The following is a 144,179-nucleotide window of genomic DNA, read 5'->3' as shown; positions in this document are numbered from 1 at the left end:
TAATCTCCAGTATTTTTAAAGACGAGGGCCTTATTCTTCAATACCTCCTCATCGATTAGAAGTGATAATAATTTGGATCAAATCAAATTTGATTCAATTTTTCAAATATTATATAATATTAAAAATTTTTAAAATTTAATCTAAATTCGAACCGATTTTTTGTACAATTTAATTTGAATCGAATCGAATTTTATTAATTTAATTCAGTTCAATTTATCAATTTTTAAAATTTAATTATTTATATATATTATTTTAATATAAAATTTTATATATTTAAATAAATTTTCATATACAATTATTATTTTTATTTTATAAAAATTAAAAAATATATAAACTAATAAAAATATATAATTTTGTTCAATTCGATTTTTTTTGTTTTTATTTTTTGATTTAAAATTGGATCCTAACCTAATATATATATATATATATATAAATATATATAATATTCAAGCTGAATTAAAAAAATCAATATAAACCAAATCAAAACTATTATTTTAAATTGATTTTTAATTTTTTCAATATTTTCACCTTAATACCCAACCCAATGTAGTAGAAAAGGTCTTCAAATCCATAAAAAAAAAAAAAAAGGAAAAAATTGATCATAGCTATCATTTTCTCCCCTTTCTCTGACCACATTTTGATTACACAATTAATAAAATTGACAATGATATATAATTAATATGGTCTCTAATATGTTATTGTTCAAAAATGTGATTGTTCATATATTTTTTATGTTTTTATCCATTACTAGAATTTGACCCCCCACTACTTTAGGATAAGTTATTTTTCATTGTTTTTAATATATTTATAATTATTTTTAATACAAAAAAAAATACTCACATGTTGAATCTTATAAATATATCAAAATTAAAAATAATTAATATACTATGATTACGTTTTTGTTGTTGGTTTGTTTTTTTCTATGAAGTGAACTTTCATTTTTTATTTTTAAATTTATAAACTATTTGATCAAATCTATGACCTTTTTTCAATTTATTTTAAATTATGAACATTTGAATCTTATAAATATATCAAAACTAAAAATAATTAATATATTATGAATACGTTTTTGTTGTTGGCTTTTTTTGTGCGATGATGTGAACTTTTATTTTTTATTTTTAAATTTATAAATGATTTGATCAAATCTATCCCGTTTTTTCAATTTATTTTAAATTATAAACATTTTAAAAACTTTTAGAAAAAGAGAAAGAAAACTACGAAAAAAATTTTTTCCCTTGTAAAACGACACTCTCTAATTTCTATATAATTGCAATAAAAGCTTTCAATTCCTTTGGATTAATAAAAATTTTAGTTTTTGGAATTTTAATTTTGAACAACAAATCAAATCATAAATATGACTAGAATAAGAAATATTTCAAATAAGAGGATTTATAAAAAAAAGCACCCAACTCATATTGAATAAAACTCCAACACATATTTATGAGTCAAATACATTAGCACACATAATTTTATTTCATTTTAATAAATTATAACATGAAATATCACTTCCAAATCAGAATACATGGATTAAGTAAAGAGCATGCAAATCAAATTATTACATTACCAAACACACCGAAGTTAGCTACCATTACAAATAATTACATACCAATAGTAGCCCAAAACACGTACAGCTTGTCACCAATTTGCTCCAATTTTTTATAATAAGCAAACCTCCAAGACCTGATTAAAAATAGGGGAGCCACGACTCCCCAAAACCCCATCACAAATCCAAGCACTATGCTCACATAAAGCCAATTCACCTCAGATATTTTCTTTCCTCCACTACTACCCCCATTTGTAACATCGGGCGTTCCGCCATTTTTGTTGCAATTTTTAGTGACTGGAGGTCCGCAAAGATGATTGCCAACGTAAGAAGAATTGTCGAAGCTTTGGAGTTGGGTGCTTGATGGGATTTGTCCTGTCAAGTTGTTGTAGGACAAGTTGAAGTGATTCAAGAAATTCAAATTGGAAAAACTTGAAGGGATTTCACCATGGAGTCGGTTCATCGACAAGTCAAGAGATTCCAACATCTCCATATTACCAATGGTCCCTGGTATCTTTCCAGTTAGGAGATTCCCTGACAAATTTAATGACAGCAGTCCCATGAGATAACCAAGTTCTTTGGGGATCTCTCCTGTGAGATTGTTAACTGAAAGGTCTATGCCGGTAACAAGTCCGAGTGTGGTACTGTATTCATCCACTCTTCCTTTCATCACCAATAATGCACCAAAATAAAACGAGTTGTCAGGGTATAATCTCGAGAACCAATTAGCCACGTGTGGGTTGAGGTTTGTGGCCATGGCACTTAGGTTACTAAAACATTTTGGAATAGCTCCTGAAATGTTGTTATAACCAAGATCCAAGACATGAAGAGAATTAAGAGCACAAATCTGATCAGGAATATAGTCCTGAAAGTTATTTGAACGGAGGTTTAGAATCACAAGGTTTGAGAGCTTGTCTCCAATCCATGCTGGAATACTTCCCATCAATTGATTTTCACTAAGATCAAGAACAAGCATATTAACTAAATGCTGCAATATGGATGGTACTTCTCCAAACAGGTTATTGTTACGAAGGCTTAATGACTTAATAAGACGCACAGATCCCAAGGATCTAGGAATTTTCCCAGTTAGATTGTTGTTTCCTAAATTTAGGACTTCCAACATTGGCATATTTTCCCAACAGTCTGGAATTTCACCTGACAAAAGATTTGATTCAACGTGAAGAATTTTCAAAGCTTCCAGTTTATTTGAGGAATTACAAAGAAAATTAGAAAGTGATCCTGAAAAAAAGTTCTTGGACAAAAATAAATCCCCCAAATCTGAGAATATTGCCTGTGGCAATGGACCTGTGAATAGGTTGGAACTCAAGTCAGCAATCCAACTTATCGGTAAATATGAAAACTCCCCGACTAATTGGTTATGGGAAAGGTTTAGATATTCAAATGAAGTCGAAAGGTTCCAAAACCAAGTGGGAATGACACCTGAAATTCCAGCATGGGAGATATCTAAAATATACATGTTCCTTTGGAATTGTAGCCACTGAGGAAATTGCCGACCAAGACGCCAGTTACCTAGTCCAATACCTTCACAGTGAAAAGGAGGAATCCAACTTGGGTTTGGTATAAACGTTAACATGTTGTTAGATGCCCAAAAATATCTCAATATCGTGAGATTAGAAAAGTGTGTTTCTGAGATATTTCCTTCCAACATATTATTGCTAACGTCTAAATGTTCCAAATTCCCAAGTTGTACTAAAATTTGAGGAAGAGTTCCATTCAATCTGTTGTATGAAACATCAAGAAATTTCAATGATGACAACTTACCTATCGAGAATGGAATGGGACCAGAAATGGAGTTTCGGTAAAGGGAAAGGTATGCCAAATTTTTAAATTGGCCAAGTTGATCAGGGAAATTGCCAGAAAGTTTGTTAGATGCAATATTTAATGACTCTAATCGATCCAAACTACATCTAGACAAACTCTCTATGATTTCTGAGACCTCATGATTAATTGTATTATTTGACAAATCCATCTCCCTCATATTGCAAAGACTTTCCAAATATTTGGGTTCAATCTCAAGCTGGTTATTTGAAAAATCAAGATGAGTAAGAGAGCTTAAGTTTCCAATGGCACTTGAAAAATTACCTTGCAGGCCGACACTGTTAAGACTAAGGAATTGAAGTTGGTTTAAATCAGACAACCAGTTGAGTGTCGATGATGAAGAGAATGAATTCCAACTAAGATCAAGAAATTTGAGAGAAGACATGTTTTGAAAGCCACTGGGAATCATACCTTCAACTCCACTAGAGCTAAGATCAATGGACACAAGACTACGAAGATTGAATATCCATGTCACCGAAGACAACATGTTTTGAGAAAGATCAAGAACAGCAAGAGATGTGTAATTAACACTGATTGGAGATGGACCATTATTTAGAGAGCATCCTGACAAGTGTAACTCCACCAAAGAAGGAAGATTGTGTGTTGCCTGCAGCCAATCAGTTGCTTTACTAAGATTTGCAAGGCTCAAACCAAGATACTGCAGAGATGAAAGACCAGAAACCCATTGAAGAGTTTTAGCTTCAAATAAGGAATTGATTCCAAGATCAAGATAATGCAGTTTTGAGAGATTTCCAAGATTATGGGGAATTGCTCCTACGAAATTTGCCCAAGAGAGGTTAAGATACGTCAAACTCTTCATCGAACCAATGAATTCGGGAATTGCCAGGCCTCCAAATTCATTATTACTTAAGTCTAGGAAACTGAGATGTTTCAAATCGACCAAAGATGGATTTATTTTGCCTCCTAACTTTGATCGAAAGTAAGCATCCCGTTCAGCAGCCGGTGCATAAGCATCAGGACTAGTTGAAAGAAGCCCCAAATGCAGCTCTTTAACATGGCCAGTCAGGATATTGCAGAAAACACCATGCCATTCACAGCAATCCTCACCTTCAACCCAAGAAGATAGCCTGTTTGATCGATCAATGAGGTCTTGCTTGAACGTCAAAAGGGCTTGCCCCTCACTTCCAATGCAAAGCACTTTGGAATTCCCATCACAAAAGCTAATAATAGCGGCTGCGATGACAAGAAGAAACCCAAACAAGGAAATTGTAACTGCTTTCATGGTTGCGTACTGATCATTGCTACCAACACCTAATATATAAAGTTAAAGAAAAATGTTTTCTACCACATCAAGCATTAGGAAATTTCTTCGAAGACTCCAATTTAAATTTCCAACTTGAATTTTCCACAGAAAGCATTCATATGTATGAATGAAATTCGGCGTGTAGAAAGAACATCAAAAGAACTTGACAAGGAGGTCAACTCAAGTCAAGTCAACCAAGTATATGGAGTTAAAAATTTCCAGAAAATCCAATTTCCAACTTGAATTTTCCACGGAAAGCATTTATGGTCCATTTAAATTCTACAATTCTAGAAAGAAGAACAAAAAAGACTTGACTAGTAAGTCAAGTCCACCAAATCTATGAAGTAAGTTCCACGGCCAAACAATTAACTCTTTAAGTCTTAGAAAAGAGAAAAAATATAAATAAAAATGAAAATATAGAAAAAAAAAACTACAAAAAATCTAGAGAAGCTAAGACTCTTTTTTCTTTTCTTTTTTTTTTTTTTTGCTATAGTTACTTACTTTTTTTAATATATGTATGGATCCTAAAATTAAGAAATTTGTCGAAACAAGAATATTAATTCAAATTTAAAAAGTGGTTTTATATAAAAATCTATGAGAGTAAAATGCTTAATTTTGCAAATTAAAATTTCAGTTTATCTTTCATAGTTAACATAATTATTTTTTATCCGTTAACTTTCAATACAACTTTAATCACCAAATATTAGTATAATTTTCACAATTCATAATTATAGATATTAAGATTTGAATTTTAAATTTACCAAATATCATATTTTAAAAATATTTATATGAATCAATTAAATTAAAATTTAAATTTTTAAAACAAGATTTCAATGCTCGATTTGATTGTACTTAGTATGATTCATATAGTATCACCAAACTTTTCTTTTTTTATATCCAACAAGCAATGGAACTAACCCCTCGTATAAGCCATGAAAAAAAATTCTTTTAAAATTATAAGGAGAGAATTTATAAATTTTAATGACATGTTGTATTTTGATTGATTAATCTACAACTGATGTAATAAAAAATGTAATAATTTTTTTGCATAATTGAACGATATTAATTTAAGTAATTATAATTTTATTATTTCGTATTAAATTGTATATAAACTCTAGTTGTATAATTTAAACGATATATATTTAAATATAAAAGTGTTGGGCTAGTTTTGTTTTGCCTTCTACCTCCAAGCAAATTGGGTATTAGAATCTTGACAGGCTCAAACTGTTAGGAAAATGGGGTCCAACCTCATGTAAGTGGTTTTGGACTAAGTAAAGGCCATGGGCCTTGATCTTTCATTTTACACAGAGCCCTAACTACTTAATAAAAAAGAGGTGGGGTTGTTTTAAGGGTGTGTCGAAAACCAAGCAGAGAAAGAAGAAAAGCCAAAAAAAGTAGAGAGAAAAAGGAGAAGGGAGAGTTGGTTGAACGAAAGTCGATCCGTGGTCCGATTAAGTTGAAACCTTGTCAGGAGGTTATGATTCAGAGTTTTACATTTTGAACGGTGAAGATCGGGTTTGAAGCTCTCTAGGAATAAATCCAGGGTGTATTTGTTGAGTTACTTATTTAGTGAGATTTCTCTAATTGCTTCTCTAATTGTTGATTAGCTCTAGTTTTAGCTAGAGAAGAACTTTGTATACCTATTATTTGATAGTGAAGATTTTTTTGGTGGTCCGTGATATTTTATCTCTACACTGGAGGATTTTTCACGTAAATCTTGGTATGCTTTATCTTTCCTGTGTTTTTTATTATTGATTGTTGTCTATTGCTTTTGTATTGTTATGATTATTGCTTCAGGTGCAACAAGTTATATTAGAGCGAGGGTTATTTTGAGACATCGATACAGAAGCAACCCAGGATAAAAGTAAATTTTGTTTGAGATCATGGAGGGTGATACAGGTTCTATGATAAAATTGACAGCATCGAATTATTCAATTTAGAAGCCTATGATGGAGGATCATCTATACTGTAAAGATTTGTATGAGTTAGTATTGAGTGATTTGGCTAAACCAGCAGATATGAAAGATGAAAGCTGAAAGAAGCTAGGTAGAAAGACGCTAGCTACAATCAAAAAATGGATTGATATCAACGTGTTTCATCATGTAGCGTAGAAGTCAAATGCTCACATTGTTTGGAAAAAATTGGTAGCATTGTATGAGAGAAAAATATGTATGAATAAAGTTATGCTTGTTAAAAAACTTACAACTTTACAGTACAGGGATGGACGATCTGTTACAGAGCACTTAAGTGATTTTCAAGATATATGTAATCGGATGACTACTATAGAGCTTAAGATGGATGATGAAATGAAGGCGTTATTTCTTTTGGGTTTATTGCCAGACAGCTGGAATACTCTAGTTGTAACTGTTCTTAATTCTGCTCCTGATTATAAGGTAACATTAGAGATGGTAAAGGACAGTATGCTTAATGAAGAAGCAAAATGAAAAGATGTAGATCTTGGGAATCAAGCTCTGGTCACAGAAAATAGGGATAGAAACATCGACAGAGGTCAAGACTCAAAATACCATGGTAAGTCTAAACATAGATCCAAGTCTAAAGGTAAAGTGAAGTGTTTCTATTGTGGTAAGATGGGTCATATAAAATGAAACTGTAAAATCTTGAAACAAGAGCAAAAAGATGAGAAAGTCAAGAGTTCAGATGATGATAATGTTACAGTAATAAATTCAGATAGTGATTCAGTTACTTTGATTTGTACACATGATGATTGTAATCATATTAGTGATCCCGACATTGAGTGGATAGTTGACACAGGAGCGACATATCATTGTGTTCTTAAGAGAGAGTTGTTTACAACTTACAAAGCAGAAGACTTTGGTTGTACCAAGATAAGAAATAAGAGTGTGTCACAGATTATTGAGATTGGTGATATTATTGTACAAACTAGTACATATTACATATTGACTTTGAGGGATGTTAGACACATTCCAGATATGAGAATAAACTTGCTTTCTATTAATGTTCTTGATAAGGAGGGATATGAAAGTCGATAAAAGAATGGACAGTGAAAGCTTCTCAAAGGATCTATGGTAGTTGTAAGAGGAAAACTATGCTACACAATGTATAAGACATGGATGTAATTAAACGGTAACCAGGTAAATGCCGTTGAAAATGATGCTTCAGCAAACTTGTGACACAAGAGGCTGGCACACATGAGTGAAAAGGGGTTACAAGTTTTAACAAGGCAGTCTCTTATTCCCTTTGACCAAAGGTATGTCTCTTGATTTATGTGATTATTATTTGTTTGGTAAGCATCATAGGGCTTCTTTTCGTAAAAGTTCTTAGAGAAAAAAAATAGATTAGAATTAATTTATTTTGACGTATGTGGTCCCATTAAGGTTAAGTCATTAGGTGGTAGCAGATATTTTATTACTTTTATTGATAATACTTTACGTAAGACTTGGGTGTATATGTTGAAATACAAAAGTTAGGTACTGTAGTATTTTTAAAAATTTTATGCCATGGTTGAAAGGATGACAGAATTACCCTTGAAGTGTATTTGAACTGATAATGGTAGGGAATACACATCTAAAGGCTTTGAAGAGTATTGTTCAAAGCATAGGATCAGGCATAAGATGACAGAACCTAGAACATCGTAGCATAATGGTATAGCTGAAAGAATGAATCGTACCATTGTAAAAAAAGTCAAATGTATGTTAAGGATGGTAAAATTACCAAAACCATTTTGGGGTGAAACAGTCAACATAGCTTGTTATTTACTTAACAGGTCACCATCAGTTCCTTTAGGCTTTGACATTTCAGAAAGAGTATGGACAGAAAAAGATATTTCATACTCTCACTTGAAAGTTTTTGGGTGTAAAGCATTCATGCATGTGTCAAAAGAGCAGAGATCAAAACTTGACAGTAAAGCCACACAGTGTGTGTTTATAGGATATGGTGATGAAGAATTTGGTTACAAGATATGGGATCCAGTAAAGAAAAAGATAATCAAAAGCAGAGATGTGGTCTTTCAAAAAAAAAAACCATAACAAACCTTGAGAAAAATGAGAAGACTACACGAGTTACTGTTGAGTGTGATGTTTCAACACCGACAGGATTCCACAAGAAAGAGTCACAGATGGTGAAAATGAGTAAGAAATAGAACTTGGGGATATGAATGAGCCAGCCATAGTTGGTGATGAGCTAGATGCAATTAGTTTTGAGCAGGGGGAGCAATCCTCTCTACCTGAGAGTGTTGAGCAGGCGAAGCTACCTTCGGCATCAAGTGATGTAGAGTCTCAGCCTAAGAGATCTACTAGAGAGCGCAGGCCATCTACCATGTATCCAAGTTTAGATTTTATTTTAGTTACCAGTGAATGAGAGCCAGAAAGCTTTTAAGATGTGTAGGCAACTCTGGATATAGAGCACTGGTTAAAAGCAATGAAAGAAGAGATGGAGTAATTATGAAAGAATGGTACTTATGATCTTGTTAAACTTTCAACAGGGAAGAGGCCATTAAAAAATAAATGGGTATTCAAGTTAAAAAAGAATGGTGACAAACTAGTGAGGTACAAAGCTCGATTGATAGTAAAAGATTTTTTTTAAAAACCATGCATCGATTTTGATGAAATTTTTGCTTCAGTTGTAAAGATGAGTTCTATTCGAGTGGTACTGGGATTAGCAGCTAGTTTGAATCTTGAGCTTGAGCAACTTGATGTTAAACTGCATTTTTGCATTGTGATTAGAATGAAGACATTTATATGAATCAGCTTGAGGGTTTTGAAGTGAAAGGGAAAGAGCACTTAGTTTGTAAATTGAAGAAAAGCTTGTATGACTTGAAACAAGCTCCGTAACAGTGGTACAAGAAGTTTGATTCTTTTATGGTGAGTCTTAGCTATAAAAGAACAACAGTGAATTCTTGTGTGTATGTTAAACAATTCTCTAATGGTAACTTCATTATCTTATTATTATATGTTGATGATATATTGATTGTAGGATAAGATGCTAGTATGGTTTGCAGGTTGAAAGAACAATTGTCTAAGTCCTTTGATGTGAAGAATTTAGGTCCAGCAAAGTAGATTATTGGTATGAACATTATCTGAGATAGGAGAGCTGGAAAGCTATGGTTGTTACAGAAAAAGTATGTTGAACGAGTGCTTGGTAGATTCAACATGCAACATATTAAATCAGTTAGCAGTTCACTTGCCAACCATTTTCATCTAAGTAAAAAATCTTGTGTAGTGTCTAAGGAAGAGCAACTAGCTATGTCTAGTATTTCTTATTCTTCTGCAGTTGGTTCTTTAATATATCTTATGGTTTGTACAAGGCCTGACATTGCTCATGCAGTTGTGTAGTGAGCAATTTTTTTTTAATCAGGGAAAGGTTTACTGGGAAGCAGTGAAATAGATTTTTAGATATTTGAGGGGTACCTCAAAAATGTGCTTGACTTATAGAGTTTCACAATTAGTTCTAGAAGGGTTTACTAATGCTGATATGGCAGGCGATCTTGATGGTAGAAAATCTATTTTAGGATATTTGTTCACTTTTATAGGAGGAGCTGTATCTTGGTAATCTAAGTTACAGAAGTGTGTTGCTTTGTTAACTACAGAGGCTGGGTATATTACAGCAACCAAAGCATGTAAAGAAATGCTTTGGATGAAACATTTTTTTCTTGAATTGGGGTTGAATCAGAAAGAGTATGTGATATTTTGTGATAGCCAAAGTGCTTTAGATTTGAGTAAGAATGCCATGTACCATGCTAGAACAAAGCACATTGATGTTAGATATCATTGGTTACGTTCAATGATTGAAGAAAGTCTATACTGATAAGAATGTAGCAGATATGTTGACTAAGATATTTCCTAGGGAAAAGCTTGAGCTTTGTAGTAACTTGGCTGAAATAAGTTCCCTGGCCAAGGTAAGTTTCAAATGAAACTGCTATGGTGATGAATCTCTTCCTAATGGGGCTAGAGGGGGAGATTGTTAGGAAAATGGGATCCAGCCTCATGTAAGTGGTTTTGGACCAAGTAAAGGCCATGGGCCTTGATATATCATTTTACACAGAGCCCTAGCTACTTAATAAAAAAGAGGTGGGGTTGTTTTAAGGGTGTATCGAAAACCAAGTAGAGAAAGAAGAAAAGCCAGAAAAAGTAGAGAAAAAAAAGAGAAGGGAGAGTTGGTTGAACGGAAGTCGATCCGTGGTCCGATTAAGTTGAAACCTTGTCAGAAAGTTTATGATTCAGAGTTTTACATTCTGAACGATGAAGATCGGGTTTGAAGCTCTCTAGGAATAAATCCAGGGTGTATTTGTTGAGTCACTTATTTGGTGAGATTTCTTCAATTGTTTCTCTAGTTGTTGATTAGCTCTAGTTTTAGCTAGAGAAGAACTTTGTATACCTATTATTTGATATTGAAGATTTTTTTGGTGATCCGTGATTTTTTCCCTCTACACTGGAGGGTTTTTCACGTAAATCTTAGTGTGTTTTATTTTTTCTACATTTTTTATTATTGATTGTTGTCTATTACTTCTGTATTGTTGTGATTATTGCTTTAGGCACAACACAAACAACCCTGCTGCTGCTAATATACAAAATAAAGCCTTCCCCTGCTCCCTCCTCCCTCCTCCCTACAAATATCTTCTATCTCTATTTTCCTCACCATTCTCTCATCAACCTCTCTCAAACCCATCACCAATTGCCAAAATCCTTTCTTTTCTTCGTGTTTGAACCAAAACCTATCTCTTTTTTCCTTTCAGCCCCCTTTCCTGCCTTCTAAAACCCTCCTAAAACCCATATAAGCTATTCCAATCCCCAGCAACCCTAACCTCTACAGCAACAACTTTACTAACCTTTTAGGCCACCTCTATCTCCATTTGCCTGCCCAATTCCATTCTTTTGACCCATGAATAAGAGTCCTATGTTTTGTTAATTGTGGTCATGAATAATAAAAGTATCATGTGTTGGAAATAAAATTGTGATCCAAGTATAATAAGGTAATCAAATATATCATAAAAGAAAAGTAAAGGGGTGAAAAAAAAACCCCCATAAACTAAAATTCAACATTTTTTTTATCAATTAAGCCCTTGTTAGAGAAAAACCAGTTAATTATTTTCGTCCAATAAAGAGCTTAATTGAATGAAAACAGATGTATAAAAGTTTAATTGAGTGAAAAAATATATGTAAAGGTTTAATTGATTTGAAATAGAAGATTTAGAGCTTGATTAATTGCAATTAAATATTAGGAACTTAAATGATTGTTAAATTTTTGTCTAAGATTTTTTTTAAACCTTATCCCTAAAAAATTCATAAAAAAAATTACATAAAATTTAGAGAAGTTAAGACTCTTTTTTCTTATTATTCTTTGCTATAGTTTTAAATCAAATTTTGCTATATATGTTTGGCTAAAATTAAGCAAATTGTTGAAAAAGAATATTCATTCAAATACTACACTAGTTTTTATATAAAAATGAAATTATAATACTCTATGTATGTGATTTGAAACGTTTAATTTTGCAAAAATTTAATATATCTTTCGTAGTTAACATAATAATTATTTTTTCACTAACTTTTAATAAATTTTAATCACCATTCATTAGCATCATTTTCTCAATTCGTGACTAAGTCTTAAGCACGTAAATAATAATGATAAATATATTGAAAAGTAACAAACACGGCGCATAAACAAGCCAATTGATCTACCCCGTAAGGAAGAAAGCTTGTGACCTATGCTTTCCAACTTTTCATAGTATGCTAACCACCATGATTTGATGAAATACAAAGCAAGCTTGTGACCTCCAATTTCCAACCTGAATTTTCCACAAATAGCATTTTATGATTCATTGAAATTCGATAATTGTAGAAAGAAGAACAAAAGACTTGACAAAGGAGTCAAATCCACCAAGTCTGTGGAGTAAGTCCCACGGCCCGGTAATTAACACTTTAGGTCTTAGAAATGAAAAAAAATTACGAAAAAATTACAAAAAATTTAGAGAAACTAAGACTCTTTTTCCTTATTATTATTTTTTTTGGTATAGTTATTTTATTTAATTTTTTTTTTTGTATATTGTTGGAGCCTAAAATTAAGAAAATTGATGAAAAAAGAAAATTAATTCAAATATAAAACATGATTTTATATAAAAATGAAGTTATATAAAAATCTATGAAAGAAAAACATTTAATTTTGCAAATTAAAATTTCATATATCTTTTGTAGTTTAGGTGGGTTTGAAATTAGAAGAGCAGTTTTTGATTGGAAACATTTGAAGCTTGAAGTAGATGAGACTCAGTATGAATTTGTTACTTGTTATAAGGTCGAATATGAGATTTATACATTTTAGAGAAGTTAAAAGATTCCTTTTTGCGTATTTTTTTTTGTTATAGTTATTTTCTTTTTTTTTTGTTAAATCAAATTTTACTATATTTGTTTGATTAAAATTAAGTAAATTATTGAAAAAGAATATTAATTCAAATAGAGCACTGGTTTTATATAAAAATGATGCTATAATACTTTATATATATTAATGTGATTTTAAACATTTAATTTTGCAAATTTTTAATATATCATTCACAGTTAACGCAATTAATACTTTTTTTCATTAATTTTCAATATAATTTTAGTCTCCATTCATTTGTATTATTTTCTCAATTCATGACCAAGTCTTAAATACGTAAATGATAATGATAAGTGCATTGAAAAGTAACAAACACGAAGCCTACTTTGCAAGAAAGAAAGCTTGTAACCAATGCTTTCCACCTTTCTTAAGCTAACCACAATGATTTGTTGAAATACAAAGAAAAATTGTGACCTCCAATTTTCAGCTTGAATTTTCCAAACAAGCATTTTATGGTCCATTGAAATTCGACAATTGTAGAAAGAAGAACAAAAAAGACTTGACAAGCAAGTCAAGTCAACCAAGTCTATGGAGTTAAAATTTTCCAGAAAAACCAATTTCCAACTTGAATTTTTTTATGGTCCATTTCTAGAACAAAAAAGACTTGACAAGTAGTTCAAGTCCGCATTGTCTATGAAGTAAGTCCCACGGTCAAATAATTTACTCTTTTAAATATAAATATTGAGATTTAAATTTTAAATTTATTAAATATCATATTTAAAAAATATTTGTATGAATCAATTAAGTGAAATTTTAAAATTTTAGAACAAGATTTCAATGCGTGGTTTGATTGTACTTAGTATGATTCCTATAGTATCACAAAGCTTTTTTTTTTTCAAAATCCAACAAGCAATGGAACTAACCCCTCATATAAGTCATGGAAAAAAATTCTTTTGAAATTATAAGGAGAAAATTTACAAATTTTAATGACGTGTTGTATTTTGATTGATTGAATTTACAATTGATGTAATAAAAAATGTAATAATTTTTTAAAATAATTGAACGATATTAATTTAAGTAATTAGAATTTTATTATTTCGTATTAAATGATATATAAACTCAAGTTGTATAATTTAAATGATATACACTTAAATATAAAAGTGTTGGGCTAGTTTCTTTTGCCTTATGGCACTAAGCAAATGGGGTATTAGAATCTTGACATGCCTAAACAACCCTGCTGCTGCTAATGAACAAAATAAAGCCTTCCCCTTCTCCCTCCTCCCTACAAATATCTTCTAACTCTATTTTTCCTCACCATGCTCTCATCAACCTCTCTCAAACCCATCACCAATTGCCAAAATCCTTTCTTTTCTTCATTTTTGAACCAAAACCTATCTCTTTTTTCCTTTCACCCCCTTTTCCCACCTTCTAAAATCCTCCTAAAACCCATCTAAGCTATTCCAATCCCCAGCAACCCCAACCTCTACAGCAACAACTTTACTAAACTTTTAGGCCACCCCCATCTCATTGCCTGCCCAATTCCATTCCTTTGACCCATGAATAAGAGTCCTATGTTTTGCTAATTGTGGTCATGAATAACAAAAGTATCATGTGTTGAAATTAAAATTGTGATGCAAGTATAATAAGGTAATCAAATATATCATAAAAGAAAGGTAAATGGGTGAAAAAAAAAAAATCCCATGAACTAAAATTCAACATCTTTTTTTATCAATTAAGCCCTTGTTAGAGAAAAGCTAGTTAATTGTTTTCATCCAATAAAGAGTTTAATTGAATGAAAATAGATATGTAAAAGTTTAATTGATTGAAAAAATATTTAAAGGTTCAATTGATTTGAAATAGAAGATTTAGAGCTTGATTAATTGCAATTAAATATTAGGAACTTAAATGATTGTTAAATTTTTGTCTAAGATTTTTTTAAAACCTTATCCCTAAAAAATTCATAAAAAAAATTACATAAAATTTAGAGAAGTTAAGACTCTTTTTTCTTATTATTCTTTGCTATAGTTTTAAATCAAATTTTGCTATATATGTTTGGCTAAAATTAAGCAAATTGTTGAAAAAGAATATTAATTTAAATACAACACTAGTTTTATATAAAAATGAAGTTATAATACTTTATGTACGTGATTTCAAACGTTTAATTTTGCAAAATTTTAATATATCTTTCGTAGTTAACATAATTATTTTTTTTTCACTAACTTTTAATAAATTTTAATCACCGTTCACTAGCATCATTTTCTCAATTCGTGACTAAGTCTTAAGCACGTAAATAATAATGATAAATATATTGAAAAGTAACAAACACGGCGCATAAACATGCCAATTGATCTACCCCGTAAGGAAGAAAGCTTGTGACCTATGCTTTCCAACTTGTCATAGTATGCTAACCACCATGATTTGATGAAATACAAAGCAAGCTTGTGACCTCCAATTTCCAACCTGAATTTTCCACAAATAGCATTTTATGATTCATTGAAATTCGATAATTGTAGAAAGAAGAACAAAAGACTTGACAAAGGAGTCAAATCCACCAAGTCTGTGGAGTAAGTCCCACGGCCCGTAATTAACACTTTAGGTCTTAGAAATGAAAAAAAATTACAAAAAATTTAGAGAAACTAAGACTCTTTTTCCTTATTATTATTATTTTTTTTGGTATAGTTATTTTATTTAATTTTTTTTGTATATTGTTGGAGCCTAAAATTAAGAAAATTGATGAAAAAAGAATATTAATTCAAATATAAAACGTGATTTTATATAAAAATGAAGTTGTATAAAAATCTATGAAAGAAAAACGTTTAATTTGCAAATTAAAATTTCATATATCTTTCGTAGTTTTGGTGGGTTTGAAAATATAAGGGAAGTTTTTGATTGGAAACATTTGAAGCTTGAAGTAGATGAGACTCAGTATGAATTTGTTACCTGTTATAAGGTCGAATGTGAGATTTATACATTTTAGAGAAGTTAAAAGATTCCTTTTTGGTTATTATTTTTTGTTATAGTGATTTTCTTTTTTTTTTTTTGTTAAATCAAATTTTACTATATTTGTTTGATTAAAATTAAGTAAATTATTGAAAAAGAATATTAATTCAAATAGAGCAATGGTTTTATATAAAAATGATGCTATAATACTTTATATATATTAATTTTGCAAATTTTTAATATATCATTCACAGTTAACGCAATTAATACTTTTTTTCATTAATTTTCAATACAATTTTAGTCACCGTTCATTTGTATTATTTTCTCAATTCATGACTAAGTCTTAGAAATGAAAACAAATTACAAAAAAAATTAGAGAAGCTAAGATTCGTTTTTCTTATTATTTTTTGCTATAGTTATTTTCTTTTTTCTTTTTTGTCATATCAAATATTGCTATATATGTTTAAACGCCTAAAATTAAAAAATTGTTGAAAAAAGATTATTAATTCAAATATAAAATGAGATTTTATATTAAAATGAAGTTATATAAAAATCTATGAATGTAATACGTTTAATTTTGCAAATTGAAATTTTAGTTTATTTTTCATAGTTACCACAATTATTTTTTTATCCATTAATTTTTAATACAATTTTAATCACAAAATATTAGTATGATTTTCATAAGTCTTAATTATAGGTATTAGGATTTGAATCTTAAATTGAATGTCACATCTTATAGGTAACTATATGAATTAATTAAATTAAATATGTAGATTTGATTGTACTTAGTATAATTTATATAGTATCACCAAAATTTTTCTTTATATGTCCAACAAGCAATGGAACTAGCCCCTCACATAAGCCATGGGAAAAATTTTCTCTTCAAACTATAAGAAATGAATCTACTTAATGACGTATTATATTTTGATTAATTGAATTTACAATAGACGTGATAAAAAATATAATAATTTTTTATTATTTTGATGAGTTTTTTTTTTTTTAATTTTATAAACAAATTTACATAATTGGACCATATTAATTTAAGTAATTATGTTTTTATTATTTCGTATTAAATGTTATATAAATTCAGTTTGTATAATTTAAAAACTCCAGGTGATATATATATATTAAATATAAAAATGTTGGGCTAGTTGAGTTTTGCCTTAATACCACCAAGCAAATGGGTTATTATTAGAATCTTGACAGGCCTAAACAAAAGAGTCTTCCTCTTCTCCCTCCTCCGCGCAAATATCTTCTACCTCTATTCTTCCTCACCATGGTTTCATCATACTCTCTTAAACCCATCACCAATTGCCAAAATCCTTTCTTTTCTTCATTTTTGAACCAAAACCCATCTGTTTTTTTCCCTTCACCTCCCTTTCCCACCTTCTAAAACCCATCTCAGCTATTCTAATCCACAGCACCCCCCCAAACCTCTACAGCAACAACTTTACTAACCTTTTAGGCCACCCCCATCTCCATTGCCTGCCCAATTCAGTTCGCTTAACCCATGAATAAGAGTCCTTGTCTATGTTCTGTTAATTGTGATCTAGTATAATTCAAGTATCATGTGTTGGAAATAAAATTGTGATCCAAGTATAATATAAATGAAATTGATCAGTTCCTCTCCTAACCAAAAATGTATAATCTGATAAAACATGACACTGAAACAAATTTTCCTTTAGGAATGCCTCGAATTTCTATTGGAACGTACATTATCAGTGACTAACAAAGTGGATAGAGTCCAAATTGCCATGTAGAAACATAAAAAAAATACAGTACTTCATCATTCCCAGCTTCTCCAATTATCTTTTGGCTGACCACAGTCTTCGATCACAACTGGTTGCAAAGTTCTCCCACTGTCTGAGCCAGCTTTTTCCATCTCCTTGACAACGCTTATCCATCCACTTCTTTACCAAACACAACATGCTTTCCATCAAGCCATGGAGTCTTCTCAGTGCATATAAAGAATTGGGAACCATTCGTGTTTGGTCCAGCATTGGCCATTGACAAGCAACGAGGTCCGATATGTTTGAGCTTGAAATTCTCATCTGCAAATTTCATGCCATAGATTGATTCTCCACCAGTGCCATTCCCCCTTGTGAAATCTCCACCTTGACACATGAAGCTCGGGATGATTCAGTGAAATGCTGATCCTTTATGGTGCAATGGCTTCCCAGACATTCCGAAACCCTTGTCCCCAGTGCAGAGTATTTGCAATTATATTGTGGGCTAACACAGTCAAGTAATCCAGATTTAGGTCAATTAATGTCAAATTACAAATAATTATAGTGGTATCATATTCGAACATGTAGTATGATATTAATTAAGTATGATCCTAGTTTAATTCTGTATTTAAAACCATAATATGATTGGTCAATTTTGATTAATTTATATATCGAAAAGCTCATGATGGTAACAACACATCCATGGGCTTGGATTTAGGGGGATTGATTTCTTTTCCACATTAAAAACAGTTTTAGTTATAAATTATGATAGTGATTCGGTTAGCCTTCAGCCAAATTGGTTATAGTTCAATTAGAGCTTCATCTAATTCAAAATTGTGTCCAAATTGCCTTGGCAATTGCACATATTGCTCAAGGAAAAAGTGGTTAATATTCTTCTTTCCCGAAAAGAAAATAAAAAACCTCAATTGAAAAGAAAATAGAATGGCTTTACTGATAAGGATATGGTGAGATATGGACAGAAATCTTATAAATTAGAAAACATATTTTCTTTTATACCAAGAAAAAAAGAAATGAGAATACAAATTGGCGCAACGACCTTTATTTTCAGGTGTTCTTTTAAGCAAAAAAGAAAATAAAACTACTACTAATATATGATTAATATAGATGATAACTCTTCATGAATTCAAAATAACTAGAAATTGTTATCAAATATATATGTATGTATATATAGAAGAACGAAAATTTGTAGAAATGTTCAACTAGTATGTAATATAATTGTTGGCGAAAATTATACATAGCACTAAACTTTGATTGTACATCATCTCAAAGATTTACAAATTCACAGACAATATCCAACAAAAAATTTGGTCCTCCTCCACTATCTCAATTGAAAAGGGAGAAGAAACAAAAAAGGGAAGAAAAAATGTTGGTGTTTGACTCAAATATTCACCAATAAGGAGTTGCACTCTCAGATTTACTTAGAAGCTCCTCCAAATAATCAGCTCCTAAATCCTTAAACACCAGGATAATTTCCATCCCCATTTCCTTCTTTCTTGATCTTCATGTTCCCTGATCTTTTGCTCTTCATGGAGTACCTTTTCTCAATTGTCAAAGTAGGTGAACAACTTTCTTCAAATCCATAGTTCATTTCTTGAAGTGAATCATAAACTGTATCCATTGGAAAATTGATTATCACCATCGGACCTCGCATTGCGAGTGTAGCTTGATCATACGCTAGCTGTAGCCTCATCTATATCCAAGGTTCCAGGCCAAAGTCTAACACCATTCCTTATGGAATCCCTTATCTCAACTGCATATTTTCCCCATGGCCTCTTCCTAACTCCTCTATACGAAACCTCCTTTCCTGTCTCATCTTCATTTGCATTCAACTTCACTTAATGATCCTTTCTAAAACTATTAACGGATGTGGTATCAAAAGTGTTTTCCTATGCTTGATTTAGGACTCCCAAAGGAACATTTCTTGGGAGTCATTTCCATTGAAAGGAAGGGTTTGGTTATGGAGATAATTGAATGATTCTGGTGAGAATTTTTTTGAGAAATATAGGAAGAAGAGGATTCAAGAGACAATTGGAGATTTGGGTAATGAAAAAATGAAGAGTCCATGCATGAAAATCAAGTAATTCTTATAATGGAAACGATTATTCTTCTTCGATCTTTTAATTAATTCACTTTGATTTTGCTTTTTGGTTTTGGTCATGGGAAATGAAATTTGAAGCTTAGTGATATATATATATATATATATATATAGTAATTACAAGCTAGGGAGGGAAAGGCTACATTATTCAAATATTTATTTTAAAAATGTTAAAAAAAAAGAAGAAGGAACAAATTAAAGAAACGATGGAAAGAGAGTAAAATTGTATGAAGATGTTATTAGCGTCCAACATCATTATTTGGTCGCAGAATCGACAGGTGAGTCAAAAGGAATACTCGTCGGGGCATGACGGCCAGGTCAAGTCAAAATTCTCTTACATCACCCGTGATGTTTCGCTTTTATGTCCTACCTATAACTCATATTTTTAGCTAATTAAAATTGTAAATCATTATGCTTAGAGTGATCAATTACAATGTTAATTACCTTATATTGATGAACATGATTTGATTAATATAGTCGGGTTATAGTTAAAGTTTGTCATAATTTTATTTTTTATGCAAGAAAGATTATAATTTGAGAATTAAAAAAAGAATTATAGATGCATAAATTTAAATTTTAATCTAATCTAAAGTACTTTTTAAAATATTTATATAAATCAATTAGACTAGACTTTGAATTTATAAAAAGATTACTTTATATATATATACACTTTTCATTTAAATTATATGATATAATCATATTATTGAAAGGGGTTAATTTTAATTTTTCAAGTATCACTAATAAGTGAATGCTGATGAAATAAAAATTTACCTATCTAATAATAATGTATAATATAGAATAAATAATCAATACATTTTTAAAAATATTATTTTATGGTGTGATTTTAATAAAACAAAAAAATATATTTTTTCATTGAATAATTAGTTCATATAATCCTTCTTTTATTAATTATGTCAAAATTTATCGTAAATGAGTTTCTTAAACTAGCATAATTGATGTTATACTAATTTTTTGAATAGAAAATAAGATGTTATACTAATTGTTAATACATACATTGGTCATTATTTTAAATGTTTTTATCCATTACTAGAATTTCATCCCACTATTTTAGGTAAGTTACTTTTCATTGTTTTTAATATATTTATAATTATTTTTAATAAAAAAATAATAATAATTTTAACTCACTTGTTGAATCTTATAAATATATCAAAATTAAAAAATAATAATAATTTTTAACTCACATGTTACGCTTTTGTTGTTGGCTCTTTTGCTATGACATGAACTTTTATTTTTTATTTTCAAATTTATAAATTATTTGTTCAAATCTATGACGTTTTTCCAATTTAGTTTAAATTATAAACATTTTAAAACTTGTAGAAAAAAGAAAAAGAAAAATACAACTATATTTTTTTATGATGACTTACGTTTGATTTTTAATTTTTTGAATTTTTTTTCTTTTTATATTTCTTTATTTATTATTATTTCGATTAAAATTTTTCAAAATTACATAAATTTGGATAAAAAGACTATTTTGCTTGATTCATTCATGGGTTAGTAATGTGAAGTGAATTGACAAAATCAGGTTGATCAGATTCGGCCAGCTTTTATATATATATTTTTTTTCGTAAACCGACATTCTCCAATTTCTATATAATTGCAATAAAAGCTTTCACTTCCTTTGGATTTATAAAAAATTGTAGTTTTTGAAATTTTACTTTTGAACAACAAATCAAAATCATAACGAAGACTAGTATAAGAAATATTTCAAATTAGAGGATTTATAAAAAAATTTTACCTTCAAGCCATATTGCATAAAAACTTGAACATAGGTCTACGAGTCAAATACATTAACACACACAATTTTATTTCATTTCAATAAATTATAACATGGAATACTACATCCATAAACCGAATACATTGATTAAATAAAAAGCTTGCAAATCAAGTTATTACATTACCAAACACACCGAAATGAGCTTCAATTACAAATAATTACATACCAATAGTAGCCCAAAACACATATAGCTTATCACCAATTTGCTCCAGTTTTTGATAATAAGCAAACCTCCAAGACCTGACGAAAACCAGGGGAGCCACTACCCCCCAAAACCCCATCACAAATCCAAGTACTACGCTTACATAAAGCCAATTCACATTAGACCTTTTCTTTCCTCCACTCCTACCTCCATTTGTAACATCAGGTGTTTCGCCATTTCTGCTGCAATTTTTAGTGACTAGAGGTCCACAAAGATGATTGCCAATGTACGAAAACCTGTCAAAGCTTTGCAGCTGGGTGCCTGATGGGATTTGTCCTGTCAAGTTGTTGTAGGACAAGTTCAAGTGATTCAAGAAATTCAAATTGGAGAAACTTGAAGGGATTTCACCATGGAGTTGGTTCATCGATAAGTCAAGAGATTCCAACACCTCCATATTGCCAATGTTCTCTGGTATCTTTCCTGTTAGGAGATTCCCTGACAAATTTAATGACCGCAGTCCTATGAGATTACCAAGTTCTTCGGGGATCTCTCCTCTGAGACTGTTAACTGAAAGGTCTATGCCGACAACAAGTCCTAGTATGGTACTGTAATCATCCTCTCTTCCTTTCATCACCAATAATGCACCCAAAAGAAACAGGTTATTAGACTCGAATGACCAGGTACTGTTTCCCACGTGTATCTTGAGGGGTTTTATGGCCATGGCACTTAGGTTACTAAAACATTTTGGAATTGCTCCTGAAATGTTGTTATAACCAAGATCCAAGAACTGAAGAGAATTATGAGCACAAATTTGATCAGGAATATAGCCTTGGAAGTTATTTGAACGGAGGTTTAGAACCACAAGGTTTAAGAGGTTGTCTCCAATCCATGCTGGAATACTTCCCGTCAATTGATTTTCTCTAAGATCAAGAATAAGCATGTCAACCAAATTCTGCAGTGTAGATGGTACTTCTCCAAGTAGGTTATTGTTACGAAGGTTTAATGACAGAACACGGCGCAAAAATCCCAAGGATCTAGGAATTTTCCCAGTTAGATTGTTGTTTCCCAAATTTAAGACTTTCAAAAATTGCCAATTTTCCCAACAATTTGGAATTTCACCAGATAGAAGATTTGATTCAATGTCAAGAATGGTCAAAGGTTCCAATTTAGTTGAGGAATTGCAAAGAAAATTGGAAAGTGTTCCTGAAAATAGATTCTTAGACAAAAATAAAAACATCAAATCTGAGGGTGCCTGTAGCAATGGACCTGTGAATAGGTTGGAACTCAAGTCAACAACCAAACTCCTAGGAAAATATGAAATCTTCCCCACTAGTTGGTTGTTGGAAAGATTTAGATATTCAAATTGAGTCGAAAGGTTCCAAAACCAAGTGGGAATGACACCTGAAATTTCAGCATGGGAGATATCTAAATGAAACAAGTTCTTTTGGAATTGTAGCCAGTGAGGAAATTTCGGACCAAGATGACAGTTACCTAATTCAATATTTTCACAGTGGAAAGGAGGAATCCAACTTGGATTTGGTTTAAACGTTAACATGTTGTTAGATGCCCTGAAAATTCTCAATCTTGTGAGATTAGAGAAGTGCATTTCTGATATATTTCCTTCCAACATATTATTGCTAACGTCTAAATGTTCCAAATTCCCAAGTTGTCCTAAACTTTGAGGAAGAGTTGCATTCAATTGATTGTTTGAAACATCAAGCAACTTCAAAGATGATAGCTCCCCTACCGGAAGAGGTCCGGTTAATTGATTGTACGAAACATCAAGAACTTTCAATGATGACAACTTCCCTATTGAGAATGGAATGGGACCAGAAATGGAGTTTTCAGAAAGGGAAAGGTATGCCAGATTTTTAAATTGGCTGAGTTGATCAGGTAAATGGCCAGAAAGTTTGTTAGATTCAATATTTAATGACTCTAATCGATCCAAACTACATCTAGACAAACTCTCTATGATTTCTGATACCTTATGATCAATTCCGTTATTTGACAAATCCATCTCTCTCAGATTACAAAGACTCTCCAAACATTTGGGTTCTATAATTTCAAGCTGGTTATGTGAAACATCAAGATGAGTAAGAGAGCTTAAGTTTCTAATGGCACATGAAAAATTACCTTGCAGGCCGACACTGCTAAGACCAAGGAATTGAAGTTGGTTGAAATTAGACAACCAGCTGAGTGTCGATGAAGAAGAGAATGAATTCCTACTAAGATCAAGAAATTTGAGAGAAGACATATTTTGAAAACCATTGGGAATCACACCTTCAACTTCATTGGAGCTAAGATCAATGGACACAAGACTACGAAGACTGAATATCCATGTAGGCACCGAAGACAATGTATTTGTGGAAAGATCAAGAACAGCAAGAGATTTGTAATTAACACTGATTGGAGATGAATCATTATTTAGATTGCAGCCTGACAAGTGTAACTCTACCAAAGAAGGAAGTTTGTGTGTTGCCGGCAGCCAATCAGTTGCTTTACCAAGATCTGCAGAACTCAAATCAAGATACTGCAGAGAAGAAAGACCAGAAACCCATTGAAGAGTTTTAGCTTCAAATAGGGAATTGTATCCAAGATCAAGGCAATGCAAATTTGAGAGATTTCCAAGCATATGGGGAATTGTTCCTCGAAAATTTGCCCGAGAAAGGTTAAGATATGTCAAACTCTTCATCGAACCAATGAATTCGGGAATTGCCAGACCTCCAAAGTCGTTATTGCTTAAGTCTAGGAAATTGAGACATTTCAACTCGATCAAAGAAGGATTTACTCTGCCCCCTAGCTTTGAGCGAAAGTAAGCATCCCATTCAGCTGACCGAAAATAAGCATCCCACAGAGCAATTGGCTTATCCTCATGAGCATCCCTTTCAACGACTGGCACATCTTCAGCAGGACTTCTTGAAAGAAGCCCCAAGTGCAGCTCTTTGACGTGGCCAGTCAAGTTATTGCAGAAAACACCAAGCCACTCACAGCAATTCTCACCTTCAACCCAAGAAGATAGCCTGTTTGATTGATCAATGAGGTCTTGCTTGAACTTCAAAAGGGCTTGTCTCTCAAGTTCAATGCAAAGCGCATTGGAATTCCCATTACAAAAGCTAATATCGATGGCTGCGATGGCAAGAAGAAATCCAAACAAGGAAATTGTAACCGCTCTCATGGTTGCATATCGATCCTTGCTACCAACACCGAATATATAAAGTTAAAGAAAAATATTTTCCACCACATCAAGTGCTAGGAATTTTCTTCAAAGGCCTCCAATTTAAAATTCCAGCTTGAATTTTCCTCAAAAGCAATCATACGTATAAATTCGACAAGTGTAGAAAGAATATAAAAAGAACTTGACAAGAACTTTAAGTCAACCAAGTCTATGGAGCAAGTCTCACGGCCATCTAATTAACTCTTTAGGTTTTAGAAAACAGGAAAAAATGAAATAAAAAATGAAAAGTTTAGAAAAAAAATAAAATTACATCAACTTTAGAAAAAAGTTAAATACTCCTTATCTTTATTTTTTTTCTATAGTTATTGCTTTTTTTGTTAAATCAAATTTTGCTATATATTTTTAGCTAAAATTAAGCAAAATTGTTGACAAAAGATAATTCAAGTACAACACTGGTTTTATATAAAAATAAAGTTATAATAATTTATGTACATGACTTTAAACATTTAATTTTGTAAATTTTTAATATATCTTTTATAGTTAACACAGTTATTATTTTTTCATTAATTTTTAATATAATTTTAATCACCGTTCATTAGCATCATTTTCTCAATTCATGGCTAAGTCTTAAACACGTAAATGATAAGACGAATGCATAAAAAAGTAACGAACACGGAGCACAAATAAGCCAGCTGATCTAACCCTTGAGGAAGAAAACTTGTGACCGTTGCTTTCAACTTTTGATAGTAGGCTAACCACCATGATTTGATGAAACACAAAGAAAGCTTGTGACCTCCAATTTCCCACTTGAATTTTCCACAAAAAGCATTTTATAGTCCATTAAAATTCAACAATTGTAGAAAGAACAAAAGACTTGATAAAGGAGTCACGTCCACCAAGTCTATGGAGTAAGTTGCACGGCCCAGCAATTAACTCTTTAGGTCTTAGAAAAGAGAAAAAATAAATAAAAAATAAAAATTGAGAAAAAAATAAAATTACAAAAAATTTAGAGAAGTAAAACTCTTTTTCTTTATTATTTTTTTGCTATAGGCTTTTTTTTTTTAAATCAAAATTTGCTATATATGTTTAGCTAAAATTAATGTAAAATAAGTGATGATGGTAATAATTAATGGTTAAAATAAGATATGATAATGTAAACTATATATTTTTTTTTGGTCAGTAAAAGTAAAATTAATGGTAAATAAGTGATGATGTTTATAATTAATTTAATATTATCAAGTTCAACTAATTTAAAAATAATATTTTTATGAATTATAATAAAGAAATTAAAATTTATATTTCGTGTTATCAGGGAGAACTGAAAACCTCCCACCACTAACCCAATCAACACGCACACGTTCTTCATCCTTACCACCTTCATTTGTAACAACTTTTCTGTTGTAGTTTACACTGACCGGAGGTCCACAAAGTTGATTGCCAATGTAAGAGAACTCGTCAAAAGTTTGGAGTTAGGTACTTGATGGGATTCTTCCCCCTCAAAATCAAGAGATTTTAGTATCCTCATTGTCACGCTCCAAACCCGAAGATTTAGAACTTAATAATACCGCATACTTATGAGACGAATCTTATAAGCGTATAAGGCAACAGATATATAATTAAATTAAAATCTCCAATAATCTTCAAAATAATACTTTACAGAATCTCAAGTCTATAAAATTATACTCTTTGTAAATTAGTCGAATATACTAAAGTTTTTATTAATAAATCTTTTAGAATCAATAATAAAATACTCACTTCAAAAGTAATACCAAATTAAAGACAAATTCTAATCTTGTTAATCAAAGTAGTTGTCAAGATTAAGTTTCCTATAACGCAAATATTGAAATTTGAAAAAGTAAAGAAAAATAAAGGAATGAGTACAATGACTCAGCAAATAACTGATATCCCCTCAGTTGGATTAAGCATGCCACAAAACATTTAGGCCAAAACATTAACTAAGTGATTCAAAAATATTTTGGGTAATCTTGTGTTCAAACACATTTTCACAAATCATATTCTCAAAATCAAATTCTCAGATTACAAAATGAAATAAATATCACAAAATTATAAAATTTATTAGTCTCCTGTAACATACTACGATCACCTTAACCCTTGTAGTGTAGGTTAGAATCAGAAATTTTCCTTTAGTGCAATGAGACAAAAATATATCAGAAACAACTAGATCATTGCACTGACAATCATAATTAACCCGTTAGTGCAATAGGATAGAACAAAAATTATAATAACTCCTTTAATGCAGTGGGATAGAAGTATATCACTGATGGTACGATGAACAAAAACTACTATTCTCAACCGATGGCATGGTGAACAAAAACCACTATTCTTAATTAATGGCATGGTTTGAAACCAATATCAATATCACAAAATACATGTCGACATGGCCAACAATTAACCCCTATTGGCAGAGTCAAAATATAGTCATACTATGAGACAAAAACCACAATATATTTTCAGATTAGCCAAAATATACAAATTCAATATTTATAAATTTTTGCAAAACATAATCCATACATAGTAAATTCCATAATCATTCCAAAGCAACATTTCATATTCCAACAAACAACAGTTATATAAATATATTATTATGAAATCATATTTGAAAATCAAAACAATGTCAAACCATATTCCAAACTCATAACAAAGAAATCATATATATATTTTGCATACTCAACCCGATTTACAAAATAAACAAACAAAACTATATATATTATATATTTCAACTCTAAATATATTGAAGCTAAAATTTATAGACATAAATTTCAAAGGGATATCAAATTACTTACCTGATGTGCTAAACCAAAACTTAAGCGGTAAATCACTCAATTTTTTTAATATCCTAACAATTCAAGAAATATTTAAAAATCAAAATTTAACCCAAAAACATAAATTTAACAAGGTAAACCTTCCACAGATTATTCTAAGCAAATTGGGTTATGTGGCAACCTTTTCGACAATTCGAAACTATTTGAAAATATTTTTTTTAGTATATAAAACAAATTTTCTTTTAATATAGCAAAATGCCTAAAATTGAGTATAAATATGAAATTAAGGATTAAAACATAAAAAAAATCAGTAGGAATTTAAATTTTTACAAATATTTAATTTTTAACATTTAATAGTAATCATTTTTTTTATAAATCTAAATATAATTTAATAGTTCTTTAACAATGCCAATAACATGAAATTAATACAATAAAAATATATTAAAATAAGTAAAAATTCATTAAAAATAATATAACTAAAATTCAAGTAATTTATAACTAAGTACATCAAATATAGGCTAAAAATAATTTTTAAAATAATTAAAAATGAGAATTTCTAAATTCTAAAATTTTCACATTCCATGATCATTTGACTTAATTTGAGCCACAAAATCTTGAATATACCACAGTTCCTAGTGACAAAGAAAAGCATTAATTTAAAGAAAAAATGTAATACTACAGCTTAGAATTTTGTTTTGGCAAAAATGATTTTTAGAAGCCTAAGTTTTGAAGTCTAAAACTTGACAAATTATCACAAACAGTCCATATTTTTTGAGGTTTTTTATTCATGAAACCTATTTTGGGGCTTTGATTCTCTTAGCCTATAAATAATTTGAACAAACCAGTTATATCACTAGAAAGTTCACATTTTGTACTATCAAAAGCACCTAACTTTTGACCAAATTGGCCATTGGAGTAGGGAATTCTGGTGGCTCAAAATTAGGCATTTGTAATTGCAAGAAACCTTAAAAATCAGAAACTTGAAACATTAAATTCTCCTACATTACTCAACTAACACACATACAATTAGAAAGATCTTGAAGAGACATTTCCATTGGTATCACAATTTTGTAGGATTGTCACCAAAAAATTATCGGAATATTTTTGAAATTGAAAAAATATAAAAATATAAGTTGGAGTTTGTAGAAAATTACATAAAACATGAAAATTCTAAAAATTTTAAGCAAAATCTTACCTAAATCAGTGATTTCTAAGATTGATTTGCCCTATCTCTTCCTCTATTCTTCTTCTCAAGTATTTCTTAAAGGTTTCCCTTTTTTTCTATCAGAGAAAATTATCAACAAAAGTTTTCTTTTTATTTTCTTCTCCTTTATTTTTTTTAAACCAATGATACTTATGGGTTGGGTCACTGATATAATAACTTGGGCTTGGGTATTGCACTTATGTTGTCAATCTGGTCAGGTATCTTTCCTCCCAAGGAATTTCTTGATAAATTTAACGATTGTAATCTTGTGAGACTAGCTTGTTCTTTAGGGATCTCTCCAATGAGATTGTTGTACCCAAAAAAGAGTAATGTCATAAAAAAATAATACTAGGGAAAAAAACATAAAAGGTGAGTTTGGTGCAAATTTCATATGAAATGATCCTCTTATATATATATATATAAGTAGACCTATTCAAGGATCGAGTTATCTGTCTAAACTCGAAGGTTTGCTCAAGTTTTGAAAGGGTTTGGATAAAAAATTAAAACCTGTTAAATATGGTTTGGACATAATTTTTAGATCCACTTAAATTTTGAATTGAATTTTAGACAAAAAATTTAAAACCCAAGTCCAGCCCAATTGAATTCACATAAATAGAAATTTTTTATTTTTATATATATGTAAATTATATATAAATTAATTTACATATGTATAAAAATTATAAATATTTTATTAAACTTAATTGTTACTTTTATATAATTTTTATTTTTAATTTTTATAAATATAAATATATATTTTAATTTTTATATATATGTGAATTAAATATAATTTCATTGAACTTAATTTAATAACATTTTTTTCAAATTTTTGTTATAAAAAAAGTTTAATGAGTGTATTTGGGATTTATTTTTTTAATTTAAGTCAGGTTTGAAAAAATTTTGAGATTCGAATTTTAAGTCTGCTAGGTCTAGACAAGCATATAAGCTATTAATACCGAACCTGACCTGAAACCAAACCGATCTTACCCATGAACACCTTTATACATGAGTCTTGGATATTGTGTAAAAAAAACACAATAGTAGGGGGTAGTTTTATCTAAATTAAAGCATAAAAGATGTCATCTTGTGCAAATAACTAAAAAGAAAAAAGATCATATAACAAATTAATTAGATATTCAAATTGATAAGGTATTAGCTAATATTATTTCAATTTCAGTAATCAAAATTAAAATTCCAATGACTCAAATAAAAAATATTATCTTAAATTGGTGATATTTTAATTTGTGGAGATAAATTTCAAGGATAAATTTGCTATGTGATTTTGGACTAGTTATAGATTAATATTTGGTTTGAATCATATAACATTTCTGGTAATTATATTGTATGGTCTTACTTAACTCCTAAGAAGAGATTTAAACATTCCACCATAGAATGTCTACGTTTTCCAATTCTTTATCAAAGCAACTCCTTTCTTTATCAATTATTTGTTAGACAAAAATAAATAAGCGAAAAAAAAACAATAGAAAAGAATTTTGGCTTTGAGGCATGAATAACATTTTTTTAAAGGCAATTATACCTTTAGGATACAACAAAGCCTTAAACTCTCCAATCAGAAATAGTGAAAATAGTCATACTAAAAGATTTATTTATAATGAATGAATAGACATAAACTTCTATTCAGATAGTTACGATCTTTTGTATAATCATGACCTTTATGAATAATAATCTATTTATATTCAAATAGTTATGACCATTTGTCATATGATATTTGTTTCTGTTCAAACATAATTATTTAAAATATGAATAAAATTAATACAAAAATTAATTTTATTCATCAATAATTAAATCTTTCTATCCAATGTGAAATTTACCATATTCTAAACTACCAACAATCCCCCACTAGTTTGGAATGTGGTGTTTAATTTTTACCTTTCACACAAATAAATATTATGAATACAAGAAGGTATCTCTCGATTTAAACCTTCAATTAGCGTATATATCTTAGAATTCTAACAAAGTTGATAGTGTCCGCAGATTAAACCTTAACTCCTAGTGTTAGAATTGAAAATGTAACACACATAATACTTATTTATTCTTCTATTAGAGGTTTATAACTGCTTTTAGCACTATTATGGTCATGTGCTTATCCTATTCATAAACATTTACAAGAGAAACCCCAACAATTCTTTTTGTAAAGCGGCACCACTTCTATGTTTATATAGGTAGAGTTTCCATTATGTCTCAATTGCTTTAGACATTTAAAACTCCATTAAGAGAATAAAAACTCATCCTCCCACGCAATAGATCACACTAGTTTCTAAAATTTGAATGGATTTTACTAATGTTTAATAGATACATAACAATAACTTGTTTTCATCTATTAAACTTTGTAATTAGAGGTTACTAATTCAAAGTTGGGTTCCTATTATTGGTGTCTAATAGTAAGGGTTTAAATCCATTCTACTTGTAGTACTACTAACCAAATATCTTGGAATTTAATTTTCTTTTATGGTAATTACCCCTAATTGAGATCCAATTGAGATTGAATCTTTAATATAATCACTTCAATCTAATATGTCCAAAATTTTCATTTTGCATATCATTTATATGCTCCAGACATTATTACCTCATTATTATCATTTTAAGAAATAGTTAGTTTTGGTTGTGGCCACAACTCTATATTCATAACTTTCAACCATTTTATCTCCATACTTTTATACATCCTTAATACAATTATAATTCTAGTACAATTGGAAAAACTCAATGAATAAACCAAACTATTTTAGTCCTTTTTAATATATTTTTAAGGACTTTTTTATGGCTTTAATTTAATAAGTGTTTAAACTTATTAGCTTGTATAATTTGCTCATAAAATTATACTAAAATCGTACAACACGATGGTGGTAATTTTTTTTTATTTCTTTTGATTCTTATCACCCCCACCATATGCAAGTATGCATTCCTTTATTAAAGAATATCTCATTCAACTATCAAGATATCATATATATACTTAATCAATTTGCCATTTCATTTATCTTTTTACTATTTAGTGGTTTTTTTTTTTTTAAGTAGGAGGCCTCCAAATCCACCCTTAGTGAAAGATAACTAGCCGATATCTTAATATTTCAATAAAAGTTTTAAAACTTTTATATTTTAACTCATTATAAGAGTTTGCATCAATAAGCTGATTTTAAATATAATCATGCTTCTATAGTCTCTTTTTAAGACTTTTATGTCAATTCATTTTATATGAATCTATTTCATCATGGACAAATTTTTTTTTTTTATTACCATGAACAAAACCATTTCCATCAACCAAATGGATTAAAGAGCATTCCTTTTGCTATTATAAAAGTTTTCAAAATTAAAAGATTTTTGAATCACTCATGCTTCCAAAGTAAATATACTTTGAAATTTTCACTATATAAAACCATAGATGATAAATCATTTCTACAATCTATGAATTAGACCATATACATAACAAAAAATTACCACAATTTGATCAAGATTGTGGCATCAATTTTGGCTTATGGCTTTTCTAAGCCAACCATAATAATCTACCTCATACCTACAAATCATTTAGATTTGGCTATTAAAATTATCTCATTTATAATGATAGCTTTTAATGAAAACCAACTATCTCAAATGTTATCATGAGTTTTCAATGCATATAGTAATGGTCCAATGGCCAATTCCAAGTTCATGATTATTGAAACCTCTAAACTTGATTTTAAACTTTTATGAGAACTTTATTTCTCCACCATTGTGCAACTTATATATCTCTGTTATTTACCACTTTTAATTGGTTATAATATTTTTTCGATATATAATGAATTCAAACTTTACTCATAGGACCAATATACCTATGTAAAATAAGAGTTCATAATATATTTAACTCCAATTTTAATTACTTTCACAATCATTTTGTGATTAATACGTTCATATCGAGATCACCACTCTCAACAATAGTAGGAATTTCGATAGAACTTGGAGGTGAGCCAATATTTAAAGATGCTGAATTCTTGGACTCCTCCACAGAACTTCCTTTGGGATTGGAGTTACCACTGCGATGTCTGTAATGCCTGGAACACGATGACGTTCCAGATACAGAGTCATTATCCTTCTCAACAGAAAATGCTTGAACAGGAGTGGTATTTTGATTACCGATTAAGACAAGTTGTTCCACAGCATGAACCACACCCTCTCTAACAAACATTTTGGAGAAGGTTCCAGGAAGCTTCTCCATGAGGATCTCAGCAATTTGGAGGGAAAGAACCAGGACATATGGATCTTTCCATGCTATAACACCAGCCAAGAAACTTGATATGTTTGTCCCACTCAACCGCTTCTGAAGCATCTTTGCACTGCTGAAGTACATCAGTTTTCCAATAACTGAAAGACATTTGTAGCGAACAGTGCTATTGACACTAAAACTATAGATATGTATGAGAACAGGAAAGAGATCCATTCCAAACTGCTGAAGAAGTTTGGGTTGATCATTCAACAATTTTCACTTGGGCTGAAACCTCAGTAGCGTTTCCATTGGTGTCTTCTTGCTTGCCAGAGCTACTAGCAGAAGACTTCTTCACAATAGATCCTTTCAAAAATATATTTAAGCTGGCAGGGAGGGAGATGGTTCCTTGTGGCAATGGAGGAAGAAGCTCATTTGCTAGATTGTCAATCTAAAAGATCTTCTCTGCTGGTCTACTTAAAACTGGCGGAACAGATGAGTTGGAGGAAACGCCAGAACCTAATAGTATATCTTTAAGTATGCCACTGATCGCAAGCAAAAGTAAAGTTTTTTTTTTTAGAGGAGACCCCCTTGCACATGCTGAAAAAAGTCAGCCTGAGTAACAAGTCCATGATTGCACAACTCATCTAATTTATCAGGGGAAGATGCAAAGGTTTCAGCAATGCGAGTCAAAAACATGAGTGTTTCTTTTGTAGAGAATCAATCCGTGAAGCCACATTAACTTAGAAATCTCTCCAGTAGCCACACTAGCAAGCAAATTCATTCCAGCATCATTCCTAACTGGTACGCATGCATTTGCTTCAGAGTACTTGACACAACTTTCAATTAAAGCATTAATGGAGCTGAAAGAAGCCTCCAGCAGTTTCCCTGATTTAAGTTCATTTCCAAAGATGGGGAAGCCATTTTTGTAACTTCAGTTGTTTTCCTGGCATCTTCTCCAGTTTTACAATTTTTATTTTATTTTATATGGAACAGCTGTGTGTGAACCATCTCCCTCATCAGACCCAATCAGCATATCTTTCAAGTTATTGTTCTGCCAAGATTCAGTATTCACATCAGCGATAATATTTGTCCAGCAAGTATCACTTTTCTCCTTCATGTTACAATCTAATTGTTCAGACTTCTCTGAAAGCATAGGAGAAGAAGCTCTGCTCAGACAGAATGATCTTCAAGAGATCATCCGCTGGCACTTTGTGCCGGACTTCTACCTTGATTTGGGATGTTAACAATGAACTTATGACTATTACCCTCAGCCATAAGAGCATCCATGGCCTTTTCACATGTTAAACCAGACTGATATTTTATGCAAAAGCAGACTTGCTTGCAGTCTCTCCTTGAGCAAGCTTAACCGAACCAGTTTTAGAAACAGAAAGTTAAGGTACTGAACTCTTCATGGCAACCTCAGATGACCCAGAGTACTTGCTTTCACTGTGAGAAACTTCAGTAAAACAAGGTCTTGCAGACCAGGTAACAGCCTGATTTGAACCAGACTTAGCATCCATCTCAGCATCAACTCATTTTTTTTTTATATATATCAACTAAACTCGCTTTCTTCTGTATTTTTATATTCTTGTGACTACGCAAATGATTCACAGACTTACCAATGTTACACATCTGTAGAGCTGTAAGATTTATAGGTAGCTTATCAAGTGCTCTTAGTAAGGTTAAAAGAAAATCGTCAACTGATCTGTCATCCTTGGCCTCATAGGTTGTTCTGTTTCCATTACCGTGGCTAATGCCTTACAAGGAGACGCTCCACCATATGGTTCATGACCTTCACTACCTTCTAAACTCTCCACGTGCTCACATTTCTTTTGGGCAGTGACAGTTTCCCACTTAGGTTTTTGTTTCTCATTATGACTGGCATGACTACGTGCATCAGTCTCAACATCCTTTTCATCTTTCACTGCATCAACATTTTCCAAAACCATATCTTTAGCAGAAGCATGCTTCAGCACCTTTGACTCATTTAGCCTTTTCTAATATTAATCTCCAAATCATGCCAATTTCTTTTCTTTACATCTTCCTTAGGCAAAATTAAATTTTCTTATATAATTGCCTTTAAATTGTTAGAGAAAAATACATAAGAGAAAAAAAATAATAGAAAAGAATTTTGGCTGTGAGACATAAAGAACATTTTCTTAAAGGCAATTATACTTTTAGGATACAACAAAGCCTCAAACTCTCTAATCAAAAATAGTAAAAATGATCATACTAAAAGATTTATTTATAATGAATGAACAAACATAAACTTATATTCAGATGGTTATGACCTTCTGTATAATCATTACCTTTATGAATAATAATTCATTTATATTCAAATAGTTGTGACCATTTATCATATGATATTTATTTCTGTTCAAACATAATTATTTAAAATATGAATAAAATTAATACAAAAATTAATTTTATTCATCAATAATTAAAATTTTCTATTCAATGTAAAATGTATCATATTCTAAACTACCAACGTTATTCCTTTCATCTATGTCTGGTTATCTCCATATGTTTAGAGTTTCCAGAAACTGAACCCTTTATTTTCTACGATAAACAATCCTTATGAATTTGATTAATATGTAAATGTTACATATTATAATGATTTATCATTCAAAAACAAAAGAATAAATAAATAAATAACAAAAATAGTCAAGAATGATTCGGTTCTTTTTATTTGTTCAATGTGAAATCATGGATTTGTATGCAAAATTATTATTGACCAATATTTTCCCGGCCTGAAAATTTTGCAACAATCATGTTCCATTTGGACGGCCTCTCGGATGTCAAAATGAATAGTTTCAATGTGATTCGATGAAAATCTTTATTATTATTCATTCAAATGAAGCATTATTTTATGATGGTTTAATTGGTACAGGTCAACTATTTTCAACATTTGGTCTTGTAAAATTATAGTAGGGCATTCAGTTACCCCTAAAGGTTTCCAAATTTCAAGTTTCAACCTATCAATTACCAGATAAGCAAGCAAATTAATCAGTGAATCTTCTATTTCTATAGTTTCTGGTTTCAGAAAAGCTCGTCAAAAAATTATTAATATAACAGGGCTTTAAAGTTTAAACTTCACACCCCCCCCCCCCCAAAAAAAAAAAAAAAACTTGGTCAAAAGTTTTAAGTGAGAGTTCTTAAATATTCAATTTTAATAAAATGCTACTTACTTTTTCTACTGTGTAGAGTTTAGGGTTGTGTGTAATTTGAACTTTTATTCTAAAATCTTGTTATTGTTCATAATTTTTGGATAAAAATAATGATCGGTGAAAATTTATCCATTAATTTGTAAATAATATATATAATTCTTATAACTTTTATAACAAATTCAAATTCAAATTTATTCTTTTAATTTTATTTTTCAAAACAATTAAAAATAATAAAAATGATTTAAAATATACTAAAAAAAAGAAAAGAAAATGCATAAGCAAAAGGATAAAAATGAAAATAGCCAAATCGGGATAGCACATAAAGACCTCCACTTAAAGACGGTAAAGGCTCGAGTAAAGACTAGTTTATATTCGTTTTTACTTTGATCATATTATTATTTTTTATACTCGATGCCAACTTGATATATATATATATATATATATAATCTGTATTAGGTTTACCTTGACCAAGAATCAATTCAATAATATAACATTAATAATTATAATTTTTAATATAAATTATATTTTAATTCTTAACATAAATTATTAATATAACAAATAAAAATAAAATTAAATAATATATATTCTTATATATATACCTTGAGACGAGGCAGAATAAAGTATCTTAAACCTGGTTTCGACTCGACTTTGATCTTCAAAAAAGAAAAAATCATCCTACTTCGATCCGATTTTTATTTTAAAAATTGTCCCTATTATATTGATGGATTGAAACCAATCAAATATGTGTTATTTTGACATCTCAACCTCCAATGACTTCATTTTTTACAAAATTTATTTTATTAAAAAAAGAAAAAATAATAAAATAAAACAAAGGAAAGGAAAGGGCTGAAAAAAAAAAGAAAAAAAAAACTAAATGAGATGCCACATGAACACTTCTACTGCCAATTTAGTTCTCCAAACATAGATAAAAAAAATAGATAATTAAAAACAAAAAAAGACAAAACTTAAAAAAACAACCCAAAAAAAAAAAAACCAAATTAATAGGGGTGCCTAATGAATACATCCATTTAAGGATGACAACTTGTCATGACATGTTTTTATTCACCCTGACTTTGATTTATCTTTTTAATAATTCAATCCAACTAAAAGAATTTATTAAAAAAATTTGTACCTTCAACCCATATCCAAATCCGAATACATGGATTAAGTAAAGAGCATACAAATAAAATTATTATATTACCAAACACACCGAAATGAGCTACCATTTCAAATAATTACATACCAATAGTAGCCCAAAACACGTATAGCTTGTCACCAATTTGCTCCAATTTTTTATAATAAGCAAACCTCCAAGACCTGATGAAAAACAAGGGAGCCACTACTCCCCAAAACCCCATCACAAATCCAAGCACTATGCTTACATAAAGCCAATTCAACTTAGACCTTTTCTTTCCTCCACTGCTACCTCCATTTGTGACATCAGGTGTTTCACCATTTCTGCTACAAGTTTTAGTGACAGGAGGTCCGCAAAGATGATTGCCAACGTAAGAAAACTTGTCAAAGCTTTGGAGCTGGGTGCTTAATGGGATTTGTCCTGTCAAGTTGTTGTAGGACAAGTTGAAGTGATTTAAGAAATTCAAATTGGAGAAACTTGAAGGGATTTCACCATGGAGTCGGTTCATGGACAAGTCTAGAGATTCCAAAACCTCCATACTGCCAATGTTCTCTGGTATTTTTCCTGTTAGAAAATTCCCCGACAAATTTAATGACCGCAGCCCCATAAGACTACCAAGTTCTTTGGGGATCTCTCCTGTGAGACTGTTAACTGAAAGGTCTATGATGGTAACAAGTCCTAGTGTGTTACTGTATGCATCTTCTCTTCCTTTCATCACCAATAATGCAGCCAAAGGAATCAAGTTAATACGGTCGAGTTCCCAGGCGAAGTTGCCCACATATTGGTGGAGGGTTTTTTTGGCCATGGCACTTAGGTTACTAAAACATTTTGGAATAACTCCTGAAATGTTGTTATAACCAAGATCCAAGACTTGAAGAGAATTAATAGCACAAATTTGATCAGGAATATAGGCTTGAAAGTTATTTGAACGAAGGTTTAGAACCACAAGGTTTAAAAGCTTGTCTCCAATCCATGCTGAAATACTGCCCGTCAATTGATTTTCACTAAGATCAAGAATAATCACCTCAACTAAATGCTGCAATGTGGATGGTACTTCTCCAAACAGGTTATTGTTTCGAAGGTTTAATGACCTAATGCTACGCATAGATCCCAAAGAACTAGGAATTTTCCCAGTTAGATTGTTGTTTCCTAAATTTAAGACTTGCAACATTTGCCAATTTTCCCAACAATTTGGAATTTCACCTGACAGAAGATTTGATTCAATGTCAAGAATGGTCAAAGCTTCCAGTTTAGTTGAGGAATTACAAAGAAAATTGGAAAGTGATCCTGAAAATAGGTTCTTAGACAAAAATAAAAACCTCAAATATGAGATTGGCCGTGGCAATGGACCTATGAATAGGTTGAAACTCAAGTCAACCGTCCTCTTCATCGGTAAATATGAAATCTCTCCGATTAGTTGGTTATGGGAAAGGTTTAGATATTCCAACTGAGTCGGAATGTTCCAAAACCAAGTGGGAATGACGACTGAAATTTCAGCATGGGAGATATCCAAACGAGACAAGTTTTTTTGGAATTGTAGCCACTGAGGAAATTGCGGACCAAGATGCCAGTTACGCAATTCAATACTTTCACAGTGGAAAGGAGGAATCCAACTTGGATTTGGTTTAAACGTTAACATGTTGTTAGATGCCCTAAAAAATCTCAATCTCGTGAGATTAGAAAAGTGCATTTCTGATATATGTCCTTCCAACATATTATTGCTAACGTCTAAATGTTCCAAATTCCCAAGTTGTCCTAAACTTTGAGGAAGAGTTGCATTCAATCGATTGCTTAAAACATCAAGAAATTTCAATGATGACAACTTCCCTATTGAGAATGGAATGGGACCAGAAATGAAGTTTCCAGAAAGGGAAAGGTATGCCAGATTTTTAAATTGGCCTAGTTTATCAGGTAAATGGCCAGAAAGTTTGTTAAATCCCATGTTTAATGACTCTAATGGATCCAAACTACATCTAGACAAACTTTCTATGATTTCTGATACCTCATGAACAATTCCATTATTTGACAAATCCAACTCCCTCAGATTGCAAAGACTTTCCAAATATTTTGGTACTATAATTTCAAGCAAGTTCCCTGAAAGATCAAGATGAGTAAGAGAGTTCAAGTTTCCAATGGCACTTGAAAAATTACCTTGCAGACCGACGCTACGAAGACCAAGAAATTGAAGCTGGTTTAAATTAGACAACCAGTTGAGTGTCGATGATGAAGAGAATGAATTCCAACTAAGATCAAGAAATTTGAGAGAAGACATGTTTTGAAAACCATTGGGAATCACACCTTCAACTCCATTAAGGGTAAGATCAATGGACACAAGACTACGAAGACTGAATATCCATGGAGGCACCAAAGACAACTTGTTGGCAGAAAGATCGAGAACAGCAAGAGATGTGTAATTAACACTGATTGGAGATGGATCATTATATAGATAGCATCCTGACAAGTGTAACTCTGCCAATAAAGGAAGTTTATTTGTTACCTGCAGCCAATCAGTTGCTTTACCAAGATCTGCATGACTCAAATCAAGATACTGCAGAGACGAAAGACCAGAAACCCATTGAAGAGTTTTATCTTCAAATAGGGAATTGTGTCCAAGATCAAGATAATGCAGTTTTGAGAGATTTCCAAGATTATGGGGAATTGCTCCTTGGAAATTTGCCCAAGAGAGGTTAAGATATATCAAACTCTTCATGGAACCAATGAATTCGGGCATTGCCAAGCCTCCAAAGTCGTTGTTGCTTAATTCTAGGAAACTGAGATGTTTCAACTCGATCAAAGAAGGATTTATTTTGCCTTCTAGTTTTGACCGAATGTAAACATCCCATTCAACATCCCTTTCAGCATGCGGCGCATGCACATCAGGTCTACTTGAAAGAAGCCCCAAATGCAGCTCTTTGACATGGCCAGTTAAGTTATTGCAGAAAACACCAAGCCATTCACAGCAATCCTCACCTTCAACCCAAGAAGATAGCCGGTTTGATTGATCAATAAGGTCTTGCTTGAACTTCAAAAGGGCTTGTCTCTCACTTTCAATGCAAAGCACATTGGAATTCCCATCGCAAAAGTTAATAATGGTGACTGCGATGACAAGAAGAAATCCAAATGAGGAAATTGTAACCGCTCTCATGGTTGCATACCGATCATTGCTACCAACACCTAATATATAAAGTTAAAGAAAAATATCTTCCATCACATCAAGTCAAGTCAAGCAAGTCTATGGAGTTTGAATTTTCCACAAAAACCAATTTCCAGCTTGAATTTTCCACGGAAAGCATTTATGGTCCGTTTAAATTCTACTATTGTAGAAAGAAGAACAAAAAAAACTAGACAAGTAAATCAACTCTACGGAGTTAGAATTTTCCACAAAAACCAATTTCCAACTTGACTTTTTCACGGGAAGCATTTATGGTCCATTTAAATTGCATATATGGTCCATTTAAATTCTACAATTGTAGAAAGAACAAAAAAGACTTAACAAGTAAGTCAAGTCAACCAAGTCTATGGAGAATTTTCCACAAAAACCAACTTGAATTTTCCACGGAAAGCATTTACGGTCCATTTAAATTCTACAATTGTAGAAAGAAGAACAAAAAAAGACTTGACAAGTAAGTCAAGTTCACGGTCAAACAATTAACTCTTTATGTCTTAGAAAACAGAAAAAAAAAAAAAATTACAAAAAAATAAAATTACAAAAAATTTAGAGAAGCTAAGACTCTTTTTCCTTATCATTTTTATGCTATAGTTACTTTCTTTTTTTCTTTTAAATCAAGTTTTAATATATGTATGGCGCCTAAAATTAAGAAATTTGTCAAAAAAAGAATATTAATTGAAATATAAAAGTGGTTTTATATAAAAATCTATGAAAGTAAAACGTTTAATTTTGCAAATTACAATTTCAGTTTTATCTTTCATAGTTAACACAATTATTTTTTTATCCATTAACCTTTAATACAATTTTAATTACCAAATATTAGTATGATTTTCACAATTCATAATTATAGGTGTTAAAATTTGAATTTTAAATTTATTGAATGTTATATTTTAAAAATAATTGTACAAATCAATTAAATTGAATTTTAAATTTTTAAAACAAGATTTCAATGCGTGATTTGATTGTACTTAGTATGATCATATAGTATCACCAAACCCTTTTTTTTATATCCAACTAGCAATGGAACTAACCCCTCATAGAAGCCATGGGAAAAAAATTCTTTTAAATTATAAAGAGAGAATTTACAAATTTTAATAACGTGTTGTATTTTGATTGATTGAATCTACATTTGATGTAATAAAAAATGTAATATTTTTTTTACATAATTGAACGATATTAATTTAAGTAATTATAATTTTATTATTTCGTATTAAATGATATATGAACTCGAGTTGTATAATTTAAATGATATATATTTAAATATAAAAGTGTTAGGCTAGTTTTGTTTTGCCTTATACCACCAAGCAAATGGGGTATTAGAATTTTGACAGGCCTAAACAACCCTGCTGCTGCTAATAAACAAAATAAAGCCTTCCCCTTCTCCCTCCTTCCTACAAATATCTTCTACATCTATTTTTCCTCGCCATGCTCTCATCAACCTCTCTTAAACCCATCGCCAATTGCCAAAATCCTTTATTTTCTTCATTTTTGAACCAAAACCATCTCTTTTTTCCCTTCACCTCCATTTCCCACCTTATAAAACACATCTCAGCGATTCTAATCCCCAGCAACCCCCCAAACCTCTACAGCAACAACTTTACTAACCTTTTCGGCCACCCCCATCTCCATTGCCTGCCCGATTCCGTTCGCTTGACCCATGAATAAGAGTCCTCGACTATGTTCTGTTAATTGTGATCAAGCATAATTCAAGTATCATGCGATGGAAATAAAATTGTGATCCAAGTATAATATAAATGAAATTGATCAGTTCCTCTCCTAACCAAAAATGTATAATCTGATAAAACATGACACTGAAGCAAATTTTCCTTCAGGAGTGCCTCAAATTTCTATTGTAACGTACATTAGCAGTGACTAACAAAGTGGACAGAGTCCAAATTGCCATGTAGAAACATTAAAAAAAAAATACAGTACTTCATCATTCCCAGGTTCTCCATCAATTTCTTTTGGCTGAACACAGTCTTCGATCACAACTGGTTGCAAAGTCCTCCCACTCTCTGAGCCAGCTTTTTCCATCTCCTTGACAACTCTTATCCATCCACTACTTTACCAAACACAACTTGCTTTCCATCAAGCCATGGAGTCTTCTCCGTGCATATAAAGAATTGGGAACCATTGGTGTTTGGTCCTGCATTGGCCATTGACAAACAACCAGGTCCGGTATGTGTAAGCTTGAAATTCTGATCTGCAAATTTCATGCCATAGCTTGCTTCTCCTCCAGGGCCATTCCCCTTTGTGAAATCTCCACCTTGACACATGAAGCTCGGGATGATTCGGTGAAATGCTGAGCCTTTACAGTGCAATGGCTTCCCAGACATTCCGTAACCCTTTTCCCCAGTGCAGAGTGTTTGCAATTATATCGTGGGCTAACACAGTCAATTAATTAATCCGGATTTAGTTCAATTAATGTCAAATTACAAATAATTATAGTGGTATCATATTGTAATATATTCAAACATATAGTACGATATTAATTAAGTATGATCCCAGTTTAATTTTGTATTTGAATCATAATGTGATGGATCAATTTTGACTAATATATATATATATGTGAAGCCGGTCTATTAGATTTTATAACTTTAATTTGATAGGTAAATAGTAGTTCTCTCTTTTTTTATTATGCAAGTCGTTGATTGAGCTCGATAGGCAGCATAAAAAAGCTCATGATGGTAAAAACACATCCATGGGCTTGGATTTAGGGGGATTGAGTTCTCTTCCACATTAAAAACAGTTTTAGTTATAAATTATGATAGTGATTCGGCGAGCTTTCAGCCAAATTCAATTAGAGCTTCATCTGATTCAAAATTGGGTCCAAATTGCCTTGGCAATGGCACATATTGCTCAAGGAAAAGCTGGTTAATATTCTACTTTCACGAAAAAGGATGTGGTGAGATATGGACAGGAATCTTATAAATTCCAAAAAAATATTTTCTTTTATACCAAGAAAAAAAGAAATGAGAATACAAATTGGCGCAACGACCTTTATTTTCAAGTGTTCTTTTAAGCAAAAAGGAAAGTAAAACAACTACTAATATATGATTAATATAGATGTTAACTCTTTATGAATTCAAACTAACTAGAAATTGTTATCATATATATATATATATATATATGTATGTATGTATGTATACATGGAAGAATGAAAATTTGTAGAAATGTTCAACTAGTATGTAATATTATTGTTGGCGAAAATTATAATAGCACTAAACTTTGATTGTGCATCAAGATTTACAAATTCACAGACAATATCCAGTAAAAAATTTGGTCCTCCTCCACTATCTCAATTGAAAAGGGAGAAGAAAGGAAAAAGAGAAGAAAAAATATTGGGGTTTGCACCCAAATATTCACCAATAAGGAGTTGCACTCTTAGATTTACTTAGAAGCTTCTCCAAATAATCAGCTCCTAGATCCTCAAACACCAAGATATTTTCCATCCCCATTTCCTTCTTTCTTGATCTTCATGTTCCATGATCTTTTGCACTTCATGGAGTACCTTTTCTCAATTGTCAAAGTAGGTTAACAACTTTCTTCAAATCCATAGTTCATTTCTTGAAGTGAATCATAAACTGTATCTGTAAACACTCTAATTTGTTCGGGCCCAGGCTCGGGCTCATTGAGCTTGATTCAACAGGGACTGAGCCTCATCCCATTGGGCTTAGCTCAGTTCTGGCCCAATTTTAGTTTTAATTTTAATTTTAAGTTATTATTATTATTATTATTATTATTATTTTATTATTTTCGTTATTTTATTTTTATTTTTATTCGATCCGAAAAGTAAGTTTTAATTTCTGTTTCCTTCTAAAACAGTTTCTGGTAGAGTTGGACTGGGATTCAAAGATTGAATCCCAGTCAAATAGGGAATAAGTATTGATTAAAAATTGTTTTTGATTAATGCCTATAAATAGAGGCTAAAACAGGAATCAGAAAAAAATCAGAGAGGGATCAAAGGGAAAAGAAACAAAGAGGTGAAACAGAAGCTAAAAGTGTTTAGAGGCAGTATAGAATTTTTAGAATTTTTTTTTGAATTTTTGGACTTTTTTCTGAAAAATTTCTGAAAATTTTCCAGAATCCAACGAAATTTTTCAGTGAACTTTGAATTTTTCGATGAGTTTTCTGGCTAGATTTGAAGATTCCGATGGCTTTTTTCAGATTCTGGTAGAAATTCAACCAGAATATGGGATTGTTTAGAGAGAATGAAGAGAAAAGAGGGAAAGGAGAGAGAGAGGGAATGAGCCATCTACGAAAAAAACAGAGGTTAGAGCTTTTTATATCATGCTAAAATGACGTCATTTTTGCATTAGTAAACATAGAGGATCCGCGTGTTTTGCCAACATGCAACCCGACCCGTAGCGCACCCGAACCAGCGACCCGCTTCTTCGCCTGGGTTCCAGCCGTGACTCCGAGCTGCACGTTTGAGTTGTGATTTCTATCTTGAGCCAAGCTGTTTCCCAACCTAAGTCGAGTCATTTTCAAATTTTTTTTGGTATTTTCTTATTTATTTTATTTAAGTATTTTATTTATTTGTTTTTTTTGTTTTTTAATTATTAAATTAAAATAAAGTAAAATAAAGTAAAAATAAAATTTTAGGAATAAATATTAATTATCCAATGATGAAATTTATAAAAATTTCAAATGGTAAATTTTTATAAAATTCATAGGTGAAAATTTTTGTTTAAATTTAACCCAAATGGTGGAATAATTTAGATAAGGTTTCAATAAGAATAATTAATATTTATTTTCAATCAAAAAAAATAAAAAAATATATAAAATATAATAAAAAATATAAAATTTTGAAATTAAATATAAATTATCAAAGGATGAGATTTTTAAAAATTTCAAATGATAAATTTTATAAGAATTCTCTAGGTGAAAAATTTCCTCTAAATTTGACCCAAATGGTGGAATAATTTAGATAAAATTTCAATATAAATAATTGTATTCTTTTCCAAATAAAATTTTGATTGGAAATATGTAATAATTATCCGAGGATGAGATTCTTAAAAATTTCAAATGGTAAATTTCTAAGAAATCTCTAGGTGAGAAATTTTCTCTAAATTTGGCCCAAATGGTGAAATAGTTTAAATGAAAATTTTCAATAAAAGTAATTGTCATATTATTTTCTTTCCAAAGAAAAATAAAAAGAATTTCTAAATAGGCCTAAATGGTGAAAAATTTTAGAAATTCAAAAAGAGAGAATATTTTTAATTTGGCCCAAATGGAGGAATAATTAGATATGTTTTTGACTAAAAAATAATAAATAAATATTTTTTCAACGACGAAGCCTCTTCAAGAAATCAAATTGGATTCTTGAATATTCTTGAGGTGAAAAAATATTTTTTTAAGAATTCTACCAAATTAATGGAAGAATCTCATAAATATTTCAACTTAAAATTTGAAACCATTAGACTCAATACTTTAGGATAAATTTGAAATAATATGATACCATCTTTCGGATTGGCATATGGGATGCTATAACCTTCTTCACATGTAACCGAACTCCTGAACTCTATTCTGGTTAGTAGACCTGAACCTATTCTTTTAAGGACCCTTCGTCAAGCTTAGGAGCTCTTTAAAGGGATAGATTCCTTAGCTGACCAATCACACCTAGTAAAAAAGATTGGTGGCAACTCCATTTATTTGTTAAGTCTAGCTATAGATTTTCGAATCTATAGGTTATGACCATTTGATGACTCTACTAGGAACTGCTAGAACGTCAAGCCATAATTTTTGAATTTATCTTATCTTTTGAACTAATGGTTTTAAGTTATTTGTTTACTAACGTTTTTTCTCTTGTTTTTGTCTGATTTATGGGGATGATTACCATATGTTCCTTCACACACACTATCACATGCATTTGTATTGCATAAGCTCTATACCTGGGCTTTGTCCCTCTTAGGAGGGAATAAAGTGCCTACGCTCTCGTGAAATGATAATCTCCGTAGTGGCTAGTGAAATACTCCGACTTAAATTGAATCCTTTCCGTTGGTAGCCTGTGATGGGTGAGGATTGGACTGCCTTACTAGTTTGTGATGGATAATAATGTAAGGAACAATTTGAGAACCTTTAGTGGTTAAAACCACCTAACCCTGTATATAGTTTACCCTTAAAAAGCCAACCTTAAGATAGAGCCCTTCCTACCTATCAATAGATATAACCTAAAATTAGGACACAAGAAGGAACAGTTCATTATCTAACCATTTTTGGTTGTTTTTATGCATTACAACATGCATCCTCATGTTTTAAGCATTATTATGTTACATCATTCTATGCATCATTTCCATCCTCATTATATCATATCATTTTATGCATCATTTTCATAATCATGTCTAACACCATCATTTGCATATAGAAAATATTTACCACATATCAGTTATTGATAAATCAGATCTCTCATTTACATCCATAAAAAGTCAAATGCAACCAAAGTCTACATTAGTTCATCATGAGTTTGCCCAGCAACTGAAAATTAAGTCAGAGGAAGGTTAAAGAAAATAAGGAAATTGCTTGCCTGAAGGTTTTATTTCCTCATTACCAGAGAAAGTTCACTTCAAGCTACAGTAAAATGATCTAGCTGACTTAAGCAGTGTTTGAGGATGCATGAATAGGATAAGGCATGAGGCATTTGAGAACATATATAGAGATATAGCTTCACTACTTCAGGGAAGTGGACAATAATTTGATTAGGGCTATCATCCAATTTTGGGATCCTTCTTATAGATTTTTCATCTTTAATGAAGTAGATATGATGCCCACAATTTAAGAGTATATGGTTTTACTTTGCTTCGATCTACCAAACCCAGACAATATTTACTGGTCCAATAAGGTGGGCTATCGTAAAAAGCTAGTGCAAATGCTTGGACTTAGTTTGCTTCAAGTCGATTCATGTGTCAAGATAAAAGGATGAAAGTAAGGCTATTCCATAAAGTTTTTTACGAGATTTCATCTAGGGGCACATAGATGATGATAAGGGATTAGTGGCTATGGCTATAGTTTTATATGGATTGGTGATCTTTCTGAAAGTCATCGGATATGTTGATGTCACAGTGGTGGATTTTATTGATCAGTTAGTATATCAGATCAATGCAGCACTAACCATTTTGACAGAAACCATCCAATCTCTAAACTTTTGTCGCATAAATGGAAAAGGCTGATTTAATGGATGTTTACAGTTGCTATATATATGTATAAAGAGTCACATGAAATGTAAAAAAAGTCAATTTTACAAACCATACCTTCGTTCCAGCATCCCTATCAAGGAATTCTGTTACAGCACATAGCCTCAAGCAAAATTAAAAGAAGAATGGGTTTCTTATTTTTGAGCCTTTGATAGTCCAAGGATAGTTTGAAAAGCATCTTTGATGTGTCATGATACAGTATTATACAGTTGTGAAAATCAGCCATGGGTGTTCTTATTAGGCTTATGGGGTGCTGTTACTTATGCCCTAACTTTGGTGAAAAGACAATCCGAATATGAGCAATTCATTTCAAAAACTTATGGACTTAACCAGTGAGAGTTCTCATTCACTGATAAAAGGGCATATAGAATGGTTGAAAAGATCAAGAAGGTATGGAAGTAAACCACCAGGGTTAACCAAGGGAGGCTTACTTACAACGTCACCCCAAAATATAGTGTATGGCATGTAATGAGGGAAAAAGACATTGTGCTTCCTAGTGAACAAATAGGGCATTCCCCAAAACCTATTCTTCAGGATCCTTTGCTTAAAATGGAAATAGCTAAGAGAAAACTCCAATCCAAGAAAAAAGAGTTGGAACAAGAAAATAAGTGATTGAAATTAGAAATAGAAGAGAGTCTACGACTTCAAGAATTGAAAATTCAGAGCTTGACAGAGCAAAAAGATCAGTGGAGAGCTTATTTAATGATCTAGATATGACACATTCATCAGTCACACTTGAGCTTGCTTGACTTTTAAAAAAAAAATGAATTGCTAAAAGTAAGGGTGGAGGAAGAAAAAAAGGCCACTGCTAGGCACATAGACATAACCAAATGTTACAAGAGATAGTGGATCGATTCACAACACAAGTAAAAGCCTTGTCTGATGAGTGCAGGAGACAAACTCAACAGAGTGGGCTATGGAAAGACATGTGCATAGAAAAACAAGTGCATCTAAGGCATTTGTTTAATCAGTTATACGTTGCCGCAGACAAAGCATCAGAAATGGAAGAAAAAGTGAAAAATTTGAAGGCTGTGGTGTAACCAGTGGGAGTCCATGGACAACAATTGCTTGATTTCCTAGATGAGGCACAAAATCATTTCCAGCAAGCTAAGATGTTTATAAGAAGGCATTATAAATAAAGGATGATGTTTAGGACTTTAAAATATTGTTTTGACTTTATTAGGGTGTAATTTTGAAATTTTATTTAATAAAGTTTCAAATGGAGATTTCTTTTATCAATATTGATGATGTGACAAAATTAGTATATTTCATGCATACATTTGCATATCATACATAAAATACATAGTTTCTAATAATCATATAATTATGGTACTCAAGGTTCAATGATAGCTTCGTCCAGTAAAAACCCTACCCGTCGATATAACACTAGAGCCAGAGCCAAACAAATGGAGCAAGAAAACTTTCACCGATTTAAAAAATTGGAAAAAGCTCAAGAAAAGATTGAGAGTGAGTTGGCTAAGATTCTGAATGCTCTCAATAAGTTGAATAAAGGGAAAGGGGTAGAAGAGAACACAAGCCAACAAGACCTTTCATCATAAGAAGTGACTGACCCCTTATATCCACTTGGTTTTGGTCCACCTCAAGCTCCGTCCACACAAGAGGTTCCACCACAACAATTCACATACCTTACATATCTTAAAATGCCATCAGCCTCCAATCTAAGGCATTTTCATAGCTATGTGAATCCTGTCTTTACTAAAAAGGTAGTATAACCAATTCAAGTCCCTGATTTGGATGAACTGAAAGAAAAAGATAAGAAAAAGATAAAAGTGAAAGCTCAAGAAGATTCCAAAATCAGTATGCTAGAACAAAGGCTACGGGTTGTGGAAGGAATTAGTTTTTATGGTTCAGTTGATGTTGCTGGGCTTTGCTTAGTCCCTGATGTGGTCATTTCTCTTAAGTTCAAAGTATCAAAATTTGAAAAATATGATGGTACAAAGTACCCAAAAATTCATATTACCATGTACTGTCAGAAGTTGGCAGCTTATGCTCATAATAAAAAGCTACTAATGCATGTTTTTCAAGACAACCTTACTGGTTCTGCTGCTAGGTGGTATGTCTAGTTAGACAGAACTCGCATCCATTTCTAGAGTGACATGGCCCATGATTTTATCAGTCAATATCGACATATCATGGATTTGGCCCCTGATCGTTTGTCTTTGCAAATATGAAAAAAAAAAGGCAAATGAATCATTCAAAGAATATGCTCAGAGATGGAGAGATGTAGCTTCTTAGGTGTAACCTCCTCTAACTGAAAAGGAAACTACAGTGTTATTTGTTAACACTATAAAATTTTTTTATTACGAAAAGATGATAGGGAATGCAATAAAGAATTTCACCAACATGGTGATCTTGGGTGAAATTATTAAAAGTGCCATAAAAAATGGTAAGTTAGAAGGAGAGGAAGCATCTACTAAAAGGGCTTAAAAAAAAAGATATTGAAACTCAGGCTGTGAGCTTTGATAGACAACAGTTCAGGGGTTATCAACCCTACGCACCACAGAGCTACTCTCAGAATTATTCCACTGTGAATAATGCTTACCAATACCAACCAAATCCACAGTCACTCTATTCCTTAACCCATCGATCCATTTTTAGACCACAGACTGTCATATATGGTTCTAATGCTCAACCTTCCCCTAAGCCTCAAATTCGTCCGGCTGGTCCTATGAGTGGTTTATTAGCGCATCGAATTACTCATGAAAAACTCGTATTCGATCTAATTCCCATGACATATATAGAATTATATCGAGAGCTCTACAACAATCATCTAGTTGCTCTTAATCGAGTAGAGCCACCTAAGCCACCATATCTCAAATGGTACGATCTCACAGCTCATTGTGAATATCACTATGGGGTTGTTGGTCATTCCACTGAAAATTATACTGTCCTGAAACATAAAGTGCAAAAACTGATCAACGATGGAATGGTCAATTTTAATACAGGAAGTGAAGCTTCAATGTTAGTGGCAATCCTTTGCCTAATCATCATGTGAATGCTCTAAGTGATGAACGGGGGCATTATCTGAAGGAAAAAGTGGTAGAGGTCAAGACCCCTCTCAGTCAGCTATTTGATATTTTATGAAAAGCTGACATGATACAACTAATTAGTCCATATACTTTTCATGGAGCATGTATAGCTGATAAAAGCTGTAAGTACCATAGTGGGACATCTGGTCACTCTATTGAAACTTGTGAGCAATTTGGTCAAGAAGTGCAAAAACTCATGGACTCACACCAGATTAAATTCTATGAAGAAGATTAGGATTCAAAAAATGTTGAAGTCTTCATGACTGACCAGCCACCAAAACTATTTCCAAAACCATTAACAATTTATTATGGGAATAAGCCAAGGTCGATCGTAGACAAGTTCACCCCTAGGCTAGTAACTTTCAAAGTCCCTGCTCCATTCCCTTACTAGAGCAATAGAGCAGTGCCATGAAAATATGGCTATGACACAATAATTCAGGGGCAAGAAGAGAATGTCTCTAAGCTTGATACTGCCAATATAACTGGTGTGAGAGGTATCACCAGAAGTGAAAGATGTTATACTCTAGAAATATTAGAAAAGGGCTAGAAAAGAAAAGGCCAAGGTAAGTGAAGAAAGGAATAACCCTGAAGTGGTGTCTAAAAAGGATTGTCCAAAATCAGTGTCGAAAAAAGAAGCTTGTGAATTTTTGAAACTGATAAAACATAGTGAATACTCAGTTGTGGAATAGTTAAATAAGATGTCGGCATGTATCTCATTATTATCATTGTTATTGAATTCAGAACCACATCAAAATGTCCTACTGAAAGTGTTGAATCAAGCATATATGGCACATAATGTGTTTGTTGAATATGTGAACCATTCGGTTGGAAATCTGATCAGGTCAAATTACATATCATTTGATGATGATGAGATTCTTCCAGAAGAAAGGGGAAGCACCAAGGCTCTGCATATCACTGTTAAGTGCAAGAGCCATATTATAGCCAAATTCCTAATCGACAATAGTTCTACTATCAATGTCATACATATGTCAACTTTGGCAAGGCTACCTATTGATTATTCCCATATGAAAGACAGTCAAATGATCGTTAGAGCATTTGACTGGCCTAGACAAGAAGTTTTGAGAGATATAGAGATGCCCTTACAAATTGGGCCATACACCTTTAATGTAAAATTTCAAGTGATGGATATCTCTCTGTCTTATAGCTACATGTTGGGAAAGCCATGGATTCATATGGTTGGTGTTGTTCCTTCTACCCTGCACCAAAAGATCAAGTTCAATGTGGAGGGGCAGTTGGTAATAGTGTTTAGAGAAGAAGACATGCTGGTAACTCAGCCTTTGAATACTCCGTATATGGAAGCTGCTGAAGAAACAATGGAATGCTCTTATCGATCCTTTGAGTTAATCAACTCTATGGGTGAGGGACCCAAAAGTCAACATTATTCAAAGATAGTGAGATGTCAGGTCATCAATAAATGTTGGTATCTTGGAATGGGATTGGGCAAAAATTTACAAGGGATAAGAGAGCCTCTGACAACAATGGACAACAAGGAAAGATTGGGCCTTGGTTATGAGGTGGAAGACTGGGAAATTGAGGGAAGACAAGTTAGCAAGACAGCAATGATTATCCCATATTTATATGAGACTTTCAAGCCTGGAGGGTTCCTGTACCCAACTGTAAAGGAAAATTTAGAACGAAGCATGGAAGAAACATTTGCTAATTTTTTCATTCGTGTAATTGAGGACAAAAGTGGGAATAAGAATGAAACATGGGTTTGTCCTTGCCTACCAGATTACAAGCTGAACAACTGAAACATTATTGAGATGCCTGCTATGCTTGATACCAGTTCAATGTAATTAAACATTCCAATAGCTTATGCCCAAAGCCTTGGGGTGGTCTTTCTTATTTGAGCCCTTTATCTATTATTATTTTAATAAACTTAGGAAGGATGCATTTTCATTCATTTCTTCTAGTACTTTCATTTTTTTGTTTTCTTTTTTTTTTTCATACATTTCGCCAACACATCCCATTTAATTAAATTTCAGGTCCTTGAATGAACAGAAAAATAATAATGATAACGATCAAGGGGTTAATTTTGAAAAATCAATTAATACTGATGCACTTGATAATGAAGATGATTCTGAAGAATATATTATTTCTCCAGACCTAATGAGATTGATTGAGCAAGAAAGTAAACCAATTGAGCCCCATCAAGAGATGAACGAATTGGTGAATTTAAGAAATGAAGAGAATAAGAAAGAGGTTAAGATTGGCACATCATTCTCGTCGACAGATAAACAATGATTGAAAAATCTACTTTAAGAATTCGTAGATGTGTTTGCTTGGTCTTATCAAGATATGCCTGGGCTCAATACATAAATAGTATAGCATAAATTACCTTTGAAGCCAGAATGTAAACCAATCTAACAAAAATTGAGACAGATGAAGCCTAAAATGTTACTAAAGATTAAGGAAGAGGTGAAAAAATAATTTGATACAGGTTTCTTACAAATGGTCAAGTATCCAGAGTGGGTAGTCAATATAGTACCAGTTTTTAAAAAAATAATAAAATACGAATGTGTGTAGACTATCATGATTTAAATAAGGCTAGCCCAAAGGATAACTTTCTTTTACCTCATATTGACACACTGGTAGACAACACGGCCAAGCATTCAATGTTCTCTTTTATGGATGGATTTTTAGGATATAACCAGATAAAAATGGCTAGAGATGACATGGAAAAGACCACTTTCGAGACTATGTGAGAGACCTTTTGCTATAAAGTCATTCCTTTTGGGTTAAAGAATACTGGGGCAACATATCAAAGAGCCATGGTGATGCTTTTTCATGACATGATGCATAAAGAGATTGAGGTGTATGTAAATGATATAATTACAAAATCTCGAGAAGGTGAAGATCATGTCACCAATCTTAGAAAGCTATTTGAGAGATTGAAAAAATTTTAACTCAAGTTGAATCCAGCTAAGTGCACCTTCGGGGTAAAGTCAGGGAAGTTGCTAGGTTTTGTGATCAGTGAAAGAGGGATTGAAGTTGATCTAGATAAAATATGGGCCATTCAAAATTTGTCACCTCTCAGCACACCAAAAGAAGTTTGAAGTTTTTTGGGTAGATTGAACTATATATCTCGGTTTATCTTTAAACTTACTTACAAATATGATCCCATATTTAAGCTTCTTCACAAGAACAACCCTGAAGAATGGAATGAAGAATGCCAAATGACTTTTGATAAAGTAAAGCAATACTTGTCTAATCCTCTAGTGTTGGTGCCACCTGTTCCAAGAAAGCTCTTAATCTTATACCTCACAATATACGAGAATTCAATGGAATGTGTGCTGAGGCAGCAAGATGAGTCTAGCAGAAAGGAAAAAGCTATTTACTATCTGAGTAAAAAATTTACAGAATATGAATCCAAGTACTCTTCATTAGAAAAAAATGTGTTATGCATTAGCTTGGACTGTTAAAATATTTAGACAATATATGCTCTATTATACCACATGGCTCATAGCAAAATTGGATCCAATTAAATACATATTTGAAAAGCCCTTTTTGTCTAATAGAATTGATAGATGGCAAGTAATGCTCTCAGAGTATGATATTGTGTATGTAAACCAGAAAGCAATTAAAGAAAGTGTCATAGCCAAGTTTCTCACAGATCGTGTTACTGAAGGTTATGAGCCGAGGAAATTGGAATTTTTTGATGAAGATTTGATGATTGTTTCTCAGCTAGAAAGGGAAGGGTATAAAGAGTACCATTGGAGAATGTATTTTGATGGAGTTACCAATGCCTTGGGACATGAAATTAGGGTAATTTTGATTTCTCCAGATGAGCAATACTATCCCATAACAGCGAAGTTGAATTTTAATTACACAAATAATATCGCTGAATATGATGTATGTGTCATGGGTTTGCACACTACTATAGACAGAAAGGTTAATGCATTGAAGGTATTTGGAGATTCAGCTCTAGTTATATATCAATTGAAAAGAGAATGAAAAATGAGAGATTCAAAACTCATTCTATATCGTAAGTATATTCTAGAGTTGATCAAGCAGTTTGAATATACTCAATTTGATCAATTGCCTCGAGAAGAGAATTTGATTGCTATGCCTTGGCTACTTTAGCAGCAATAGTTCGAATTAGTGATAATGTTGACATCCAACCTATCAAGTTAGATGTCAAAAACATGTCGGCTCACTACTCTAATGTAAAAAAAGAGGATGGGAAGCCCTGATATTATAATATCTTACAGTACATTAAAAATCAACAATACCCTATCCAAGTAACAGAGAATGATAAAAGGGTCATCCGAAGACTAGCCATGAATTTTTTCATAGATGGAGATATTTTTTACAAAAGAAGCCATGACCAAGTATTATTAAGGTGTGTAAATAAGGCTGAGGCTAAAAAAATTATTGAAGAGGTACATGATGGAATATGTGGGGCACATACCAATGGACATATGATGGCAAGATAAATCATGAGAGCAGGGTACTATTGGTTGACAATAGAGAGTGATTACATTGACTATGCTCGAAAATGTCACAAGTGCCAAATCTATACTGATAAGATTCATGCTCCGCCATCTGTATTACATATTTTGGCATTACCCTAGCCATTTTCTACGTAGAGCATGGATGTTATTAGTCTTATTACCCCAAAAGCTTCTAACAGGCATAGGTTTATTTTTGTGATGATAGATTATTTCACAAAATGGATGGAAGCAGCATCATTTGAAAGTGTGACACGATCTATAGTTTGTAAGTTTATAAAAAAAAATCTTTGCAGATATGAACTTTTAAAGAGAATCATTTCAGACAATGCAAAAAATCTGAATTGTAAGATGATGAAAGAAATATGTATCAAGTACAAGATTAAGCATCATAATTTAACGCCATACCATCCTAAAATGAATGGGGCAGTGGTGGCAGCTAATAAAAATATAAAAAAAATTCTTGAGAAGATGACTGAAACTTATAAAGATTGGCATAAGAAGTTGCCATTTGCATTGCATGCTTATCAGACATCAATGCATATCTCTACTAGGGCAACCCCATTTTCTTTGGTTTATGAGATGGAAGTCGTATTGCCCGTGGAAGTAGAGATCCCATCCTTGAAGGTTTTAAAAGAAGTTGAACTATAGGAGACTGAGTGGATTCGAGAACGCTATGAACAGTTGAATCTCATTGAAGAAAATAGATTGATAGCGTTATGCCATTGTTAGCTATATCAAAGACGAATGATGAGGGCTCATGACTAAAAGGTCCGACCTCATCGTTTTTGAGAGAGAGAATTGGTCTTAAAAAGAATTCTTTCAAATCAGCATGATAATAAAGGGAAATGGACCCCAAATTGGAAAGGGCCATATGTGGTGAAACGGGCTTTCTCGGGTGGAGCATTGATACTAGCAGAGATGGATGGAAATAATTTGTCTCATCCTGTAAATTTTGATGTTGTGAAGAATTACTATGCTTAAAAAAAGAGAGAAAAAATAAAAAATAAAAAAAATGAAAAAGAAGGACTCAAGGCGAAAACTCAAAAAAGGCGATTTGAGTCATAGGGGGCATCTAACTTGAAAACCAAAAAAGGCAACTTAGATGAAGAGAATACAGCATCGAATTTGAAAGTTCATTGGCATGGAGGCTAGCATATTCTGAGGAGCTTTAAGTTGTTAAGTGCATCAGATGGTTGAGTTTTCAAAGGGACTTTGAGATATGTTATCATGGTCGTTTGATTATTCATTTTTGGGCTTTACCTTCCCTATACCCATTTTTGTAATTTTTTTCATTGCCTAGAGTTTGTCAGCAGCATTTTTGCTAATAAAAGATATTCTACTTTATTCTTTGTGTGTCTCTACTGTTGATTATTTCCTAACCATCCTTATTCTTTTCTTCTTAATACCTTGCAATGGAAGAAATGTGTGAATGCATTCTTACTTTTTGAGATTGAAATAATGATTGATAAATAAATAATGGCATGAAAGATTTCTACATTACATTGGAAATGTTAACAGTGATAAAGGCAAATTTGAGATGTTCAGTTCCTAATAAGGACACATATTTGGAAAGAAATTTCTTGCAAAAAGAACGTGAGAATTAAATGATTACGAGTTACGCTGACTTGATCTTTGCAGAACAAAGGGTTCGAGGCCAAAGAAAAAGCTTGAGAAACTTGGGTACCATAATTAAATGGGAATTAATTAGCTAGCATTTGCATAGCATGCATTGAATTTTACACACATTGTATTTTGCATAGCATATACTGTATTCAAGCAAGCATAGTGCATAAGTTCACAAAGCAAAGGTATTCTAGGATCCCCACATGGAGAAAATAGATGTAAAGACTTTTTGATTTTTTAATTTTCGTTTGAGAAAAAGTTTGTGAGGTAAGTTTTTAATCTTTGAAAAAGGATGTCTCTTGGTATCAGGATCGATTTGCAAGACCTTTGGGTATAATTTCCTAAAATTCCTTCAAACATGATCTTTGACTCCTTTGGACATGATTGTCAAGGAGCATTTATTTTCCTAAGTTCGTTGCCTCTATTCAGATGAGCTATTTATTTTCTCAAAGTTTGTTGCCTCTATTCAGAGGAGCCATTTATTTTCTCTAAGTTCGTTGCCTCTATTCAAAGGAGCTATTTATTTTTTCAAAGTTTGTTGCCTCTATTCAGATGAGCCATTTATTTTCTCTAAGTTCGTTGCCTCCATTCAGAGGAGCTATTTATTTTCTCAAAGTTCATTGCCTCTATTTAGAGGAGCCATTTATTTCCTGAAAGGTCGTTGTCTCTATTCAGATGAGCCATTTATTTTTGAAGTCTGTTGCTTCTATTTAGAGGAGTTTTGTTTAAAAAAATAATAATAAAAAAATAAAATAAAAAAAGAGCATAAATTTGTTGGGATGACCATGAGCAGGGTGTCTACGTCTTTACACAATTCCTATTTCACAGAAAATGTGCAAAGAGAGGCAATTGTAGACACCTTAATTTGTCTGGACCCAAGCCCAGGCCTATTGGGCTTGATTCAACAGGGGCTTAGCTCAGTTCTGGCCCAATTTTAGTTTTAATTTTTAATTTTAATTTATTATTATGGTAGAATTCTTAAAAAAAATTCAACTTAAAATTTGAAACCATTAGACTCAATACTTTAAGATAAATTCGAAATAATATGGTACCATCTTTCGGATGGGCATGTGGGGGTGCTATAACCTTTCTCACATGTAACCGAACTCCTGAACCTGTTCTGGTTAATAGACCTAAACCCATTATTTTAAGGACCCTTCTTCAAGCTTAGAAGCTCCTTAAAGGAATAGATTCTTTAGGTGATCAATCACACCTAGTAAAAAAGATTGGTGGCAACTCTATTCATTTGTTAAGTTTAGCTATAGATTTTTGAATCTATATGTTATGACAATATCCATTGAAAAATTGAGTATCACATCGGACCTCGCATTGCGAGTGCAGCTTGATCATACGCTAACTGTAGCCTCAGCTATATCCAAGGTTCCAGGCCAAAGTCTAACACCATTCCTTATGGAATCCCTCATCTCAGCTGCTTATTTTCCCCATGGCCTCTTCCTAACTCCTCTATACGAAACCTCCTTTCCTGTCTCATCTTCGTTTGCATTCAAGTTCACTTAATGATCCTTTCTAAAACTATTAACGGATGTGGTATCAAAAGTGTTTTCCTATGCTTGATGTAGGACTCCCAAAGGAACATTTCTTGGGAGTCATTTCCATTGAAAGAAAGGGTTTGGTTATGGAGATAATTGAATGATTCTGGTGAGAATTTTTTTGAGAAATATAGGAAGAAGATGATTCAAGAGACAATTGGAGATTAAGGTATTGAAAAAACGAATAATCCATGTATGAAAAAGTAATTCTTATTATGGAAACGATTTTTCTTCAATCTTATAATTCTCTTTGATTTTGCTTTTTGGTTTTGGTCATAGGAAATGAAATTTGAAGCTTAGTGTTATATTTATAGTAATTAAAAGCTACGGAGGGAATGGCTACATTATTCAAATATTTATTTTAAAAAGGTAAAAAAAAAAAAGAAAGAACAAATTAAAGAAACGATGGAAAGAGAGTAAAATTATATGAACAAGTTATTAGCGTCGAACGTCATTATTGGGTCGTTAATAGTAGAATCAACAGCTGAGTCAAAAGGAATACTCATCGGGGCATGGTGGCCAGATCAAGTTAAAATTCTCTTACATCACCCGTGATGTTTCACTTTTATGTCCTGCCTATACCTTATATTTTTAGCTTATTAAAATTGTAAATCACTATGCTTAGAATGATCAATTACAATGTTAATTACCTTACATTGATGAACAAGATTTGATTAATATAGTCGGGTTATAGTTAAGTTTGTCGTAGTTTTATTTTTTATACAAAATAAATTATAATTTGAGAATTAAAAAAATTATAAGTGCATAAATTTAAATTTTAATCCGATTAGAAGAACTTTTTAAAATATCTATATAAATCAATTAGGTTAGACTTTGAGTTTATAAAAAGATTGCTTTATCTATATATATATATATATATCTATATATATATATGCTTTTCATTTAAATTATATGATATAATCATATTATTGACAAGGATTAATTTTAATTTTTCAAGTATCACTAATAAGTGAATGCTGTTAAAATAAAAATTTACCTATCTAATAATAACGTATAATATAAAAGAAATAATCAACATTTTTTAAAAATATTATTTTATGGTGTGATTTTAATAAAATAAAAAAGATATATTTTTACATTGAATAATTATTTCATATAATCCTTTGTTTATTAATTATGTCAAAATTTATCATAAATAAGTTTCTTAAACCAGCATAATTGATGTTATACTAACTTTTTGAATTGATAATAAGATGTAAAAAGTCAGTGGTCACTTTCTAGGTGCCATTATAGGTTGGTTTTACCTCTCCACTCAAGTGCCACCTTTTTTTCATTTTTTTTTCTTCAAATTCACACCCTACATAAGCATAACCTTCCAGCCTTAATTGGATGATTTGCCACTCTTTAATTAGTCTCTAATATTTTATTGGCCAAAAATTTGATTGTTCATATATGCATTGGTCATTATTTTATACACTTTTATCCATTACTAGAATTTGATCCCACTATTTATAATTATTTTTAATAAAAATAAAATAAAAATTTAACTTATGTAAATCTATCAAAATTAAAAAAATATTTAATTAAAACGCTACTAAATTAACGGCGTATCAAAGATATAAATACAGTTAATATAACAATATTTTTTAGATATAAAATTTTTCAAATACAAATATCGTTAATATAGTAGTGTTTTATAAAAAACGTCGCTATTTTTCGCAATGCATGTATAGGCGACATTCATACTAGCGCTTTTTACAAACGCTGTAAATTTTTTAGTGACGTTTATAAACGTCGCTAAACGTAAAAAAAAAAAAAAAAACTGATACTAAAAATTAAAACTCCTTAATGTACAAATTGAATCTTATAAATATATCAAAATTAAAAAATATTTAATTTATTATGGTCACGTTTTTTTCTGTTGGCTTTTTTTGCTATGATGTGTACATTTATTGTTTATTTTCAAATTTATAAATTATTTGATCAAATCTAAGATTTTTTTAATTTATTTTAAATCATAAACATTTTTCAAAACTTTTAGAAAAAGAGAAAGAAAAATGCGACTAAATTTTTTTATGATGATTTAGATTTAAAAGAAAATTACGACTAAAATTTTTTATGATGATTTAGATTTGCGTTTAATTTTTTAATTTTTTTGCCTTTTTATATTTTTATATTTATTATTATTTTCAAATTTTTGATAAATAGAATTAAAAAAATACATAAAATAGGGTAAAAAGACTATTAGGCTTGATTCATTAATGGGTTTGTAGGGTGGAGTGATTTGACAAAAACGGGCTCGTTAAATCCGGCCCATTTCCAAATACTTTTTTTTTCCCATAAACTCTACAATTTTTATATAGTTACAATAAAAGCTTTCAATTCCTTTGGATTTATAAAAATTTGTAGTTTTTGAAATTTTACTTCTGAATAACAAACCAAAATCATAAATAAGACTAGAATAATAAATATTTCAAATTAAATGACTTATAAAAAATTGTATCTTCAACTCATATTGAATTAAATTCAAACATACATGAGTCAAATACATTAACATAATTTATTTTATTTCAATAAATTACAACATGTAATACCACTTCTGAATCCGAATACATGGATTAAGTAAAGAATATGCAAATCAAGTTATTACATTACCAAACACACCGAAATGAGTTGCCAATACAAATAATTACATACCAATAGTAGCCCAAAACACGTATAACTTATCACCAATTTGCTCCAGTTTTTGATAATAAGCAAACCTCCAAGACCTGATGAAAAAGAGGGGAGCCACAACTCCCCAAAAACCCATCACAAATCCAAGCACTATGCTCACATAAAGCCAATTCACCTTAGATCTTTTCTTTCCTCCACTGCTACCTCCATTTGTAAAATCAGGCGTTTCGCCATTTCCGCTGCAAATTTTAGTGACTGGAGGTCCACAAAGGTGATTGCCAATGTACGAAGACCTGTCAAAGCTTTGGAGCTGGGTGCCCGATGGAATTTGTCCCGTCAAGTTGTTGTAGGACAAGTTCAAGTGATTCAAGAAATTCAAATTGGAGAAACTTGAAGGGATTTCACCATGGAGTCGGTTCATTGACAAGTCAAAAGATTCCAACACCTCCATATTGCCAATGTTCTCTGGTATCTTTCCTATTAGGAGATTCTTTGACAAATTTAATGACCGCAGCCCCATAAGATTTCCAAGTTCTTTGGGGATCTCTCCTGTGAGACTATTAACTGAAAGGTCTATGCTAGTAACAAGTCTAAGTGTGGTACTGTATTCATCCTCTCTTCCTCTTGTCACCAATAATGCATCCAAATAAAACAGGTTATCAAAGACTAATTCGAAAGCCCAGTAACTCAGGTGTTGGTCGGAGGGTTTTGTGGCCATGGCACTTAAGTTACTAAAACATTTTGGAATAGCTCCTGAAATGTTGTTATAACCAAGATCCAAGACCTGAAGAGAATTAAGAAAACATATTCGATCAGGAATATAGGCTTGAAAGTTATTTGTGCGGAGGTTTAGAACCACGAGTTTTGAAAGCTCGTCTCCAATCCATGCTGGAATACTTCCCGTCAAATGGTTTTCACTAAGATCAAGAATAAGCATATCAGATAAGTTATCCAATGTGGATGGTACTTCTCCAACTAGGTTATTGTTACGAAGGTTTAATAACTCAATAAGAAGCATAGATCCCAAGGATATAGGAATTGTCCCAGTTAGATTGTTGTTTCCTAAATTTAAGACTCGCAACCTTTGCAAATTTACCCAACAATCTGGAATTGCACCTGACAGATGATTTGATTCAATGTCAAGAATGCTCAAAGTTTCTAGTTTAGTTGGTGGGAAATTACAAAGAAAATTAGATAAGGATCCTGAAATTAGATTCTTAGACAAAAATAAAAACTCCAAATCAGAGGATGCCCGTGGCAATGGACCTGTGAATTGGTTGGATCTCAAGTCAACCATCGAACTCATCAATAAATATGAAATCTCCCCGCCTAGTTGGTTATGGGAAAGGTTTAGATATTCAAATTGAGTCGAAAGGTTCCAAAACCAAGTGGGAATGACACCTGAAATTTCAGCACTGGAGATATCTAAAAAAGACAAGTTCTTTTGGAATTGTAGCCACTGAGGGAATTGTGGACCAAGATGCCAGTTACCCAATCCAATACTTTTACAGTGAAAAGGAGGAATCCAACTTGGGTTTGGTTTAAACGTTAACACGTTGTTAGATGCCCAAAAAAATTTCAATCTCGTGAGATTAGAAAAGTGCATTTCTGATATATTTCCTTCCAACACATTATAGCTAACGTCTAAATCTTCCAAATTCCCAAGTTGTCCTAAACTTTGAGGAAGAGTTGCATTCATTCGATTGTATGAAACATCAAGAACTTTCAATGATGACAACTTCCCTATTGAGAATGGAATGGGACCAGAAATGGAGTTTCTAGAAAGGGAAAGGTATGCCAAATTTTTAAATTGGCCAAGTTGATCAGGTAAATGGCCAGAAAGTTTGTTAGATGCAATATTTAATGACTCTAATCGATCCAAACTACATCTAGACAAACTCTCTATGATTTCTGATACCTCATTATCAATTCCATTATATGACAAATCCATCTCCCTGATAGTGCAAAGACTCTCCAAACATTTAGGTTCTATAATTTCAAGCTGGTTATGTGAAACATCAAGATGAGTAAGAGAGCTTAAGTTTCCAATGGCACTTGAAAAATTACCTTGCAGGCCGGCACTGCTAAGACCAAGGAATTGAAGTCGGTTTAAATTAGACAACCAGCTGAGTGTCGATGAAGAGAAGGCATTCCTACTAAGATCAAGAAATTTGAGAGAAGACATGTTTTGAAAACCATTGGGAATCACACCTTCAACTCCATTAGAGCTAAGATCAATGGACACGAGACTAACAAGACTGAATATCCACGTAGGCACCGAAGACAACGTGTTTCTGGAAAGATCCAGAACAGCAAGAGATGTGTAATTAACACTGATTGGAGATGGATCATTATTTAGAGAGCATCTTGACAAGTGTAACTCCACCAAAGAAGGAAGTTTTTGCGTTGATTGCAGCCAATCAGTTGCTTTACGAAGATCTACTTCACTCAAATCAAGGTACTGCAGAGACGAAAGACCAGAAACCCATTGAAGAGCTTTAGCTTCAAAAAGGGGATTGTGTCCAAGATCAAGATAAAGCAATTTTGAGAGATTTCCAATACTATGGGGAATTTGTCCTTGGAAATTTGCCAGAGAAAGGTTAAGATATGTCAAGCTCTTCATCGACCCAATGAATTCGGGAATTGTCAGGCTTCCAAAGTCGTTGTTGCTTAAGTCTAGGAAACTGATATGCTTCAACTCGATCAAAGAAGGATTTATTTTGCCTCCTAGCTTTGACCGAAGGTAAGCACCCCATTCAGCAACCGGCTCATCCGCATCAGGTCCTTTTGTAAGAAGACCCAAGTGCAGCTCTTTGACATGGCCAGTCAAGTTATTGCAGAAAACACCAACCCACTCACAGCAATCCTCACCTTCAACCCAAGAAGATAGCCTGTTTGATTGATCAATAAGGTCTTGCTTGAAATTCAAAAGGGCTTGCCCCTCACTTTCAATGCAAAGGACATTGGAATTCCCATCACAAAAGCTAATAACAGTGGCTGCGATGACAAGAAAAAATACAAACAAGGAAATTGTAACCGCTTTCATGGTTGCATACTGATCATTGCTACCAACACATAATATATAAAGTTAAAGAAAAATGTTTTCCACCACATCAAGCGTAGGAAATTTCTTCGAAGACCTCCAATTTAAATTTCCAACTTGAATTTTCCACAAAAAGCATTCATATATATGAATGAAATTCGACGTATAGAAAAAACATAAAAAGAACTTGACAAGGAGATCAAGCCAACCAAGTCTACGGAGTAAGTCCCACGGCCAGCCAATTAACTCTTTAGGTCTTAGAAAAGAGGGAAAAAATGAAATAAAAAATGAAAAATTTAGGAAAAAAATAAAATTACATAAAATTGAGAGGAGTTAAGACTCCTTTTCCCTTTTTTTTTTTTGCTATATTATTTTTCTTTTTTTTTGTTAAATCAAATTTTGCTATATATGTTTGGCTAAAATTAAGCAAATTGTTGAAAAAAATATTAATTCAAATACAACACAGGTTTTATATAAAAATAAAGTTAAAATACTTTGTGTATGTGATTTCAAACGTTTAGTTTTGCAAAAATTTTAATTTATCTTTAGTAGTTAAAACAATTATTATTATTTTATTAATTTTTAATATAATTTTAATCACCGTTCATTAGCATCATTTTTTCAATTTATGACTAAATCTTAAACACGTAATGATAATCATAAATGTATTGAAAAACAACAAACACGAAACATAAATAGGCCAGTTGATCTATCCCGTACGAAGAAAGCTTGTGTGTCACGTCCTGGACCGGCACATCGGGCGCTCCGCACAGATTCTGACTTAAGTCTGGAGCCCGTGACATGTGGCCTATGTTTTCCAACTTTTCATAATAGGCTAACCACCTTGAAGAAAACTTATGACCACCAATTTCCAGCTTGAATTTCCCACAAAAACCTTTTTATGGTCCATTGAAATTCGACAATTCTAGAAGAAGAAAAAAAAACCTTGATAAGTAAGTTAAGTCCATCAAGTCCATGGAATAAGTCCCACAGCCGGGGCAATTAACTTTTTAGGTCTTAGAAAAGAGAAAAATAAATAAATAAAAAATTAAAATTTAGAAAAAAATAAAATTACAAAAAATTTAAGGAAGCTAAGACGCTTTTTTCTTATTATTTTTTGCTATAGTTTTTTTTTTTGTTAAATCAAAATTTTGCTTTATATGTTTGGTGCCTAAAATTAAGAAAATTATTGAGAAAAGAATATTAATTCAAATAGAAAACATGATTTTATATAAAAATGAAGTTATATAAAAATCTATGAAAGTAAAACGTTTAATTTTGCAAATTAAAATTTCAGTTTATCTTTCATAGTTAACACAATTATTTTTAGCTAATTAAAAATTGTGTAAATCACTATGCTTGTTCAATTACATAGTTAATTAACTTATATTGATGAACATGATTTGACTAATATAGTTGGGTTATAGTTCAGTTTCCCGTAATTTTATTTTTTATGCCAGCTAATTCACTTGTTAGGTCTTAGAAACGAGGAAAAAATGAAATGAAAAATGAAAAATTTAGAAAAAAAAATTACGTAAAATTTAGAGAAATTAAGACTATTTTTCATTATTATATTTTGCTATAGTTTTTTTTTTTTTGGTTAATTCAAATTTTGATATGTATGCTTGGCTAAAATTAAGCAAATTGTTGAAAAAGAATATTAATTCAAATACAACACTGGTTTTATATAAAAATAAAGCTATAATACTTTTTATATATATGTCATTTTAAACATTTAATTTTGCAAAATTTGAATATATCTTTCGTAATTAACCCAATTATTTTTTTTTATTTATTTTAAATATAACTTTAATCACCGTTCATCAGCATCATTTTTTCAATTCAAGACAAAGTCTTAAACATGTAATGATAATGATAAATGCATTGAAAAGTAAAGAAGGAGCCTAAACCAACTTATCTACTCTGTATGGATGAAAACTGGTAACCAATGCTTTCCATCTTTTCATAGTAAGCTAACCACTTTGATTTGTTGAATTACAAAGAAAACTTGTGACCTCCAATTTTCAACTTGAATTTTCCACAAAAGGCATTTGATGGTCCATTGAAATTTGATAATTCTAGAAAGAAGAACAAAAAAGACTTGGCAAGTTACGTCCATCAATTTTATGGGAGTAAATCCCACGGCTAGACTATTAACTCTTTAGGTCTTAGAAAAGATAATAAATAAATAAATACATATTTTTTAAAAAAAGTAAAATTACAAAAAATTTAGAGAAGCTAAGACTTTTTTCCTTATTATTTTTTGCTATAGTTACTTTTTTTTTGGTTAAATCAAGTTTTACAATATATGTTAGACTCTTAAAATTAAGAAAATTATTGAAAAAACAATATTAATTCAAATATAAAACATGATTTTATATAAAAATGAAGTTATATAAAAATCTATGAAAGTCAAACGTTTAATTTTGCAAAAATTAAAATTTAGGTTTATCTTTCCTAGTTAACATAATCAATTTTTTTATCCACTACAACTTTAATCAGTAATATTAGTTTGATTTTCACAATTCCTAGTTACAGATATTAAGATTTGAATTCTAAATTTATTAAATGTTACCTTTTAAATGTGATTATATAAATTTGAAATGCAAGGGTACCAAGGCATTTATAATTTGGAAAAAAGGTAATCACATGGAAAAAGTTATGAGTGATGGTTTATCTCATTTTGCTTTGAATAAATCCTTTCTCCTTGAAGCCAAGATCTATTCTTGCGTCCTTTTCTATTGGGAATAGTGATTGAAATCCTATAAGAGATTTATTTGGGATTGATTAGATATTGTTTGATAGACAAAAAAACTTGTAGAAAAAGAATTTTAAGAGAAAAGAGATTCTTAATAGACAAGTTTGACTTGTAGAAGAAGAATTTCAAGAGAAAAAGGATTCTTAATAGGCAAGCTTTTATACTTATAAATAGGTAAAGTCTTTATAAGGTTAAAGATGAGAAAAATATACAAGAGAGTTATAGGTTTTTATAGGATAAACACCCCATAAGACTACAAAGATTTACATCTTATGGGTGTGTATGTTTGAATATTTATAAATGGACTAGAGGAGACTAAGAGGGTCCACATAAGTATGATGCATGGAAGTGGATTAGAGGAGATTAAGAGGGTCCATATAGGTATGATGTATGGATACATATAGGTATGTATTTGTTTGTTTTGAAATGGTGCACATGGGTTTGTATTTGTTTAAGTTGAGAATACTCTATAGCACTAAAGAAGATTGAGAGGGCCTATGTGTATTAATTGTTGAGTGCTTGATTTGATGTATGTTTGTAATTCTCTACAACTAGTAAATTTTTTTCTTATCCATGAATGTAAGTCAATTAGGTCGAATTACGTTAAATCATTACCTTTTGTGTGATTGATTAATCATTTGATTTTGTTTCTGCTAGTGGGATTGGATTAGAATTGAAGGTTCAAGACGTGAGAAGAGCTGAAAGTTCAAGCCATGGGAAAAGGCACGCCTAGAGGAGCTCGATTAAAGAGAAAAGTTCGAGTTCAAATTTTGAGGATTGAGGATCGATGTGCGTGAAGCGTAAGGACACATAAGAGAAGATGATTGTGAGACTTTCATTGCAGGTAGAGCCAAGCATGTCTAGTATGAAGACAGATGATTTGATGAAATATAAGTCAAGGTTGAGATTGTTGGGAATAGTGACTCAAATATCTAAGAGATTTGTTTGGGATTGATTAAATATTACTTGATGGACAAGAAGACTTGTAAAAGAAGAATTTAAAAGAAAATTGATTATTAATAGGCAAGTTTGACTTGTAGAAGAAGAATTCTAAGAGGAAAGGGATTTCTAATAGGCAAGTTTGTATACTTATAAATAGGTAAATTCTTCATAGGGTTAAGTATGAAAAAAATATGTAAGATAGCTATAGGGTTTTATGGGATAGACACCCTATAAGACTACTGGAGATTTACATTTTATGGGTGTGTATATTTAAATGTTTATGAGTAGATTAGAAGAGACTGAGAGAGTTTAAATAGATATGATGCATAGGTACATATAGGTACGTGTTTGTTTGTGTTGAAAGCAAGCACATGTGTTTGTGTTTGTTTGGGTTAAAAATACTCCATAAGACTAGAAGAGATTGAGAGGGCTTATGGGTATTGATTGTTGAGTGCTTGATTTAATGTATGTCTGTAATTCTCTACAATTAGCAAATTTTTTTCTCATCCATAAATGTAGGTCAATTGAGTTGAACCACGTTAAATTATTGTTTTTTATGTTATTGATTAATTGTTTGATTTTACTTCCATTATTGTGATTGGATTGGGGTTTTTAGCCCAACACTTTCCTGATTTAAAAGCATCTGCTATTGAGAAATCATCTAGTCTTAGTGCAGCGATAGCTGATACATGAGCAGCAGTTAAGCAGTTCTCTTAAGGCCAAAATCTTCGTACAAATACCATCCACAATAGTACACCTGATTCGACATCAAGTACAATGCAGACGATATTTGTAGAAGGCAATAAAATACCTGATAGTAACTTAAAGGAAGGATCTATAAAGTCAAATTCAGCCTTAGAACAAAGCAACTACTTTGAGGAAGAGGGAAGCAGTAGCTACAATCAACTTCCTGCACATCAGAAACATCATCCTGATTCCCTTTCTATTCCATTGCTTGATTAAAGTCCATGATGTAGGTGTTCTACCGGCCCATCAGCCGTATAATTGAACATTGAATGGGGTTGAGGTGGAAGAGGATATATAGAATGGTAATTGGCATTCTTAATATATTGTCATTTTCTTATTAATTTTCTCAATGTCTTAAATAATAAAATATTTAAGACATTCAAAACAATATAATATTCAAAGATCTCAACTGCCCTCTCAAAGCTACCAAAATTGAAAGTAGTAAAACTATTAGAACAATATAAAACTACTCTTCATATTCAGGGTTGCTTGATTGTAGATGAACCACTTTTTCCTTCAAAACCAGCATGTGCAAATTCCCTGTAACAGAAATGCTTATAATCTTCTGAATTTTTCGTAGTTTATAATTCTCATGCATGGCATTGAACTGTATATGATTTCAAACTTCAATTAGAGCCATGTCTCAATCCACAATGAACAGAAAAAATTAATAAAAAATGCATTACTTTGATGCTTTCAAATTTTCTGAGTTATATTCTAGAACTTAAGGGAGGTGATCGTAAAAATCCAGTCTATATGATTGTTGTGGCAGAAAAACTGGGAAACCAATCCCAATCAAAAGGCCTTCCCCAATGCCGAGCGGACCCGTTCATATGTCTGTTCCTCCAGCACCGTCTGACTGTTCAAGAGTTCTGCTGCTGCTTCCACCACCCACCAACACCACCTTATAATTCATGAATTCCACACATTACCTTTTTATTATTATATTTTTAATTTTTCCTCTACCTGATGAATAGTTTTGTGTAATTGTTAAATCTTCGATTTTTTTTTAATGTTTTCCTGGTAATATCTGCTATTTGGACTTTATATATAAAATGTTTTCAGCAGTGTGATTGGCTGATTGCTGTTGGTCAAAGAAACAAATACCTTTATCTTTATAATCAATGAAATAATGAAAAACTTAAATGGAATTGAAGTTTCCAAAGGCTCCAATAAAAAATGGTTAGATTAGAATTGAACTTTCGAATATTAAACTTTCAATCTGATATTTTGGAAAGATCTTATATTTATGTGTTTAGAATGGTCCAGACCACTTCAACACTTCCATCACATCTATCACATGATATAAACTTTACGTGTAATGTTAATAGGCCCATCACGAAAGGGTCAACAAACGGAGATTCAATTTTTTATAGAAATGAAATGGAAAAGATACATCCATTCAATTCCACTTCCACTTCCATAAGTAATTAACTTCTTCCATGTGTTTTTTTTAATTGAAATTATCAAAAATTAAATTTTAATAATTGAAAATAAGAGTTTAACACTTTATCATCATCTACTACCTTATATAATTCAGCCATTAAAACCCAAAATTAGCGAAGAAAGTAAAATCATGATTCCTTGGCATCCAACCAATTAACAGTTGGCAATTTGACTAATGGGGTTTTCAAACAATGACCAATTGGAGAACTTAGGATAGGAAAGGAGAAATAATTAACACCAACATGTCTTAAAAAAGTATGGAATGTATTATCTAGAGGTGGAAATACCCTATGTATTAGGGGTAGACTTTCAAACATGTTTCCCTTCCTTCTTTGTTTAAGAAAAAAGAAAAAAAAATATATAAACATATAACAAAAACCTAAAATTTAATTAGCTCAAACTATTTCTCATTTTCCGTGTTTTTTTTATACATATAGAAGTCGTAATTTATGTATAAAAAAATAGGTTGTAGATGATAAGATTTGAATATTATATTTTAAAAATGATTATATAAATTAACTAAATTAAGTTGTAAGTTTTCGTTTTTCATTTTTATTCTTCTCCGAGGCCTATAGTTAAGTTTTGCTCAAAAGTATAGTTGGCAACGGCAGCACTCCCTAGAAGTATCTCCCCTGTAAAAGCTGTTTGAGATTGAACATAAGAAATGTTAACTTTGCTAATAGATTAATAAAAAAAGCTATTAAAGTCATCTCTTCTATCTTCTACAAGATACACATTATTTAATAGATATGAATTATGCTTACCACGTAATTGAATCAACACTTGACATCATAAAATAATTAGTTATCAATTTTGAAGAAAATCGTTAGGAGCATTTGATGGTCAAGAGGTATAATGGTTTTTTTTTTTTTCTTTGAAGCTTTCAGTAAATAATTAGAGATACTTTTATCATTTTGTACTAATTTAATATATCAAATTAATCTGATACGTTCAATGTCACATCAGCTCAGTATTATTCTTATTATCCTCTAATGATCCATCATAATTTACTTATAAATATGAAGGTCCTAGCATCGTTAAGACAGCTTGATACTACTTCATTTTCTCTCATTCCCACTTCATTTCCAACGTGAATCTTTTTGACATATGTGTCAGAGTGCAAACGCAAGAAATTTATCTTACATTTGCCTCTAACCGTCCTTTTCTTCCCCATTGCCTTTCCAAAAACACCCCAAGGTCGGAGCTCAGCCATAACAAAAATATTAAGAACATTCTAATTAAGCTTAATAATTTACAATTTAATTAAAAAGATCCATCTATTCCTATATATATAAGAGCCAAAATGGTAATAGGCTTCCACAATCAGAATGAAAGCATCCTTATCCATGATTGTAACTCCGTTGCTCTTAGTAGTTATTGATGGAATCAGTGCTAGAATGTGTTACGGCAGGGATATTCTGCTGCATTTTCATCAAATCCACCGTGAAAGAATGGCTTTGCAAGCTGTCACACGGTTGAAATCCACAGGGTTTCCATCGAACACCATATATCCACCACCAGCGGCCATTATAGAAAAGTTCAAACTGCACCAATTCCAAAGATATGGCTACTACAACTGCCACCATCACCGCCGCCACCATCCTCCTTTGGGATCAGCTTAGGTGATGAAAGAAGTGGTGTCAGAGGAGGCTGAAAGTGTAATCTCCAGTATTTTTAAAGAAGAGGGCCTTATTCTTCAATACCTCCTCATCGATTAGAAGTGATAATAATTTGGATCAAATCAAATTTGGTTCAATTTTTCAAATATTATATAATATTAAAAATTTTCAAAATTTAATCTAAATTCGAACTGATCTTTTGTACAATTTAATTTGAATCAAATCGAATTTTATTAATTTAATTCAGTTCAATTTATCAAATTTTAAAATTTAATTATTTATATATATTATTTCATATAAAATTTTATATATTTAAATATATTTTCATATACAATTATTATTTTTATTTTATAAAAATTAAAAAATATATAATTTTGTTCTATTCGAATTTTTTTGTTTTTTATTTTTTGATTTAAAATTGGATCCTAACCTAATATATATATATATATATATATATTTATTTATTTAATATTCAAGCTGAATTAAAAAAAAATCAATATAAACCAAATCAAAACTATTATTTTAAATTGATTTTTAATTTTTTCAATATTTTTCACCTTAATACCCAAACCAATGTAGTAGAAAAGGACTTCAAATCCATAAAAAAAAAAAAAAGAAAAAATTGATCATAGCTATCATTTTCTCCCCTTTCTCTGACCACATTTTGATTACACAATTAATAAAATTGACAATGATATATAATTAATATGGTCTCTAATATGTTATTGTTCAAAAATATGATTGTTCATATATATAAATCGGTCAATATTTTTTATGTTTTTATCCATTACTAGAATTTGAACCCTCACTACTTTAGGATAAGTTATTTTTCATTGTTTTTAATATATTTATAATTATTTTTAATACAAAAAAAAAATACTCACATGTTGAATCTTATAAATATATCAAAATTAAAAATAATTAATATACGATGATTACGTTTTTGTTGTTGGTTTGTTTTTTTCTATGAAGTGAACTTTCATTTTTTATTTTTAAATTTTTAAACTATTTGATCAAATCTATGACCTTTTTTCAATTTATTTTAAATTATGAACATTTGAATCTTATAAATATATCAAAACTAAAAATAATTAATATATTATGAATACGTTTTTGTTGTTGGCTTTTTTTGTGCGATGATGTGAACTTTTATTTTTTATTTTTAAATTTATAAACGATTTGATCAAATCTATGACGTTTTTTCAATTTATTTTAAATTATAAACATTTTAAAAACCTTTAGAAAAAGAGAAAGAAAACTACGAAAAAAATTGTTTTCCCTTGTAAAACGACACTCTCTAATTTCTATATAATTGCAATAAAAGCTTTCAGTTCCTTTGGATTAATAAAAATTTTAGTTTTTGGAATTTTAATTTTGAACAACAAATCAAATCATAAATATGACTAGAATAAGAAATATTTCAAATAAGAGGATTTATAAAAAAAAGCACCCAACTCATATTGAATAAAACTCCAACACATATTTATGAGTCAAATACATTAGCACACATAATTTTATTTCATTTTAATAAATTATAACATGAAATATCACTTCCAAATCAGAATACATGGATTAAGTAAAGAGCATGCAAATCAAATTATTACATTACCAAACACACCGAAGTTAGCTACCATTACAAATAATTACATACCAATAGTAGCCCAAAACACGTACAGCTTGTCACCAATTTGCTCCAATTTTTTATAATAAGCAAACCTCCAAGACCTGATTAAAAATAGGGGAGCCACGACTCCCCAAAACCCCATCACAAATCCAAGCACTATGCTCACATAAAGCCAATTCACCTCAGATATTTTCTTTCCTCCACTACTACCCCCATTTGTAACATCGGGCGTTCCGCCATTTTTGTTGCAATTTTTAGTGACTGGAGGTCCGCAAAGATGATTGCCAACGTAAGAAGAATTGTCGAAGCTTTGGAGTTGGGTGCTTGATGGGATTTGTCCTGTCAAGTTGTTGTAGGACAAGTTGAAGTGATTCAAGAAATTCAAATTGGAAAAACTTGAAGGGATTTCACCATGGAGTCGGTTCATGGACAAGTCAAGAGATTCCAACATCTCCATATTACCAATGGTCTCTGGTATCTTTCCAGTTAGGAGATTCCCTGACAAATTTAATGACAGCAGTCCCATAAGATAACCAAGTTCTTTGGGGATCTCTCCTGTGAGACTGTTAACTGAAAGGTCTATGCCGGTTACAAGTCCGAGTGTGGTAGTGTATTCATCCACTCTTCCTTTCATCACCAATAATACACCAAAATAAAACGAGTTGGCAAGGTAGAATCTCGAGAACCAAATTGCCACGTGTGGGTTGAGGTTTGTGGCCACGGCACTTAGGTTACTAAAACATTTTGGAATAGCTCCTGAAATGTTGTTATAACCAAGATCCAAGACATGAAGAGAATTAAGAGCACAAATCTGATCAGGAATATAGTCTTGAAAGTTATTTGAACGGAGGTTTAGAATCACAAGGTTTGAGAGCTTGTCTCCAATCCATGCTGGAATACTTCCCGTCAATTGATTTTCACTAAGATCAAGAACAAGCATATTAACTAAATGCTGCAATATGGATGGTACTTCTCCAAACAGGTTATTGTTACGAAGGCTTAAATACTTAATAAGACGCATAGATCCCAAGGATCTAGGAATTTTCCCAGTTAGACTGTTGTTTCCTAAATTTAGGACTTCCAACATTGGCATATTTTCCCAACAATCTGGAATTTCACCTGACAGAAGATTTGATTCAACGTGAAGAATGTTCAAAACTTTCAGGTTATTTGAGGAATTACAAAGAAAATTAGAAAGTGATCCTGAAAAAAAGTTCTTGGACAAAAATAAATCCCCCAAATCTGAGAATATTGCCTGTGGCAATGGACCTGTGAATAGGTTGGAACTCAAGTCAGCAATCCAACTTATCGGTAAATATGAAAACTCCCCGACTAATTGGTTATGGGAAAGGTTTAGATATTCAAATGAAGTCGAAAGGTTCCAAAACCAAGTGGGAATGACACCTGAAATTCCAGCATGGGAGATATCTAAAATATACATGTTCCTTTGGAATTGTAGCCACTGAGGAAATTGCCGACCAAGACGCCAGTTACCTAGTCCAATACCTTCACAGTGAAAAGGAGGAATCCAACTTGGGTTTGGTATAAACGTTAACATGTTGTTAGATGCCCAAAAATATCTCAATATCGTGAGATTAGAAAAGTGTGTTTCTGAGATATTTCCTTCCAACATATTATTGCTAACGTCTAAATGTTCCAAATTCCCAAGTTGTACTAAAATTTGAGGAAGAGTTCCATTCAATCTGTTGTATGAAACATCAAGAAATTTCAATGATGACAACTTACCTATCGAGAATGGAATGGGACCAGAAATGGAGTTTCGGTAAAGGGAAAGGTATGCCAAATTTTTAAATTGGCCAAGTTGATCAGGGAAATTGCCAGAAAGTTTGTTAGATGCAATATTTAATGACTCTAATCGATCCAAACTACATCTAGACAAACTCTCTATGATTTCTGAGACCTCATGATTAATTGTATTATTTGACAAATCCATCTCCCTCATATTGCAAAGACTTTCCAAATATTTGGGTTCAATCTCAAGCTGGTTATTTGAAAAATCAAGATGAGTAAGAGAGCTTAAGTTTCCAATGGCACTTGAAAAATTACCTTGCAGGCCGACACTGTTAAGACTAAGGAATTGAAGTTGGTTTAAATCAGACAACCAGTTGAGTGTCGATGATGAAGAGAATGAATTCCAACTAAGATCAAGAAATTTGAGAGAAGACATGTTTTGAAAGCCACTGGGAATCATACCTTCAACTCCACTAGAGCTAAGATCAATGGACACAAGACTACGAAGATTGAATATCCATGTCACCGAAGACAACATGTTTTGAGAAAGATCAAGAACAGCAAGAGATGTGTAATTAACACTGATTGGAGATGGACCATTATTTAGAGAGCATCCTGACAAGTGTAACTCCACCAAAGAAGGAAGATTGTGTGTTGCCTGCAGCCAATCAGTTGCTTTACTAAGATTTGCAAGGCTCAAACCAAGATACTGCAGAGATGAAAGACCAGAAACCCATTGAAGAGTTTTAGCTTCAAATAAGGAATTGATTCCAAGATCAAGATAATGCAGTTTTGAGAGATTTCCAAGATTATGGGGAATTGCTCCTACGAAATTTGCCCAAGAGAGGTTAAGATACGTCAAACTCTTCATCGAACCAATGAATTCGGGAATTGCCAGGCCTCCAAATTCATTATTACTTAAGTCTAGGAAACTGAGATGTTTCAAATCGACCAAAGATGGATTTATTTTGCCTCCTAACTTTGATCGAAAGTAAGCATCCCGTTCAGCAGCCGGTGCATAAGCATCAGGACTAGTTGAAAGAAGCCCCAAATGCAGCTCTTTAACATGGCCAGTCAGGATATTGCAGAAAACACCATGCCATTCACAGCAATCCTCACCTTCAACCCAAGAAGATAGCCTGTTTGATCGATCAATGAGGTCTTGCTTGAACGTCAAAAGGGCTTGCCCCTCACTTCCAATGCAAAGCACTTTGGAATTCCCATCACAAAAGCTAATAATAGCGGCTGCGATGACAAGAAGAAACCCAAACAAGGAAATTGTAACTGCTTTCATGGTTGCGTACTGATCATTGCTACCAACACCTAATATATAAAGTTAAAGAAAAATGTTTTCTACCACATCAAGCATTAGGAAATTTCTTCGAAGACTCCAATTTAAATTTCCAACTTGAATTTTCCACAGAAAGCATTCATATGTATGAATGAAATTCGGCGTGTAGAAAGAACATCAAAAGAACTTGACAAGGAGGTCAACTCAAGTCAAGTCAACCAAGTATATGGAGTTAAAAATTTCCAGAAAATCCAATTTCCAACTTGAATTTTCCACGGAAAGCATTTATGGTCCATTTAAATTCTACAATTCTAGAAAGAAGAACAAAAAAGACTTGACTAGTAAGTCAAGTCCACCAAATCTATGAAGTAAGTTCCACGGCCAAACAATTAACTCTTTAAGTCTTAGAAAAGAGAAAAAATATAAATAAAAATGAAAATATAGAAAAAAAAAACTACAAAAAATCTAGAGAAGCTAAGACTCTTTTTTCTTTTCTTTTTTTTTTTTTTGCTATAGTTACTTACTTTTTTTAATATATGTATGGATCCTAAAATTAAGAAATTTGTCGAAACAAGAATATTAATTCAAATTTAAAAAGTGGTTTTATATAAAAATCTATGAGAGTAAAATGCTTAATTTTGCAAATTAAAATTTCAGTTTATCTTTCATAGTTAACATAATTATTTTTTATCCGTTAACTTTCAATACAACTTTAATCACCAAATATTAGTATAATTTTCACAATTCATAATTATAGATATTAAGATTTGAATTTTAAATTTACCAAATATCATATTTTAAAAATATTTATATGAATCAATTAAATTAAAATTTAAATTTTTAAAACAAGATTTCAATGCTCGATTTGATTGTACTTAGTATGATTCATATAGTATCACCAAACTTTTCTTTTTTTATATCCAACAAGCAATGGAACTAACCCCTCGTATAAGCCATGAAAAAAAATTCTTTTAAAATTATAAGGAGAGAATTTATAAATTTTAATGACATGTTGTATTTTGATTGATTAATCTACAACTGATGTAATAAAAAATGTAATAATTTTTTTGCATAATTGAACGATATTAATTTAAGTAATTATAATTTTATTATTTCGTATTAAATTGTATATAAACTCTAGTTGTATAATTTAAACGATATATATTTAAATATAAAAGTGTTGGGCTAGTTTTGTTTTGCCTTCTACCTCCAAGCAAATTGGGTATTAGAATCTTGACAGGCTCAAACTGTTAGGAAAATGGGGTCCAACCTCATGTAAGTGGTTTTGGACTAAGTAAAGGCCATGGGCCTTGATCTTTCATTTTACACAGAGCCCTAACTACTTAATAAAAAAGAGGTGGGGTTGTTTTAAGGGTGTGTCGAAAACCAAGCAGAGAAAGAAGAAAAGCCAAAAAAAGTAGAGAGAAAAAGGAGAAGGGAGAGTTGGTTGAACGAAAGTCGATCCGTGGTCCGATTAAGTTGAAACCTTGTCAGGAGGTTATGATTCAGAGTTTTACATTTTGAACGGTGAAGATCGGGTTTGAAGCTCTCTAGGAATAAATCCAGGGTGTATTTGTTGAGTTACTTATTTAGTGAGATTTCTCTAATTGCTTCTCTAATTGTTGATTAGCTCTAGTTTTAGCTAGAGAAGAACTTTGTATACCTATTATTTGATAGTGAAGATTTTTTTGGTGGTCCGTGATATTTTATCTCTACACTGGAGGATTTTTCACGTAAATCTTGGTATGCTTTATCTTTCCTGTGTTTTTTATTATTGATTGTTGTCTATTGCTTTTGTATTGTTATGATTATTGCTTCAGGTGCAACAAGTTATATTAGAGCGAGGGTTATTTTGAGACATCGATACAGAAGCAACCCAGGATAAAAGTAAATTTTGTTTGAGATCATGGAGGGTGATACAGGTTCTATGATAAAATTGACAGCATCGAATTATTCAATTTAGAAGCCTATGATGGAGGATCATCTATACTGTAAAGATTTGTATGAGTTAGTATTGAGTGATTTGGCTAAACCAGCAGATATGAAAGATGAAAGCTGAAAGAAGCTAGGTAGAAAGACGCTAGCTACAATCAAAAAATGGATTGATATCAACGTGTTTCATCATGTAGCGTAGAAGTCAAATGCTCACATTGTTTGGAAAAAATTGGTAGCATTGTATGAGAGAAAAATATGTATGAATAAAGTTATGCTTGTTAAAAAACTTACAACTTTACAGTACAGGGATGGACGATCTGTTACAGAGCACTTAAGTGATTTTCAAGATATATGTAATCGGATGACTACTATAGAGCTTAAGATGGATGATGAAATGAAGGCGTTATTTCTTTTGGGTTTATTGCCAGACAGCTGGAATACTCTAGTTGTAACTGTTCTTAATTCTGCTCCTGATTATAAGGTAACATTAGAGATGGTAAAGGACAGTATGCTTAATGAAGAAGCAAAATGAAAAGATGTAGATCTTGGGAATCAAGCTCTGGTCACAGAAAATAGGGATAGAAACATCGACAGAGGTCAAGACTCAAAATACCATGGTAAGTCTAAACATAGATCCAAGTCTAAAGGTAAAGTGAAGTGTTTCTATTGTGGTAAGATGGGTCATATAAAATGAAACTGTAAAATCTTGAAACAAGAGCAAAAAGATGAGAAAGTCAAGAGTTCAGATGATGATAATGTTACAGTAATAAATTCAGATAGTGATTCAGTTACTTTGATTTGTACACATGATGATTGTAATCATATTAGTGATCCCGACATTGAGTGGATAGTTGACACAGGAGCGACATATCATTGTGTTCTTAAGAGAGAGTTGTTTACAACTTACAAAGCAGAAGACTTTGGTTGTACCAAGATAAGAAATAAGAGTGTGTCACAGATTATTGAGATTGGTGATATTATTGTACAAACTAGTACATATTACATATTGACTTTGAGGGATGTTAGACACATTCCAGATATGAGAATAAACTTGCTTTCTATTAATGTTCTTGATAAGGAGGGATATGAAAGTCGATAAAAGAATGGACAGTGAAAGCTTCTCAAAAGATCTATGGTAGTTGTAAGAGGAAAACTATGCTACACAATGTATAAGACATGGATGTAATTAAACGGTAACCAGGTAAATGCCGTTGAAAATGATGCTTCAGCAAACTTGTGACACAAGAGGCTGGCACACATGAGTGAAAAGGGGTTACAAGTTTTAACAAGGCAGTCTCTTATTCCCTTTGACCAAAGGTATGTCTCTTGATTTATGTGATTATTATTTGTTTGGTAAGCATCATAGGGCTTCTTTTCGTAAAAGTTCTTAGAGAAAAAAAATAGATTAGAATTAATTTATTTTGACGTATGTGGTCCCATTAAGGTTAAGTCATTAGGTGGTAGCAGATATTTTATTACTTTTATTGATAATACTTTACGTAAGACTTGGGTGTATATGTTGAAATACAAAAGTTAGGTACTGTAGTATTTTTAAAAATTTTATGCCATGGTTGAAAGGATGACAGAATTACCCTTGAAGTGTATTTGAACTGATAATGGTAGGGAATACACATCTAAAGGCTTTGAAGAGTATTGTTCAAAGCATAGGATCAGGCATAAGATGACAGAACCTAGAACATCGTAGCATAATGGTATAGCTGAAAGAATGAATCGTACCATTGTAAAAAAAGTCAAATGTATGTTAAGGATGGTAAAATTACCAAAACCATTTTGGGGTGAAACAGTCAACATAGCTTGTTATTTACTTAACAGGTCACCATCAGTTCCTTTAGGCTTTGACATTTCAGAAAGAGTATGGACAGAAAAAGATATTTCATACTCTCACTTGAAAGTTTTTGGGTGTAAAGCATTCATGCATGTGTCAAAAGAGCAGAGATCAAAACTTGACAGTAAAGCCACACAGTGTGTGTTTATAGGATATGGTGATGAAGAATTTGGTTACAAGATATGGGATCCAGTAAAGAAAAAGATAATCAAAAGCAGAGATGTGGTCTTTCAAAAAAAAAAACCATAACAAACCTTGAGAAAAATGAGAAGACTACACGAGTTACTGTTGAGTGTGATGTTTCAACACCGACAGGATTCCACAGGAAAGAGTCACAGATGGTGAAAATGAGTAAGAAATAGAACTTGGGGATATGAATGAGCCAGCCATAGTTGGTGATGAGCTAGATGCAATTAGTTTTGAGCAGGGGGAGCAATCCTCTCTACCTGAGAGTGTTGAGCAGGCGAAGCTACCTTCGGCATCAAGTGATGTAGAGTCTCAGCCTAAGAGATCTACTAGAGAGCGCAGGCCATCTACCATGTATCCAAGTTTAGATTTTATTTTAGTTACCAGTGAATGAGAGCCAGAAAGCTTTTAAGATGTGTAGGCAACTCTGGATATAGAGCACTGGTTAAAAGCAATGAAAGAAGAGATGGAGTAATTATGAAAGAATGGTACTTATGATCTTGTTAAACTTTCAACAGGGAAGAGGCCATTAAAAAATAAATGGGTATTCAAGTTAAAAAAGAATGGTGACAAACTAGTGAGGTACAAAGCTCGATTGATAGTAAAAGATTTTTTTTAAAAACCATGCATCGATTTTGATGAAATTTTTGCTTCAGTTGTAAAGATGAGTTCTATTCGAGTGGTACTGGGATTAGCAGCTAGTTTGAATCTTGAGCTTGAGCAACTTGATGTTAAACTGCATTTTTGCATTGTGATTAGAATGAAGACATTTATATGAATCAGCTTGAGGGTTTTGAAGTGAAAGGGAAAGAGCACTTAGTTTGTAAATTGAAGAAAAGCTTGTATGACTTGAAACAAGCTCCGTAACAGTGGTACAAGAAGTTTGATTCTTTTATGGTGAGTCTTAGCTATAAAAGAACAACAGTGAATTCTTGTGTGTATGTTAAACAATTCTCTAATGGTAACTTCATTATCTTATTATTATATGTTGATGATATATTGATTGTAGGATAAGATGCTAGTATGGTTTGCAGGTTGAAAGAACAATTGTCTAAGTCCTTTGATGTGAAGAATTTAGGTCCAGCAAAGTAGATTATTGGTATGAACATTATCTGAGATAGGAGAGCTGGAAAGCTATGGTTGTTACAGAAAAAGTATGTTGAACGAGTGCTTGGTAGATTCAACATGCAACATATTAAATCAGTTAGCAGTTCACTTGCCAACCATTTTCATCTAAGTAAAAAATCTTGTGTAGTGTCTAAGGAAGAGCAACTAGCTATGTCTAGTATTTCTTATTCTTCTGCAGTTGGTTCTTTAATATATCTTATGGTTTGTACAAGGCCTGACATTGCTCATGCAGTTGTGTAGTGAGCAATTTTTTTTTAATCAGGGAAAGGTTTACTGGGAAGCAGTGAAATAGATTTTTAGATATTTGAGGGGTACCTCAAAAATGTGCTTGACTTATAGAGTTTCACAATTAGTTCTAGAAGGGTTTACTAATGCTGATATGGCAGGCGATCTTGATGGTAGAAAATCTATTTTAGGATATTTGTTCACTTTTATAGGAGGAGCTGTATCTTGGTAATCTAAGTTACAGAAGTGTGTTGCTTTGTTAACTACAGAGGCTGGGTATATTACAGCAACCAAAGCATGTAAAGAAATGCTTTGGATGAAACATTTTTTTCTTGAATTGGGGTTGAATCAGAAAGAGTATGTGATATTTTGTGATAGCCAAAGTGCTTTAGATTTGAGTAAGAATGCCATGTACCATGCTAGAACAAAGCACATTGATGTTAGATATCATTGGTTACGTTCAATGATTGAAGAAAGTCTATACTGATAAGAATGTAGCAGATATGTTGACTAAGATATTTCCTAGGGAAAAGCTTGAGCTTTGTAGTAACTTGGCTGAAATAAGTTCCCTGGCCAAGGTAAGTTTCAAATGAAACTGCTATGGTGATGAATCTCTTCCTAATGGGGCTAGAGGGGGAGATTGTTAGGAAAATGGGATCCAGCCTCATGTAAGTGGTTTTGGACCAAGTAAAGGCCATGGGCCTTGATATATCATTTTACACAGAGCCCTAGCTACTTAATAAAAAAGAGGTGGGGTTGTTTTAAGGGTGTATCGAAAACCAAGTAGAGAAAGAAGAAAAGCCAGAAAAAGTAGAGAAAAAAAAGAGAAGGGAGAGTTGGTTGAACGGAAGTCGATCCGTGGTCCGATTAAGTTGAAACCTTGTCAGAAAGTTTATGATTCAGAGTTTTACATTCTGAACGATGAAGATCGGGTTTGAAGCTCTCTAGGAATAAATCCAGGGTGTATTTGTTGAGTCACTTATTTGGTGAGATTTCTTCAATTGTTTCTCTAGTTGTTGATTAGCTCTAGTTTTAGCTAGAGAAGAACTTTGTATACCTATTATTTGATATTGAAGATTTTTTTGGTGATCCGTGATTTTTTCCCTCTACACTGGAGGGTTTTTCACGTAAATCTTAGTGTGTTTTATTTTTTCTACATTTTTTATTATTGATTGTTGTCTATTACTTCTGTATTGTTGTGATTATTGCTTTAGGCACAACACAAACAACCCTGCTGCTGCTAATATACAAAATAAAGCCTTCCCCTGCTCCCTCCTCCCTCCTCCCTACAAATATCTTCTATCTCTATTTTCCTCACCATTCTCTCATCAACCTCTCTCAAACCCATCACCAATTGCCAAAATCCTTTCTTTTCTTCGTGTTTGAACCAAAACCTATCTCTTTTTTCCTTTCAGCCCCCTTTCCTGCCTTCTAAAACCCTCCTAAAACCCATATAAGCTATTCCAATCCCCAGCAACCCTAACCTCTACAGCAACAACTTTACTAACCTTTTAGGCCACCTCTATCTCCATTTGCCTGCCCAATTCCATTCTTTTGACCCATGAATAAGAGTCCTATGTTTTGTTAATTGTGGTCATGAATAATAAAAGTATCATGTGTTGGAAATAAAATTGTGATCCAAGTATAATAAGGTAATCAAATATATCATAAAAGAAAAGTAAAGGGGTGAAAAAAAAACCCCCATAAACTAAAATTCAACATTTTTTTTATCAATTAAGCCCTTGTTAGAGAAAAACCAGTTAATTATTTTCGTCCAATAAAGAGCTTAATTGAATGAAAACAGATGTATAAAAGTTTAATTGAGTGAAAAAATATATGTAAAGGTTTAATTGATTTGAAATAGAAGATTTAGAGCTTGATTAATTGCAATTAAATATTAGGAACTTAAATGATTGTTAAATTTTTGTCTAAGATTTTTTTTAAACCTTATCCCTAAAAAATTCATAAAAAAAATTACATAAAATTTAGAGAAGTTAAGACTCTTTTTTCTTATTATTCTTTGCTATAGTTTTAAATCAAATTTTGCTATATATGTTTGGCTAAAATTAAGCAAATTGTTGAAAAAGAATATTCATTCAAATACTACACTAGTTTTTATATAAAAATGAAATTATAATACTCTATGTATGTGATTTGAAACGTTTAATTTTGCAAAAATTTAATATATCTTTCGTAGTTAACATAATAATTATTTTTTCACTAACTTTTAATAAATTTTAATCACCGTTCATTAGCATCATTTTCTCAATTCGTGACTAAGTCTTAAGCACGTAAATAATAATGATAAATATATTGAAAAGTAACAAACACGGCGCATAAACAAGCCAATTGATCTACCCCGTAAGGAAGAAAGCTTGTGACCTATGCTTTCCAACTTTTCATAGTATGCTAACCACCATGATTTGATGAAATACAAAGCAAGCTTGTGACCTCCAATTTCCAACCTGAATTTTCCACAAATAGCATTTTATGATTCATTGAAATTCGATAATTGTAGAAAGAAGAACAAAAGACTTGACAAAGGAGTCAAATCCACCAAGTCTGTGGAGTAAGTCCCACGGCCCGGTAATTAACACTTTAGGTCTTAGAAATGAAAAAAAATTACGAAAAAATTACAAAAAATTTAGAGAAACTAAGACTCTTTTTCCTTATTATTTTTTTTTTTGGTATAGTTATTTTATTTAATTTTTTTTTTTGTATATTGTTGGAGCCTAAAATTAAGAAAATTGATGAAAAAAGAAAATTAATTCAAATATAAAACATGATTTTATATAAAAATGAAGTTATATAAAAATCTATGAAAGAAAAACATTTAATTTTGCAAATTAAAATTTCATATATCTTTTGTAGTTTAGGTGGGTTTGAAATTAGAAGAGCAGTTTTTGATTGGAAACATTTGAAGCTTGAAGTAGATGAGACTCAGTATGAATTTGTTACTTGTTATAAGGTCGAATATGAGATTTATACATTTTAGAGAAGTTAAAAGATTCCTTTTTGCGTATTTTTTTTTGTTATAGTTATTTTCTTTTTTTTTTGTTAAATCAAATTTTACTATATTTGTTTGATTAAAATTAAGTAAATTATTGAAAAAGAATATTAATTCAAATAGAGCACTGGTTTTATATAAAAATGATGCTATAATACTTTATATATATTAATGTGATTTTAAACATTTAATTTTGCAAATTTTTAATATATCATTCACAGTTAACGCAATTAATACTTTTTTTCATTAATTTTCAATATAATTTTAGTCTCCATTCATTTGTATTATTTTCTCAATTCATGACCAAGTCTTAAATACGTAAATGATAATGATAAGTGCATTGAAAAGTAACAAACACGAAGCCTACTTTGCAAGAAAGAAAGCTTGTAACCAATGCTTTCCACCTTTCTTAAGCTAACCACAATGATTTGTTGAAATACAAAGAAAAATTGTGACCTCCAATTTTCAGCTTGAATTTTCCAAACAAGCATTTTATGGTCCATTGAAATTCGACAATTGTAGAAAGAAGAACAAAAAAGACTTGACAAGCAAGTCAAGTCAACCAAGTCTATGGAGTTAAAATTTTCCAGAAAAACCAATTTCCAACTTGAATTTTTTTATGGTCCATTTCTAGAACAAAAAAGACTTGACAAGTAGTTCAAGTCCGCATTGTCTATGAAGTAAGTCCCACGGTCAAATAATTTACTCTTTTAAATATAAATATTGAGATTTAAATTTTAAATTTATTAAATATCATATTTAAAAAATATTTGTATGAATCAATTAAGTGAAATTTTAAAATTTTAGAACAAGATTTCAATGCGTGGTTTGATTGTACTTAGTATGATTCCTATAGTATCACAAAGCTTTTTTTTTTCAAAATCCAACAAGCAATGGAACTAACCCCTCATATAAGTCATGGAAAAAAATTCTTTTGAAATTATAAGGAGAAAATTTACAAATTTTAATGACGTGTTGTATTTTGATTGATTGAATTTACAATTGATGTAATAAAAAATGTAATAATTTTTTAAAATAATTGAACGATATTAATTTAAGTAATTAGAATTTTATTATTTCGTATTAAATGATATATAAACTCAAGTTGTATAATTTAAATGATATACACTTAAATATAAAAGTGTTGGGCTAGTTTCTTTTGCCTTATGGCACTAAGCAAATGGGGTATTAGAATCTTGACATGCCTAAACAACCCTGCTGCTGCTAATGAACAAAATAAAGCCTTCCCCTTCTCCCTCCTCCCTACAAATATCTTCTAACTCTATTTTTCCTCACCATGCTCTCATCAACCTCTCTCAAACCCATCACCAATTGCCAAAATCCTTTCTTTTCTTCATTTTTGAACCAAAACCTATCTCTTTTTTCCTTTCACCCCCTTTTCCCACCTTCTAAAATCCTCCTAAAACCCATCTAAGCTATTCCAATCCCCAGCAACCCCAACCTCTACAGCAACAACTTTACTAAACTTTTAGGCCACCCCCATCTCATTGCCTGCCCAATTCCATTCCTTTGACCCATGAATAAGAGTCCTATGTTTTGCTAATTGTGGTCATGAATAACAAAAGTATCATGTGTTGAAATTAAAATTGTGATGCAAGTATAATAAGGTAATCAAATATATCATAAAAGAAAGGTAAATGGGTGAAAAAAAAAAAATCCCATGAACTAAAATTCAACATCTTTTTTTATCAATTAAGCCCTTGTTAGAGAAAAGCTAGTTAATTGTTTTCATCCAATAAAGAGTTTAATTGAATGAAAATAGATATGTAAAAGTTTAATTGATTGAAAAAATATTTAAAGGTTCAATTGATTTGAAATAGAAGATTTAGAGCTTGATTAATTGCAATTAAATATTAGGAACTTAAATGATTGTTAAATTTTTGTCTAAGATTTTTTTAAAACCTTATCCCTAAAAAATTCATAAAAAAAATTACATAAAATTTAGAGAAGTTAAGACTCTTTTTTCTTATTATTCTTTGCTATAGTTTTAAATCAAATTTTGCTATATATGTTTGGCTAAAATTAAGCAAATTGTTGAAAAAGAATATTAATTTAAATACAACACTAGTTTTATATAAAAATGAAGTTATAATACTTTATGTACGTGATTTCAAACGTTTAATTTTGCAAAATTTTAATATATCTTTCGTAGTTAACATAATTATTTTTTTTTCACTAACTTTTAATAAATTTTAATCACCGTTCACTAGCATCATTTTCTCAATTCGTGACTAAGTCTTAAGCACGTAAATAATAATGATAAATATATTGAAAAGTAACAAACACGGCGCATAAACATGCCAATTGATCTACCCCGTAAGGAAGAAAGCTTGTGACCTATGCTTTCCAACTTGTCATAGTATGCTAACCACCATGATTTGATGAAATACAAAGCAAGCTTGTGACCTCCAATTTCCAACCTGAATTTTCCACAAATAGCATTTTATGATTCATTGAAATTCGATAATTGTAGAAAGAAGAACAAAAGACTTGACAAAGGAGTCAAATCCACCAAGTCTGTGGAGTAAGTCCCACGGCCCGTAATTAACACTTTAGGTCTTAGAAATGAAAAAAAATTACAAAAAATTTAGAGAAACTAAGACTCTTTTTCCTTATTATTATTATTTTTTTTGGTATAGTTATTTTATTTAATTTTTTTTGTATATTGTTGGAGCCTAAAATTAAGAAAATTGATGAAAAAAGAATATTAATTCAAATATAAAACGTGATTTTATATAAAAATGAAGTTGTATAAAAATCTATGAAAGAAAAACGTTTAATTTGCAAATTAAAATTTCATATATCTTTCGTAGTTTTGGTGGGTTTGAAAATATAAGGGAAGTTTTTGATTGGAAACATTTGAAGCTTGAAGTAGATGAGACTCAGTATGAATTTGTTACCTGTTATAAGGTCGAATGTGAGATTTATACATTTTAGAGAAGTTAAAAGATTCCTTTTTGGTTATTATTTTTTGTTATAGTGATTTTCTTTTTTTTTTTTTGTTAAATCAAATTTTACTATATTTGTTTGATTAAAATTAAGTAAATTATTGAAAAAGAATATTAATTCAAATAGAGCAATGGTTTTATATAAAAATGATGCTATAATACTTTATATATATTAATTTTGCAAATTTTTAATATATCATTCACAGTTAACGCAATTAATACTTTTTTTCATTAATTTTCAATACAATTTTAGTCACCGTTCATTTGTATTATTTTCTCAATTCATGACTAAGTCTTAGAAATGAAAACAAATTACAAAAAAAATTAGAGAAGCTAAGATTCGTTTTTCTTATTATTTTTTGCTATAGTTATTTTCTTTTTTCCTTTTTGTCATATCAAATATTGCTATATATGTTTAAACGCCTAAAATTAAAAAATTGTTGAAAAAAGATTATTAATTCAAATATAAAATGAGATTTTATATTAAAATGAAGTTATATAAAAATCTATGAATGTAATACGTTTAATTTTGCAAATTGAAATTTTAGTTTATTTTTCATAGTTACCACAATTATTTTTTTATCCATTAATTTTTAATACAATTTTAATCACAAAATATTAGTATGATTTTCATAAGTCTTAATTATAGGTATTAGGATTTGAATCTTAAATTGAATGTCACATCTTATAGGTAACTATATGAATTAATTAAATTAAATATGTAGATTTGATTGTACTTAGTATAATTTATATAGTATCACCAAAATTTTTCTTTATATGTCCAACAAGCAATGGAACTAGCCCCTCACATAAGCCATGGGAAAAATTTTCTCTTCAAACTATAAGAAATGAATCTACTTAATGACGTATTATATTTTGATTAATTGAATTTACAATAGACGTGATAAAAAATATAATAATTTTTTATTATTTTGATGAGTTTTTTTTTTTTTAATTTTATAAACAAATTTACATAATTGGACCATATTAATTTAAGTAATTATGTTTTTATTATTTCGTATTAAATGTTATATAAATTCAGTTTGTATAATTTAAAAACTCCAGGTGATATATATATATTAAATATAAAAATGTTGGGCTAGTTGAGTTTTGCCTTAATACCACCAAGCAAATGGGTTATTATCTTGACAGGCCTAAACAAAAGAGTCTTCCTCTTCTCCCTCCTCCGCGCAAATATCTTCTACCTCTATTCTTCCTCACCATGGTTTCATCATACTCTCTTAAACCCATCACCAATTGCCAAAATCCTTTCTTTTCTTCATTTTTGAACCAAAACCCATCTGTTTTTTTCCCTTCACCTCCCTTTCCCACCTTCTAAAACCCATCTCAGCTATTCTAATCCACAGCACCCCCCCAAACCTCTACAGCAACAACTTTACTAACCTTTTAGGCCACCCCCATCTCCATTGCCTGCCCAATTCAGTTCGCTTAACCCATGAATAAGAGTCCTTGTCTATGTTCTGTTAATTGTGATCTAGTATAATTCAAGTATCATGTGTTGGAAATAAAATTGTGATCCAAGTATAATATAAATGAAATTGATCAGTTCCTCTCCTAACCAAAAATGTATAATCTGATAAAACATGACACTGAAACAAATTTTCCTTTAGGAATGCCTCGAATTTCTATTGGAACGTACATTATCAGTGACTAACAAAGTGGATAGAGTCCAAATTGCCATGTAGAAACATAAAAAAAATACAGTACTTCATCATTCCCAGCTTCTCCAATTATCTTTTGGCTGACCACAGTCTTCGATCACAACTGGTTGCAAAGTTCTCCCACTGTCTGAGCCAGCTTTTTCCATCTCCTTGACAACGCTTATCCATCCACTTCTTTACCAAACACAACATGCTTTCCATCAAGCCATGGAGTCTTCTCAGTGCATATAAAGAATTGGGAACCATTCGTGTTTGGTCCAGCATTGGCCATTGACAAGCAACGAGGTCCGATATGTTTGAGCTTGAAATTCTCATCTGCAAATTTCATGCCATAGATTGATTCTCCACCAGTGCCATTCCCCCTTGTGAAATCTCCACCTTGACACATGAAGCTCGGGATGATTCAGTGAAATGCTGATCCTTTATGGTGCAATGGCTTCCCAGACATTCCGAAACCCTTGTCCCCAGTGCAGAGTATTTGCAATTATATTGTGGGCTAACACAGTCAAGTAATCCAGATTTAGGTCAATTAATGTCAAATTACAAATAATTATAGTGGTATCATATTCGAACATGTAGTATGATATTAATTAAGTATGATCCTAGTTTAATTCTGTATTTAAAACCATAATATGATTGGTCAATTTTGATTAATTTATATATCGAAAAGCTCATGATGGTAACAACACATCCATGGGCTTGGATTTAGGGGGATTGATTTCTTTTCCACATTAAAAACAGTTTTAGTTATAAATTATGATAGTGATTCGGTTAGCCTTCAGCCAAATTGGTTATAGTTCAATTAGAGCTTCATCTAATTCAAAATTGTGTCCAAATTGCCTTGGCAATTGCACATATTGCTCAAGGAAAAAGTGGTTAATATTCTTCTTTCCCGAAAAGAAAATAAAAAACCTCAATTGAAAAGAAAATAGAATGGCTTTACTGATAAGGATATGGTGAGATATGGACAGAAATCTTATAAATTAGAAAACATATTTTCTTTTATACCAAGAAAAAAAGAAATGAGAATACAAATTGGCGCAACGACCTTTATTTTCAGGTGTTCTTTTAAGCAAAAAAGAAAATAAAACTACTACTAATATATGATTAATATAGATGATAACTCTTCATGAATTCAAAATAACTAGAAATTGTTATCAAATATATATGTATGTATATATAGAAGAACGAAAATTTGTAGAAATGTTCAACTAGTATGTAATATAATTGTTGGCGAAAATTATACATAGCACTAAACTTTGATTGTACATCATCTCAAAGATTTACAAATTCACAGACAATATCCAACAAAAAATTTGGTCCTCCTCCACTATCTCAATTGAAAAGGGAGAAGAAACAAAAAAGGGAAGAAAAAATGTTGGTGTTTGACTCAAATATTCACCAATAAGGAGTTGCACTCTCAGATTTACTTAGAAGCTCCTCCAAATAATCAGCTCCTAAATCCTTAAACACCAGGATAATTTCCATCCCCATTTCCTTCTTTCTTGATCTTCATGTTCCCTGATCTTTTGCTCTTCATGGAGTACCTTTTCTCAATTGTCAAAGTAGGTGAACAACTTTCTTCAAATCCATAGTTCATTTCTTGAAGTGAATCATAAACTGTATCCATTGGAAAATTGATTATCACCATCGGACCTCGCATTGCGAGTGTAGCTTGATCATACGCTAGCTGTAGCCTCATCTATATCCAAGGTTCCAGGCCAAAGTCTAACACCATTCCTTATGGAATCCCTTATCTCAACTGCATATTTTCCCCATGGCCTCTTCCTAACTCCTCTATACGAAACCTCCTTTCCTGTCTCATCTTCATTTGCATTCAACTTCACTTAATGATCCTTTCTAAAACTATTAACGGATGTGGTATCAAAAGTGTTTTCCTATGCTTGATTTAGGACTCCCAAAGGAACATTTCTTGGGAGTCATTTCCATTGAAAGGAAGGGTTTGGTTATGGAGATAATTGAATGATTCTGGTGAGAATTTTTTTGAGAAATATAGGAAGAAGAGGATTCAAGAGACAATTGGAGATTTGGGTAATGAAAAAATGAAGAGTCCATGCATGAAAATCAAGTAATTCTTATAATGGAAACGATTATTCTTCTTCGATCTTTTAATTAATTCACTTTGATTTTGCTTTTTGGTTTTGGTCATGGGAAATGAAATTTGAAGCTTAGTGATATATATATATATATATATATAGTAATTACAAGCTAGGGAGGGAAAGGCTACATTATTCAAATATTTATTTTAAAAATGTTAAAAAAAAAGAAGAAGGAACAAATTAAAGAAACGATGGAAAGAGAGTAAAATTGTATGAAGATGTTATTAGCGTCCAACATCATTATTTGGTCGCAGAATCGACAGGTGAGTCAAAAGGAATACTCGTCGGGGCATGACGGCCAGGTCAAGTCAAAATTCTCTTACATCACCCGTGATGTTTCGCTTTTATGTCCTACCTATAACTCATATTTTTAGCTAATTAAAATTGTAAATCATTATGCTTAGAGTGATCAATTACAATGTTAATTACCTTATATTGATGAACATGATTTGATTAATATAGTCGGGTTATAGTTAAAGTTTGTCATAATTTTATTTTTTATGCAAGAAAGATTATAATTTGAGAATTAAAAAAAGAATTATAGATGCATAAATTTAAATTTTAATCTAATCTAAAGTACTTTTTAAAATATTTATATAAATCAATTAGACTAGACTTTGAATTTATAAAAAGATTACTTTATATATATATACACTTTTCATTTAAATTATATGATATAATCATATTATTGAAAGGGGTTAATTTTAATTTTTCAAGTATCACTAATAAGTGAATGCTGATGAAATAAAAATTTACCTATCTAATAATAATGTATAATATAGAATAAATAATCAATACATTTTTAAAAATATTATTTTATGGTGTGATTTTAATAAAACAAAAAAATATATTTTTTCATTGAATAATTAGTTCATATAATCCTTCTTTTATTAATTATGTCAAAATTTATCGTAAATGAGTTTCTTAAACTAGCATAATTGATGTTATACTAATTTTTTGAATAGAAAATAAGATGTTATACTAATTGTTAATACATACATTGGTCATTATTTTAAATGTTTTTATCCATTACTAGAATTTCATCCCACTATTTTAGGTAAGTTACTTTTCATTGTTTTTAATATATTTATAATTATTTTTAATAAAAAAATAATAATAATTTTAACTCACTTGTTGAATCTTATAAATATATCAAAATTAAAAAATAATAATAATTTTTAACTCACATGTTACGCTTTTGTTGTTGGCTCTTTTGCTATGACATGAACTTTTATTTTTTATTTTCAAATTTATAAATTATTTGTTCAAATCTATGACGTTTTTCCAATTTAGTTTAAATTATAAACATTTTAAAACTTGTAGAAAAAAGAAAAAGAAAAATACAACTATATTTTTTTATGATGACTTACGTTTGATTTTTAATTTTTTGAATTTTTTTTCTTTTTATATTTCTTTATTTATTATTATTTCGATTAAAATTTTTCAAAATTACATAAATTTGGATAAAAAGACTATTTTGCTTGATTCATTCATGGGTTAGTAATGTGAAGTGAATTGACAAAATCAGGTTGATCAGATTCGGCCAGCTTTTATATATATATTTTTTCTCGTAAACCGACATTCTCCAATTTCTATATAATTGCAATAAAAGCTTTCACTTCCTTTGGATTTATAAAAAATTGTAGTTTTTGAAATTTTACTTTTGAACAACAAATCAAAATCATAACGAAGACTAGTATAAGAAATATTTCAAATTAGAGGATTTATAAAAAAATTTTACCTTCAAGCCATATTGCATAAAAACTTGAACATAGGTCTACGAGTCAAATACATTAACACACACAATTTTATTTCATTTCAATAAATTATAACATGGAATACTACATCCATAAACCGAATACATGGATTAAATAAAAAGCTTGCAAATCAAGTTATTACATTACCAAACACACCGAAATGAGCTTCAATTACAAATAATTACATACCAATAGTAGCCCAAAACACATATAGCTTATCACCAATTTGCTCCAGTTTTTGATAATAAGCAAACCTCCAAGACCTGACGAAAACCAGGGGAGCCACTACCCCCCAAAACCCCATCACAAATCCAAGTACTACGCTTACATAAAGCCAATTCACATTAGACCTTTTCTTTCCTCCACTCCTACCTCCATTTGTAACATCAGGTGTTTCGCCATTTCTGCTGCAATTTTTAGTGACTAGAGGTCCACAAAGATGATTGCCAATGTACGAAAACCTGTCAAAGCTTTGCAGCTGGGTGCCTGATGGGATTTGTCCTGTCAAGTTGTTGTAGGACAAGTTCAAGTGATTCAAGAAATTCAAATTGGAGAAACTTGAAGGGATTTCACCATGGAGTTGGTTCATCGATAAGTCAAGAGATTCCAACACCTCCATATTGCCAATGTTCTCTGGTATCTTTCCTGTTAGGAGATTCCCTGACAAATTTAATGACCGCAGTCCTATGAGATTACCAAGTTCTTCGGGGATCTCTCCTCTGAGACTGTTAACTGAAAGGTCTATGCCGACAACAAGTCCTAGTATGGTACTGTAATCATCCTCTCTTCCTTTCATCACCAATAATGCACCCAAAAGAAACAGGTTATTAGACTCGAATGACCAGGTACTGTTTCCCACGTGTATCTTGAGGGGTTTTATGGCCATGGCACTTAGGTTACTAAAACATTTTGGAATTGCTCCTGAAATGTTGTTATAACCAAGATCCAAGAACTGAAGAGAATTATGAGCACAAATTTGATCAGGAATATAGGCTTGGAAGTTATTTGAACGGAGGTTTAGAACCACAAGGTTTAAGAGGTTGTCTCCAATCCATGCTGGAATACTTCCCGTCAATTGATTTTCACTAAGATCAAGAATAAGCATGTCAACCAAATTCTGCAGTGTAGATGGTACTTCTCCAAGTAGGTTATTGTTACGAAGGTTTAATGACAGAACACGGCGCAAAAATCCCAAGGATCTAGGAATTTTCCCAGTTAGATTGTTGTTTCCCAAATTTAAGACTTTCAAAAATTGCCAATTTTCCCAACAATTTGGAATTTCACCAGATAGAAGATTTGATTCAATGTCAAGAATGGTCAAAGGTTCCAATTTAGTTGAGGAATTGCAAAGAAAATTGGAAAGTGTTCCTGAAAATAGATTCTTAGACAAAAATAAAAACATCAAATCTGAGGGTGCCTGTAGCAATGGACCTGTGAATAGGTTGGAACTCAAGTCAACAACCAAACTCCTAGGAAAATATGAAATCTTCCCCACTAGTTGGTTGTTGGAAAGATTTAGATATTCAAATTGAGTCGAAAGGTTCCAAAACCAAGTGGGAATGACACCTGAAATTTCAGCATGGGAGATATCTAAATGAAACAAGTTCTTTTGGAATTGTAGCCACTGAGGAAATTTCGGACCAAGATGACAGTTACCTAATTCAATATTTTCACAGTGGAAAGGAGGAATCCAACTTGGATTTGGTTTAAACGTTAACATGTTGTTAGATGCCCTGAAAATTCTCAATCTTGTGAGATTAGAGAAGTGCATTTCTGATATATTTCCTTCCAACATATTATTGCTAACGTCTAAATGTTCCAAATTCCCAAGTTGTCCTAAACTTTGAGGAAGAGTTGCATTCAATTGATTGTTTGAAACATCAAGCAACTTCAAAGATGATAGCTCCCCTACCGGAAGAGGTCCGGTTAATTGATTGTACGAAACATCAAGAACTTTCAATGATGACAACTTCCCTATTGAGAATGGAATGGGACCAGAAATGGAGTTTTCAGAAAGGGAAAGGTATGCCAGATTTTTAAATTGGCTGAGTTGATCAGGTAAATGGCCAGAAAGTTTGTTAGATTCAATATTTAATGACTCTAATCGATCCAAACTACATCTAGACAAACTCTCTATGATTTCTGATACCTTATGATCAATTCCGTTATTTGACAAATCCATCTCTCTCAGATTACAAAGACTCTCCAAACATTTGGGTTCTATAATTTCAAGCTGGTTATGTGAAACATCAAGATGAGTAAGAGAGCTTAAGTTTCTAATGGCACATGAAAAATTACCTTGCAGGCCGACACTGCTAAGACCAAGGAATTGAAGTTGGTTGAAATTAGACAACCAGCTGAGTGTCGATGAAGAAGAGAATGAATTCCTACTAAGATCAAGAAATTTGAGAGAAGACATATTTTGAAAACCATTGGGAATCACACCTTCAACTTCATTGGAGCTAAGATCAATGGACACAAGACTACGAAGACTGAATATCCATGTAGGCACCGAAGACAATGTATTTGTGGAAAGATCAAGAACAGCAAGAGATTTGTAATTAACACTGATTGGAGATGAATCATTATTTAGATTGCAGCCTGACAAGTGTAACTCTACCAAAGAAGGAAGTTTGTGTGTTGCCGGCAGCCAATCAGTTGCTTTACCAAGATCTGCAGAACTCAAATCAAGATACTGCAGAGAAGAAAGACCAGAAACCCATTGAAGAGTTTTAGCTTCAAATAGGGAATTGTATCCAAGATCAAGGCAATGCAAATTTGAGAGATTTCCAAGCATATGGGGAATTGTTCCTCGAAAATTTGCCCGAGAAAGGTTAAGATATGTCAAACTCTTCATCGAACCAATGAATTCGGGAATTGCCAGACCTCCAAAGTCGTTATTGCTTAAGTCTAGGAAATTGAGACATTTCAACTCGATCAAAGAAGGATTTACTCTGCCCCCTAGCTTTGAGCGAAAGTAAGCATCCCATTCAGCTGACCGAAAATAAGCATCCCACAGAGCAATTGGCTTATCCTCATGAGCATCCCTTTCAACGACTGGCACATCTTCAGCAGGACTTCTTGAAAGAAGCCCCAAGTGCAGCTCTTTGACGTGGCCAGTCAAGTTATTGCAGAAAACACCAAGCCACTCACAGCAATTCTCACCTTCAACCCAAGAAGATAGCCTGTTTGATTGATCAATGAGGTCTTGCTTGAACTTCAAAAGGGCTTGTCTCTCAAGTTCAATGCAAAGCGCATTGGAATTCCCATTACAAAAGCTAATATCGATGGCTGCGATGGCAAGAAGAAATCCAAACAAGGAAATTGTAACCGCTCTCATGGTTGCATATCGATCCTTGCTACCAACACCGAATATATAAAGTTAAAGAAAAATATTTTCCACCACATCAAGTGCTAGGAATTTTCTTCAAAGGCCTCCAATTTAAAATTCCAGCTTGAATTTTCCTCAAAAGCAATCATACGTATAAATTCGACAAGTGTAGAAAGAATATAAAAAGAACTTGACAAGAACTTTAAGTCAACCAAGTCTATGGAGCAAGTCTCACGGCCATCTAATTAACTCTTTAGGTTTTAGAAAACAGGAAAAAATGAAATAAAAAATGAAAAGTTTAGAAAAAAAATAAAATTACATCAACTTTAGAAAAAAGTTAAATACTCCTTATCTTTATTTTTTTTCTATAGTTATTGCTTTTTTTGTTAAATCAAATTTTGCTATATATTTTTAGCTAAAATTAAGCAAAATTGTTGACAAAAGATAATTCAAGTACAACACTGGTTTTATATAAAAATAAAGTTATAATAATTTATGTACATGACTTTAAACATTTAATTTTGTAAATTTTTAATATATCTTTTATAGTTAACACAGTTATTATTTTTTCATTAATTTTTAATATAATTTTAATCACCGTTCATTAGCATCATTTTCTCAATTCATGGCTAAGTCTTAAACACGTAAATGATAAGACGAATGCATAAAAAAGTAACGAACACGGAGCACAAATAAGCCAGCTGATCTAACCCTTGAGGAAGAAAACTTGTGACCGTTGCTTTCAACTTTTGATAGTAGGCTAACCACCATGATTTGATGAAACACAAAGAAAGCTTGTGACCTCCAATTTCCCACTTGAATTTTCCACAAAAAGCATTTTATAGTCCATTAAAATTCAACAATTGTAGAAAGAACAAAAGACTTGATAAAGGAGTCACGTCCACCAAGTCTATGGAGTAAGTTGCACGGCCCAGCAATTAACTCTTTAGGTCTTAGAAAAGAGAAAAAATAAATAAAAAATAAAAATTGAGAAAAAAATAAAATTACAAAAAATTTAGAGAAGTAAAACTCTTTTTCTTTATTATTTTTTTGCTATAGGCTTTTTTTTTTTAAATCAAAATTTGCTATATATGTTTAGCTAAAATTAATGTAAAATAAGTGATGATGGTAATAATTAATGGTTAAAATAAGATATGATAATGTAAACTATATATTTTTTTTTGGTCAGTAAAAGTAAAATTAATGGTAAATAAGTGATGATGTTTATAATTAATTTAATATTATCAAGTTCAACTAATTTAAAAATAATATTTTTATGAATTATAATAAAGAAATTAAAATTTATATTTCGTGTTATCAGGGAGAACTGAAAACCTCCCACCACTAACCCAATCAACACGCACACGTTCTTCATCCTTACCACCTTCATTTGTAACAACTTTTCTGTTGTAGTTTACACTGACCGGAGGTCCACAAAGTTGATTGCCAATGTAAGAGAACTCGTCAAAAGTTTGGAGTTAGGTACTTGATGGGATTCTTCCCCCTCAAAATCAAGAGATTTTAGTATCCTCATTGTCACGCTCCAAACCCGAAGATTTAGAACTTAATAATACCGCATACTTATGAGACGAATCTTATAAGCGTATAAGGCAACAGATATATAATTAAATTAAAATCTCCAATAATCTTCAAAATAATACTTTACAGAATCTCAAGTCTATAAAATTATACTCTTTGTAAATTAGTCGAATATACTAAAGTTTTTATTAATAAATCTTTCAGAATCAATAATAAAATACTCACTTCAAAAGTAATACCAAATTAAAGACAAATTCTAATCTTGTTAATCAAAGTAGTTGTCAAGATTAAGTTTCCTATAACGCAAATATTGAAATTTGAAAAAGTAAAGAAAAATAAAGGAATGAGTACAATGACTCAGCAAATAACTGATATCCCCTCAGTTGGATTAAGCATGCCACAAAACATTTAGGCCAAAACATTAACTAAGTGATTCAAAAATATTTTGGGTAATCTTGTGTTCAAACACATTTTCACAAATCATATTCTCAAAATCAAATTCTCAGATTACAAAATGAAATAAATATCACAAAATTATAAAATTTATTAGTCTCCTGTAACATACTACGATCACCTTAACCCTTGTAGTGTAGGTTAGAATCAGAAATTTTCCTTTAGTGCAATGAGACAAAAATATATCAGAAACAACTAGATCATTGCACTGACAATCATAATTAACCCGTTAGTGCAATAGGATAGAACAAAAATTATAATAACTCCTTTAATGCAGTGGGATAGAAGTATATCACTGATGGTACGATGAACAAAAACTACTATTCTCAACCGATGGCATGGTGAACAAAAACCACTATTCTTAATTAATGGCATGGTTTGAAACCAATATCAATATCACAAAATACATGTCGACATGGCCAACAATTAACCCCTATTGGCAGAGTCAAAATATAGTCATACTATGAGACAAAAACCACAATATATTTTCAGATTAGCCAAAATATACAAATTCAATATTTATAAATTTTTGCAAAACATAATCCATACATAGTAAATTCCATAATCATTCCAAAGCAACATTTCATATTCCAACAAACAACAGTTATATAAATATATTATTATGAAATCATATTTGAAAATCAAAACAATGTCAAACCATATTCCAAACTCATAACAAAGAAATCATATATATATTTTGCATACTCAACCCGATTTACAAAATAAACAAACAAAACTATATATATTATATATTTCAACTCTAAATATATTGAAGCTAAAATTTATAGACATAAATTTCAAAGGGATATCAAATTACTTACCTGATGTGCTAAACCAAAACTTAAGCGGTAAATCACTCAATTTTTTTAATATCCTAACAATTCAAGAAATATTTAAAAATCAAAATTTAACCCAAAAACATAAATTTAACAAGGTAAACCTTCCACAGATTATTCTAAGCAAATTGGGTTATGTGGCAACCTTTTCGACAATTCGAAACTATTTGAAAATATTTTTTTTAGTATATAAAACAAATTTTCTTTTAATATAGCAAAATGCCTAAAATTGAGTATAAATATGAAATTAAGGATTAAAACATAAAAAAAATCAGTAGGAATTTAAATTTTTACAAATATTTAATTTTTAACATTTAATAGTAATCATTTTTTTTATAAATCTAAATATAATTTAATAGTTCTTTAACAATGCCAATAACATGAAATTAATACAATAAAAATATATTAAAATAAGTAAAAATTCATTAAAAATAATATAACTAAAATTCAAGTAATTTATAACTAAGTACATCAAATATAGGCTAAAAATAATTTTTAAAATAATTAAAAATGAGAATTTCTAAATTCTAAAATTTTCACATTCCATGATCATTTGACTTAATTTGAGCCACAAAATCTTGAATATACCACAGTTCCTAGTGACAAAGAAAAGCATTAATTTAAAGAAAAAATGTAATACTACAGCTTAGAATTTTGTTTTGGCAAAAATGATTTTTAGAAGCCTAAGTTTTGAAGTCTAAAACTTGACAAATTATCACAAACAGTCCATATTTTTTGAGGTTTTTTATTCATGAAACCTATTTTGGGGCTTTGATTCTCTTAGCCTATAAATAATTTGAACAAACCAGTTATATCACTAGAAAGTTCACATTTTGTACTATCAAAAGCACCTAACTTTTGACCAAATTGGCCATTGGAGTAGGGAATTCTGGTGGCTCAAAATTAGGCATTTGTAATTGCAAGAAACCTTAAAAATCAGAAACTTGAAACATTAAATTCTCCTACATTACTCAACTAACACACATACAATTAGAAAGATCTTGAAGAGACATTTCCATTGGTATCACAATTTTGTAGGATTGTCACCAAAAAATTATCGGAATATTTTTGAAATTGAAAAAATATAAAAATATAAGTTGGAGTTTGTAGAAAATTACATAAAACATGAAAATTCTAAAAATTTTAAGCAAAATCTTACCTAAATCAGTGATTTCTAAGATTGATTTGCCCTATCTCTTCCTCTATTCTTCTTCTCAAGTATTTCTTAAAGGTTTCCCTTTTTTTCTATCAGAGAAAATTATCAACAAAAGTTTTCTTTTTATTTTCTTCTCCTTTATTTTTTTTAAACCAATGATACTTATGGGTTGGGTCACTGATATAATAACTTGGGCTTGGGTATTGCACTTATGTTGTCAATCTGGTCAGGTATCTTTCCTCCCAAGGAATTTCTTGATAAATTTAACGATTGTAATCTTGTGAGACTAGCTTGTTCTTTAGGGATCTCTCCAATGAGATTGTTGTACCCAAAAAAGAGTAATGTCATAAAAAAATAATACTAGGGAAAAAAACATAAAAGGTGAGTTTGGTGCAAATTTCATATGAAATGATCCTCTTATATATATATATATAAGTAGACCTATTCAAGGATCGAGTTATCTGTCTAAACTCGAAGGTTTGCTCAAGTTTTGAAAGGGTTTGGATAAAAAATTAAAACCTGTTAAATATGGTTTGGACATAATTTTTAGATCCACTTAAATTTTGAATTGAATTTTAGACAAAAAATTTAAAACCCAAGTCCAGCCCAATTGAATTCACATAAATAGAAATTTTTTATTTTTATATATATGTAAATTATATATAAATTAATTTACATATGTATAAAAATTATAAATATTTTATTAAACTTAATTGTTACTTTTATATAATTTTTATTTTTAATTTTTATAAATATAAATATATATTTTAATTTTTATATATATGTGAATTAAATATAATTTCATTGAACTTAATTTAATAACATTTTTTTCAAATTTTTGTTATAAAAAAAGTTTAATGAGTGTATTTGGGATTTATTTTTTTAATTTAAGTCAGGTTTGAAAAAATTTTGAGATTCGAATTTTAAGTCTGCTAGGTCTAGACAAGCATATAAGCTATTAATATCGAACCTGACCTGAAACCAAACCGATCTTACCCATGAACACCTTTATACATGAGTCTTGGATATTGTGTAAAAAAAACACAATAGTAGGGGGTAGTTTTATCTAAATTAAAGCATAAAAGATGTCATCTTGTGCAAATAACTAAAAAGAAAAAAGATCATATAACAAATTAATTAGATATTCAAATTGATAAGGTATTAGCTAATATTATTTCAATTTCAGTAATCAAAATTAAAATTCCAATGACTCAAATAAAAAATATTATCTTAAATTGGTGATATTTTAATTTGTGGAGATAAATTTCAAGGATAAATTTGCTATGTGATTTTGGACTAGTTATAGATTAATATTTGGTTTGAATCATATAACATTTCTGGTAATTATATTGTATGGTCTTACTTAACTCCTAAGAAGAGATTTAAACATTCCACCATAGAATGTCTACGTTTTCCAATTCTTTATCAAAGCAACTCCTTTCTTTATCAATTATTTGTTAGACAAAAATAAATAAGCGAAAAAAAAACAATAGAAAAGAATTTTGGCTTTGAGGCATGAATAACATTTTTTTAAAGGCAATTATACCTTTAGGATACAACAAAGCCTTAAACTCTCCAATCAGAAATAGTGAAAATAGTCATACTAAAAGATTTATTTATAATGAATGAATAGACATAAACTTCTATTCAGATAGTTACGATCTTTTGTATAATCATGACCTTTATGAATAATAATCTATTTATATTCAAATAGTTATGACCATTTGTCATATGATATTTGTTTCTGTTCAAACATAATTATTTAAAATATGAATAAAATTAATACAAAAATTAATTTTATTCATCAATAATTAAATCTTTCTATCCAATGTGAAATTTACCATATTCTAAACTACCAACAATCCCCCACTAGTTTGGAATGTGGTGTTTAATTTTTACCTTTCACACAAATAAATATTATGAATACAAGAAGGTATCTCTCGATTTAAACCTTCAATTAGCGTATATATCTTAGAATTCTAACAAAGTTGATAGTGTCCGCAGATTAAACCTTAACTCCTAGTGTTAGAATTGAAAATGTAACACACATAATACTTATTTATTCTTCTATTAGAGGTTTATAACTGCTTTTAGCACTATTATGGTCATGTGCTTATCCTATTCATAAACATTTACAAGAGAAACCCCAACAATTCTTTTTGTAAAGCGGCACCACTTCTATGTTTATATAGGTAGAGTTTCCATTATGTCTCAATTGCTTTAGACATTTAAAACTCCATTAAGAGAATAAAAACTCATCCTCCCACGCAATAGATCACACTAGTTTCTAAAATTTGAATGGATTTTACTAATGTTTAATAGATACATAACAATAACTTGTTTTCATCTATTAAACTTTGTAATTAGAGGTTACTAATTCAAAGTTGGGTTCCTATTATTGGTGTCTAATAGTAAGGGTTTAAATCCATTCTACTTGTAGTACTACTAACCAAATATCTTGGAATTTAATTTTCTTTTATGGTAATTACCCCTAATTGAGATCCAATTGAGATTGAATCTTTAATATAATCACTTCAATCTAATATGTCCAAAATTTTCATTTTGCATATCATTTATATGCTCCAGACATTATTACCTCATTATTATCATTTTAAGAAATAGTTAGTTTTGGTTGTGGCCACAACTCTATATTCATAACTTTCAACCATTTTATCTCCATACTTTTATACATCCTTAATACAATTATAATTCTAGTACAATTGGAAAAACTCAATGAATAAACCAAACTATTTTAGTCCTTTTTAATATATTTTTAAGGACTTTTTTATGGCTTTAATTTAATAAGTGTTTAAACTTATTAGCTTGTATAATTTGCTCATAAAATTATACTAAAATCGTACAACACGATGGTGGTAATTTTTTTTTATTTCTTTTGATTCTTATCACCCCCACCATATGCAAGTATGCATTCCTTTATTAAAGAATATCTCATTCAACTATCAAGATATCATATATATACTTAATCAATTTGCCATTTCATTTATCTTTTTACTATTTAGTGGTTTTTTTTTTTTTAAGTAGGAGGCCTCCAAATCCACCCTTAGTGAAAGATAACTAGCCGATATCTTAATATTTCAATAAAAGTTTTAAAACTTTTATATTTTAACTCATTATAAGAGTTTGCATCAATAAGCTGATTTTAAATATAATCATGCTTCTATAGTCTCTTTTTAAGACTTTTATGTCAATTCATTTTATATGAATCTATTTCATCATGGACAAATTTTTTTTTTTTATTACCATGAACAAAACCATTTCCATCAACCAAATGGATTAAAGAGCATTCCTTTTGCTATTATAAAAGTTTTCAAAATTAAAAGATTTTTGAATCACTCATGCTTCCAAAGTAAATATACTTTGAAATTTTCACTATATAAAACCATAGATGATAAATCATTTCTACAATCTATGAATTAGACCATATACATAACAAAAAATTACCACAATTTGATCAAGATTGTGGCATCAATTTTGGCTTATGGCTTTTCTAAGCCAACCATAATAATCTACCTCATACCTACAAATCATTTAGATTTGGCTATTAAAATTATCTCATTTATAATGATAGCTTTTAATGAAAACCAACTATCTCAAATGTTATCATGAGTTTTCAATGCATATAGTAATGGTCCAATGGCCAATTCCAAGTTCATGATTATTGAAACCTCTAAACTTGATTTTAAACTTTTATGAGAACTTTATTTCTCCACCATTGTGCAACTTATATATCTCTGTTATTTACCACTTTTAATTGGTTATAATATTTTTTCGATATATAATGAATTCAAACTTTACTCATAGGACCAATATACCTATGTAAAATAAGAGTTCATAATATATTTAACTCCAATTTTAATTACTTTCACAATCATTTTGTGATTAATACGTTCATATCGAGATCACCACTCTCAACAATAGTAGGAATTTCGATAGAACTTGGAGGTGAGCCAATATTTAAAGATGCTGAATTCTTGGACTCCTCCACAGAACTTCCTTTGGGATTGGAGTTACCACTGCGATGTCTGTAATGCCTGGAACACGATGACGTTCCAGATACAGAGTCATTATCCTTCTCAACAGAAAATGCTTGAACAGGAGTGGTATTTTGATTACCGATTAAGACAAGTTGTTCCACAGCATGAACCACACCCTCTCTAACAAACATTTTGGAGAAGGTTCCAGGAAGCTTCTCCATGAGGATCTCAGCAATTTGGAGGGAAAGAACCAGGACATATGGATCTTTCCATGCTATAACACCAGCCAAGAAACTTGATATGTTTGTCCCACTCAACCGCTTCTGAAGCATCTTTGCACTGCTGAAGTACATCAGTTTTCCAATAACTGAAAGACATTTGTAGCGAACAGTGCTATTGACACTAAAACTATAGATATGTATGAGAACAGGAAAGAGATCCATTCCAAACTGCTGAAGAAGTTTGGGTTGATCATTCAACAATTTTCACTTGGGCTGAAACCTCAGTAGCGTTTCCATTGGTGTCTTCTTGCTTGCCAGAGCTACTAGCAGAAGACTTCTTCACAATAGATCCTTTCAAAAATATATTTAAGCTGGCAGGGAGGGAGATGGTTCCTTGTGGCAATGGAGGAAGAAGCTCATTTGCTAGATTGTCAATCTAAAAGATCTTCTCTGCTGGTCTACTTAAAACTGGCGGAACAGATGAGTTGGAGGAAACGCCAGAACCTAATAGTATATCTTTAAGTATGCCACTGATCGCAAGCAAAAGTAAAGTTTTTTTTTTTAGAGGAGACCCCCTTGCACATGCTGAAAAAAGTCAGCCTGAGTAACAAGTCCATGATTGCACAACTCATCTAATTTATCAGGGGAAGATGCAAAGGTTTCAGCAATGCGAGTCAAAAACATGAGTGTTTCTTTTGTAGAGAATCAATCCGTGAAGCCACATTAACTTAGAAATCTCTCCAGTAGCCACACTAGCAAGCAAATTCATTCCAGCATCATTCCTAACTGGTACGCATGCATTTGCTTCAGAGTACTTGACACAACTTTCAATTAAAGCATTAATGGAGCTGAAAGAAGCCTCCAGCAGTTTCCCTGATTTAAGTTCATTTCCAAAGATGGGGAAGCCATTTTTGTAACTTCAGTTGTTTTCCTGGCATCTTCTCCAGTTTTACAATTTTTATTTTATTTTATATGGAACAGCTGTGTGTGAACCATCTCCCTCATCAGACCCAATCAGCATATCTTTCAAGTTATTGTTCTGCCAAGATTCAGTATTCACATCAGCGATAATATTTGTCCAGCAAGTATCACTTTTCTCCTTCATGTTACAATCTAATTGTTCAGACTTCTCTGAAAGCATAGGAGAAGAAGCTCTGCTCAGACAGAATGATCTTCAAGAGATCATCCGCTGGCACTTTGTGCCGGACTTCTACCTTGATTTGGGATGTTAACAATGAACTTATGACTATTACCCTCAGCCATAAGAGCATCCATGGCCTTTTCACATGTTAAACCAGACTGATATTTTATGCAAAAGCAGACTTGCTTGCAGTCTCTCCTTGAGCAAGCTTAACCGAACCAGTTTTAGAAACAGAAAGTTAAGGTACTGAACTCTTCATGGCAACCTCAGATGACCCAGAGTACTTGCTTTCACTGTGAGAAACTTCAGTAAAACAAGGTCTTGCAGACCAGGTAACAGCCTGATTTGAACCAGACTTAGCATCCATCTCAGCATCAACTCATTTTTTTTTTATATATATCAACTAAACTCGCTTTCTTCTGTATTTTTATATTCTTGTGACTACGCAAATGATTCACAGACTTACCAATGTTACACATCTGTAGAGCTGTAAGATTTATAGGTAGCTTATCAAGTGCTCTTAGTAAGGTTAAAAGAAAATCGTCAACTGATCTGTCATCCTTGGCCTCATAGGTTGTTCTGTTTCCATTACCGTGGCTAATGCCTTACAAGGAGACGCTCCACCATATGGTTCATGACCTTCACTACCTTCTAAACTCTCCACGTGCTCACATTTCTTTTGGGCAGTGACAGTTTCCCACTTAGGTTTTTGTTTCTCATTATGACTGGCATGACTACGTGCATCAGTCTCAACATCCTTTTCATCTTTCACTGCATCAACATTTTCCAAAACCATATCTTTAGCAGAAGCATGCTTCAGCACCTTTGACTCATTTAGCCTTTTCTAATATTAATCTCCAAATCATGCCAATTTCTTTTCTTTACATCTTCCTTAGGCAAAATTAAATTTTCTTATATAATTGCCTTTAAATTGTTAGAGAAAAATACATAAGAGAAAAAAAATAATAGAAAAGAATTTTGGCTGTGAGACATAAAGAACATTTTCTTAAAGGCAATTATACTTTTAGGATACAACAAAGCCTCAAACTCTCTAATCAAAAATAGTAAAAATGATCATACTAAAAGATTTATTTATAATGAATGAACAAACATAAACTTATATTCAGATGGTTATGACCTTCTGTATAATCATTACCTTTATGAATAATAATTCATTTATATTCAAATAGTTGTGACCATTTATCATATGATATTTATTTCTGTTCAAACATAATTATTTAAAATATGAATAAAATTAATACAAAAATTAATTTTATTCATCAATAATTAAAATTTTCTATTCAATGTAAAATGTATCATATTCTAAACTACCAACGTTATTCCTTTCATCTATGTCTGGTTATCTCCATATGTTTAGAGTTTCCAGAAACTGAACCCTTTATTTTCTACGATAAACAATCCTTATGAATTTGATTAATATGTAAATGTTACATATTATAATGATTTATCATTCAAAAACAAAAGAATAAATAAATAAATAACAAAAATAGTCAAGAATGATTCGGTTCTTTTTATTTGTTCAATGTGAAATCATGGATTTGTATGCAAAATTATTATTGACCAATATTTTCCCGGCCTGAAAATTTTGCAACAATCATGTTCCATTTGGACGGCCTCTCGGATGTCAAAATGAATAGTTTCAATGTGATTCGATGAAAATCTTTATTATTATTCATTCAAATGAAGCATTATTTTATGATGGTTTAATTGGTACAGGTCAACTATTTTCAACATTTGGTCTTGTAAAATTATAGTAGGGCATTCAGTTACCCCTAAAGGTTTCCAAATTTCAAGTTTCAACCTATCAATTACCAGATAAGCAAGCAAATTAATCAGTGAATCTTCTATTTCTATAGTTTCTGGTTTCAGAAAAGCTCGTCAAAAAATTATTAATATAACAGGGCTTTAAAGTTTAAACTTCACACCCCCCCCCCCCCCAAAAAAAAAAAAAAAACTTGGTCAAAAGTTTTAAGTGAGAGTTCTTAAATATTCAATTTTAATAAAATGCTACTTACTTTTTCTACTGTGTAGAGTTTAGGGTTGTGTGTAATTTGAACTTTTATTCTAAAATCTTGTTATTGTTCATAATTTTTGGATAAAAATAATGATCGGTGAAAATTTATCCATTAATTTGTAAATAATATATATAATTCTTATAACTTTTATAACAAATTCAAATTCAAATTTATTCTTTTAATTTTATTTTTCAAAACAATTAAAAATAATAAAAATGATTTAAAATATACTAAAAAAAAGAAAAGAAAATGCATAAGCAAAAGGATAAAAATGAAAATAGCCAAATCGGGATAGCACATAAAGACCTCCACTTAAAGACGGTAAAGGCTCGAGTAAAGACTAGTTTATATTCGTTTTTACTTTGATCATATTATTATTTTTTATACTCGATGCCAACTTGATATATATATATATATATATATATATAATCTGTATTAGGTTTACCTTGACCAAGAATCAATTCAATAATATAACATTAATAATTATAATTTTTAATATAAATTATATTTTAATTCTTAACATAAATTATTAATATAACAAATAAAAATAAAATTAAATAATATATATTCTTATATATATACCTTGAGACGAGGCAGAATAAAGTATCTTAAACCTGGTTTCGACTCGACTTTGATCTTCAAAAAAGAAAAAATCATCCTACTTCGATCCGATTTTTATTTTAAAAATTGTCCCTATTATATTGATGGATTGAAACCAATCAAATATGTGTTATTTTGACATCTCAACCTCCAATGACTTCATTTTTTACAAAATTTATTTTATTAAAAAAAGAAAAAATAATAAAATAAAACAAAGGAAAGGAAAGGGCTGAAAAAAAAAAGAAAAAAAAAACTAAATGAGATGCCACATGAACACTTCTACTGCCAATTTAGTTCTCCAAACATAGATAAAAAAAATAGATAATTAAAAACAAAAAAAGACAAAACTTAAAAAAACAACCCAAAAAAAAAAAAACCAAATTAATAGGGGTGCCTAATGAATACATCCATTTAAGGATGACAACTTGTCATGACATGTTTTTATTCACCCTGACTTTGATTTATCTTTTTAATAATTCAATCCAACTAAAAGAATTTATTAAAAAAATTTGTACCTTCAACCCATATCCAAATCCGAATACATGGATTAAGTAAAGAGCATACAAATAAAATTATTATATTACCAAACACACCGAAATGAGCTACCATTTCAAATAATTACATACCAATAGTAGCCCAAAACACGTATAGCTTGTCACCAATTTGCTCCAATTTTTTATAATAAGCAAACCTCCAAGACCTGATGAAAAACAAGGGAGCCACTACTCCCCAAAACCCCATCACAAATCCAAGCACTATGCTTACATAAAGCCAATTCAACTTAGACCTTTTCTTTCCTCCACTGCTACCTCCATTTGTGACATCAGGTGTTTCACCATTTCTGCTACAAGTTTTAGTGACAGGAGGTCCGCAAAGATGATTGCCAACGTAAGAAAACTTGTCAAAGCTTTGGAGCTGGGTGCTTAATGGGATTTGTCCTGTCAAGTTGTTGTAGGACAAGTTGAAGTGATTTAAGAAATTCAAATTGGAGAAACTTGAAGGGATTTCACCATGGAGTCGGTTCATGGACAAGTCTAGAGATTCCAAAACCTCCATACTGCCAATGTTCTCTGGTATTTTTCCTGTTAGAAAATTCCCCGACAAATTTAATGACCGCAGCCCCATAAGACTACCAAGTTCTTTGGGGATCTCTCCTGTGAGACTGTTAACTGAAAGGTCTATGATGGTAACAAGTCCTAGTGTGTTACTGTATGCATCTTCTCTTCCTTTCATCACCAATAATGCAGCCAAAGGAATCAAGTTAATACGGTCGAGTTCCCAGGCGAAGTTGCCCACATATTGGTGGAGGGTTTTTTTGGCCATGGCACTTAGGTTACTAAAACATTTTGGAATAACTCCTGAAATGTTGTTATAACCAAGATCCAAGACTTGAAGAGAATTAATAGCACAAATTTGATCAGGAATATAGGCTTGAAAGTTATTTGAACGAAGGTTTAGAACCACAAGGTTTAAAAGCTTGTCTCCAATCCATGCTGAAATACTGCCCGTCAATTGATTTTCACTAAGATCAAGAATAATCACCTCAACTAAATGCTGCAATGTGGATGGTACTTCTCCAAACAGGTTATTGTTTCGAAGGTTTAATGACCTAATGCTACGCATAGATCCCAAAGAACTAGGAATTTTCCCAGTTAGATTGTTGTTTCCTAAATTTAAGACTTGCAACATTTGCCAATTTTCCCAACAATTTGGAATTTCACCTGACAGAAGATTTGATTCAATGTCAAGAATGGTCAAAGCTTCCAGTTTAGTTGAGGAATTACAAAGAAAATTGGAAAGTGATCCTGAAAATAGGTTCTTAGACAAAAATAAAAACCTCAAATATGAGATTGGCCGTGGCAATGGACCTATGAATAGGTTGAAACTCAAGTCAACCGTCCTCTTCATCGGTAAATATGAAATCTCTCCGATTAGTTGGTTATGGGAAAGGTTTAGATATTCCAACTGAGTCGGAATGTTCCAAAACCAAGTGGGAATGACGACTGAAATTTCAGCATGGGAGATATCCAAACGAGACAAGTTTTTTTGGAATTGTAGCCACTGAGGAAATTGCGGACCAAGATGCCAGTTACGCAATTCAATACTTTCACAGTGGAAAGGAGGAATCCAACTTGGATTTGGTTTAAACGTTAACATGTTGTTAGATGCCCTAAAAAATCTCAATCTCGTGAGATTAGAAAAGTGCATTTCTGATATATGTCCTTCCAACATATTATTGCTAACGTCTAAATGTTCCAAATTCCCAAGTTGTCCTAAACTTTGAGGAAGAGTTGCATTCAATCGATTGCTTAAAACATCAAGAAATTTCAATGATGACAACTTCCCTATTGAGAATGGAATGGGACCAGAAATGAAGTTTCCAGAAAGGGAAAGGTATGCCAGATTTTTAAATTGGCCTAGTTTATCAGGTAAATGGCCAGAAAGTTTGTTAAATCCCATGTTTAATGACTCTAATGGATCCAAACTACATCTAGACAAACTTTCTATGATTTCTGATACCTCATGAACAATTCCATTATTTGACAAATCCAACTCCCTCAGATTGCAAAGACTTTCCAAATATTTTGGTACTATAATTTCAAGCAAGTTCCCTGAAAGATCAAGATGAGTAAGAGAGTTCAAGTTTCCAATGGCACTTGAAAAATTACCTTGCAGACCGACGCTACGAAGACCAAGAAATTGAAGCTGGTTTAAATTAGACAACCAGTTGAGTGTCGATGATGAAGAGAATGAATTCCAACTAAGATCAAGAAATTTGAGAGAAGACATGTTTTGAAAACCATTGGGAATCACACCTTCAACTCCATTAAGGGTAAGATCAATGGACACAAGACTACGAAGACTGAATATCCATGGAGGCACCAAAGACAACTTGTTGGCAGAAAGATCGAGAACAGCAAGAGATGTGTAATTAACACTGATTGGAGATGGATCATTATATAGATAGCATCCTGACAAGTGTAACTCTGCCAATAAAGGAAGTTTATTTGTTACCTGCAGCCAATCAGTTGCTTTACCAAGATCTGCATGACTCAAATCAAGATACTGCAGAGACGAAAGACCAGAAACCCATTGAAGAGTTTTATCTTCAAATAGGGAATTGTGTCCAAGATCAAGATAATGCAGTTTTGAGAGATTTCCAAGATTATGGGGAATTGCTCCTTGGAAATTTGCCCAAGAGAGGTTAAGATATATCAAACTCTTCATGGAACCAATGAATTCGGGCATTGCCAAGCCTCCAAAGTCGTTGTTGCTTAATTCTAGGAAACTGAGATGTTTCAACTCGATCAAAGAAGGATTTATTTTGCCTTCTAGTTTTGACCGAATGTAAACATCCCATTCAACATCCCTTTCAGCATGCGGCGCATGCACATCAGGTCTACTTGAAAGAAGCCCCAAATGCAGCTCTTTGACATGGCCAGTCAAGTTATTGCAGAAAACACCAAGCCATTCACAGCAATCCTCACCTTCAACCCAAGAAGATAGCCGGTTTGATTGATCAATAAGGTCTTGCTTGAACTTCAAAAGGGCTTGTCTCTCACTTTCAATGCAAAGCACATTGCAATTCCCATCGCAAAAGCTAATAATGGTGACTGCGATGACAAGAAGAAATCCAAATGAGGAAATTGTAACCGCTCTCATGGTTGCATACCGATCATTGCTACCAACACCTAATATATAAAGTTAAAGAAAAATATCTTCCATCACATCAAGTCAAGTCAAGCAAGTCTATGGAGTTTGAATTTTCCACAAAAACCAATTTCCAGCTTGAATTTTCCACGGAAAGCATTTATGGTCCGTTTAAATTCTACTATTGTAGACAGAAGAACAAAAAAAACTAGACAAATAAATCAACTCTATGGAGTTAGAATTTTCCACAAAAACTAATTTCCAACTTGACTTTTCCACGGGAAGCATTTATGGTCCATTTAAATTGCATATATGGTCCATTTAAATTCTACAATTGTAGAAAGAACAAAAAAGACTTAACAAGTAAGTCAAGTCAACCAAGTCTATGGAGAATTTTCCACAAAAACCAACTTGAATTTTCCACGGAAAGCATTTACGGTCCATTTAAATTCTACAATTGTAGAAAGAAGAACAAAAAAAGACTTGACAAGTAAGTCAAGTTCACGGTCAAACAATTAACTCTTTATGTCTTAGAAAACAGAAAAAATAAAAAAAAATGAAAATTTAGAAAAAAATAAAATTACAAAAAATTTAGAGAAGCTAAGACTCTTTTTCCTTATTATTTTTATGCTATAGTTACTTTCTTTTTTTCTTTTAAATCAAGTTTTAATGTATGTATGGCGCCTAAAATTAAGAAATTTGTCAAAAAAAGAATATTAATTGAAATATAAAAGTGGTTTTATATAAAAATCTATGAAAGTAAAACGTTTAATTTTGCAAATTACAATTTCAGTTTTATCTTTCATAGTTAACACAATTATTTTTTTATCCATTATCCTTTAATACAATTTTAATTACCAAATATTAGTATGATTTTCACAATTCATAATTATAGGTGTTAAAATTTAAATTTTAAATTTATTGAATGTTATATTTTAAAAATAATTATATAAATCAATTAAATTAAATTTTAAATTTTTAAAACAAGATTTCAATGCGTGATTTCATTGTACTTAGTATGATCATATAGTATCACCAAACCCTTTTTTTTATATCCAACTAGCAATGGAACTAACCCCTCATAGAAGCCATGGGAAAAAAATTCTTTTAAATTATATAAAGAGAGAATTTACAAATTTTAATAACGTGTTGTATTTTGATTGCTTGAATCTACATTTGATGTAATAAAAAATGTAATAATTTTTTTACATAATTGAACGATATTAATTTAAGTAATTATAATTTTATTATTTCGTATTAAATGATATATGAACTCGAGTTGTATAATTTAAATGATATATATTTAAATATAAAAGTGTTAGGCTAGTTTTGTTTTGCCTTATACCACCAAGCAAATGGGGTATTAGAATTTTGACAGGCCTAAACCACCCTGCTGCTGCTAATAAACAAAATAAAGCCTTCCCCTTCTCCCTCCTTCCTACAAATATCTTCTACATCTATTTTTCCTCGCCATGCTCTCATCAACCTCTCTTAAACCCATCGCCAATTGCCAAAATCCTTTATTTTCTTCATTTTTGAACCAAAACCATCTCTTTTTTCCCTTCACCTCCCTTTCCCATCTTCTAAAACACATCTCAGCGATTCTAATCCCCAGCAACCCCCCAAACCTCTACAGCAACAACTTTACTAACCTTTTCGGCCACCCCCATCTCCATTGCCTGCCCGATTCCGTTCGCTTGACCCATGAATAAGAGTCCTCGACTATGTTCTGTTAATTGTGATCAAGTATAATTCAAGTATCATGCGATGGAAATAAAATTGTGATCCAAGTATAATATAAATGAAATTGATCAGTTCCTCTCCTAACCAAAAATGTATAATCTGATAAAACATGACACTGAAGCAATTTTTCCTTCAGGAGTGCCTCAAATTTCTATTGTAACGTACATTAGCAGTGACTAACAAAGTGGACAGAGTCCAAATTGCCATGTAGAAACATAAAAAAAAAAAATACAGTACTTCATCATTCCCAGGTTCTCCATCAATTTCTTTTGGCTGACCACAGTCATCGATCACAACTGGTTGCAAAGTCCTCCCACTGTCTGAGCCAGCTTTTTCCATCTCCTTGACAACGCTTATCCATCCACTACTTTACCAAACACAACTTGCTTTCCATCAAGCCATGGAGTCTTCTCCGTGCGTATAAAGAATTGGGAGCCATTGGTGTTTGGTCCTGCATTGGCCATTGACAAACAACCAGGTCCGGTATGTGTAAGCTTGAAATTCTGATCTGCAAATTTCATGCCATAGCTTGCTTCTCCTCCAGGGCCATTCCCCTTTGTGAAATCTCCACCTTGACACATGAAGCTCGGGATGATTCGGTGAAATGCTGAGCCTTTACAGTGCAATGGCTTCCCAGACATTCCGTAACCCTTTTCCCCAGTGCAGAGTGTTTGCAATTATATCGTGGGCTAACACAGTCAATTAATTAATCCGGATTTAGTTCAATTAATGTCAAATTACAAATAATTATAGTGGTATCATATTGTAATATATTCAAACATATAGTACGATATTAATTAAGTATGATCCCAGTTTAATTTTGTATTTGAATCATAATGTGATGGATCAATTTTGACTAATATATATATATATATATATATATATATGTGAAGCCGGTCTATTAGATTTTATAACTTTAATTTGATAGGTAAATAGTAGTTCTCTCTTTTTTTATTATGCAAGTCGTTGATTGAGCTCGATAGGCAGCATAAAAAAGCTCATGATGGTAAAAACACATCCATGGGCTTGGATTTAGGGGGATTGAGTTCTCTTCCACATTAAAAACAGTTTTAGTTATAAATTATGATAGTGATTCGGCGAGCTTTCAGCCAAATTCAATTAGAGCTTCATCTGATTCAAAATTGGGTCCAAATTGCCTTGGCAATGGCACATATTGCTCAAGGAAAAGCTGGTTAATATTCTACTTTCACGAAAAAGGATGTGGTGAGATATGGACAGGAATCTTATAAATTCCAAAAAAATATTTTCTTTTATACCAAGAAAAAAAGAAATGAGAATACAAATTGGCGCAACGACCTTTATTTTCAAGTGTTCTTTTAAGCAAAAAGGAAAGTAAAACAACTACTAATATATGATTAATATAGATGTTAACTCTTTATGAATTCAAACTAACTAGAAATTGTTATCATATATATATATATGTATGTATGTATGTATACATGGAAGAATGAAAATTTGTAGAAATGTTCAACTAGTATGTAATATTATTGTTGGCGAAAATTATAATAGCACTAAACTTTGATTGTGCATCAAGATTTACAAATTCACAGACAATATCCAGTAAAAAATTTGGTCCTCCTCCACTATCTCAATTGAAAAGGGAGAAGAAAGGAAAAAGAGAAGAAAAAATATTGGGGTTTGCACCCAAATATTCACCAATAAGGAGTTGCACTCTTAGATTTACTTAGAAGCTTCTCCAAATAATCAGCTCCTAGATCCTCAAACACCAAGATATTTTCCATCCCCATTTCCTTCTTTCTTGATCTTCATGTTCCATGATCTTTTGCACTTCATGGAGTACCTTTTCTCAATTGTCAAAGTAGGTTAACAACTTTCTTCAAATCCATAGTTCATTTCTTGAAGTGAATCATAAACTGTATCTGTAAACACTCTAATTTGTTCGGGCCCAGGCTCGGGCTCATTGAGCTTGATTCAACAGGGACTGAGCCTCATCCCATTGGGCTTAGCTCAGTTCTGGCCCAATTTTAGTTTTAATTTTAATTTTAAGTTATTATTATTATTATTATTATTATTATTTTATTATTTTCATTATTTTATTTTTATTTTTATTCGATCCGAAAAGTAAGTTTTAATTTCTGTTTCCTTCTAAAACAGTTTCTGGTAGAGTTGGACTGGGATTCAAAGATTGAATCCCAGTCAAATAGGGAATAAGTATTGATTAAAAATTGTTTTTGATTAATGCCTATAAATAGAGGCTAAAACAGGAATCAGAAAAAAATCAGAGAGGGATCAAAGGGAAAAGAAACAAAGAGGTGAAACAGAAGCTAAAAGTGTTTAGAGGCAGTATAGAATTTTTAGAATTTTTTTTTGAATTTTTGGACTTTTTTCTGAAAAATTTCTGAAAATTTTCCAGAATCCAACGAAATTTTTCAGTGAACTTTGAATTTTTCGATGAGTTTTCTGGCTAGATTTGAAGATTCCGATGGCTTTTTCCAGATTCTGGTAGAAATTCAACCAGAATATGGGATTGTTTAGAGAGAATGAAGAGAAAAGAGGGAAAGGAGAGAGAGAGGGAATGAGCCATCTACGAAAAAAACAGAGGTTAGAGCTTTTTATATCATGCTAAAATGACGTCATTTTTGCATTAGTAAACATAGAGGATCCGCGTGTTTTGCCAACATGCAACCCGACCCGTAGCGCACCCGAACCAGCGACCCGCTTCTTCGCCTGGGTTCCAGCCGTGACTCCGAGCTGCACGTTTGAGTTGTGATTTCTATCTTGAGCCAAGCTGTTTCCCAACCTAAGTCGAGTCATTTTCAAATTTTTTTTGGTATTTTCTTATTTATTTTATTTAAGTATTTTATTTATTTGTTTTTTTTGTTTTTTAATTATTAAATTAAAATAAAGTAAAATAAAGTAAAAATAAAATTTTAGGAATAAATATTAATTATCCAATGATGAAATTTATAAAAATTTCAAATGGTAAATTTTTATAAAATTCATAGGTGAAAATTTTTGTTTAAATTTAACCCAAATGGTGGAATAATTTAGATAAGGTTTCAATAAGAATAATTAATATTTATTTTCAATCAAAAAAAAATAAAAAAAATATAAAATATAATAAAAAATATAAAATTTTGAAATTAAATATAAATTATCAAAGGATGAGATTTTTAAAAATTTCAAATGATAAATTTTATAAGAATTCTCTAGGTGAAAAATTTCCTCTAAATTTGACCCAAATGGTGGAATAATTTAGATAAAATTTCAATATAAATAATTGTATTCTTTTCCAAATAAAATTTTGATTGGAAATATGTAATAATTATCCGAGGATGAGATTCTTAAAAATTTCAAATGGTAAATTTCTAAGAAATCTCTAGGTGAGAAATTTTCTCTAAATTTGGCCCAAATGGTGAAATAGTTTAAATGAAAATTTTCAATAAAAGTAATTGTCATATTATTTTCTTTCCAAAGAAAAATAAAAAGAATTTCTAAATAGGCCTAAATGGTGAAAAATTTTAGAAATTCAAAAAGAGAGAATATTTTTAATTTGGCCCAAATGGAGGAATAATTAGATATGTTTTTGACTAAAAAATAATAAATAAATATTTTTTCAACGACGAAGCCTCTTCAAGAAATCAAATTGGATTCTTGAATATTCTTGAGGTGAAGAAATATTTTTTTAAGAATTCTACCAAATTAATGGAAGAATCTCATAAATATTTCAACTTAAAATTTGAAACATTAGACTCAATACTTTAGGATAAATTTGAAATAATATGATACCATCTTTCGGATTGGCATATGGGATGCTATAACCTTCTTCACATGTAACCGAACTCCTGAACTCTATTCTGGTTAGTAGACCTGAACCTATTCTTTTAAGGACCCTTCGTCAAGCTTAGGAGCTCCTTAAAGGGATAGATTCCTTAGCTGACCAATCACACCTAGTAAAAAAGATTGGTGGCAACTCCATTCATTTGTTAAGTCTAGCTATAGATTTTTGAATCTATAGGTTATGACCATTTGATGACTCTACTAGGAACTGCTAGAACGTCAAGCCATAATTTTTGAATTTATCTTATCTTTTGAACTAATGGTTTTAAGTTATTTGTTTACTAACGTTTTTTCTCTTGTTTTTGTCTGATTTATGGGGATGATTACCATATGTTCCTTCACACACACTATCACATGCATTTGTATTGCATAAGCTCTATACCTGGGCTTTGTCCTTCTTAGGAGGGAATAAAGTGCCTACGCTCTCGTGAAATGATAATCTCCGTAGTGGCTAGTGAAATACTCCGACTTAAATTGAATCCTTTCCGTTGGTAGCCTGTGATGGGTGAGGATTGGACTGCCTTACTAGTTTGTGATGGATAATAATGTAAGGAACAATTTGAGAACCTTTAGTGGTTAAAACCACCTAACCCTGTATATAGTTTACCCTTAAAAAGCCAACCTTAAGATAGAGCCCTTCCTACCTATCAATAGATATAACCTAAAATTAGGACACAAGAAGGAACAGTTCATTATCTAACCATTTTTGGTTGTTTTTATGCATTACAACATGCATCCTCATGTTTTAAGCATTATTATGTTACATCATTCTATGCATCATTTCCATCCTCATGTTTTAAGCATTATTATATCATATCATTTTATGCATCATTTTCATAATCATGTCTAACACCATCATTTGCATATAGAAAATATTTACCACATATCAGTTAATGATAAATCAGATCTCTCATTTACATCCATAAAAAGTCAAATGCAACCAAAGTCTACATTAGTTCATCATGAGTTTGCCCAGCAACTGAAAATTAAGTCAGAGGAAGGTTAAAGAAAATAAGGAAATTGCTTGCCTGAAGGTTTTATTTCCTCATTACCAGAGAAAGTTCACTTCAAGCTACAGTAAAATGATCTAGCTGACTTAAGCAGTGTTTGAGGATGCATGAATAGGATAAGGCATGAGGCATTTGAGAACATATATAGAGATATAGCTTCACTACTTCAGGGAAGTGGACAATAATTTGATTAGGGCTATCATCCAATTTTGGGATCCTTCTTATAGATTTTTCATCTTTAATGAAGTAGATATGATGCCCACAATTTAAGAGTATATGGTTTTACTTTGCTTCGATCTACCAAACCCAGACAATATTTACTGGTCCAATAAGGTGGGCTATCGTAAAAAGCTAGTGCAAATGCTTGGACTTAGTTTGCTTCAAGTCGATTCATGTGTCAAGATAAAAGGATGAAAGTAAGGCTATTCCATAAAGTTTTTTGCGAGATTTCATCCAGGGGCACATAGATGATGATAAGGGATTAGTGGCTATGGCTATAGTTTTATATGGATTGGTGATCTTTCTGAAAGTCATCGGATATGTTGATGTCACAGTGGTGGATTTTATTGATCAGTTAGTATATCAGATCAATGCAGCACTAACCATTTTGACAGAAACCATCCAATCTCTAAACTTTTGTCGCATAAATGGAAAAGGCTGATTTAATGGATGTTTACAGTTGCTATATGTATGTATAAAGAGTCACATGAAATGTAAAAAAAGTCAATTTTACAAACCATACCTTCGTTCCAGCATCCCTATCAAGGAATTCTGTTACAGCACATAGCCTCAAGCAAAATTAAAAGAAGAATGGGTTTCTTATTTTTGAGCCTTTGATAGTCCAAGGATAGTTTGAAAAGCATCTTTGATGTGTCATGATACAGTATTATACAGTTGTGAAAATCAGCCATGGGTGTTCTTATTAGGCTTATGGGGTGCTGTTACTTATGCCCTAACTTTGGTGAAAAGACAATCCGAATATGAGCAATTCATTTCAAAAACTTATGGACTTAACCAGTGAGAGTTCTCATTCACTGATAAAAGGGCATATAGAATGGTTGAAAAGATCAAGAAGGTATGGAAGTAAACCACCAGGGTTAACCAAGGGAGGCTTACTTACAACGTCACCCCAAAATATAGTGTATGGCATGTAATGAGGGAAAAAGACATTGTGCTTCCTAGTGAACAAATAGGGCATTCCCCAAAACCTATTCTTCAGGATCCTTTGCTTAAAATGGAAATAGCTAAGAGAAAACTCCAATCCAAGAAAAAAGAGTTGGAACAAGAAAATAAGTGATTGAAATTAGAAATAGAAGAGAGTCTACGACTTCAAGAATTGAAAATTCAGAGCTTGACAGAGCAAAAAGATCAGTGGAGAGCTTATTTAATGATCTAGATATGACACATTCATCAGTCACACTTGAGCTTGCTTGACTTTTAAAAAAAAAATGAATTGCTAAAAGTAAGGGTGGAGGAAGAAAAAAAGGCCACTGCTAGGCACATAGACATAACCAAATGTTACAAGAGATAGTGGATCGATTCACAACACAAGTAAAAGCCTTGTCTGATGAGTGCAAGAGACAAACTCAACAGAGTGGGCTATGGAAAGACATGTGCATAGAAAAACAAGTGCATCTAAGGCATTTGTTTAATCAGTTATACGTTGCCGCAGACCAAGCATCAGAAATGGAAGAAAAAGTGAAAAATTTGAAGGCTGTGGTGTAACCAGTGGGAGTCCATGGACAACAATTGCTTGATTTCCTAGATGAGGCACAAAATCATTTCCAGCAAGCTAGGATGTTTATAAGAAGGCATTATAAATAAAGGATGATGTTTAGGACTTTAAAATATTGTTTTGACTTTATTAGGGTGTAATTTTGAAATTTTATTTAATAAAGTTTCAAATGGAGATTTCTTTTATCAATATTGATGATGTGACAAAATTAGTATATTTCATGCATACATTTGCATATCATACATAAAATACATAGTTTCTAATAATCATATAATTATGGTACTCAAGGTTCAATGATAGCTTCGTCCAGTAAAAACCCTACCCGTCGATATAACACTAGAGCCAGAGCCAAACAAATGGAGCAAGAAAACTTTCACCGATTTAAAAAATTGGAAAAAGCTCAAGAAAAGATTGAGAGTGAGTTGGCTAAGATTCTGAATGCTCTCAATAAGTTGAATAAAGGGAAAGGGGTAGAAGAGAACACAAGCCAACAAGACCTTTCATCATAAGAAGTGACTGACCCCTTATATCCACTTGGTTTTGGTCCACCTCAAGCTCCGTCCACACAAGAGGTTCCACCACAACAATTCACATACCTTACACATCTTAAAATGCCATCAGCCTCCAATCCAAGGCATTTTCATAGCTATGTGAATCCTGTCTTTACTAAAAAGGTAGTATAACCAATTCAAGTCCCTGATTTGGATGAACTGAAAGAAAAAGATAAGAAAAAGATAAAAGTGAAAGCTCAAGAAGATTCTAAAATCAGTATGCTAGAACAAAGGCTACGGGTTGTGGAAGGAATTAGTTTTTATGGTTCAGTTGATGTTGCTGGGCTTTGCTTAGTCCCTGATGTGGTCATTTCTCTTAAGTTCAAAGTATCAAAATTTGAAAAATATGATGGTACAAAGTACCCAAAAATTCATATTACCATGTACTGTCAGAAGTTGGCAGCTTATGCTCATAATAAAAAGCTACTAATGCATGTTTTTCAAGACAACCTTACTGGTTCTGCTGCTAGGTGGTATGTCTAGTTAGAAAGAACTCGCATCCATTTCTAGAGTGACATGGCCCATGATTTTATCAGTCAATATCGACATATCATGGATTTGGCCCCTGATCGTTTGTCTTTGCAAATATGAAAAAAAAAAAGGCAAATGAATCATTCAAAGAATATGCTCAGAGATGGAGAGATGTAGCTTCTTAGGTGTAACCTCCTCTAACTGAAAAGGAAACTACAGTGTTATTTGTTAACACTATAAAATTTTTTTATTACGAAAAGATGATAGGGAATGCAATAAAGAATTTCACCAACATGGTGATCTTGGGTGAAATTATTAAAAGTGCCATAAAAAATGGTAAGTTAGAAGGAGAGGAAGCATCTACTAAAAGGGCTTAAAAAAAAAGATATTGAAACTCAGGCTGTGAGCTTTGATAGACAACAGTTCAGGGGTTATCAACCCTACGCACCACAGAGCTACTCTCAGAATTATTCCACTGTGAATAATGCTTACCAATACCAACCAAATCCACAGTCACTCTATTCCTTAACCCATCGATCCATTTTTAGACCACAGACTGTCATATATGGTTCTAATGCTCAACCTTCCCCTAAGCCTCAAATTCGTCCGGCTGGTCCTATGAGTGGTTTATTAGCGCAACGAATTACTCATGAAAAACTCATATTCGATCCAATTCCCATGACATATATAGAATTATATCGAGAGCTCTACAACAATCATCTAGTTGCTCTTAATCGAGTAGAGCCACCTAAGCCACCATATCTCAAATGGTACGATCTCACAGCTCATTGTGAATATCACTATGGGGTTGTTGGTCATTCCACTGAAAATTATACTGTCCTGAAACATAAAGTGCAAAAACTGATCAACGATGGAATGGTCAATTTTAATACAGGAAGTGAAGCTTCAATGTTAGTGGCAATCCTTTGCCTAATCATCATGTGAATGCTCTAAGTGATGAACGGGGGCATTATCTGAAGGAAAAAGTGGTAGAGGTCAAGACCCCTCTCAGTCAGCTATTTGATATTTTATGAAAAGCTGACATGATACAACTAATTAGTCCATATACTTTTCATGGAGCATGTATAGCTGATAAAAGCTGTAAGTACCATAGTGGGACATCTGGTCACTCTATTGAAACTTGTGAGCAATTTGGTCAAGAAGTGCAAAAACTCATGGACTCACACCAGATTAAATTCTATGAAGAAGATTAGGATTCAAAAAATGTTGAAGTCTTCATGACTGACCAGCCACCAAAACTATTTCCAAAACCATTAACAATTTATTATGGGAATAAGCCAAGGTCGACCGTAGACAAGTTCACCCCTAGGCTAGTAACTTTCAAAGTCCCTGCTCCATTCCCTTACTAGAGCAATAGAGCAGTGCCATGAAAATATGGCTATGACACAATAATTCAGGGGCAAGAAGAGAATGTCTCTAAGCTTGATACTGCCAATATAACTGGTGTGAGAGGTATCACCAGAAGTGAAAGATGTTATACTCCAGAAATATTAGAAAAGGGCTAGAAAAGAAAAGGCCAAGGTAAGTGAAGAAAGGAATAACCCTGAAGTGGTGTCTAAAAAGGATTGTCCAAAATCAGTGTCGAAAAAAGAAGCTTGTGAATTTTTGAAACTGATAAAACATAGTGAATACTCAGTTGTGGAATAGTTAAATAAGATGTCGGCATGTATCTCATTATTATCATTGTTATTGAATTCAGAACCACATCAAAATATCCTACTGAAAGTGTTGAATCAAGCATATATGGCACATAATGTGTCTGTTGAATATGTGAACCATTTGGTTGGAAATCTGATCAGGTCAAATTACATATCATTTGATGATGATGAGATTCTTCCAGAAGAAAGGGGAAGCACCAAGGCTCTGCATATCACTGTTAAGTGCAAGAGCCATATTATAGCCAAATTCCTAATCGACAATAGTTCTACTATCAATGTCATACATATGTCAACTTTGGCAAGGCTACCTATTGATTATTCCCATATGAAAGACAGTCAAATGATCGTTAGAGCATTTGACTGGCCCAGACAAGAAGTTTTGAGAGATATAGAGATGCCCTTACAAATTGGGCCATACACCTTTAATGTAAAATTTCAAGTGATGGATATCTCTCTGTCTTATAGCTACATGTTGGGAAAGCCATGGATTCATATGGTTGGTGTTGTTCCTTCTACCCTGCACCAAAAGATCAAGTTCAATGTGGAGGGGCAGTTGGTAATAGTGTTTAGAGAAGAAGACATGCTGGTAACTCAGCCTTTGAATACTCCGTATATGGAAGCTGCTGAAGAAACAATGGAATGCTCTTATCGATCCTTTGAGTTAATCAACTCTATGGGTGAGGGACCCAAAAGTCAACATTATTCAAAGATAGTGAGATGTCAGGTCATCAATAAATGTTGGTATCTTGGAATGGGATTGGGAAAAAATTTACAAGGGATAAGAGAGCCTCTGACAACAATGGACAACAAGGAAAGATTGGGCCTTGGTTATGAGGTGGAAGACTGGGAAATTGAGGGAAGACAAGTTAGCAAGACAGCATTGATTATCCCATATTTATATGAGACTTTCAAGCCTGGAGGGTTCCTGTACCCAACTGTAAAGGAAAATTTAGAACGAAGCATGGAAGAAACATTTGCTAATTTTTTCATTCGTGTAATTGAGGACAAAAGTGGGAATAAGAATGAAACATGGGTTTGTCCTTGCCTACCAGATTACAAGCTGAACAACTGAAACATTATTGAGATGCCTGCTATGCTTGATACCAGTTCAATGTAATTAAACATTCCAATAGCTTATGCCCAAAGCCTTGGGGTGGTCTTTCTTATTTGAGCCCTTTATCTATTATTATTTTAATAAACTTAGGAAGGATGCATTTTCATTCATTTCTTCTAGTACTTTCATTTTTTTGTTTTCTTTTTTTTTTCATACATTTCGCCAACACATCCCATTTAATTAAATTTCAGGTCCTTGAATGAACAGAAAAATAATAATGATAACGATCAAGGGGTTAATTTTGAAAAATCAATTAATACTGATGCACTTGATAATGAAGATGATTCTGAAGAATATATTATTTCTCCAGACCTAATGAGATTGATTGAGCAAGAAAGTAAACCAATTGAGCCCCATCAAGAGATGAACGAATTGGTGAATTTAAGAAATGAAGAGAATAAGAAAGAGGTTAAGATTGGCACATCATTCTCGTCGACAGATAAACAATGATTGAAAAATCTACTTTAAGAATTCGTAGATGTGTTTGCTTGGTCTTATCAAGATATGCCTGGGCTCAATACATAAATAGTATAGCATAAATTACCTTTGAAGCCAGAATGTAAACCAATCTAACAAAAATTGAGACAGATGAAGCCTAAAATGTTACTAAAGATTAAGGAAGAGGTGAAAAAATAATTTGATACAGGTTTCTTACAAATGGTCAAGTATCCAGAGTGGGTAGTCAATATAGTACCAGTTTTTAAAAAAAATAATAAAATACGAATGTGTGTAGACTATCATGATTTAAATAAGGTTGGCCCAAAGGATAACTTTCTTTTACCTCATATTGACACACTGGTAGACAACACGGCCAAGCATTCAATGTTCTCTTTTATGGATGGATTTTTAGGATATAACCAGATAAAAATGGCTAGAGATGACATGGAAAAGACCACTTTCGAGACTATGTGAGAGACCTTTTGCTATAAAGTCATGCCTTTTGGGTTAAAGAATACTGGGGCAACATATCAAAGAGCCATGGTGATGCTTTTTCATGACATGATGCATAAAGAGATTGAGGTGTATGTAAATGATATAATTACAAAATCTCGAAAAGGTGAAGATCATGTCACCAATCTTAGAAAGCTATTTGAGAGATTGAAAAAATTTTAACTCAAGTTGAATCCAGCTAAGTGCACCTTCGGGGTAAAGTCAGGGAAGTTGCTAGGTTTTGTGATCAGTGAAAGAGGGATTGAAGTTGATCTAGATAAAATATGGGCCATTCAAAATTTGTCACCTCTCAGCACACCAAAAGAAGTTTGAAGTTTTTTGGGTAGATTGAACTATATATCTCGGTTTATCTTTAAACTTACTTACAAATATGATCCCATATTTAAGCTTCTTCACAAGAACAACCCTGAAGAATGGAATGAAGAATGCCAAGTGACTTTTGATAAAGTAAAGCAATACTTGTCTAATCCTCTAGTGTTGGTGCCACCTGTTCCAAGAAAGCTCTTAATCTTATACCTCACAATATACGAGAATTCAATGGAATGTGTGCTGAGGCAGCAAGATGAGTCTAGCAGAAAGGAAAGAGCTATTTACTATCTGAGTAAAAAATTTACAGAATATGAATCCAAGTACTCTTCATTAGAAAAAAATGTGTTATGCATTAGCTTGGACTGTTAAAATATTTAGACAATATATGCTCTATTATACCACATGGCTCATAGCAAAATTGGATCCAATTAAATACATATTTGAAAAGCCCTTTTTGTCTAATAGAATTGATAGATGGCAAGTAATGCTCTCAGAGTATGATATTGTGTATGTAAACCAGAAAGCAATTAAAGAAAGTGTCATAGCCAAGTTTCTCACAGATCGTGTTACTGAAGGTTATGAGCCGAGGAAATTGGAATTTTTTGATGAAGATTTGATGATTGTTTCTCAGCTAGAAAGGGAAGGGTATAAAGAGTACCATTGGAGAATGTATTTTGATGGAGTTACCAATGCCTTGGGACATGAAATTAGGGTAATTTTGATTTCTCCAGATGAGCAATACTATCCCATAACAGCGAAGTTGAATTTTAATTACACAAATAATATCGCTGAATATGATGTATGTGTCATGGGTTTGCACACTACTATAGACAGAAAGGTTAATGCATTGAAGGTATTTGGAGATTCAGCTCTAGTTATATATCAATTGAAAAGAGAATGAAAAATGAGAGATTCAAAACTCATTCTATATCGTAAGTATATTCTAGAGTTGATCAAGCAGTTTGAATATACTCAATTTGATCAATTGCCTCGAGAAGAGAATTTGATTGCTATGCCTTGGCTACTTTAGCAGCAATAGTTCGAATTAGTGATAATGTTGACATCCAACCTATCAAGTTAGATGTCAAAAACATGTCGGCTCACTACTCTAATGTAAAAAAAGAGGATGGGAAGCCCTGATATTATAATATCTTACAGTACATTAAAAATCAACAATACCCTATCCAAGTAACAGAGAATGATAAAAGGGTCATCCGAAGACTAGCCATGAATTTTTTCATAGATGGAGATATTTTTTACAAAAGAAGCCATGACCAAGTATTATTAAGGTGTGTAAATAAGGCTGAGGCTAAAAAAATTATTGAAGAGGTACATGATGGAATATGTGGGGCACATACCAATGGACATATGATGGCAAGATAAATCATGAGAGCAGGGTACTATTGGTTGACAATAGAGAGTGATTACATTGACTATGCTTGAAAATGTCACAAGTGCCAAATCTATACTGATAAGATTCATGCTCCGCCATCTGTATTACATATTTTGGCATTACCCTAGCCATTTTCTACGTAGAGCATGGATGTTATTAGTCTTATTACCCCAAAAGCTTCTAACAGGCATAGGTTTATTTTTGTGATGATAGATTATTTCACAAAATGGATGGAAGCAGCATCATTTGAAAGTGTGACACGATCTATAGTTTGTAAGTTTATAAAAAAAAATCTTTGCAGATATGAACTTTTAAAGAGAATCATTTCAGACAATGCAAAAAATCTGAATTGTAAGATGATGAAAGAAATATGTATCAAGTACAAGATTAAGCATCATAATTTAACGCCATACCATCCTAAAATGAATGGGGCAGTGGTGGCAGCTAATAAAAATATAAAAAAAATTCTTGAGAAGATGACTGAAACTTATAAAGATTGGCATAAGAAGTTGCCATTTGCATTGCATGCTTATCAGACATCAATGCATATCTCTACTAGGGCAACCCCATTTTCTTTGGTTTATGAGATGGAAGTCGTATTGCCCGTGGAAGTAGAGATCCCATCCTTGAAGGTTTTAAAAGAAGTTGAACTATAGGAGACTGAGTGGATTCGAGAACGCTATGAACAGTTGAATCTCATTGAAAAAAATAGATTGATAGCGTTATGCCATTGTTAGCTATATCAAAGACGAATGATGAGGGCTCATGACTAAAAGGTCCGACCTCATCGTTTTTGAGAGAGAGAATTGGTCTTAAAAAGAATTCTTTCAAATCAGCATGATAATAAAGGGAAATGGACCCCAAATTGGAAAGGGCCATATGTGGTGAAACGGGCTTTCTCGGGTGGAGCATTGATACTAGCAGAGATGGATGGAAATAATTTGTCTCATCCTGTAAATTTTGATGTTGTGAAGAATTACTATGCTTAAAAAAAGAGAGAAAAAATAAAAAATAAAAAAAATGAAAAAGAAGGACTCAAGGCGAAAACTCAAAAAAGGCGATTTGAGTCATAGGGGGCATCTAACTTGAAAAACAAAAAAGGCAACTTAGATGAAGAGAATACAGCATCGAATTTGAAAGTTCATTGGCATGGAGGCTAGCATATTCTGAGGAGCTTTAAGTTGTTAAGTGCATCAGATGGTTGAGTTTTCAAAGGGACTTTGAGATATGTTATCATGGTCGTTTGATTATTCATTTTTGGGCTTTACCTTCCCTATACCCATTTTTGTAATTTTTTTCATTGCCTAGAGTTTGTCAGCAGCATTTTTGCTAATAAAAGATATTCTACTTTATTCTTTGTGTGTCTCTACTGTTGATTATTTCCTAACCATCCTTATTCTTTTCTTCTTAATACCTTGCAATGGAAGAAATGTGTGAATGCATTCTTACTTTTTGAGATTGAAATAATGATTGATAAATAAATAATGGCATGAAAGATTTCTACATTACATTGGAAATGTTAACAGTGATAAAGGCAAATTTGAGATGTTCAGTTCCTAATAAGGACACATATTTGGAAAGAAATTTCTTGCAAAAAGAACGTGAGAATTAAATGATTACGAGTTACGCTGACTTGATCTTTGCAGAACAAAGGGTTCGAGGCCAAAGAAAAAGCTTGAGAAACTTGGGTACCATAATTAAATGGGAATTAATTAGCTAGCATTTGCATAGCATGCATTGAATTTTACACACATTGTATTTTGCATAGCATATACTGTATTCAAGCAAGCATAGTGCATAAGTTCACAAAGCAAAGGTATTCTAGGATCCCCACATGGAGAAAATAGATGTAAAGACTTTTTGATTTTTTAATTTTCGTTTGAGAAAAAGTTTGTGAGGTAAGTTTTTAATCTTTGAAAAAGGATGTCTCTTGGTATCAGGATCGATTTGCAAGACCTTTGGGTATAATTTCCTAAAATTCCTTCAAACATGATCTTTGACTCCTTTGGACATGATTGTCAAGGAGCATTTATTTTCCTAAGTTCGTTGCCTCTATTCAGATGAGCTATTTATTTTCTCAAAGTTTGTTGCCTCTATTCAGAGGAGCCATTTATTTTCTAAAAGTTTGTTGCCTCTATTTAGAGGAGCCATTTATTTTCTCTAAGTTCGTTGCCTCTATTCAAAGGAGCTATTTATTTTTTCAAAGTTTGTTGCCTCTATTCAGATGAGCCATTTATTTTCTCTAAGTTCGTTGCCTCCATTCAGAGGAGCTATTTATTTTCTCAAAGTTCATTGCCTCTATTTAGAGGAGCCATTTATTTCCTGAAAGGTCGTTGTCTCTATTCAGATGAGCCATTTATTTTTGAAGTCTGTTGCTTCTATTTAGAGGAGTTTTGTTTAAAAAAATAATAATAAAAAAATAAAATAAAAAAAGAGCATAAATTTGTTGGGATGACCATGAGCAGGGTGTCTACGTCTTTACACAATTCCTATTTCACAGAAAATGTGCAAAGAGAGGCAATTGTAGACACCTTAATTTGTCTGGACCCAAGCCCAGGCCTATTGGGCTTGATTCAACAGGGGCTTAGCTCAGTTCTGGCCCAATTTTAGTTTTAATTTTTAATTTTAATTTATTATTATGGTAGAATTCTTAAAAAAAATTCAACTTAAAATTTGAAACCATTAGACTCAATACTTTAAGATAAATTCGAAATAATATGGTACCATCTTTCGGATGGGCATGTGGGGGTGCTATAACCTTTCTCACATGTAACCGAACTCCTGAACCTGTTCTGGTTAATAGACCTAAACCCATTCTTTTAAGGACCCTTCTTCAAGCTTAGAAGCTCCTTAAAGGAATAGATTCTTTAGGTGATCAATCACACCTAGTAAAAAAGATTGGTGGCAACTCTATTCATTTGTTAAGTTTAGCTATAGATTTTCGAATCTATATGTTATGACAATATCCATTGAAAAATTGAGTATCACATCGGACCTCGCATTGCGAGTGCAGCTTGATCATACGCTAACTGTAGCCTCAGCTATATCCAAGGTTCCAGGCCAAAGTCTAACACCATTCCTTATGGAATCCCTCATCTCAGCTGCTTATTTTCCCCATGGCCTCTTCCTAACTCCTCTATACGAAACCTCCTTTCCTGTCTCATCTTCGTTTGCATTCAAGTTCACTTAATGATCCTTTCTAAAACTATTAACGGATGTGGTATCAAAAGTGTTTTCCTATGCTTGATGTAGGACTCCCAAAGGAACATTTCTTGGGAGTCATTTCCATTGAAAGAAAGGGTTTGGTTATGGAGATAATTGAATGATTCTGGTGAGAATTTTTTTGAGAAATATAGGAAGAAGATGATTCAAGAGACAATTGGAGATTAAGGTATTGAAAAAACGAATAATCCATGTATGAAAAAGTAATTCTTATTATGGAAACGATTTTTCTTCGATCTTATAATTCTCTTTGATTTTGCTTTTTGGTTTTGGTCATAGGAAATGAAATTTGAAGCTTAGTGTTATATATATAGTAATTAAAAGCTACGGAGGGAATGGCTACATTATTCAAATATTTATTTTAAAAAAGTAAAAAAAAAAAAAGAAAGAACAAATTAAAGAAACGATGGAAAGAGAGTAAAATTATATGAACAAGTTATTAGCGTCGAACGTCATTATTGGGTCGTTAATAGTAGAATCAACAGCTGAGTCAAAAGGAATACTCATCGGGGCATGGTGGCCAGATCAAGTTAAAATTCTCTTACATCACCCGTGATGTTTCACTTTTATGTCCTGCCTATACCTTATATTTTTAGCTTATTAAAATTGTAAATCACTATGCTTAGAATGATCAATTACAATGTTAATTACCTTACATTGATGAACAAGATTTGATTAATATAGTCGGGTTATAGTTAAGTTTGTCGTAGTTTTATTTTTTATACAAAATAAATTATAATTTGAGAATTAAAAAAATTATAAGTGCATAAATTTAAATTTTAATCCGATTAGAAGAACTTTTTAAAATATCTATATAAATCAATTAGGTTAGACTTTGAGTTTATAAAAAGATTGCTTTATCTATATATATATATATATATATCTATATATATATATGCTTTTCATTTAAATTATATGATATAATCATATTATTGACAAGGATTAATTTTAATTTTTCAAGTATCACTAATAAGTGAATGCTGTTAAAATAAAAATTTACCTATCTAATAATAACGTATAATATAAAAGAAATAATCAACATTTTTTAAAAATATTATTTTATGGTGTGATTTTAATAAAATAAAAAAGATATATTTTTACATTGAATAATTATTTCATATAATCCTTTGTTTATTAATTATGTCAAAATTTATCATAAATAAGTTTCTTAAACCAGCATAATTGATGTTATACTAACTTTTTGAATTGATAATAAGATGTAAAAAGTCAGTGGTCACTTTCTAGGTGCCATTATAGGTTGGTTTTACCTCTCCACTCAAGTGCCACCTTTTTTTCATTTTTTTTTCTTCAAATTCACACCCTACATAAGCATAACCTTCCAGCCTTAATTGGATGATTTGCCACTCTTTAATTAGTCTCTAATATTTTATTGGCCAAAAATTTGATTGTTCATATATGCATTGGTCATTATTTTATACACTTTTATCCATTACTAGAATTTGATCCCACTATTTATAATTATTTTTAATAAAAATAAAATAAAAATTTAACTTATGTAAATCTATCAAAATTAAAAAAATATTTAATTAAAACGCCACTAAATTAACGGCGTATCAAAGATATAAATACAGTTAATATAACAATATTTTTTAGATATAAAATTTTTCAAATACAAATATCGTTAATATAGTAGTGTTTTATAAAAAACGTCGCTATTTTTCGCGATGCGTGTATAGGCGACATTCTTACTAGCGCTTTTTACAAACGCTGTAAATTTTTTAGTGACGTTTATAAACGTCGCTAAACGTAAAAAAAAAAAAAAAACCGATACTAAAAATTAAAACTCCTTAATGTACAAATTGAATCTTATAAATATATCAAAATTAAAAAATATTTAATTTATTATGGTCACGTTTTTTTCTGTTGGCTTTTTTTGCTATGATGTGTACATTTATTGTTTATTTTCAAATTTATAAATTATTTGATCAAATCTAAGATTTTTTTAATTTATTTTAAATCATAAACATTTTTCAAAACTTTTAGAAAAAGAGAAAGAAAAATGCGACTAAATTTTTTTATGATGATTTAGATTTAAAAGAAAATTACGACTAAAATTTTTTATGATGATTTAGATTTGCGTTTAATTTTTTAATTTTTTTGCCTTTTTATATTTTTATATTTATTATTATTTTCAAATTTTTGATAAATAGAATTAAAAAAATACATAAAATAGGGTAAAAAGACTATTAGGCTTGATTCATTAATGGGTTTGTAGGGTGGAGTGATTTGACAAAAACGGGCTCGTTAAATCCGGCCCATTTCCAAATACTTTTTTTTTCCCATAAACTCTACAATTTTTATATAGTTACAATAAAAGCTTTCAATTCCTTTGGATTTATAAAAATTTGTAGTTTTTGAAATTTTACTTCTGAATAACAAACCAAAATCATAAATAAGACTAGAATAATAAATATTTCAAATTAAATGACTTATAAAAAATTGTATCTTCAACTCATTGAATTAAATTCAAACATACATGAGTCAAATACATTAACATAATTTATTTTATTTCAATAAATTACAACATGTAATACCACTTCTGAATCCGAATACATGGATTAAGTAAAGAATATGCAAATCAAGTTATTACATTACCAAACACACCGAAATGAGTTGCCAATACAAATAATTACATACCAATAGTAGCCCAAAACACGTATAACTTATCACCAATTTGCTCCAGTTTTTGATAATAAGCAAACCTCCAAGACCTGATGAAAAAGAGGGGAGCCACAACTCCCCAAAAACCCATCACAAATCCAAGCACTATGCTCACATAAAGCCAATTCACCTTAGATCTTTTCTTTCCTCCACTGCTACCTCCATTTGTAAAATCAGGCGTTTCGCCATTTCCGCTGCAATTTTTAGTGACTGGAGGTCCACAAAGGTGATTGCCAATGTAAGAAGACCTGTCAAAGCTTTGGAGCTGGGTGCCCGATGGAATTTGTCCCGTCAAGTTGTTGTAGGACAAGTTCAAGTGATTCAAGAAATTCAAATTGGAGAAACTTGAAGGGATTTCACCATGGAGTCGGTTCATTGACAAGTCAAAAGATTCCAACACCTCCATATTGCCAATGTTCTCTGGTATCTTTCCTATTAGGAGATTCTTTGACAAATTTAATGACCGCAGCCCCATAAGATTTCCAAGTTCTTTGGGGATCTCTCCTGTGAGACTATTAACTGAAAGGTCTATGCTAGTAACAAGTCTAAGTGTGGTACTGTATTCATCCTCTCTTCCTCTTGTCACCAATAATGCATCCAAATAAAACAGGTTATCAAAGACTAATTCGAAAGCCCAGTAACTCAGGTGTTGGTCGGAGGGTTTTGTGGCCATGGCACTTAAGTTACTAAAACATTTTGGAATAGCTCCTGAAATGTTGTTATAACCAAGATCCAAGACCTGAAGAGAATTAAGAAAACATATTCGATCAGGAATATAGGCTTGAAAGTTATTTGTGCGGAGGTTTAGAACCACGAGTTTTGAAAGCTCGTCTCCAATCCATGCTGGAATACTTCCCGTCAAATGGTTTTCACTAAGATCAAGAATAAGCATATCAGATAAGTTATCCAATGTGGATGGTACTTCTCCAACTAGGTTATTGTTACGAAGGTTTAATAACTCAATAAGAAGCATAGATCCCAAGGATATAGGAATTGTCCCAGTTAGATTGTTGTTTCCTAAATTTAAGACTCGCAACCTTTGCAAATTTACCCAACAATCTGGAATTGCACCTGACAGATGATTTGATTCAATGTCAAGAATGCTCAAAGTTTCTAGTTTAGTTGGTGGGAAATTACAAAGAAAATTAGATAAGGATCCTGAAATTAGATTCTTAGACAAAAATAAAAACTCCAAATCAGAGGATGCCCGTGGCAATGGACCTGTGAATTGGTTGGATCTCAAGTCAACCATCGAACTCATCAATAAATATGAAATCTCCCCGCCTAGTTGGTTATGGGAAAGGTTTAGATATTCAAATTGAGTCGAAAGGTTCCAAAACCAAGTGGGAATGACACCTGAAATTTCAGCACTGGAGATATCTAAAAAAGACAAGTTCTTTTGGAATTGTAGCCACTGAGGGAATTGTGGACCAAGATGCCAGTTACCCAAACCAATACTTTTACAGTGAAAAGGAGGAATCCAACTTGGGTTTGGTTTAAACGTTAACACGTTGTTAGATGCCCAAAAAAATTTCAATCTCGTGAGATTAGAAAAGTGCATTTCTGATATATTTCCTTCCAACACATTATAGCTAACGTCTAAATCTTCCAAATTCCCAAGTTGTCCTAAACTTTGAGGAAGAGTTGCATTCATTCGATTGTATGAAACATCAAGAACTTTCAATGATGACAACTTCCCTATTGAGAATGGAATGGGACCAGAAATGGAGTTTCTAGAAAGGGAAAGGTATGCCAAATTTTTAAATTGGCCAAGTTGATCAGGTAAATGGCCAGAAAGTTTGTTAGATGCAATATTTAATGACTCTAATCGATCCAAACTACATCTAGACAAACTCTCTATGATTTCTGATACCTCATTATCAATTCCATTATATGACAAATCCATCTCCCTGAGAGTGCAAAGACTCTCCAAACATTTAGGTTCTATAATTTCAAGCTGGTTATGTGAAACATCAAGATGAGTAAGAGAGCTTAAGTTTCCAATGGCACTTGAAAAATTACCTTGCAGGCCGGCACTGCTAAGACCAAGGAATTGAAGTCGGTTTAAATTAGACAACCAGCTGAGTGTCGATGAAGAGAAGGCATTCCTACTAAGATCAAGAAATTTGAGAGAAGACATGTTTTGAAAACCATTGGGAATCACACCTTCAACTCCATTAGAGCTAAGATCAATGGACACGAGACTAACAAGACTGAATATCCACGTAGGCACCGAAGACAACGTGTTTCTGGAAAGATCCAGAACAGCAAGAGATGTGTAATTAACACTGATTGGAGATGGATCATTATTTAGAGAGCATCTTGACAAGTGTAACTCCACCAAAGAAGGAAGTTTTTGCGTTGATTGCAGCCAATCAGTTGCTTTACGAAGATCTACTTCACTCAAATCAAGGTACTGCAGAGACGAAAGACCAGAAACCCATTGAAGAGCTTTAGCTTCAAAAAGGGGATTGTGTCCAAGATCAAGATAAAGCAATTTTGAGAGATTTCCAATACTATGGGGAATTTGTCCTTGGAAATTTGCCAGAGAAAGGTTAAGATATGTCAAGCTCTTCATCGACCCAATGAATTCGGGAATTGTCAGGCTTCCAAAGTCGTTGTTGCTTAAGTCTAGGAAACTGATATGCTTCAACTCGATCAAAGAAGGATTTATTTTGCCTCCTAGCTTTGACCGAAGGTAAGCACCCCATTCAGCAACCGGCTCATCCGCATCAGGTCCTTTTGAAAGAAGACCCAAGTGCAGCTCTTTGACATGGCCAGTCAAGTTATTGCAGAAAACACCAACCCACTCACAGCAATCCTCACCTTCAACCCAAGAAGATAGCCTGTTTGATTGATCAATAAGGTCTTGCTTGAAATTCAAAAGGGCTTGCCCCTCACTTTCAATGCAAAGGACATTGGAATTCCCATCACAAAAGCTAATAACAGTGGCTGCGATGACAAGAAAAAATACAAACAAGGAAATTGTAACCGCTTTCATGGTTGCATACTGATCATTGCTACCAACACATAATATATAAAGTTAAAGAAAAATGTTTTCCACCACATCAAGCGTAGGAAATTTCTTCGAAGACCTCCAATTTAAATTTCCAACTTGAATTTTCCACAAAAAGCATTCATATATATGAATGAAATTCGACGTATAGAAAAAACATAAAAAGAACTTGACAAGGAGATCAAGCCAACCAAGTCTACGGAGTAAGTCCCACGGCCAGCCAATTAACTCTTTAGGTCTTAGAAAAGAGGGAAAAAATGAAATAAAAAATGAAAAATTTAGGAAAAAAAATAAAATTACATAAAATTGAGAGGAGTTAAGACTCCTTTTCCCTTTTTTTTTTTGCTATATTATTTTTCTTTTTTTTTGTTAAATCAAATTTTGCTATATATGTTTGGCTAAAATTAAGCAAATTGTTGAAAAAAATATTAATTCAAATACAACACAGGTTTTATATAAAAATAAAGTTAAAATACTTTGTGTATGTGATTTCAAACGTTTAGTTTTGCAAAAATTTTAATTTATCTTTAGTAGTTAAAACAATTATTATTATTTTATTAATTTTTAATATAATTTTAATCACCGTTCATTAGCATCATTTTTTCAATTTATGACTAAATCTTAAACACGTAATGATAATCATAAATGTATTGAAAAGCAACAAACACGAAACATAAATAGGCCAGTTGATTTATCCCGTACGAAGAAAGCTTGTGTGTCACGTCCTGGACCGGCACATCGGGCGCTCCGCACAGATTCTGACTTAAGTCTGGAGCCCGTGACATGTGGCCTATGTTTTCCAACTTTTCATAATAGGCTAACCACCTTGAAGAAAACTTATGACCACCAATTTCCAGCTTGAATTTCCCACAAAAACCTTTTTATGGTCCATTGAAATTCGACAATTCTAGAAGAAGAAAAAAAAACCTTGATAAGTAAGTTAAGTCCATCAAGTCCATGGAATAAGTCCCACAGCCGGGGCAATTAACTTTTTAGGTCTTAGAAAAGAGAAAAATAAATAAATAAAAAATTAAAATTTAGAAAAAAATAAAATTACAAAAAATTTAAAGAAGCTAAGACGCTTTTTTCTTATTATTTTTTGCTATAGTTTTTTTTTTTGTTAAATCAAAATTTTGCTTTATATGTTTGGTGCCTAAAATTAAGAAAATTATTGAGAAAAGAATATTAATTCAAATAGAAAACATGATTTTATATAAAAATGAAGTTATATAAAAATCTATGAAAGTAAAACGTTTAATTTTGCAAATTAAAATTTCAGTTTATCTTTCATAGTTAACACAATTATTTTTAGCTAATTAAAAATTGTGTAAATCACTATGCTTGTTCAATTACATAGTTAATTAACTTATATTGATGAACATGATTTGACTAATATAGTTGGGTTATAGTTCAGTTTCCCGTAATTTTATTTTTTATGCCAGCTAATTCACTTGTTAGGTCTTAGAAACGAGGAAAAAATGAAATGAAAAATGAAAAATTTAGAAAAAAAAATTACGTAAAATTTAGAGAAATTAAGACTATTTTTCATTATTATATTTTGCTATAGTTTTTTTTTTTTTGGTTAATTCAAATTTTGATATGTATGCTTGGCTAAAATTAAGCAAATTGTTGAAAAAGAATATTAATTCAAATACAACACTGGTTTTATATAAAAATAAAGCTATAATACTTTTTATATATATGTCATTTTAAACATTTAATTTTGCAAAATTTGAATATATCTTTCGTAATTAACCCAATTATTTTTTTTTATTTATTTTAAATATAACTTTAATCACCGTTCATCAGCATCATTTTTTCAATTCAAGACAAAGTCTTAAACATGTAATGATAATGATAAATGCATTGAAAAGTAAAGAAGGAGCCTAAACCAACTTATCTACTCTGTATGGATGAAAACTGGTAACCAATGCTTTCCATCTTTTCATAGTAAGCTAACCACTTTGATTTGTTGAATTACAAAGAAAACTTGTGACCTCCAATTTTCAACTTGAATTTTCCACAAAAGGCATTTGATGGTCCATTGAAATTTGATAATTCTAGAAAGAAGAACAAAAAAGACTTGGCAAGTTACGTCCATCAATTTTATGGGAGTAAATCCCACGGCTAGACTATTAACTCTTTAGGTCTTAGAAAAGATAATAAATAAATAAATACATATTTTTTAAAAAAAGTAAAATTACAAAAAATTTAGAGAAGCTAAGACTTTTTTCCTTATTATTTTTTGCTATAGTTACTTTTTTTTTGGTTAAATCAAGTTTTACAATATATGTTAGACTCTTAAAATTAAGAAAATTATTGAAAAAACAATATTAATTCAAATATAAAACATGATTTTATATAAAAATGAAGTTATATAAAAATCTATGAAAGTCAAACGTTTAATTTTGCAAAAATTAAAATTTAGGTTTATCTTTCCTAGTTAACATAATCAATTTTTTTATCCACTACAACTTTAATCAGTAATATTAGTTTGATTTTCACAATTCCTAGTTACAGATATTAAGATTTGAATTCTAAATTTATTAAATGTTACCTTTTAAATGTGATTATATAAATTTGAAATGCAAGGGTACCAAGGCATTTATAATTTGGAAAAAAGGTAATCACATGGAAAAAGTTATGAGTGATGGTTTATCTCATTTTGCTTTGAATAAATCCTTTCTCCTTGAAGCCAAGATCTATTCTTGCGTCCTTTTCTATTGGGAATAGTGATTGAAATCCTATAAGAGATTTATTTGGGATTGATTAGATATTGTTTGATAGACAAAAAAACTTGTAGAAAAAGAATTTTAAGAGAAAAGAGATTCTTAATAGACAAGTTTGACTTGTAGAAGAAGAATTTCAAGAGAAAAAGGATTCTTAATAGGCAAGCTTTTATACTTATAAATAGGTAAAGTCTTTATAAGGTTAAAGATGAGAAAAATATACAAGAGAGTTATAGGTTTTTATAGGATAAACACCCCATAAGACTACAAAGATTTACATCTTATGGGTGTGTATGTTTGAATGTTTATAAATGGACTAGAGGAGACTGAGAGGGTCCACATAAGTATGATGCATGGAAGTGGATTAGAGGAGATTAAGAGGGTCCATATAGGTATGATGTATGGATACATATAGGTATGTGTTTGTTTGTTTTGAAATGGTGCACATGGGTTTGTATTTGTTTAAGTTGAGAATACTTTATAGCACTAAAGAAGATTGAGAGGGCCTATGTGTATTAATTGTTGAGTGCTTGATTTGATGTATGTTTGTAATTCTCTACAACTAGTAAATTTTTTTCTTATCCATGAATGTAAGTCAATTAGGTCGAATTACGTTAAATCATTACCTTTTGTGTGATTGATTAATCATTTGATTTTGTTTTTGCTAGTGGGATTGGATTAGAATTGAAGGTTCAAGACGTGAGAAGAGCTGAAAGTTCAAGCCATGGGAAAAGGCACGCCTAGAGGAGCTCGATTAAAGAGAAAAGTTCGAGTTCAAATTTTGAGGATTGAGGATCGATGTGCGTGAAGCGTAAGGACACATAAGAGAAGATGATTGTGAGACTTTCATTGCAGGTAGAGCCAAGCATGTCTAGTATGAAGACAGATGATTTGATGAAATATAAGTCAAGGTTGAGATTGTTGGGAATAGTGACTCAAATATCTAAGAGATTTGTTTGGGATTGATTAAATATTACTTGATGGACAAGAAGACTTGTAAAAGAAGAATTTAAAAGAAAATTGATTATTAATAGGCAAGTTTGACTTGTAGAAGAAGAATTCTAAGAGGAAAGGGATTTCTAATAGGCAAGTTTGTATACTTATAAATAGGTAAATTTTTCATAGGGTTAAGTATGAAAAAAATATGTAAGATAGCTATAGGGTTTTATGGGATAGACACCCTATAAGACTACTGGAGATTTACATTTTATGGGTGTGTATATTTAAATGTTTATGAGTAGATTAGAAGAGACTGAGAGAGTTTAAATAGATATGATGCATAGGTACATATAGGTACGTGTTTGTTTGTGTTGAAAGCAAGCACATGTGTTTGTGTTTGTTTGGGTTAAAAATACTCCATAAGACTAGAAGAGATTGAGAGGGCTTATGGGTATTGATTGTTGAGTGCTTGATTTAATGTATGTCTGTAATTCTCTACAATTAGCGAATTTTTTTCTCATCCATAAATGTAGGTCAATTGAGTTGAACCACGTTAAATTATTGTTTTTTATGTTATTGATTAATTGTTTGATTTTACTTCCATTATTGTGATTGGATTGGGGTTTTTAGCCCAACACTTTCCTGATTTAAAAGCATCTGCTATTGAGAAATCATCTAGTCTTAGTGCAGCGATAGCTGATACATGAGCAGCAGTTAAGCAGTTCTCTTAAGGCCAAAATCTTCGTACAAATACCATCCACAATAGTACACCTGATTCGACATCAAGTACAATGCAGACGATATTTGTAGAAGGCAATAAAATACCTGATAGTAACTTAAAGGAAGGATCTATAAAGTCAAATTCAGCCTTAGAACAAAGCAACTACTTTGAGGAAGAGGGAAGCAGTAGCTACAATCAACTTCCTGCACATCAGAAACATCATCCTGATTCCCTTTCTATTCCATTGCTTGATTAAAGTCCATGATGTAGGTGTTCTACCGGCCCATCAGCCGTATAATTGAACATTGAATGGGGTTGAGGTGGAAGAGGATATATAGAATGGTAATTGGCATTCTTAATATATTGTCATTTTCTTATTAATTTTCTCAATGTCTTAAATAATAAAATATTTAAGACATTCAAAACAATATAATATTCAAAGATCTCAACTGCCCTCTCAAAGCTACCAAAATTGAAAGTAGTAAAACTATTAGAACAATATAAAACTACTCTTCATATTCAGGGTTGCTTGATTGTAGATGAACCACTTTTTCCTTCAAAACCAGCATGTGCAAATGCCCTGTAACAGAAATGCTTATAATCTTCTGAATTTTTCGTAGTTTATAATTCTCATGCATGGCATTGAACTGTATATGATTTCAAACTTCAATTAGAGCCATGTCTCAATCCACAATGAACAGAAAAAATTAATAAAAAATGCATTATTTTGATGCTTTCAAATTTTCTGAGTTATATTCTAGAACTTAAGGGAGGTGATCGTAAAAATCCAGTCTATATGATTGTTGTGGCAGAAAAACTGGGAAACCAATCCCAATCAAAAGGCCTTCCCCAATGCCGAGCGGACCCGTTCATATGTCTGTTCCTCCAGCACCGTCTGACTGTTCAAGAGTTCTGCTGCTGCTTCCACCACCCACCAACACCACCTTATAATTCATGAATTCCACACATTACCTTTTTATTATTATATTTTTAATTTTTCCTCTACCTGATGAATAGTTTTGTGTAATTGTTAAATCTTCGATTTTTTTTTAATGTTTTCCTGGTAATATCTGCTATTTGGACTTTATATATAAAATGTTTTCAGCAGTGTGATTGGCTGATTGCTGTTGGTCAAAGAAACAAATACCTTTATCTTTATAATCAATGAAATAATGAAAAACTTAAATGGAATTGAAGTTTCCAAAGGCTCCAATAAAAAATGGTTAGATTAGAATTGAACTTTCGAATATTAAACTTTCAATCTGATATTTTGGAAAGATCTTATATTTATGTGTTTAGAATGGTCCAGACCACTTCAACACTTCCATCACATCTATCACATGATATAAACTTTACGTGTAATGTTAATAGGCCCATCACGAAAGGGTCAACAAACGGAGATTCAATTTTTTATAGAAATGAAATGGAAAAGATACATCCATTCAATTCCACTTCCACTTCCATAAGTAATTAACTTCTTCCATGTGTTTTTTTTAATTGAAATTATCAAAAATTAAATTTTAATAATTGAAAATAAGAGTTTAACACTTTATCATCATCTACTACCTTATATAATTCAGCCATTAAAACCCAAAATTAGCGAAGAAAGTAAAATCATGATTCCTTGGCATCCAACCAATTAACAGTTGGCAATTTGACTAATGGGGTTTTCAAACAATGACCAATTGGAGAACTTAGGATAGGAAAGGAGAAATAATTAACACCAACATGTCTTAAAAAAGTATGGAATGTATTATCTAGAGGTGGAAATACCCTATGTATTAGGGGTAGACTTTCAAACATGTTTCCCTTCCTTCTTTGTTTAAGAAAAAAGAAAAAAAAATATATAAACATATAACAAAAACCTAAAATTTAATTAGCTCAAACTATTTCTCATTTTCCGTGTTTTTTTTATACATATAGAAGTCGTAATTTATGTATAAAAAAATAGGTTGTAGATGATAAGATTTGAATATTATATTTTAAAAATGATTATATAAATTAACTAAATTAAGTTGTAAGTTTTCGTTTTTCATTTTTATTCTTCTCCGAGGCCTATAGTTAAGTTTTGCTCAAAAGTATAGTTGGCAACGGCAGCACTCCCTAGAAGTATCTCCCCTGTAAAAGCTGTTTGAGATTGAACATAAGAAATGTTAACTTTGCTAATAGATTAATAAAAAAAGCTATTAAAGTCATCTCTTCTATCTTCTACAAGATACACATTATTTAATAGATATGAATTATGCTTACCACGTAATTGAATCAACACTTGACATCATAAAATAATTAGTTATCAATTTTGAAGAAAATCGTTAGGAGCATTTGATGGTCAAGAGGTATAATGGTTTTTTTTTTTTTCTTTGAAGCTTTCAGTAAATAATTAGAGATACTTTTATCATTTTGTACTAATTTAATATATCAAATTAATCTGATACGTTCAATGTCACATCAGCTCAGTATTATTCTTATTATCCTCTAATGATCCATCATAATTTACTTATAAATATGAAGGTCCTAGCATCGTTAAGACAGCTTGATACTACTTCATTTTCTCTCATTCCCACTTCATTTCCAACGTGAATCTTTTTGACATATGTGTCAGAGTGCAAACGCAAGAAATTTATCTTACATTTGCCTCTAACCGTCCTTTTCTTCCCCATTGCCTTTCCAAAAACACCCCAAGGTCGGAGCTCAGCCATAACAAAAATATTAAGAACATTCTAATTAAGCTTAATAATTTACAATTTAATTAAAAAGATCCATCTATTCCTATATATATAAGAGCCAAAATGGTAATAGGCTTCCACAATCAGAATGAAAGCATCCTTATCCATGATTGTAACTCCGTTGCTCTTAGTAGTTATTGATGGAATCAGTGCTAGAATGTGTTACGGCAGGGATATTCTGCTGCATTTTCATCAAATCCACCGTGAAAGAATGGCTTTGCAAGCTGTCACACGGTTGAAATCCACAGGGTTTCCATCGAACACCATATATCCACCACCAGCGGCCATTATAGAAAAGTTCAAACTGCACCAATTCCAAAGATATGGCTACTACAACTGCCACCATCACCGCCGCCACCATCCTCCTTTGGGATCAGCTTAGGTGATGAAAGAAGTGGTGTCAGAGGAGGCTGAAAGTGTAATCTCCAGTATTTTTAAAGAAGAGGGCCTTATTCTTCAATACCTCCTCATCGATTAGAAGTGATAATAATTTGGATCAAATCAAATTTGGTTCAATTTTTCAAATATTATATAATATTAAAAATTTTTAAAATTTAATCTAAATTCGAATTGATCTTTTGTACAATTTAATTTGAATCAAATCGAATTTTATTAATTTAATTCAGTTCAATTTATCAAATTTTAAAATTTAATTATTTATATATATTATTTCATATAAAATTTTATATATTTAAATATATTTTCATATACAATTATTATTTTTATTTTATAAAAATTAAAAAATATATAATTTTGTTCTATTCGATTTTTTTTGTTTTTTATTTTTTGATTTAAAATTGGATCCTAACCTAATATATATATATATATTTATTTAATATTCAAGCTGAATTAAAAAAAAATCAATATAAACCAAATCAAAACTATTATTTTAAATTGATTTTTAATTTTTTCAATATTTTTCACCTTAATACCCAAACCAATGTAGTAGAAAAGGACTTCAAATCCATAAAAAAAAAAAGAAAAAGAAAAAATTGATCATAGCTATCATTTTCTCCCCTTTCTCTGACCACATTTTGATTACACAATTAATAAAATTGACAATGATATATAATTAATATGGTCTCTAATATGTTATTGTTCAAAAATATGATTGTTCATATATATAAATCGGTCAATATTTTTTATGTTTTTATCCATTACTAGAATTTGAACCCTCACTACTTTAGGATAAGTTATTTTTCATTGTTTTTAATATATTTATAATTATTTTTAATACAAAAAAAAAATACTCACATGTTGAATCTTATAAATATATCAAAATTAAAAATAATTAATATACGATGATTACGTTTTTGTTGTTGGTT

At 31.5% G+C, this 144,179-nt stretch overlaps 8 protein-coding genes and 7 pseudogenes across 8 annotated transcripts; all 15 read right to left on the bottom strand.

The window, feature by feature from the left end:
• Positions 1-1,410: 1,410 nt before the first annotated feature.
• LOC149515519 (receptor-like protein EIX2) lies at positions 1,411-4,712 on the bottom strand. The gene has a single exon (XM_089768945.1). It carries the CDS (start codon positions 4,623-4,625, stop codon positions 1,599-1,601), a length of 3,027 nt encoding a protein of 1,008 aa, XP_089625071.1. The 5' UTR covers positions 4,626-4,712; the 3' UTR covers positions 1,411-1,598.
• Positions 4,713-18,820: 14,108 nt separating this feature from the next.
• Positions 18,821-19,768, bottom strand: LOC149515518 (ethylene-response factor C3 pseudogene; annotated as a pseudogene).
• Positions 19,769-21,668: 1,900 nt separating this feature from the next.
• On the bottom strand, positions 21,669-24,922 carry LOC149515517 (receptor-like protein EIX2). Its single transcript, XM_089741586.1, has one exon. The coding sequence runs from the start codon at positions 24,825-24,827 to the stop codon at positions 21,669-21,671; it is 3,159 nt and encodes a 1,052-aa protein (XP_089597712.1). The 5' UTR covers positions 24,828-24,922.
• Positions 24,923-36,961: 12,039 nt separating this feature from the next.
• Positions 36,962-41,064, bottom strand: LOC149515516 (receptor-like protein EIX2). Its single transcript, XM_089768943.1, has one exon. The coding sequence runs from the start codon at positions 40,451-40,453 to the stop codon at positions 37,409-37,411; it is 3,045 nt and encodes a 1,014-aa protein (XP_089625069.1). The 5' UTR covers positions 40,454-41,064; the 3' UTR covers positions 36,962-37,408.
• Positions 40,531-42,849, bottom strand: LOC149515515 (peptidyl-prolyl cis-trans isomerase-like; annotated as a pseudogene).
• A 990-nt stretch (positions 42,850-43,839) lies between these two features.
• LOC111297986 (ethylene-response factor C3-like) lies at positions 43,840-58,561 on the bottom strand (annotated as a pseudogene).
• Positions 58,562-60,959: 2,398 nt separating this feature from the next.
• LOC149515514 (receptor-like protein EIX2) lies at positions 60,960-64,339 on the bottom strand. Its single transcript, XM_089741585.1, has one exon. The coding sequence runs from the start codon at positions 64,049-64,051 to the stop codon at positions 61,019-61,021; it is 3,033 nt and encodes a 1,010-aa protein (XP_089597711.1). The 5' UTR covers positions 64,052-64,339; the 3' UTR covers positions 60,960-61,018.
• An 8,676-nt stretch (positions 64,340-73,015) lies between these two features.
• On the bottom strand, positions 73,016-76,317 carry LOC111296305 (receptor-like protein EIX2). Its single transcript, XM_089741584.1, has one exon. It carries the CDS (start codon positions 76,228-76,230, stop codon positions 73,204-73,206), a length of 3,027 nt encoding a protein of 1,008 aa, XP_089597710.1. The 5' UTR covers positions 76,231-76,317; the 3' UTR covers positions 73,016-73,203.
• A 12,893-nt stretch (positions 76,318-89,210) lies between these two features.
• Positions 89,211-90,194, bottom strand: LOC149515513 (peptidyl-prolyl cis-trans isomerase CYP19-3-like; annotated as a pseudogene).
• Positions 90,195-90,417: 223 nt separating this feature from the next.
• On the bottom strand, positions 90,418-91,365 carry LOC111297972 (ethylene-response factor C3 pseudogene; annotated as a pseudogene).
• Positions 91,366-93,114: 1,749 nt separating this feature from the next.
• On the bottom strand, positions 93,115-96,509 carry LOC149515512 (receptor-like protein EIX2). The gene has a single exon (XM_089741582.1). It carries the CDS (start codon positions 96,420-96,422, stop codon positions 93,264-93,266), a length of 3,159 nt encoding a protein of 1,052 aa, XP_089597708.1. The 5' UTR covers positions 96,423-96,509; the 3' UTR covers positions 93,115-93,263.
• A 12,052-nt stretch (positions 96,510-108,561) lies between these two features.
• LOC149515511 (receptor-like protein EIX2) lies at positions 108,562-112,287 on the bottom strand. Its single transcript, XM_089768942.1, has one exon. It carries the CDS (start codon positions 112,051-112,053, stop codon positions 109,009-109,011), a length of 3,045 nt encoding a protein of 1,014 aa, XP_089625068.1. The 5' UTR covers positions 112,054-112,287; the 3' UTR covers positions 108,562-109,008.
• Positions 112,288-113,242: 955 nt separating this feature from the next.
• Positions 113,243-114,466, bottom strand: LOC111296664 (peptidyl-prolyl cis-trans isomerase-like; annotated as a pseudogene).
• A 991-nt stretch (positions 114,467-115,457) lies between these two features.
• On the bottom strand, positions 115,458-130,234 carry LOC149515510 (ethylene-response factor C3-like; annotated as a pseudogene).
• A 2,415-nt stretch (positions 130,235-132,649) lies between these two features.
• Positions 132,650-135,849, bottom strand: LOC149515509 (receptor-like protein EIX2). Its single transcript, XM_089741581.1, has one exon. The coding sequence runs from the start codon at positions 135,722-135,724 to the stop codon at positions 132,692-132,694; it is 3,033 nt and encodes a 1,010-aa protein (XP_089597707.1). The 5' UTR covers positions 135,725-135,849; the 3' UTR covers positions 132,650-132,691.
• Between the last annotated feature and the right edge of the window lie 8,330 nt (positions 135,850-144,179).

This window comes from Durio zibethinus, chromosome 12 (assembly GCF_047325235.1).
Source record: "Durio zibethinus cultivar Kanyao isolate XHJ-2024 chromosome 12, ASM4732523v1, whole genome shotgun sequence".
Classification (NCBI taxonomy): Eukaryota; Viridiplantae; Streptophyta; class Magnoliopsida; order Malvales; family Malvaceae; genus Durio; species Durio zibethinus.
The sequence above is the reverse complement of the archived record's forward strand: the minus strand, read 5'-3'. Positions and strand labels throughout refer to the sequence as shown.

Bases quoted from the DNA above. Each gene is read 5' to 3' on its own strand.
- LOC149515519 (XM_089768945.1), bottom strand. From the start codon at position 4,625: ATGAAAGCAGTTACAATTTCCTTGTTTGGGTTTCTTCTTGTCATCGCA.
- LOC149515517 (XM_089741586.1), bottom strand. From the start codon at position 24,827: ATGAGAGCGGTTACAATTTCCTTGTTTGGATTTCTTCTTGCCATCGCA.
- LOC149515516 (XM_089768943.1), bottom strand. From the start codon at position 40,453: ATGAGAGCGGTTACAATTTCCTCATTTGGATTTCTTCTTGTCATCGCA.
- LOC149515514 (XM_089741585.1), bottom strand. From the start codon at position 64,051: ATGAAAGCGGTTACAATTTCCTTGTTTGTATTTTTTCTTGTCATCGCA.
- LOC111296305 (XM_089741584.1), bottom strand. From the start codon at position 76,230: ATGAAAGCAGTTACAATTTCCTTGTTTGGGTTTCTTCTTGTCATCGCA.
- LOC149515512 (XM_089741582.1), bottom strand. From the start codon at position 96,422: ATGAGAGCGGTTACAATTTCCTTGTTTGGATTTCTTCTTGCCATCGCA.
- LOC149515511 (XM_089768942.1), bottom strand. From the start codon at position 112,053: ATGAGAGCGGTTACAATTTCCTCATTTGGATTTCTTCTTGTCATCGCA.
- LOC149515509 (XM_089741581.1), bottom strand. From the start codon at position 135,724: ATGAAAGCGGTTACAATTTCCTTGTTTGTATTTTTTCTTGTCATCGCA.